The following is a 111,512-nucleotide window of genomic DNA, read 5'->3' as shown; positions in this document are numbered from 1 at the left end:
CCCAAGGCTAGAAGACTTCTAGTAGAACAGGGGTCTGGAACGCTTTACCCTAATCCTCAGGGATGGAATTGAATCGGGAATTGCAGGGACACGTGGGAGAACCAATCACTTAGGTTGGCGTGACGAAGACACTAGTTTTCACAAAACAAACCTGTAGCAGTATAAATAGGCGCTTGTAAGGGGAAGTTTTTAAATGACAGATTAGTTTTTTTTTTTTTTTTGACAGATTAGTTCTTAAGTCACGTACCTTACCCGACTTCCCAGAATGAGACTACTGGGAGTAAAAATCATAAATCCTTCTTCCACATTAGTACCCTTCAGTCATCTCTTGAGCCATTAATTTAATATCCCATGCATGCGCTCTGGCTCCTCTGAAATTCTCTGTTTGCCTTATCAACTGACAAATTGTGCATTTTAATGAGCTACACTCCCACGAAAAGAATCATCCAACCAGTTAGTGTAAATTTAATGTAACCTGGACAGTTCATTTAAGTTTGAACTTTCTTTGTGTTGCATCTTACCTTACATGCAGGTGTGTATATGTGGCCTTATGTGGAAACGTGTATTTTGAGTTGGTATTACTCTTGTAGTCTTCCTACTTCATCCTTCCCAATGCTAGGATCATGAGACCATGCCACCATTACTATCTGACCATATTTTTTTTCAAGCATATAATCTATTCAGACATTGCAATTGCTTTGTTGTCTATATGCTGCAGCTTGATTCAGAAAAAAATGCATCAGCACCTCAAGTTAGGTTTAGGTGACATGTCTCTGTCCATCTTGTCTGCAACTATGTTGTCCATTTAGTAATGATTACTTAGGCATCTCACTGTTATTTATTCCTTCTGTTCAGACCACATAACACAAAGGCCTCTTAAGAACCATCTGGCAGTGGCTTTAATCCCAGCACATGGGAGGCAGAGTCAGGTGGATCTCTGTGAGTTCGAGGCCAGCTTGGTCTACAAGAGCTAGTTTTAGGACAGGCTCCAAAGCTACAGAGTAAATCCTGTCTCGAGAAACAAAACAAAACAAAAACCCAACAAGAAACAATCTTCTCCCTGCTTTGGAGACTTGTTTCATGTCCAGTGACCACTGGCTGGGTCCACGGCAGCACTTAAGAACAGTGAAGATCTGGATTCCAGCTCTCACATCCAAGTCGTCATCATTTCCTCAGTTTCCCCTAGGCTGCATCCCATCTCTCCCACCTCTCCAGGGCTCTCCGCTCAGCCGGTCTTCATCCTTGTCCCATGCTGAGCAGCTCTTCCTATTGCAGCCAAAGTAAAGTACCTATATCACAAGTATGGTCACATCACACCAGTCTCTAAAATTCTTCCATTTTCCAACAGGTCTTTTCCCATTAAAAAAGAAAAACTCATTATGAAAAATTTCCAACACAAAAGCAGAGAATATATTATAATAACCCTGTGTATTTGACACCCAAGTCCATCAACTTCAAATGTCTCACCAATATTGTTTACTTTTTGCTTCTTCTAGAAATGTTTTAAATATCAGATATCATATTTTTTCTCTAACAACACATATATGTGTAACAGTAAAGACCCTTTGAAGCCAAAATATAAGGTGATCCTTTTACCCTTAAATGTAACACTTTCTGGCTGGCAAGATGGCTTAATAGGGAAAAGCACTTCCTGCCAAGCTTGAAATTCCAACTCCCAGATCCATATGGTGGAAGGAGAGAATTGACTCCCACATGTCCTCAGACCTCCATATGTGCCCCATCCTAATAAATAAATAAGTGTAACTTTAAGATTTTAAAAATTGAATTCTAAAAATGTAACAATTTCTTTTGAGGTGAAGGAATTTGCTGGAAATTGTATCCAGGACCCTAAGGATGCTAAGCCTATAGCTTAGCCACTGAGCACCAGGCTTAGAATGATATAACATTTTTTTAAAGATTTAAATTTTTTCAAGTTTTTGACTTGTGAATCTTAGTGCTCCTAAGGGTCAGATCCCCTGGAACTGGAGACACAGGAGTAGCTGGCATGTGCGCCCTGGGAACTGAACCTGGGTGCTGGGAACTGAACCTGGGTCCCCTGAAAGAAGAGTAAGCGCTAAGAACCACTGAGCTGTCTCTCCAGATCCAAACAACAATTGAAAAAAGAATTCAACACCCAGTTTATATTTAAAACTTGCCATTTGTCTAAGATTGGAATCTACATTGGATGTCAGATCTGTGAAGGACGTAATCAAAACAATCAACAAAAATTGTAAGAGTGTGGATAAGATGGAAGTATTACATCAGTGTTCGTTTCCTGACTTTAATAATTGTACTTTGGTGTTGTGTGACAGTCTTTTCCTGGGGTGACACAATACACAACACAACACACACACACACACACACACCACACACTTCACCCCAAAGTAATGAATGCACCAATGTCTAACTTGGTGAACCAAGGAGTTTTTATTGGTGCTACTAATGGGAATATGGGTGAGAGGTTACTTACAAGGACCAGGGATGACTCTAAAGCCCTCCCAAGCAAGAGCGAAGACTCTAGAAGTTACTACATGAGTGGCCTGCTCACCTTGTAGGCAGTTCCAGACTCCACAGTCCTAAAATCTCCCCTCTCTGGAGTCCCACAGGTCAGTCTCCTCCCCGGAAGTTGTTTACTCTTTTTTTTTTCTATCACTGGGGAGGGGCATGAGAATCAGTGACCTTTAGTTTATTTCTCGGGGCTCCTGAGTCTGAGGGTGATGTTTCCATTCAGAGGGGACTCACAGAACAATGTGATGTCTGTGATGATGTAGACATGTAGCTATGTCCTGCTTATCAAGAAAATTTCACTGTAACATTAATGGATAATAGAAAGTTAAACCGGCAATTTGTTCCAAAGTAATTAAAAAATATAAATAGGGAGAGAATGATAAGTGTATTGTCCAGTGTTGACCACTGGAGAATTTAAGGGAAGGATCACGTGAGTTCTTTGAATGATTCTTGCAACCTTTATGCAAGCTTGAAATTAGTTTAATGTCAAAATTTCAAAGTAAGAAACCAGAAATTCTCAAGCGGTATTCCAAAGTGGAAACACTGTATCGCTGTTAGTTCCTAGAGTTCCGTTCCTTGATCTTGACAGGAACTTGTATCGGTGGTCTTCAAACTTGAAACACAGTGACAGATGTACACCAGTGCCTTATTTACTGTTTTGAAAAAAAGCATCCTTATTTGTTCTGCTTCTTTGAAGGTTTATGGAGATTGAGGCTGATACTGCAGAGGGCTCCCGTTTACCCTCGCTCCTCCAGAGCTTTCCTCAATTACATTTGTTATTATATATATATATATATATATATATATATATATATATATATATATATATATATATATATTGGTTTTTCGAGACAGGGTTTCTCTGTGGCTTTGGAGCCTGTCCTGGAACTAGCTCCGTAGACCAGGCTGGTCTCTAACTCACAGAGATCCGCCTGCCTCTGCCTCCCGAGTGCTGGGATTAAAGGCGTGCGCCACCACCGCCCGGCTTACATTTGTTATTCTTGTCAATGAGTGTGGCTGTTGTGAACAGAACTCCTGGAAAGAAGCTATGTCTGCAGAGACTGATTGACTGCTTCAAACTGCAGACGTGTGGAGGTCTGGATGTTACAAATCCAGAGGCTAAGTATCTAATCTGGGGATAGCTTTAGCTCCCTGAAAAGTGGTTCCTTACCCACCTTTGAGTTAGAACTAGCACTTGTGACTAATAGATTAAAAAATTTTTGTATCTCTTAATTTAGCAGACAACCAACCCAAAAGCTAAGAATGTCATCAGATAGCATCTGATGCCCATAGAAAAACTTCCCCTATCTTGCTCTAATAACCTCTCTGTTGAGGAATATTTGTTTAACTATGCAAAGATGAGTTGCATTTGTTTATGTTGCGGAGTATTTATTTAACTATGTAAAGATGTGTTGTATTTGCAGTTATGTAAAGATGTGTTGCTGTTTTACCTTGCCAGCTTAAGGCACCTGATTAGTCTAATAAAGGCTGAATGGTCAATGGTGAGGGAGGAGGTATAGGCAGGGAGAGGAAGTAGGAGGAAGAATTTAGGCTCAGAGGAAGGGAGAATGAAAAAGAGAGACTAGGGAGATACCTGGGACCAATCAGTCAGACACAGAGGAAGCAAGAAAATAGGACATACAGAATGAAAGAAAGGTAAATGAAGGGGTTAAACCCACTTTTACAACTGAATTTAGGCTTCAGGGTTTTTTTGGGGGGGGGTTGGAGGGGTTTTTTGTTTTTGTTTGTTTGTTTTGGTTTATTTAGAGACAACGTTTCTCTGTAGCTTTGGAACCTGTCCCAGAATTAGCTCTTGTAGACCAGGCTGGCCTCAAACTTACAGAGATCCATCTGCCTCTGCCTCCCGAGTGATGGGATTAAAGGTGTGCGCCACCACTGCTCTAGGTTTCAGTTCTTTAAGAGGGACAGATAGGTGTCTCTCCCAACAAAGGGCCATTTATTAACCAACTACATTAAGGGCCAAGGGAGAGAACATGAACAAGGCCAGCAGTCAGAACCATGATATCTCAAGGACAAGTCCTAGAGCCTCCACTTCTGGGTCACGTCCAGATTTGCCCAGGCTTGAGCAAATATTCCCAAAGATAAAACCTCAGCCAATTAAAAGTATACTAATGTAACTGATGCTTGTTTAACCAATTATGTTTAAGATGATCTCACTAACTCCCCTTAACTGTGCTTAGAAGGAGCCTACATGCTCCTTTCAAGGCCATCGCCATTTTACACAGGTGATCTCCCTGCATATGTTGGCATAGTAAATAAATGCTCTTGCTGATTGCTTACGTGAATGGTGGTCTTTTACGGGACGACTCACAGACCCTATCAGTAAAAAACCCTAAAGCAAAATACAGATGAATAGAAACAGGTTAAATTAAGTTAAAGAGGTAGTGGAACAAGCCTAAGTTAAAGCCAAGTATTCATAATTAATAATAAGTCTCCATGTCTTTCTTTGGGAGCTGGTTAGTAGCCCAGAGAAAATTCCAGCTACACCTCTCTGATGGACCCACCAATGCATTTTAAGCTTGTCTTGATTTATGACTTCCTTTGTTCAATACAACTATAAAACTTAAGGAAACTGCTTCCAGTTGGAGCATACAACTTATATCTGTTTTCCTGGGCCATGATCACTCAGAATGGCTTCAGAATAAACTATCTCTTATTCCATTTAAGATGAGAGCTGTGTTTTATTTTCATAGATACCACATTGATACTAACATTCATTGTTTGTTTTAGGGTTCAGTGTTGTACAGTTCATGGATTAGAACAAATACAAAATGTCATCTGTCCAACGAGTAATCCTCCTGTCTCAGTTTTCTGTGGAGCTGGTATTAGACCTGACCCAATTCTTTTACTTGTGATGTTTATCAAGTTGCATTACCTTCATGAGCCTGAAGTAATAAAAATATTTCTCTCTCACAGTGTATAGGAAGGTCAAATGCATTGTTTGTTTAACTGTAGTGCAGGGGATGCATAAATGGGTGTTCTAACACTGAACCCTGCCCCTAGCCCAACAAAGTCTTAGCACAGTGGTCTATCCCACAGCACTCATCAGCTGCTCCTTCTTTACTCCCATTTCAGAGGCCAGTGTTTCCTATGCAACTTTGACTCTCTGCGTTTCTACGACAAGCATGTCACCCAGAAACTGACCAACACTATTTCTTTCTGCTGAGGAACATCTGCAGTGCAGTTCCTGGGCAGCCAGTCAGGCCACTCCCACCCACAGTTTAGGCTGCCTCAGTGCATGTCCCATGGTCAAAATGTGAGCCTTCAATCTCAGCGCTACAGGCATTCAAGACCAGAAAATCTGAGTTGCAGGGAGCTGCCCTATGTGCTGTGGGATCCTGAATGATGTCCTTAGCTCTGTCTGTCATGAGCTCACTACATGGAGCAAACTGGTTTTGAACTCACTCATTGGGTCTTAATTTGCATTTCTCATGATTAAAGATTTTGATCATGCTTTCTGGTGCTTTCTCATCCATATATCTTCTTTTCAGCCTGACCCGTGATGCATTTAAAATATTGAATTGTCTTATAATTGGCTTAGAGAGCTGTTTATATATTCTAGAAGCACATCCTTTGTCATCATATATGTGATTGCTGGCTCACCTTTTCATACTCTTGACAGTGTTTTCCAGAGAATATACTTGTTACTTTTGGAACAATTGAATTATCTTTTTTCTTTTATGAATCATATTTTGTTGTTAAATCTTTAAAATCCATTTTTTTCTTCTGTAAATTTTATAGACTAAATTAAGCATTTTTTTTTTTTTTTACAAAAAGCTGTTTTTTTTTTTCTAATTTAAATAGAACTTGCCTGGTATAAGTGACTCATGTCCTTCATTCCAGCACTCAAGAGGTAGAAGTAGGAGAATCAGAAGTTCAAAGTTCAAGTTTATCCTCAGCTACAAAGTCAGTTCAAGGTCAGCCTTGATTACTAAAGACTCTTTGTCAACACCTTTCCTCAATTAAGAAAAAAATAGTGATTCATTCTTTCTGTGTTTTTTTTTTTCTTTAAATACAGGGTCTGCTAAGTATATTCATTGGAACCTACAGAGAGACTGCTTTAAAATGCTAGAAGGGGATACTTTCCCCTCTTTAGTATTTGTTTTCTTTAAACATCAACCAACAGTCCATGATCTAATAGTGCAGGTCAACATTGTTGCAAAATATTTGTTTACACTGTGACCTATGGGTCTTTGCGGTGGCACCTTCTGATTGGTTCAATAAAGAGTTGACTGGCCAATATCTAGACAGGAAGAGGTGAGGTAGGACTCTAGAGACAGAGAAGACTCTGCCAGGCACAGAGAGGAAATGGGAGGTGTAAGATGGAAGAGTGGAAACTATGGCAGAATATAGATTTAAAAATATGGGTTAATTTAAGTTATAAGAGCTAGTTGAGACAAGCCTAAGCTATAGGCCAAGCTTCTATAATTAATAAGTCTCCATGTCATTATTTGGAGCTGACTGGAGGGACAGAGAAAGACTTGTTACACAACCTGCCTGACACTGAGGTTTTCATGAATTTGGTATTATGCTAGCCCCAGATAGCCTCTCCAAAAGACGCCCCCCCCCTTATGTCTTTTTGATAGAGGAGGGCACTGAGTTGATCGTAGGGTGATCTGTTCTGTGTGGGTCAGTTGAAGAAAGATGTCACTCCAAGATGCACTTTTAGGACAGTGTGGCAGCAGAGAGGTGCAGCCACTGGCAGATTGACTGTAGACTCAATAAACAGCCGTACAAAGGCATATTTATTGATTGTTACACAACGTTGTCTTTTGGGCAAACAAGTTTCTCATGCCAAAGCCCCTGATCTAATCTGTATGTTTTTCTGAAGGAGAGTATCTCGTCCCTGCTACCTTAGTCCTCACAGTACCCAGTGATTCAAGAGCTTCGTTCAAGTGTGCCAGAAGCATCTGGTGACCAAAGCCATGCAAAGGCTGCAAAGCCAGAAAAACAAGTACTGTTTCCACCACGATTCCTTCAAGGTTAAAGTACTTCTGGAAAACAACTCTTCTGTTGTGTTTACCCTGGACAGAGTGACTTGCTAGATCCCCACAGCTGTTTCCAGACGCGAGGAGGGCTGGAAACGGCAGAGGCATTCACACCTAGGTTTAAGAGACCACTATCATGTTCTATCTCCTTTGCCCTCACTGCCACACAGGTTATATTGGACTCTGTAATCTTGGGAGCATTGATAGGTTTGCCTGTGTAAAAATCCAGTCTAGGTTTCCAGAAGAGAAACGGTTTGTCATCTATATTGAGGTTAAATACTCTCTAGAAAGTCATTTAGACAAGGTAGGTTTATCAGAGACTGACATGGTTTGGGACATGAAAAGCCCAATAGCTCAGTTCAAAGGTTCCCAGAGGCTCTATAACCCGTTACCACGTTCATTTCCTAAAGCCCAAGAATGGTCTATTGCCACTACCAATATACACAGAGATATAAAAAAAAAAAACCCACTTACTACCTCCTAGTCACATAAAGTATGTTCGTATGTTGTCTTATTAAATATGCAGGCCTGTTGCCACGACTATCTGCCAGTATAGACAGGGCTGCGCTGGGGAAAGTAGTAACTGTGAAGATATTTGTAGCTTAGCACAAAAATGTTTATTCTTTGCTCACACACAATTTCTCGTGGGTGGATATGACTCCAAGGGCTGAGAACTCACAGACACCGACTGCCCCTGGGTTTAGGCAGCTCCATTCAACACAAGACTCCTGACCCCAATCGCTGTGACAGAACAGAAGAGAGACTCGATAATCACAAATCACACTTGACCGCTTCAGCCTACGGATGCCTCGTCATTTCTGCTAACATTTCATTAGTCACCACAGTCACAGGGCCCTGCTTACTTGAAAGGGCAGCTGAGAGATACTGCTTTCTGTGTGCCTAGAAGAAGAGAAGGAGATGCTGTCAACATCAGTAACGTCTGCATAACAAAGCATGGGCTACATCTTTCATATAGGCACAAGAGAAGCCACTGAGAAATACAGAACTGCTGTCCCAGGATGGGGCGTCAGGAGCCATAGGGATTCTCTTCTCTGCAGGCTTTCTCTTCTCTCTCCCTTCAGGAAAAGCCACATAAGTGCATGGGGATGCGATGTGAGGGGCAGGAGGAAGGAAAGGAAAACACAGGGACTCCATCTTACCCACCACTTTGCTCGTATCTGAAAATCTTATTCCGTCTTTTTTTTTTTTTCTTCCTACACAGGACCCTTCCTGCTTTTTAACAAATGGCCAAGAGTATTCAAATCTTGAGAATTCTTCTGCACACAGGTGAAGAGATAAAAGGAAATAAGTTTTAGTGCTGTTTTAGACCTCCCAGTTGAGAACTATCAGGAACAAAACTGTGCTGTGTCTAAGCTGCTCAGTATAGGGCCTTCTGTCACAGCAGCCCCAACGAACCAGGACAGCTCCTCTCAGGAACTCTGTGCTCTTTGACCTGTTGGGGCCCAATTCCAGACAAATCGCTGAACTTTTGAAAAAACTTTCAACAGGAAACTATTATGACATAACATTTTTATTTGATGACTCTAATATCCTGCCTATCTCACATGCTCTTCTTACCAGTGACTGAGGGCTGCCTGTTAAAATGTAGTGTGCTTTTGTGGCTGCGTCCACAAATCTGCTCCAGTGGACACGGATGCCACGTAGATTCTGAGATAGGTTACAAAAATGAATGCAGCCTTTGCCGTGTCCTCTCGCTATTACTCTCTTGGGATGCTCGCTTGAAGAACTGAGCTGCCTGTGAGGGAGGTGAGCAGCCACACGTGGAGAATTCAGGGGACAGTTGCAGCTGAGTTCTAAGTGACAGCCCACATATCTCCTACCAGCTGCCAAGGGCCTCCATATTCCAGACTCGGCGGCTGACTGAGCTACTGGCAAGATACATTGTTTAAGCCACTCAATCTGTGAGTTTGCTGTGCGGTACGCGGAGAGTATAAGGCAGCGTATTTAAGTAATATCCAAGCTCCTCTACCACATATAAATCTCTCCCTTGACTCGTCACTGTAGTCAGTGGGAAATTCACCTAAGACGTAACTGTAAAGTTGATACCGCCTTGTCCTTGGTTCAATATTTTCTTAAGGCAAGCAATCCTCAAATTTGGAAATCAAGGTGACCTTAGCTGATTTTGTGTGTGTGTGTGTGTGTGAAAGGTCTCACATAATTTACAATACAGCAAATTCCTGATCCCCCTGACTCCACCTGCAATGCTCTGGGATTACAGGCATGCACTACCATTGCCCGACTCATTTTTCCATTTTTTTTCCTCCCTCGATCCCTCCGGCATATCTTTCCTTTCCCCCCCATTTCACTCTTCCTACTTTACTCTTTGTTCTTGTTTGCCTCCTTTATCCCAACTCCCCAGCGCTTTTGCATCAGTCTGCAGGAAGCCGCCTCCAACTCTTCATTGTTGGATCCATTAGCAGTGCCGATTGCAGAGGCGAAGCTCAAGGACAGGGCCGAGGGAACCATCAGTGGGTTCCCCTATTCCACCTTTCTTCCCAGGTTTCGGCTTGATTGAGGACCCAGAGGCTGGGCTCCCTGCCCAGGTGGCAGTGGCAAGTGACTAAGAAGAGCCGGGCAGGCATCTCTTCTGATGCCGCTGGGGGCAGTAACCACAGCCGTGAACGCAGTGCAGCTGGGAGCGCGTTCTCCAGAAGCCAGACACTGAAACTGCGCGCCTCCCACGCTCCCCGCGACGAAGTCACGCTCCACCGGGGTAAAATGGCGCCGTCCCTTTAGCAGCGTGAGGGGGCGGGTCGCGAGTCACGTGACCTCGCTTGCCCGCGGCGCGGCCCCGACTGCCCCAGGCACGCGCTGGGAGTCTCGCGGCCGAGTGAGCGAGCAAGCCGCATCCGCTACCCCGTGTCCTCGCTGGTCTCGGCTAGGTCACGACAATCTGTCCCACCCACGAACCGACCCTAGGCGTGAGGCCAAGGGTGGGGGCGGCGTGCGGAGGCAAAGGGGCTGCAGAGCTGGTTCCCGGGGTTCAGGTTGCCTTGGGGAGGCGGGGAGATCGCAGCCCCGCAACCCAGGCTGACCGTCCCGGTGTCCTGGCGCCCGGCCGAGTGTGCGGGGCCCCGCTGTGGACCCTCAGGGCCTCCAACCCAAGTCTTGACTGCCCACGGGGTCTAGCCCTCACCCTCCCAGCTACGGTCACTAGGCTGGGGGCATTTCTTGGGGTTCTCACCGCCCTAGCCTCGAAGCCAGTAGCCTTGATATAGCATCAGCCAGGTGCTCCCATCTCTGTAGGGACAGGGGACCAGAGCGTGCGTGGGTCCTCCGCAGCCACCGATGTCTCTGCAGGGTGGGCTTGGCCGCGGTGCCCTCCCCACCCTCGGGAGGAGGGCCCAGCGATGCGCTGTGACCGTGCCGCCTCCATGTGGCTGCTGACGGACCCAGGGGGGGAGCAGGCATGGGGCGCGGCCGCGCCTCCCTCCCACCCCTCCTCGCGGACGGACTGCTGGCTAGGCTATGAGCAGACGTGAGGGGCCAGCCGCCCGCCCGGCTCTGCAGGACGCTGCTTGGCTCCCGCGCGTCGGTCCCACAGCGCCCAGAGCAGGAGCGGCTGTGCGCGGGGCTCCGAGGCCGGGCGGGCGAGCGCAAGCCCCTAGCTTCGCTATGGGGCACAACAACAGCTGGGTGTCGCTTAACACCAGCCACCCGCGCAACACGTCGGGCGCTGAGGCTGGCGCCAACCGCAGCGCCCTCGGGGAGCTGAGCGAAGCGCATCTGTACCGCCAGTTCACAATCACCGTGCAGGTCATCATCTTCATCGGTTCGCTGCTCGGTAAGCCACCCCGTGGGGACACCAGCCAGGCCGGTCTTCCCCGAGGGCACAAGAGCCGCCGTGGGGTACGGGGTGCTTGGCCTTGTGTGGGGAGTTGAAGGAGGTTGAAGAATGCCCCGGTGACTGCCCTGAAGTTAGTGAGGGCGGTCGCCTCCAGCACGGAGACTGGGAGCAGAAGAGTTGGGACAGGGCTTCTCTTGGCTTGGAGGATGGTAGGGGATTCTGGCAGAAGACCTGTCCACATAGCTAGCCTTAGTCCAATGCTTCGGGCTCCGCGCATCACTACCTATCTCCTGGTGCCCCAGCATCGCTGCCTCTAGCCCTTGTTTACAAATAGGAGCTAAGATTCCGTGGGAATTTGTTGCTGATGAAGGAATGTTACTCTCTCAATGAAAGATGATGTGTTTTTGCGTTACCATCTGTTTCCTATGTATGATAATTATTTTTGAAAGAGTTCTATTTTGCGTGTCAGTTTTGGCTTTATTCTTAGGATCACAGACCGGGTAAAAGAGCCGGTGAAGTTAAACTTTATATTGCCTTCAGATAATTCCCGAGAACGATATCCATTCTACTTCTCTACCTGTGTTTTAAGTGCAGGAGGAGAGAGAGAGAGAGAGAGAGAGAGAGAGAGAGAGAGAAAGCTCAAACCACACGCAATAGTTTTTTTCTCCCTTATTAAGAGGGGATTAAAAATTGAACAAAATGCCCCCCCCCCAATTACAGAGCACTGAATCAGTTTTCAAAAAGAGCTGGAGGACCTAAGAAGGACATTACTGTCCGTGTGATTTCTTTGTAAAATGTGTGAGGGTTAGCGTGAGAATCACCTGTTCTTCGATCCCCTCTTAAATGGTACTTGTTCTTTAGGGTTACTCTTTAAACAATCAACAGTACAGTCAACACAGCTTTCCACTGAGGTTTGGCAAACTTAGTTGATACTAGCAAGCGTGTGTAAATTCTCTGTTGTGGCATTTATAAGAACGTGAAAAGATTACAATTTATGTGTGGATGCTGTGAAGATGAGAAGTCAAAGTTTCAAAGTCAGAATAGATTTTATTTCCTAGACACTTGGAAATTTCCATGGAAACCAAGATAGCTGAGATATTAAAAGACCATATTTGGAAAAAAACTAATTTTTGGAATTTCCTTTCATGCTTTCTCAAATTGTCATCTTTCTAGTCTACTCTGTTGTAATAGTAACCATCCAGTCTATGTCATGAGGGCATTTTCAGGTCTAGACGTCTGTGTGACTTTGTCTAGATGTGTGTTTTCAAGTGTTAAATACTCATTTAGAAAATAAAACCCTATGCTCCAAATATTTCCAAGATTCATTTAACAATCACTATCTAAGCATTTACTATGCAAGGTACTGTACAAAGGGTTAAATTCCGATATCGCTTCACTTAAAATGTATGTTTAAAAAAGGCAGGTAAACGTACTGGCTTTGTGGGAGCCTAGGCAGTTTGGATGCTCACCTTACTAGACCTGGATGGAGGTGGGTGGTCCTTGGACTTCCCACAGGGCAGGGAACTCTGATTGCTCTTCCGGCTGACGAGGGAGGGAGATTTGATTGGGGGAGGGGGAGGGAAATGGGAGGCGGTAGCGGGGAGGAGGCAGATATCTTTAATAAATAAATAAATAAATTTAAAAAGATAAATAAAAAAATTAAAAAGGCAGGAAAAATGACTGGGTTTTCCAGATGTATTCTCCCTCCTAATATACAGAGGAACATATGAATATGTTTCCCCTATGCAACTTTGGTGTTGAGAGAAGTAGTATTGAGAGAAATATTTTTCATGGACTGAATCTAAAAAGTTAAGTATTAATGGAATAGAAGATAGCAGTCTCTGAAAGTCACAGTGGGCATTTAAATGTTATTTCTGCTATCTGTGTTTTTCTCATTTCTGTCTTTGCTTTGGATTCAGGAATTCCTAGGTAACCTGCTTTTATTTCCGTTATTTTTCCCATAGTACTTGTGAACAAAATGCAAGACTGCCTTCATGGATAGCTCTTAAAAAAGAGATTCATTTTCCCCAGATCTTTGATTATTCCTGACTGGACCTATGAGAATTCCATTTGCTCTATTCTATTTTCAGAAAAATATAAATATAGTTAACATTTCGTGTTTCCTTGAAAACATAGCTGAACCATAATACTGTCCTGTGAGCTTATTCCTTGTGGGTGTTCTTGATTCATTGCTCTAGAAGGTTCTGATCCATTCAAACATATTAGTGTATGTGCAGGTTTTTCTGGAAATGAAATTTGAGGCTTAACACTTAAGCTCCAAAGCTATGTCCAGTTATATGCAAGGCAAGTCCACTTGGGAATATAGCTCCAAAGTTCACAAATAGAGGAGAGTCATAGTAGGGAAGTAGGAGGAAGGTGAAATCGTGGGAGGATGGTGTATGTCTAATGAAAGATTAACCGTGATTTACTGCACTTTCTTCCTATCCCTAAACACAGGCAAATGAGTTGTTCTTCACTCTTTCTCTTTAAACAAATACAAACACTCCTTTTTCACCCTCCAAATCGATGTCTCTTTCCTAGGCTTTCAGAGACCCAGTAGTATGTGGGAATACATTCCTGGCACTGCTATCCTGCAGAACTTTAAACACTTTTTCAGTGCTCTGTAACTGGAAAAATGTCCCAACACCTCGGAATAACTGTAGTATTTTACTCATAGGGAACATTATTTATTGTGCTGAGAATAGCTCAAGAATTATATATATTGTTAAATAAATATGCCTCTTGGGGATCTGAGTAAATGAGTCTTTCTCAGCCTTCATTATGCAACAGCTATGGACACCTCCAGTTACGTAGGTGTCCTGGAAGAGAGTCAGATAATTATGTCCTTTAATAGATGACTCACACCCCTGCTAGAAGTCAACAATGGGAAGTCAAAGACTTGGATCTGGAGTCACCATTTCCAATAAGGCTGAACTCTGCCGGTTCCGGCATGGTCGCTCATGCCTTTAATCCCAGCACTCTGAAGACAGAGGCAGGCAGGTCTGTAGGTTTGAGGCTAGCCTGGTCTACAGAGGGAGTTCCAGGACGGCCAGGGCTACTCAGAGAAACCCTGCCTTGAAAAACAAACAAACAATCAAACAAACAACTAAACTCCACAGGACTGATCTTTCTTTTTCCTAATCTCCTTGGATTCACAATGAAAATACCCACAGAGCTACTTTTCTGTTTGTTGCTTTGGCTTAGAAAGGTTAGTAGCTATGACCGACTTTTACCACTAAGCCACTCCTACACTTATCACCTGTACCTGTCATCCTTGGAGGCATGGAAGACATTTTTATAAATGAACTTCCCATTAAAGAAAGTCACCAATGTGAACAATAGCCAACATGTAAATATTCTACACTAAAATTTATCTTAAAATATTTTAAAACATGGAGATCAGCCTCTTCCTCTTGCCAAGCCAATACGTATAAAGCATTCTAATTTTTTACGTTGACCTCCTTTCCCAGCTGTTATGCACTGAATATTGCTGGATGCAGCCTCCTGCTTTCCTGTGTTGCAGATCTAACCCCGTGTGATGGTCTTTAGGAAGTGGACCTTTTGGAGGAAGTGTAGATGAGGTCAAGGTTAGTGCCAAGGAGCTCACAGACTGTCTCTCCATCTTGTGAAGATGCAGCAGGAAGGTAGTTGTCTGCAAGTTAGAAAGAGGCCCTTCCTCAGAACCTGCCCACACTGGCATCTCATCTGGGACTTCCTAGCTTCCAGAGCTGTAGAAATAAATGTTGTTCAAGCCACCCAGTATGTGGGTTTTTTGTTTGTTTGTTTGTTTGTTTTGAGACATGGTTTCTTTATGTGGCCCTGACTGTCCCCAAACTCACTATGTAGACCAGCGTGCCTCAAATCTAGAGATCTTCCTCCTGCCTCTGCCTCCCAAGTGCTGGGACTAAAGGTGTGTACTACCATGCTTGACTGTGTGTTCGTTTTTTTGATAACAGCCTTTATAGGCCACTATACTTACAGTGGTATATAGTGAGTCACTGTGAAACTGATGACCACCAGGAAAAGGTTCTCCATCACTTTTTGTCTTATTCTTTCAAAGCAGGTTTCTCACTGAACCTGCAGCTAGGCTATTGGCTGGGAAACCCTAGCTATCTTCCCATCACTGCCCCCCACCCCCGCGCCGCATCACTAGGATTACACCTTGGCCTTTTGCACAAGTACTGGGATCTGAACTCAGGTCCTCATGCTTGCAGAGTAAACACTCATACCCACTGAGCCATCTCTATAACCCTAAAATATGGAGAGAAGGCAGATGTTTCTCAGTTAGCTAGCATGCTTACCTAGCATGTAAGAAACCGTTGGCTTGCTTCGAAGAAATGGGGATGGGACAAGGGGTGGAAGGGAAGAAGGGAATGGGCTTGTTAACAGATAGATGAAATCTATATATAAATATATAAACACCATTTTGCCTCAAAAAATCACATGGCATACCAACAATGTTCATGATACTTTAAAGAGACATGTATTTGTGCCTTTGATACTAGCTAGATAATTATTAAGAGTTTCCTAGCTAAATGTTGACAGGTGATATATTACGCTAGCTTGTGTTCATAATTTGTAATTATACAGAATAATTTTTAGTTAACCATAATTATAGACATTAGTAATATAATACCAGCTACCTTACATCTATATGCTGTTTTTGTTTTGGCATGTCTAAAAACCTGGAGAGATGACATAGAAAGATAAGGTATCATAGTCAGCTGTGGTGTTACACACTTATAATCTCAGCATTTGGATGGTAGAGGCAGGAAGATCAGGAGTTCAAGGTCAGCCTTAGCTAAGGTAGTGAGTTCAAGACCAGACTGAGCTGTACAAGATCCTGTCTTAACACATACAACACACACACACACACACACACACACACACACACACACACACACAGAGAGAGAGAGAGAGAGAGAGAGAGAGAGAGAGAGAGAGAGAGAATAAGGTTTATCCTAAGCTGCCCTAAAGGGTCAGGCCATAGCAGGGTCAGTAATTAGCCTGGGTAGATAAACCCAATGTACTGAATCCAGTTGCCCCATCTTTGATTTTCATAGGAGAGAAGCATACTCCACCCTTTCTCCCCCCTCCATTTTATGCTTGCATGTGTATATACAGGTGTGGGTGCCTGTGAAGGCCAGAGGACAACCTTGGTGGTCACCTTCAGGTATTTCCACTACCTCCTTTTGAGACAGGATCTGTCACTGGCCTGTCGCTCACTAATTGGTCTATACTGGCCTCTGAGCCCCAGGGATCTCCTTGTCTCTGCATCGTGAGCTCTGGAGTTACAAGTATCCACCACCATGCCTGACATGTTTTTATGCGGATACTGAGAATTGAACTCTGGTCCTAGTGTTTGTAAGCATTTTTCTGACAGAGATATTCCCGCTCTCTCAACCCTCATTTTTTCTTTCTTTAATTTTCTAGAGTTAGAATACCAAGCAGTTGGTTCTGTTATAGCATGTCAGACACGGGGAATTGACCTGACCTCCATCTGAATGAAATGCTGGAACCCATTGCTGCCCTATTTTTGATTTACTTATGTATAATACATCTTTCCATTTTCCAATTTTTCTTAGGAACTCAATTTTCCGTTGAAAACCATAAAAGACCCAGTATTTAAGGTAAAATTTGTATGCCACAGAATTCACCCACAGAGCATAACTCAGTGGTTTTTAGTATATCCCAGAGTTCGGGAATCATCATTATTTAATTTGGGAACATTTTTAACATTCTACAAAGAAAATATGTGCCCATTAGCAATTAATCCAATTTCCCTCAATGCCCTGAGTTGTAAGTAATCATCAATCTGTTTATGTCTTTGTGTATTGTCTGCTGTAGACATTTCACGTGTCTGAAATCAAATGCATTATATTTTAGGATGACTGGCTTCTTTCATTTGTAATATTGTATTGTATATTTAGATTTCATTCATATTGTAGGGTGCATCAGAACGGCATTCCCTTTGTTTACTCTACCCTTGTGGTGTTGGGAATTGAACCTAGGGCCTTCTGAATGCTAGGCAAACACTCTACCACCGAGCTCTATTTCTTCTCAACTCTCAATTGTATGAAAAAGCTGATGAATTGGGGTCAAAAAGATAGGTCAGCAGGACACTTGCCACCAAGCCTGATGATGACCTGGGTGGCAGAAAGAAAGAACATGTTCTTGCAAGTTTTCCTTTAACTTCTACACACGTGCCGTGGCATGCCCATACCTGCATTTACAGATACATACTCATGCAATAAAACATAAGTAAATGTAAAAATTGGTAAATAATGCCTCATTGTGTGGACTCAGTGCATTTTGGGTATCCATTCATCTTTTGGTAGACAGTCAATTTAGTCTCCTTTTGACTACTATGAATAATGCTGCTAGTTATAAATATTCATGTGTAAGTTTTTGTGTGGGCATGTTTTCAGTTCTTTGGACACATACCTTAGAGAATCTTAGAATGGGTCATAGGAGAACTCTGTGGTTATCCTTTTAGGAATTGCCATATTGTTTTCCTATGTGTCTGCATAGTTTTTCATTCTCACTGAAGTTGTATTTGAGGGTTCTATCTTCTTTACATTGTCAATATGTGTTCTTGTCATATTTTAGTGGGTAGGAAGTGGTAGCTCATTATGACTCCGGTGTACATTTCTCGAGTGACTAATGACATTGACATCCTTTTGTGTACTCATTACCCACTTGGGCATCTTCTTTTTAGTAGCATCTATTCACATCGTTTGTCTTTTTTGTTGAGTTGTGAGTTTTGTAAGTAGCCGGGACACAAAACCCTTACATAATTTGCAAATATTTCTCCCATTTTGTGTGTTGTCTGTGCTTCACTTTCTTTTTGCCAGAGTCAGAAGTTGAAGAATGAGTAAAGCACATTAAAAGCAAAAAGTGGAATGATTGTTGTACTTGATGCGAAGCACCTTTAACCATACTTAAATGGCTGGAAAGTGGCTTGGTGAGATTTCTTTAGAATAAAAATGTTTTGTGAGATTATGGGAAATTGGCAGTGGAATGGGGGAAAAGCACAATAGTGGGAAATCTAACCTGAAAAAAATTATATTTAATTTTAATGATATGAATGCATATATATACATTTATATATATTATATAATTATATATTATTTGTTTATTTTTGTGTATATGCATTTGCCCACATTATGTGTGTTCCTGGTGTCTGTGGAGGCCAGAAGAGGGTACAAGATCTCCAGAGCAGGAGTTACTGGCAGTTGTGAGCTGTCAGGTGGGAACTGAACCTGGTCAGTGCCCTTAACTGCGGAACCATCTCTCCATCCCTTTATATTTCCAACACTCTATCATGTTTGACATTTAAGCACTGTAATTTTACATGTGTACTAATTACTTTTGTGTTTCTGTGATCATAATCCATGCCAGAAACAAGTCAAGGTGGGTGTGGGAGGAGAAGCTTTAAGTTGGCTCATGGTTTAGAGGGTTCCAGTCTATCACATCAGGGAAAGCACCGTGGCAGGAGCGTGCAGTGCAAACTTTTCATAGCATGGCAGACTAGGAGAGAGCATGACAGGAACCAGAGGTTGTCCCTTTCTGCCAGCTAGACTCTGCTTCCCAAAGTTTTGAAAACCTTGTAGAAGAGTTCCACCAGCTAGGAAACAATCGCTCCAAATACAAGTCTATGTGTCACATTTCAGATTTAAATGGAGGCAGTCCATGCCTGGCCTCCAGAGGCTCAGGGTCATCTCACAATGAGAAATGCATCTAGTCTGACTTCCAGAGTCCCCCAACGTCTTCATAGTTTCAGTACTACGAAGACACACATGTCCAAAGTCTCTACTGAAATTCAAGACATCTCTTAGAGTGAACCCCTACAACATTAAAAAGAGAGTCATATCTTTCCAACAAACAGTGATAATAGGCATTACTGTTCCAAAAGAGAGGAATGAGGGCATAGATGAGACCAAAGAAAGATACAGACATCAGGGCAGAAGTTAATTCCTCTACTCCATGTCTGATGTCAAGAGCATATGGTGTCAGGCTTGGGTGGCGCCTCCTCTATAGCCATGCCACTTGCAGCCCACATGGCTTCTTGAGTCACCTCCACTCGCTGTACACAACTTGCCTTGGCAGATGCCCCATGTCTTGGCACCTCCGACATCCTGAAGTCTCCATTCCAACTCCGGCTTTGTCTTCACAGCTTCATGCGCGGTTCTCGGGAGAATTTGATCTTGCTACTTATTGCCTGACCTTACTGGTTTTCCTCTGGAATGTTTGTGGAAGCCTTCATGGCTCTGTAACTCTTGTATTATGCCCACAAAACCGGCAACACATGGGAGATATCAGCTTCCGTTGCCACTTTTAGCTGTAGCCTGGTCCTCTTGGGCCATCGCGACAGTGCCCTTTGAGTACTAGTGACTGAACCGCGGAAGACGCTTCCCTAGCGTGCGGCTGGTTTTGTGTCAACCCGACACAGGCTATAGTGATCTGAGAGGAAGGAACCTCTACTGAGAAGATGTCTCCCCAAAATCTGGCTGTAGACAAGCATATGTGACACTTTCTTAATTAGTGATTGACGGGGGAGGGCCCAGCCTATGGTGGATGGTGACATACCTGAGCTGGTGGTCCTGAGTTCTATAAGAAAGCAGGCTGATCAAGCCATGAGGATCAATTCAGTGAGCAGCGCCCCTCCATGGCCTCTGCATCAGCTCCTGCCTCCAGTTTCCTGTCTGTTTGAGTTCCTGCCCTGACTTCCTTCAGTGATGAACAATGCTGTGGAAGTATAAGTACAACCAAATATACCCTTTCTGCTCAAAATTATTTCTGGTTATGGTATGGCACCACGGAAATAGTAAATCTAACTAGGACACCTAGTGAGCTTGCTGTAACAGTACAGCCCCCTTGAGAGCTCTATCTTTTTATTGTGTTATGTTTAAGCTTGTGTTTATTTTTATTTATGTGTATAGTGAGTGCCCGCTTGTCTGTATGCACACCATGTGTACAGGAGCCTGTGGATACCAGGTGATGGTGTTGGAACCCTGAGAACTGGGGTTACAGTTGTGAGCCACCCCGAATGGGTCCTGGGAACTGACACCGAACCCCACGTCCTTTGCAAGAACAGCAAGTACTTTTAACTGCTGAGCCATCTCTTTAGTTCCTGCACTTCCCTTGAGGAAGAAACTCTTTCAAATGAGTGCAGTTTTATACCTGGAACCTCTGACAAATAGGGTCTGGCCCATTCCTGAAATGCCCACAGGACATCTTTCCTGTGGTATAGCTCAGTGCTTTGGCTTCTTGTAGCTCTTGGGTCAGATGGAGAGCCCACAACCTGAGTGAGGCCAACTGACTTCTCAAGGGAGGAATGTAGCAAGGCTGAGATCGGGGTGGGAGATTTTCAGCCAAAAACCTTAAAACCCCAGTTTTAGCCTTTGCACTTGGATTAGTGACAGTTATATAGCTGACTGTTTCCAGGACTCACTCCCGTTTGAACTTAGATCCATCAGTAATTATTGGACTTAATTGTACAATTATGATTGGTTCTCTAAACATTCCAGTATATTACTAGAGTATTACTAAGGACTAAAAGGAAAATAATTATGAATAAAGCTTTCTCAATGCACTCTAAGGTGTGGTTAAAATCAAGTGGGAGTCTGAGGCCCTCCCCTTTATTACTGTATCAGTTAAAATTACAGAATAGTAACTCCTCCCCCAGCACACACAAACTTCCTGATAGCCTTACACTGAAAACTAGAGTGATTGTCTTCAGGAAATTTGTTCTCTGTCTCTGATGGTTTAGGCTAGTGGTGCTCAACCTGGGGGTTGCAGACCCCTTTGGGGAGCGAATGACTCTTTCACAGGAGTTGCATATCAGATACCCTGCATCTTAGATATTTACATTACGATTCATAACAGTAACAAAATTACAGTTGGCAACAAAAATAATCTTATGGTTGGGGGTCGCCACAACATGAGGAACTGTATTAAAGGGCCACAGCCTTGGGAAGGTTGAGAACCATTGGTTTAGGCATTTTTGACTTATCTACCAACATGGTAACTATCAAGCAAGAAAACTATAATGCCTCACTTCCACACAGGACTTTTTAGTTCGTAACACAACCCATGTTGCTTCATTCAGGCATCATAGTAGCTGTGGGAAATGATGAAAGGGATAGTTGCTTTTTAATATTCAGACTAAGTCTTTTCTCTCTAATAGTACAGACCCCAAGGTTTGGATAGCAGGTAGCTGGAGCATGCCCACTGGAGACAGCAGAGTTGGGTTAGCTTTCTCCACTGTCACAGAATGCCTGAGATCGTCAGTCTCATTTCGGGGAAAGGTTGGTTTTGGCTCTCCGTTTCAGTTCACAGCTGTTTGGTTCCGTGGCTTTGGGCCTGTGGTCAGGCTGAACAGCACGGCACAGCGTGCGGTGAGGCAAAGCTGCTCTTCTCCCAGCGTCCAGGAGCCAAGAGAAAGAGAGATCCCAGTAGCTCCTTCTAGGTATACCCCGAGGGCCTACCTTCTGTTCTCTAGATTCTGTTCCCTCCTGACTGTGCTGGAGGATGGGTATCAAACCTTCAGTTCCCGGGCCTCCAGAGCACATTCTAGATCCAAACAGCATCAAGATCTTGTTGTCCAGAGAAGAGTCATACAGTAGAGACAGATGCTCCCTTGAGAAGATGAATTGTGAGAACGCTCAGGCTCTCCAGAAGGGAGTTCAACCTTGGCAGCAGGCAGAAAACAGCCTCAGGATTGCGGCTCTCTATACGCTGCCTTCTGTGCTAGCCCCTTAGCAGTGTTCTCGTGTAGCCAGCGGGAAGCTGTCTACTTAGGTAATAGGCTAGAGGGAGAAACAGATGTAAGGATGGGAAGTAGGGAGAGAAAGACCTGGGTGCAAAAAGCAGCAAGGGAAAGAAGCAGAACGAATGAGTTCTCATACTATTTGATTCCCTAGAGTTCCGTAGCCTAATTCTTCTCTGTATTTCCAGTTACACAAACCCACAAACCCCAAATCTCCTTTAAAAAAAATTTTGACTCGTAATAAAAACAAAGGAGTCTCATTATTCCTATTCCATATTTGGGTAAAAAAATTCAGAGGGTCTAGTGGCTTGTTCAATAGCACATTTTAATAGCAAGAAAGACCCTGTGCAGTGCAAACTGGATGCTCCACAAGAGCTGTGTTTGAAACCCAGAGCTGTAAGAACCCAGAGAGCCAGAGGGCAGGAGCCAGAGAGGCCCCGGCAGCTGGAGACGCGCTCCCAGGCTCTGAGGGTTGTAAGGTCCAGCGAAAGGCAAGGTCAGGGGTGGGAGGCCATGCTCAGACTCTGAGGGTCACCAAGCCAGGACTGTGGTGACGCTGGTGACGCTGGAAGCTGTGGAACTGGCAGGAGGTTCATGGCTGTGTAGGAGCAGAAGCCCAGAAGTGATTCATTGGATCAGGAAATGTTTCAGCTCCTGTCTGGAATCAGCACACAATCTCGGATGTTTTTAATCTTCATTTAAGCACCTACTTTTGCTCAACAGCTTCTTACACATAAATTACATTGGTGGTTAATATAAAAACCCAATAACAAGGAGGGAAAGCCTAGCAGCATTAGAAAAGGGAAATTGCCATCATTAGATGCGCGCCTCAGAAGGCAGTAGGCTCAAATGCCTCTAGATGGGCTGGAAGCTGGCTTCTGCTGTCCTTAGTGTTTCCAGGCTCTGGTCAGGGGCAAGGCTGAAGGTGAGGCCTGCGACTCGTCACTCTCACCGTAGACATTCTGGACTGTCCAGGAAGTTCTGGACAGCTGGCAGGTGTGTGGTTGGGGAACATCTGCCTGTGTAGCAGGCTGTGAGGCTGAAACGAGTCTTGTCAGGCCTTGGCGTAGAGGGTGAGAGCTTCGCTAACAGGAAAGCAGGCATTGAAGCACAGAGAGGAAAGTGGACCGAACTCTTCATAGCATTGTCAGGTTCAGCAGACAGCACAAAGGCAGTGGGCACAGAGCAAGAGCCGCAGGAGAGGGGCCAAGGCAGAGACGGCTCACACAGCCTGCGTCAGCTCTTGTCTTCTCTGACACATCAAGTTCATCCTGTGAAAGGCTGTGCACCCTTCGTGACTGGTCTCTGCCATGGAACAGTCTTTTCTTATCTTCCATAGCTTGTCTTTCTGTCTCGTTTCTTCCCTTCCTCCCTCCTCTCAATACGTAGCACAGGCTGGTCTTGAGTTCACGATCTACCTGCTTTGCCTCACCTACCATCATGAGCATGTATTGACCATGTATCTTTTTTTTAAATGGCAACTCAAACGTCAAGGGACCTTTCCTGCACACTTATCTTAAGAACTACCCCCCACGTCTATCCTGTCACCATTTGTAGAAGTTGTAACCCCAGAACGGATTGTGCTTGTGTAATGTTTTAGCATGTTCTGTGTGAGGATAGCGACTTTGTTGCAAGCACTGCTGTGTCTCTGATGTCTAGAATCATGGCTAGCACATATTTGCTATTCAATAAAGAGCAATTTTATTTATTTATTTTTCTTTTTTGGTGCCGTGACTCGGATAAAGAGCAATTTTAAATGCTTGAGGACAAACTGTTAATTGAGCACTTTCCTGGTCGACAGGAGACACAGAAACCTGTGGGAATGATAATGAAGTTTGCACAGTCAAGATTCAGACAGATGTAGCCTTGTCCCGTGGGTTGGAGCAATGCCTTCTAAAGCTGGGTATCAGAAAGGATGGCAGCTCTCTTGATAGAAAGCCGCAAGGGGTCGGGCGGTGGCTTCACACGCCTTTAATCCCAGCACTCGGGAGGCAGAGGCAGGCAGATCTCTGTGAGTTTGAGACCAGCCTGGTCTACAAGAGCTAGTTCCAGGACAGGCTCCAAAGCTACAGAGAAACCTTTCTCGAAAAAAGAAAAAAAAAGCCTCACAGAAAGAATGTATGGCTTTGTTTAAGTTAGAGTGAATCTCTGGAATAATGCAGTATGTGGAGACATCACTATAGATTCCGAAGCCGCTGGGGTCTTAGGCAAGTCTGGAAGTATTGCTAGAAGTAGTCTGAGGTTTTGACTTTTCCTAGGGGAGAGGGGCTGAGAAGCAGATGGCAGCAGGAATCGCCTGGCATTTGGCTGCCTCTGCTGGCACCCTTGTCTCCTGGGAACAGAGCGGGTCCTTTGTGCTTCTGTCAAGTATTAGGAAACACCCTCCACCTGCTTCCCAAGGAAGCTTAGAAGTGGGGAGGGGAGTCAAATAAAGGACTGAAATAGTAGAGCATCTTGATTCTAGTCAAGGTAGCCAGCCAATGGTAGAGCTAAAAGCCGGACTTTCCCCCAAATGAATGCAGTCCATTTTATAAGTGAGTTGGGTGAAACATCGCCTGTTGGCGGGATGTGCGTCTGATGAGGACTGTTTGTCGTTTGTTTCATCCACTATCTCATACATAGTGCTTAGCCTGTTTTAAAAAAATAAACTGTTTTTACTTGGCTATAATTATAGATTCATATGCAGCAGTAAGAAATAATGTAGACAGCTGGACATGGTGATGCATCCTTGTAGCCACAGGAGTACTGTGATTTAAATCCAGCATGGGCTACATAGTAAGACATTGTCCCTCCTAAATCGCAGATCAAACCAAGCCCCCACAAATAACAACAATAAGATAATGTGTAGGGGGATGTACCCTTTACCCAGTGTCCTAACGACAACATCTTGCAGTGCATGTGGGGGTTTGTGTGTGAGGTTGGGTCCAGTTTCAGCACCAGGATTTCACTACCATTTCTGCCACTGCAAGGGTTGCTCTTTTTGCATGGTTATAGCCACACCCACTTCTCTCCTGCCCCACCACCATCCTTGTTATTGACCACCAGTTTGTTCTCCATTTAGGTAATTTTGCCATTTCAATAACATTATATAAATGAATGACACCTTATATAACTTTTTGAAACTGACTTTTTTTTACTCAGTCTAGTTTTAGAAAACTATTCAAATTAGTGCATGTATAAATAATTTATTCCCCTTTTTTTGATTCTACGTATATACCCTCTTTTTGCATGAAAGTATGGCCAACCCTCCATACTTTCTGGTCATTCCTAAGACACACACTTTCTTTGGTGCACACTGTCTGCTGCCAGATGAAAGAATCAAAGCACCAACTACCATTGAAAATGCAAAGCTCTCCCCTTCGTGAAATCCCTAGTCCAGGCCTGATGCCCGGGAGAAGGCTGAGGCTGGACAAAGAAATTTCGTCTGCTTCCTTCCTCACCTTAAGCCTGTGGCCAGGTTTTCTTGGCTCTCCAATCTGGATGGACGGGGGTTTGTGACAAGGGCACTTGTGTCTGTGGGAGGGAAACTTCTGTCACTGGTACGGTGTAAGTAGTCCCTGTCCTTGGTCACAATGCCTCCACTATGCTCCCAGCCTGTGGGTGCCATTGACTCTGCTTCTCCCTACTGGGGTCTATTGGCCCCAAGTGCTGATAGGACATCACACCATGGCTCAGACCACAGGAACAGGAACACGGAGACCTCTTTGCCGGTGATGAATTCTGGGGATTTGTAGGCTGCCCACCACAGCCTCTTTTTGTCAGCTATGAACCCCAACCTCAACTGCAGGGGACACAAATCAAGCTGCCAGGATGGCCTGGTTGAAAGCTCCTTACTAAGGCAGAAAGGAGTTGGGCACCTCTTCCTTCTTGCTTGGAAAGGCCTCATGGTGCATCCATAGTTCTCTAGGCTAAGGAAGGTTCTGGTCTCAACACATTTACTGTAATTTAGAGAAACCCGTGTCGTGTATGTGCGTGTGTTATGCATGTACATGTAGAGGTCAGAGGTCAGACATCTGGGCTCCTCCCCTATCCTGATTTTATTCCCTTGAGCCAGGGTCTCATTAAACCCAGAGCTCACTGTTTTTTGTCTAGACTGTCTGGCCTCCTAACCCCACCAGTCTTCCCATCTCCATTGCGGTCAGAGATGTGCATGGTGTTTCACATGGGGCGGGGGATCTGAGTGCAGCCCTTGATGTTTCTGCAGCAAGTGTTCTTAACCACTGTGTCACCTCTTCAGCCCTGAAATCTGCAGATTTCCCCAAAGGTTTATTTATTATTAAATAATTATTGTTAATTGTGTGAACGCATGTGCGCCTCTGTGTGTGGGTATGTGCAGGTGTGTGAGTGTCTGGGTGCCTGCAGAAGCCAGAAAAGGGCATCAGATCTGGAGCTGGAGTTAGAGCCGGTTGTGAGCTACCTAACATGGGTTCTGGGCACTGAACACTGGTTCTCTACAGGAGTAGCACTATTAAGCGCTAAGCCACCTCTCCAGCACAAACTCTGACATCTTCCTTTACAATGCCCTATAGCATCTGCTGCCTTGGTCAAATTTTCTCTTTCCAGTCACAAAGCGTTATGTTAATGTAGAAAAAGGCCGTATGCCTACTTAAAACATTTGAAGCAGTTTTGTTGAAGCCTCTGTATTTTTATTTGACATCAGCATCTGGTTTTATTGGGAGAATTCTGAGGAATTCATAGCCCATATCCCATAGAAGCTGATAGGACTTATTGCCATTGCTTCAAGTTCTGGAGATGAGACACTAACCGCCGAGTGTTTTACTGCAACCCGGGGTCAACTAATCTGCTCCCTTTGCACCTCCCCCCCCCCCCCAGTCTTCCCATTCGTGTCTTGCTATTCACACACTCCATGATACAATCAGACACACTTTTCAGAGCGCCTTCCAGAGTTTGCAGTCTCTAACTTACATCTCAGGAATGATGGATGGCAGTGTCGCCCTTTTTCCTCATCCTCCTAGATGACCTCTAGTGGACCTAATAGATCATCAACACATAATTCCAGATCGTCGCGCCTTCGCCAAAGTTCAGATAATTCATCACTTGTTCCAAATAAAGCAATTGGAGAGCGCCTTGTTTCAAGAATGACTTTGTATTTTGTGAGCCAGGATGTTTGAGGACACCTCTGCCTTGTGTGCCTTAAAGGCTAAGTGCTATTGACTCCCTGGTTTTCCCGGCATCCCTGTGCGTACTCATTTGCACCTTTAATTACAGCTACTTTTTGTTGGGACCTACTGTGCAGTGTCTTAGGGCAAGAAACACTTTTCGAGGCTGCTAAATGGAAAGGAAAGAATAACTCTCCAAAGTCTACGTGTGAATTTAATTTCCAGGAACACGGAGTTCAATAGAGACTCATGCAGAGACAAAATAATCAGATTTCAGCTCCTAACCCCTCTCATCGATCGACAAGAATAGCATCTTTTATGTCTGTCCTCTTGTTTCTGTGACTTGCTCCCAGACTGCAGATCGTTAGCAGCAATGAGTCTACCCATGATCAGAGTCCAAAAATGAAGCCTCTGCCCCTGCTGTATGATAGGGAGGGTGAGGACCTGGAGGGCTAACTGCCGGTTTCTCCGTGGGATGCTGCCCTTGTTAAGATCGGATGGGACTTTGCTCTGATGAGCACCCAATCATTTTCCTTGTTAGTAACAAATCGATGGGCTCTAGCTGGGGAGGAGCATGCTAGGTGAGAGAAGGCTGAAGTCTGGCCTGGCCCTGTTACTGAGCCAGATGGAGGCCTGGTGAAGCTGTCTCTTTGTGGTTGCGACCACAAGGCTGAGAGTCTTGGTCCTGGGAAGCCCTGGGTTCTATCCCTAGCCCCAAATAAAGTGTACCTATAATACCAGAAATTAGGAGGTGGAGGCTGAAGGGTTGGAAGTTCAAAGTCATCCTGTATACACTGAGAGTCTGAGGCCAGTCTGGGATTATGAGACAGTGTCTCAAAAAAGAAAATAAAAACCAGTCAGTTAATTGTTTGTTAAAAATGCAGGTTTCTGTTCTAATAGGAATTCCATTTTCCTGAGTTATTTTGACCTACTAACATCTGTTGTATTGTATGTCTGCTGGACATTCTAGGTGATTTTTATATGGGTGCTTCACATTGACTGGGGGACGCCTGACCAATTTCTGAGAGTCTTTTGAGATGGCAGGTAGGTATCAGGCTCACACCACTGGATGTAGCCCTGGGAGGAGTCAAACCATGAGGACAAATGTCCGGAAACTAGAAGAGAGGAAGCTGGTTATTTAATGTAAGTACTGAGGTTATTAGTAGGCCTTTGTCCTCTTCAGGGAGTGGCGTTGTCTGTGGCCAGCTTTTCCTGGCAAAGGTAAGATTGAGAAGGGGAGGAATGAGAAATATGCAGTTTGGAGTAATTGGTACCAGTTTTACTATTGCTTTATTTTTATTGTTTGTGTGCATCCGCACAGAGGTCAACCTTGGTGGTATTCCTCAGAATCCATCTACCTGAGAGTCGTTCACTGGTACCTGGGTTAGGCTTGTTGGCCAAGGAACTTCTGCGTTCTGCGTGTCTCTGTTTCCCCAGTGCTGGAACAACTTCACTGACGGTCTCCATTTCCTCTACCCATAATGAACGACAGTACTTAAATGCTGAGGATGATAAAAGAAAAGCAGAGAGAGAGTCTCATATGACTGGGTAGGATTCCTTCAAAGCCTTATGAATGAGATCACTGAATTTCCAAGCCCCCTTCCTGCCAAGTGTCTCGGTGATAATCCACATCTTGTAAATAGTCATTAAATTACTTATTCAAAAGGCAGGAGGGGAGACCTGACGTGCGCTTTCACGGTGAATCATTTTATAACCGTTGTGTCGGTGATGTGACTATCTTTCTATTACTTTGTGTACCCGTGAAGCCTCGAGTCTCAGCACGGATGACCAGCTGGGCTATTGTGTTGTCGGAACATGGCAGGAGCTATCTGAGGCAGCTCTACTAATTCTAACACGCATACAAGGAACCCTGAGTCCTTCTTTACTTGCTCTTGGTAGAGTTTTTTAAGATTTAGAAAGTGTTCATTGGCCGGGCGATGGTGGCGCACGCCTTTAATCCCAGCACTCGGGAGGCAGAGGTAGGCGGATCTCTGTGAGTTCGAGACCAGCCTGGTCTACAGAGCTAGTTCCAGGACAGGCTCCAAAGCCACAGAGAAACCCTGTCTCGAAAAACCAAAAAAAAAAAAAAAAAAAAAGTGTTCATTGATGCAGAAATCCCAACTTCAGACCACGTCCACCACCTCATGGGGTTTGGTCATGTGTGTTCTGTATTCTTCTCCCTTTAAACCATTCCAATCAAATTTATTTCTACCTTCTGGGACTGTGGGCAAAGATATTTTCAGCTGGGCCTTAGAAAGGGTGTGTGGGTGATCGGAAAGCGCAATTAAGGGCTATTTGGCTTTGGGGAGACTTGTGACATATTTAGCCTCCAAATCTGTGTTGGAACACAGGCCACCAGGGAGCAGGTGGGCAGCTTTGAAAAGACATTTCTCTGGGGCTTTCCTTGTTCATTAGGCCTCTTTATTATTGGTATCAGGCGTCTTTGATTTCATCTCTAGGACCTTTATGTATCACCTCTGGACGTGAGTGTGAAGGCGCTTACGTGCACTCCTGTTGAGATGCTAATGCTAACTTGTTGACTGTTTAGTGAGTCTTTATTTCCTGTGCTGTTGCTATGCTTCTCTTTCACTGGCCTTGTCTTTATCAAGCTTAGGAGGTCAGATTAGCACGTTAATAATTTTTTGATCTAAATTTAATTCCAAACTTTTATTTTAACAACTTCTTAGTTTTAGCCGGAAGGGGAATCTGATTATGCCATATAACAGTATCGCTCTCAGCAAGCCTTCCTGTGTCTTTTATGTCTTCACTTAAACGACTGGTTAAAGAGTTTCGTGGTCAGGGAGCAAGGTTGCCTCTCCAGGATGGTTTTAATTCACCAGTCACAATCTTTTTGGAACAATCGTGAAGCTAATTATGAATACACAGAGTAGAACTATCATCCAAACCCACGCTGGTTTATCTTGTTTACAAAAGTGTTCTGTCGTATGTTGTGAGAGATGTCGTTGAATTCTAGCTATGCTGTGTCTGATAGATGTCTTAGAATTGCTGGTGTAAGAAGGTGAGATGGGTGTGATATAGCGTAGCCTGGGTGTAGCCACACTCATTCCTAATGATCATGCGTGCCTTTCTGCCAAACAACTGATAGGAATGTCGGGCTGACCAGTAGGAATTTTGTTCTATTTTGCTTCTTCTTTTCTCTGTCTTTAGCGTTTTGGTTCCATTTATGCGTCCCATAATTCCTTGAAGTTCTCCAGAGTTGGTGTGCAATAGTTCTCCCATTTCAATGTGTAAAGGAATCTCTTAAGTGAAGATTGTAATTCAGGAGGCCTGGGGTGCTGCACTTCCAGCCAAGTTTTAGGCGATGTTGACACGGATGGTGCACAGACTCTGACCTCGGAGACTTCAGAAGCTAGAGGACTTGGTGTTTCAGAGTCTAACTTCGGGTGTCTCTCTAGAATGTCTCTCTCTCTGTCTCTCTCTCTCTGTGTGTGTATGTGTTTGCATGTGTTCAGGTGCACCTGGAGGTCAGAGGTTGATAACAGATGTCTCCTTCAACCACTCCCCACTTTATTTAAGTGGGGTCTCTTGCTGACTGTGGAGCTCACGCATTTGACTAGTCTAGCTAAGCCAGCTTACCCTGGGGATCCCGTCTCCACCTCCACTCACCATGCCTGCCCAGCTTTGTGTGGTTGCTGAGGATCTGAAGACTGGTCCTCACATGTGTGCGATGAATGCTCTATCCAGGGATCAGTCTCCCCAGCTCCAGTGCTCTTCAGTGTCTGTAAATGAAACAGCATCCTTGGCTTTTACCTGGTACCTCCCTCATTCACTCATGGACTGGAGGTTGCTTGCTCCCCTGGTTGCTCTGCCCCTGGCCCCTGCCTCCCCAATGCCTTTCTTCTTTGTCCCATTCACACTCTCTTGGCAGAGCCGCCCTGCTGTTTGTGCTCGCTTCCTAGTTTTATCCCTTTCTGGTTCCTCTTCAGTGCCCGATCCTGTCTCTCTTCTCTTTCAAAGCCTCTTTGGCTCCCCACCCTCCCTAGCTCCTTATAATGACATTCCTAAGGGCTCCCGCTTCCCTCTCTAGCCTGCTCCTACACTGCAGGAGTTTTCCCCTCTCTTTATTCTTGGAGCACACCAATCTGGTCACTTTCCTTGCCAGCGTGCCTTAGTATCTCTTGTTCCCTGTCCGTAATAACCCCCCTTTTTCTGCCGTAATCACTGGACTAACTCCTCTCAATCTTTTTATATTCCTCTCTCCTTTCATTCCTACAGCTGAGAGTTTGCCTCTAGTCTCAAAAGAGACTTTGAACAGTAAGTAGGCTTTGGAAGAGTTTTAGGACTGTTAGGACTATGGGAGACTGATAAAGTTGGAATAAATGCTTTTTTTTTTTTTTTTTTTTTGCATTGTGAGATGCCCATGAGCCCTTGAGGGTGGGGTAGACTATTACAGTTCAGATCTGAAGTGTTCCCCACAGGCTCTCATCTGAAACACTTGGTCCCTGCCTTATAGTACTAGCAATGTAAGTTTCTATCTCTGCATGTAATTATTACTTGTATAGTTCAAGAACAATTGAAAGGGGTTCTTGTGAGTTCCCTTTCTGGGTTGCAGCGGTAACAGTAGGGTTATGATGGAAGAGGTGTTGTCTTAGTTAGGATTTCTGTTGCTGTGAAGAGTCGCCATGGCGTGGCAACTCTTATAAAGGAAAACATTTAATTGTAGTGGCTCACTTAGGGTTCGGAGGTTCAGTCTATTATCATCATAGTGAGATATGGTGGCATGCAGGCAGACATCGTGCTGGAGAAGTAGCTGAGAGCCCTACATCCTGCAGGCAGCAGGAAGTCTACTGACTCACTGGGAGATAATCTTCAGTATAGGAAATCTCGAGACCCGCCCCCACAGTGACACACTTCCTTCAACAAGGCCACACCTCCTAATTGTGTCACTCCCTATAAGTTTATGGGGCTCAGCTATATTCAAACCAACACAGGTGTTTTCTCAGCTTCTTACTGAAGGGTTAAGGGTACTGAGTTCCTCTGCAAAATTACCATGCATCTTACTTTAAATAAAGCAGGGTTAGTCATCGCTCTGTAAATGCAGAGCAAGAGGAACAGTTTAAAATTGGTGTATCATCGTATGGATTACTCTAGCTTAACGACACAGTATTCATTACATTCATGGGAATGGATTAATAAGATTTCATCAGATGTGAATATACTCATTAGGTTTGTAGAAATAGTGATTAGTGGTAGGCTTGGAACCTTGGTATCATATAGCGCTGGCTGCTCCTAATAGCCTTATTGACTTTCAGAGTGGTCACAGGCTTCAGCAAATTAATTTGGTTTTCTCAATAGAATTGGAGATTCGAGGCAGAGCGCTGCCTGAAAGGGTGCAGATGTTCAGACTGGGTGAGTGATTAGATGGCCGTTCATGTTGCAGCATAGAGGCACAGGAACCTGAGATAAATGAAGACTCCAAGAAACTAGGCTGTGGTCAAAGGATTTTTTTTCTTTTTTTTTATAAAATTTGAAAATATTTTCCATAGCTGTGGTCATGATTCCCGAGGCAACAAACGCCATTTGCTGTCAGATGGGTTGCCATGGTACTTGCTGATCAGAGGAGGGGCAGTGAGAGGAGAGCCTGACGGGCTAGCAGACTTCAGACTTGATGTGCAGAGTGGCCTTTTCTGTAAGCTCTACCCATAGGTCTTAGTCCCCGGAACACAATAAACATTTACTAAGTTTATGTAGAATGAGATATTTACAATCACATGAAGGAAACACTATGTCTTATAACGAGGTTTGGGGCCTCTACGTCTCCTAGTGACCCAGGTGCCTGTGACGCTGAGACAGCCCTGTAGAACACAATTGCCAGCTTCATTAGGATGCCACAGGTATTGATAGAAGATCCTTCCTCCCAGGGACCTGGAGCTGAATTATGTTCTGACTGAAATGCCTGAAGTGGGACCTCAGGCCCCTTTTCTCGTGACAGATTCCCTGGCCAGCCTGTTTCTGGTCTGTGCTGCCCCTCAGCGTAAGGCCTTTGTTTAGACAGAACGCAGCCTCGGGTTAGTCACATCAGAAAACCAAAGAAGCACAGCCAGGGCTGGGGGCGATGTTTAAACTGGGAAAGTTCCTAGTCACAGTGGTTTGTTTTGTGGAAGAACACTCGGCCACGGCAGAGCAATTCTTCTTTGGAGAATAATGCTCCTGGGATAAAAATAGGACTTTTGCGTAAGACTGTTGTGGGTAGTGGCTGAAGGGCCCTGGAGGCTGAAAGCGTTAGGGCCAAGTTCTGGCTCTGCCACGTGGTGATGGTTTTATCCTTGGGTCAGCTTTTATTCTTTTTAAAATACTGTTTTTCATTGTAGTAAGTCAAGGTGAGGTCACAGTAGAATGGGGTGGGGGCTGTTCCTATTATTTCCTAATTTATTTATTAAATAAATATGGTTCGGTGTGTGTGTGTGTGTGTGTGTGTGTGTGTGTGTGTGTGTGGTGAATGTACATGTGTGGTGTTCTCATAAGAAGGAACGAACACTGGCAGGAAAGCCCTCAGGAAGGTCATGTGACCACAGACACAGTGAATGGAACAATGCAGCTGTAAGTCCAGGAGGGCTGAGGGTGACAGGAGCCATCATAAGCCATGGCAAAACTACAAGGCAGGTAGACTCCCTCAGGGCTCCCAGAAAGAGCCAGCCCTGCTCACACCCTGACTTTAGAGCTCTAGTGCCCAGGCCGGAGAGAACAAATTTCTGATGTTTTAGACCATTTGGCTTGGGACAATTTGGTACTATGACTCTAGAAAATGAATGTGGTCCTGCTACACACAGTAGTGTTGGAAATGGGAAAAGTATGGTGAGAAATTTCATTATTTTCTTATTTATTAAGTATTACCTATTAAATGTGTGTGTGTGATATGCACATGGTGCATGCAGGGACAATTCACAATCCCAGAGAACCTAGACAACAATGAGGGCCCTAAGAAAGACATACATGGATCTAATCTACATTAGAAGTAGAAAAAGACAAGCTCTCCTGAGTAAATTGGGAGCATGGGGACCATGGGAGAGGGTAGAAGGGGAGGGGAAAATAAGAGAGAGGAGCGGAGAAAAATATATAGCTCAATAAAAACACTAAAAAAAAAAAAGAAGAAGAGAGCCTTAGATTTTTAGGGACACTAAAGTTTGGGAGGGTATATCTAGTCCTGTGTACTTAACATTGAGTTATAATCCGAAAAGTGTTAAAAGATTTTGTGATTGAGTGAACACCACCCAGATGATAGAACCTACTTACTGCACACCTAGATGCAAAATAAAGTTAAAGCCTGTTGCACATACTCATACAGCATATTATTGCACTGAATACAATAGGCAGTTATAGTACAATACGTGTTGATACAATTAAATGTATCTAGAAGTAGGGAGGATACAGAGATATTAATAGGTGTGTTGGCTACTTTTCAATGAGGCATAGCACTAATAGGAGGTGTGGCCTTCTTTGAGTAGGTGTGGTCTTCTTGGAGGAAGTGTGTCACTGTGGAGGCAGGCTTTGAGGTTTCATATATGCTCAAGATACTGCCCAGTGCCTCAGACCACTTCCTGTTGCCTGCAAGTCAAGATGTAGGGCTCTCAGCTCCTTCTCCAGCAACATGTCAGCCTGCACACCACCATGTCCCACAATGATGATAATGAACTAGACCTCTGGAAATGTAAGCCACCCCAATTAAATGTTTTTCATGTATATAAGAGTTGCTATGGTCATGGTGTCTCTTCACAGCAGTAGAAACCCTAACAAAGATACATGTATACTAAAAATAAAATACAGGCATATCCACTCCCATTTCCCCTCCAGCTCTCCTATATCCTCCTTAATAAGTCCTCCCTAACTTAACGTCTTCTTTTTGTGTTAGAACACATTTAGTCCAATTACTGTTATCTATAAGCATGGCTGTGGGGCCACCCTCTGGAGCATGAGGAACTTACCAATGGCCACACCTCAAGGAAGACTGTTCTCCAAGCAGCTATTAACTGCCAATAGCTCCTCAGTAAAGAATGAAGCCTGGAGAGCAACTCCTCATCTATGGCAGAATGTTGGCTGGCTTGGTTGTATGCAGGTGAGCACAGCTGCTGTGGATTTCTGAGTGCGGCAGAGAAGCCGTGTCCAGAAGACAGCTTTCACAGCACTCCTTTCCATCCTCTGGCCTCTTCCTCTGAGATCTTCTCTAAGCCTTGTGGGTGGGAGTTAGTTATTTTTTCTATTGCTATGGCAAACACTTGAGAAAACTAACAGTGAAGAATTATTGATTTTGGCTCCTGGTTTCTGTAGCAAGCTCTCTTGGTGGACTATCTTTGGATCATCAGCCAGCCAGTAATGACCTGGAGACTTATTATTAATTATAAAAGTGTGGCCTTGGCTTAGGCTTTTCCCCAAGTAGCTCTTATAACTTAATTAACCCATATTTTTTAAAAAGATTTATTTATTTATTTATTTATTTATTATGTATACAACATTCTGCCTCCATGTATGCCCGCACGCCAGAGGAGAGCGCCAGATGTCAGTACAGATGGTTGTGAGCCACCATGTGGTTGCTGGGAATTGAACTCAGGACCTCTGGAAGAGCAGCAGGTGCTCTTAACCACTGAGCCATCTCTCCAGCCCCAATTAACCCATATTTTTAATCTACATTCTGACACACATCTCTTCTTAGTGCAGCACTTCCGACTTGCTCCGAGTCTACTGGGGAAATCACACACCTAGATTCCTCCTCCCAGTCTCTCTCTCTCTCTGCTCAGAAGTCTCATTTTTCTAGCTATTGGCTATTCAGCTCTTTTTTAACCAATCATAGTGATACATCTTCACACAGTGTAAACAAATTTGACAACAGGTTTTAGTGGTTTTTCAACCCGTAGTTCTTGGCTCCATTGCTTTTGGGCTCCTGGTGAGGCAGAATGTCATGGCATTGGGGTTATGTGACAGAGACCATTCCCCTTGTGGTGGGCAGAAGGCAGAATGAAATAGACCCCCAGGATAATATACAGACCCCAGGGTCATGTCCCCAGTGTCCTCCTTCATCTATACCCAACCTCTTAAAGTTCCCAGAATTCCCTAAAATAGGACTACTAGTTGAAGACCAAACCTTTAATGCATGTGTATTTCTGAGGGACACTTCATATTTAAGCCATTACACTAGCTAGTAGGACTTTTTCAGCTCTGTTTTATCTCATGGGACCATTGTTCTCTGTGTGACCCACCAGAGAATGATGCTATTTGATACATGACTGCATTTGGGAAATGCACTGAACATAAAAGCTGGGGAGTAAAGTTTGTTATGTGAATTCCTTTGGTGCCCTTTCCAGTCTGAACAGGGTCTAAAGTCACCCACAGCAGTCAAATCAACCTCTGGATGGGAAGGAAACCATTGTTTTACAGATTTAAATCCTTTTTTCAGGCAGATGAAGGGAGGAGAGCTTTTATCGCATCATTTGCTTCTACTGTCTTCAGGTTGAAATAATTGTTATGCAACAGTAGCCTGTTTTGGGGTGTACATTCTTTGAACATACTCCTTTGTTGTAATATGATTGAAGATGACTGTGCCAAGTTTACTAACAGCTGGTGTGATTTGAGGTGAGGAAGGTGTGTTTTCCGGAAATTCAAGAGCTGTAGATAAGCAAGTGCAGAAAGGAAGGGGCATAGTGTTTTAGGGGCTGGTGAGGTGGCTCAGCAGGCAAAGGTGCTTGCTGCCAAGCTTGACAACTGGAGTTCAGTCTCTGGAAGCCACGTGGTGGGAGGTGAGAGCCGATTCCGCAGGTCGTCCTCTGGCCTTCGCATGTGTGACGTGGCATACTCCCACACCCACACATAATAAAATAAACAAACATAGAAGAACAAACAAGGAGAAATCAGCTGTCGGGTGCTTCGTGTGCTTGGTCTGGGTTGCAGGACTTATTGGAGCCATTACCCGTGCTGGTTTTCTATCGAATGAGTGGTCCATCTGCTCACAATATCTAATGCTGCTGTGGCCCCAGGGCCATTGTCTCACACAGCTGGCCCATGGAGCAGCTACCTCCCTGTGTGTGAGACCCACTGCTCCTTCATGGCTAGGCCACCTTGATCTTTGCTAGGAGAACGGACCCATCTACCCAGAAGACTGGTTTGGAATTTAAATTGTAGCTGTTCTGTGCTTAAACAAGTGAAAAAGTTGAAGCCCCCTTTCTGGTACAAAGACCCCTTCTAGTTACTCAGAAGTGACCTGTGCGTCCCTCTGCTTATTCAGTATGGATGACTTGTATCCATGGTTACCTAGGAAGCTATTGGAATCTCCAAGCTTCTGTAGTGGAGTTTAAAAATATGCATCTCTACCAAGTGTCACAGATGATCCTGGTTTGTGAGACAGGGTTTCTCTGTGTAGCCTTGACTATCCTTGGTACTCACTCTGTAGACCAGGCTGGCCTTGAACTCAAAGAGATCCTCCTGCCTCTGCCTCCTGAGTTCTGGGATCAAAGGTGTGTGCCACTACCGCCCGGCTTGGTTTAGACTCTTTAGAGTTCCCCAGCAGGGAGAATTACTGTAGCCCAACTTTTCTACCGAAATGAGCATGCCCGTGCAATCGTGGGGCAATAAGGATAAAACCCTTCCCCAAACATCTCTGTGGTGTGACACTTAGCAGATGGCAGCCTTGGTCTGTTAGTCATTATGTATGAAAGTAAGAGATAATCATTTTGTTTGTACTGTTAAAGTGTAATTCTCCTAGTATTATTTAGAGACTCAGGCATTTGCATAAGAATTGACAAGAATAATCAGGATAGGTAAACATTTTCTGTACCTGTGAACTCTCTTGTGGGCCAAATGTGGTTCTTCCATCCGTGCTCGGTGCACCTGTGAGGAGAAACAGCACAGATACCCTGATTCGGGTGCAGTATTGTCATTTCGCAGATGTGAAAATCACGATGGGGGTAGGAGAAGGCATGTCAGGCTGGAGGAAGTTCCCTGCTCCCTCTTCTAAGTGAGAAACTGCCCTTCCAATAGAAGGGCAAAATCCACATTCTCTGCTAAGCCCCGCAGGTCTTGGCATTCCCCTTTCTACAGACATGCATAGGTTGTGTTCTTCTGGGGACGCAGGGGAGTTGCAAAGAACTGTCACGAAAAATGTCTTTCTGTCTTTCTCTTGTTCTACAACAGTGAACCATCTCATATTAAAAGAGAGGGCCCCTGTGTGGCTGAACTAATCTAAGCCGGGGGACTGCCCTCAGTGCCTGTGAGGGCAGGTGTGTTGTAATTATCAAGTCCTGTGATAAGTGTGCCACAGTTAATTAATTGGAAGATCTGTCTCTAATTTTTTTTTTGGAGGCACACAAATGATTCAATTAATTAATGTGTGGAAGTATCTGCCCAGGCACTTGGAGGTGGGGATGGGTTTGTATACATTTTAAATTCCAATTCTGTCCCCCTTATTCGCTTTTTACCTGACATGCTTTGGAAACCATCTTGGCTTTTGAAATAGAGAACAGACACAAAACTTCCTGTGGAATTAGCAGAAGAAGCATAGTTCTTGGGTGCCTGAGAGGATGCTGTTGGGAATCTCAGTGACTTCTGCTGAAGTGGCATTTTCAGATTAGTTAATCCAGGTAGGGGAACAGAGGTGATTTGGGTCATTGGTAAAGAATAGGTTGATAGCAGTGATAGTTAATGTTGTTGACAGGATCTGGAATCACCTTAAATATAAGCCTCTGGGCATGCCTGGGAGGGGTTGTGTAGATTAGATTAATGAGGTAGGAAGATCCACCTTAACACGGACTGCAACCCATGAGTTTGGGTCCTGGACTTTTTATAAAGCAGAAACCAAGCTGAGCAAAAGCACGGATCACTCCTTCCTCCTGCCTGTGGCCGGCGGCGACTTCTTTTGCCATGGATGGATTCTACGCTTGAACTCTGAGCCAAAGCAAACACTTGCTCAAGCTGCCCTTGTCAGGGGCTTTCATCATAGCAACAGGAAAGAGTGGTAAAGGACGGGGGAGCATGCAGCAATTTTCCAGAAGAAAAACAATCACTGACGTGAGCAGACAGTCTGAGGTTTGAATCAGTGGTGTTTTGGTTCGTGGAACTTCAGGAATTTTGGTTACTATGAGGTGTCCATCTTCTTATTTCCTCCTTAAGAGGTCCTGCGTCTGTTTTCATCAGCAAAGCGCCCAGATGGGAAAAGCCTCCCGGGCTCCTCTGAAGATGGGGGTGGCTGTATCCCCTGTGCTTTGACCAGTGCACCATAAATGCAGGTGACACTGAGTAGAATTCTGAATACTGTAAGGTGAAAGGGGGCAGGCTATGCTGAGGTCGGCCCTTTCTCGTTGACTTTCCTGCCTGGCAATGGGTCCTAAGGATGGACAGTCTGTCTTGCAGTCATGAGGATAGCAGTCTTATGTCATGAAGTTATAAGTCTGGGCCCTTCCTTGATGATGTCTCTGGGAAACTTTCTCCGTCTCTTCTGGAGTTTGGTTTATATGGACAGAATAACTTTCATTACTTGGATCCATTGGATTTCTGATAGAAGTCAAATGTACCCTTTACACCCTAGTAGGTGGACTATCCCATATGTGTGCATATACACACATGTATTACTAGGCTGTGTGATTATAGTGAGTGAGAGTGGAGAGGTCAGCTGATGGAGTGAGACTGTCTTGATCTGCAGAGCTTCCCTTTACTTTGTTGGAAGTACAGGACACTGACATAACCGCTTGCCGGTGTGGCTGCACCCGGCGGTGTTTAACCAGTCAGGCCATCATTTGTACTGTTTACTGCTCTCCGTGAGGGAAGATCACACCCCGAGTGGTCAAGGCAGGAGCCAACAAGTTGGTGGGACTCCTTTGTCTGAAGGATGTGGGCGCAGAGGGATTTGTGTACAGCTAGCAGGAGGCTCTGTGGGCGTGACCTGGTGACTGCCTCTTATTTTTCTCTTCTCGGCCAGAGACGTTGGTCTGGGATCATGTCCAGCTGTAGATCTGTTGTCTTATTGGAGTCAGTTCCATTGAAAAGGTTTTCCCAAAAGAGAAAAAAAAAGAAAAGATTTTCTCTAACTAGGTTCAGTAAGCAGCAGAAAAAAAAAATCACAATTTGAGCAAAGGCTTATGATAGGAGTTTTATAGGCATCACCTACTCCCTTTCCTTTGACCACTTTTTAATATGTCTTCAGATCTTGCTGTTACAGATAACTATAGATTTATTAGTTTCCTCTTCTTGTCACAAGAAAGGAAAAGTATTTAATAGGGAATGTTTTAGGACTTTGTGCTCAGAAGAGACAAATCTCCCAAAGATCATATAGAATTTTCTAGACTGTCTATTTCTATGCCTTGATGCTTCTCAGATGTTTTGCAACCACACACCATAATTGAGATAAACTTTAAAGTATAATGGCTATTTAGAAATTTTTAATTATAATTTTGTTTATCATGTTTATCCGTATTTTGTGTGTGTGTGTGTGTGTGTGTGTGTGTTGGTTTGTCTGTGTACTGGTATCACAATGGGCATGTGAAGATCAGAAGGCAACTTGTGGACATTGGTTCTTTCCTTCACTTTTGGGTCCTGGGGATAGGACTCAGCTCATCAGGATCTGTGGCCAAAGCCTTTGCCTGCTGAGCCATCTTGCTGGCTGGAGCTAAACTTGTAAAAGTGAAAAATTTTAGAGATAAAAAGCATGCTTAATAGATCTTAATGGGGAGATGCTTGTTTGGTCTTGGTCTCCATCTCCAGCAATACACACACACACACACACACACACACACACACACGACCCCCACAAAACCTCAGAGAAGCATGGATGGTAAGAGATGGGAGGAAGCTGAGAGATTGTCAGAATGTCCATGTACTTGATGGTGGGAACAGTTTTAAATACCAAGTCCATTGACTTGTATATATCAAGTACGTGCTTCTTTTTTATGTTAATTATACCTCAATAAAACATTCTTTTTCTTTTAAAAATGAAGTGTGCTTGAAATACTAATAGTAGATAACTGAGAGCTATTAATTGTAAATTCTAAATAGAACATCTACTTCCACATCCACTGAGTTTTTCTTTCTTATTTTTATCAACATAGAAAAATACCGCTGGGTGATAGTGGCACATGCCTTTAATCCCAGCACTCGGGAGGCAGAGACAGGCAGATCTCTGTGAGTTCGAGGCCAGCCTGGTCTACAAGAGCGCGTTCCAGGACAGGCTTTCAAGGCTACAGAGAAACCTTGTCTCAGGAAAAAAAGAAGAAGAAGAAGAAGAAGAGGGGGCTGGAGAGATGGCTCAGTGGTTAAGAGCATTGCCTGCTCTTCCAAAGGTCCTGAGTTCAATTCCCAGCAACCACATGGTGGCTCACAACCATCTGTAGGGAGGTCTGGTGCCCTCTTCTGGCCTTCAGGCATACAGACAGAATATTGTATACATAATAAATAAATAAATATTTAAAAAAAAAGAAGAAGAAGAGGAAGAGGAAGAAAGAAAGAAAGAAATTAAGAAAGAACAAAAATACCTATTCCTAGTAGGTGTTACTGGGATAAATACGTGGTAACTCCATCAATGTGAGAAGTTTGGATAATTCATATTGAACTTGTGTTAGGAATATGGGAAGAGTTCCACCTGTGTGAAGTCTACGCATCCACAGCATATCTCCCTAAGCTTACTGATTGATCTTTGCAAAGATTTTTGTGCTTACTCTTAATATTTAATATAAGCATGCCTTAGGCCTGGAAGAGGTTGAGGAGGTTCAGGAATATCAAAATGCTGACTAGACTCCAACATTTTGTCCTGGAAACGCTGGCTCTGCCCCTTCCTGACACGATCCAAAGGGAACAGCAACCCTTTGGTCTCAACTCCTCATTTAGTTTTTTTTTTTTTTTTTTTTTTTGTGGTTTTTCAAGACAAGATTTCTCAGTAGCTTGGGAGCTTGTCCTGGAACTATCTCTTGTATACCAGGCTGGTCTCGAACTCACAGAGATCCGCCTGCCTCTGTTTCTCAAGTGCTGGGATTAAAGGTGTGTGCCACTGCTGCCCAGCCTCATTTAGAATTTTTGTGACTATGGGGTGCATGACTAAGGGGAAAATACTCTATGTAGCAGTTGCTAAGTCATTCTATGTCTGATCCCTGGCCAGGCCTGTGGAGCAGGAGGAACAAGGAGCCTGGACGATTGTACAAACATCCTTGACAGTCATCTGGGGACACAGTCACTCTAATGCCCTCTGTCTCTTTGTAGTCCATGCAGAGAAGATACAGTGGCTATGGTTTTCTCATTTACCCCTAAAACTCTTTCCTACAACTCCGCATTAAAAAAAGTAGAAGCCATATTATTGTGTTTTGTGTATTTCAGTGAATAAAGCATCATATGTTTCAGGACCAAGGCAAAACTTCCTCCAGTTGTCTACACATCCTCATGGTTGACTGCCAGCGTAGCTGGTTATTCTGTCGTCACCGATAAACACTCCATTTCCAGTTCTTATTATTGCTTGCAAAAGGATGCTAAATAAATGGAAGTTTTCTTCTATAACTTAGCTTGTTGGAGATAGAGCCAAGAGTCCTTGAGCACTTCTCTCTCAAACATGTTCTATTTTAATGTTGATTGATACGCACACTCTACAGGCCTTAGCTTTCACACACATGAAAAGCGGAATACATGTGCCTGTAAGTACGAGGTTTCCCATGTCCTGTGCCATTTACATGTGTTACCCACAGGGCCAGCGGGTATGTTGCCAGTACGGGCACTCTCCCACAGGCGGGTCTTCCTCGGAGGACAGTGTCCTTCACTATGTTGCTAGCTCCATTAATTTCCTGGAAGTAATTTTTGTCTGCCTTGTGTGAGGAATGTGGCCTTGAGTAGGGCTTGTGTAGCTTTTTGTGTTTCTCTTTTTCTTTTTCTTTACCTTTTGATGCAAAATGAGTCAACTCCATCCTGAAAGGTCTTATTTTATACTTGTTTTTGAAGAATTCAGAAAGTTAATAGGGATATTTTTTTTTTGTGTTGTACCATCTTTGGAATACAATTTAAAACTGATGTGAAGCTTTTGACTGCTTCAAGCTGTTTTGTTGAAAGGGCTTCTAACATAAGCCTTGCCACATGCAATAATTGTCTAATATAATCTTGTCCCCTGTGCTCCTTGGCCACTGACTGGGCTTGAGGTCACTGGTGTGAAATCATTTTATTCCCATTTTCTTCCTGTGCTAGGCTGAGAGATCACTGCTTAATATAGTTCTGCGAGGTCTGATATCTTTATTACTGTTTTTTAATCAGCATTCTTGCATCAAAATGAGGAATTTATACCATCTGTTCATTTGTGTGAACTAGAAACAAGATGCATGAGCAACAGTAAGAAATGCGAAGTTTTACTAGCAAACAGTAGCACATAAAGATTGCTAAAATACATTAACAGAGACTAGCTGTCCCAAGTATGCCTTTAAGAGCATGGTAAATATGGAGATTGCTAAAAACATTAGCAGGATTGCTATACAAATCCTAATCAATTTTGTTTTTTAAAACTAATATGTCTGGAATAAAAATACTTCTCCCCAACTGCCCAATCACCTCTAGGTCATTTGACTGAGTGGTGGCCGGAGAATTTCTCCCTCTTAGAGCCTTTAAAAATGCTGTAGTAGGGCTGGAGAGATGGCTCAGGCTTCAGAGCACTGGTTGCTCTTCCAGGGGACCTGGGTTCAATCCCCAGCATCTGCTGTTGTACATCTTTGTTGCTCACAACTGTTACTCCAGTTCCAGGGGATCTGATATTCTCTTTGGGCACTGCACACATGTGGTACACAGACCTTTGTACAGGTAAAACACCCAGGCCCATAAAATAAAAATAAGTACATCTAAAAAAAAAAGGTGACATAGTAGGGTAGAAAACTATGCTTTTTAGAAGGAAGTTTCTGAGTTTGTTAATTACTATTGAGTGTTAGGCATATGCTATACAAATAAGATACCCATACGTGTCTTATCTTATGTTTTACTGGAGCGGACAGAAATACAGATCAATAGCTAAGTCAACACAGGAGACACTCATGAGAGCACAGTGGGGTCCATGCAAATTATTAGCAGTTCCGAGAGGGTGGCGCATAATGACAAGGTTGAGAATGACAAAGGGTGAGGCTGGAGCTGTGGCCAGAAGCCAGTGCCCCCAGGGCTCAGCATGGCTGCTTAGGAAGAGGAGTATATCATCTGGGCTCAGGGATACATGGGGTGGTTTAAACCGGGCAAGGGCAGGGCAGCTTTCTGGCACTGTAAGATCGTTCTCTTTGGGGCTGTGTGAAGGGTCGATTGGATGAAGTAAAGCTTAGACACAGGTAGACCATGTAGGAGGCCACTATCAAAATTCCAAGCTAGTTGTAATGAGACAGACAAAAATACAGTCATGGGAACACAGAGTAGTGAAAAATTCACGAAGTATGGAAGATGAAACCGTGAGGATTTGCTGAGTGATCCAGTATGGGGGTGAAAGCCAGGTTCTCTAGGATCGAGTTCTTGCGGTGATGCCATCAGTATGGAGACAGATGTTGTCTGAGAGAGACAGGTGGATAAATCGGGGTATAAGGAAATCGATTATTGAATTTAGGGTACTTTTGGAATGCTGAGTTTGACCCAATCATCTGAAACTTGGTATAAATCTGAAAATCATCAGAACAAGCGTCAGCACAGCTCACATCCAAACATCACATTGCAGTCTTTAAATACACAGTCTGAAGATGTGGAACAGCAGGGCAGCAAATGCCAGTGCTGGAAAGGCTGGCTGTCCCGTTGTTCCCATTCATATCAGGGCATTTATGGCTGCATTTATGACAGAAAGAGCATGGGGTTGGAGGCCAGGAGGCCTAGGCTTGCTGCACCCAGCAAAAGGTAGGAGAAAGGGTGGGAAAATACTGAGAGGAGTCCATGCTTACACTCAGGGAAGCACAGTTGTTTGCTTACATTTGAGCTGGGGTAGGTAGACTGGCTGCATGCATCTAGGGATGTTCACTTGAACATAACTGTGGGGGAGGGGAGGTTAAATCTCTATGCGCTTAGCTGCTGTTCTCCATCTTGTTTTTATGTTTCCTGGCAACAGTAATTGTAATAAAAGAGATCTTTCTAAGCAGAATAGGACATTAAACTGAAGAATGAAAGAAGGGGGAAAAATAAACGGCAGTCGGGACCAACATGAATTTCCACCAGGTCTTCTCAGGGTGGCTAGACTCCATAACTGGGCTTTGCTATGGGACTTTTAATTGTATTATTAAGAAAAATAGAATGAGATAATGAAGCCTACCTGGGCAGCTGAGGAAGATGTCTCTGTAAGTGGAAGAAGTAACCTGTCCTACCTACTGATTCCTGCGGTTACCTCCAAGGGGCAGAAGAGATGATGATTCCCAGTCTTACCTGGCCACTGCTAAAATTTCCCACTAGAGTATGAACCAAGAAGGCTGGTTCTCACTTAGCCCTGGGATGGTTGCAAGTCTCATTTAGTCACTTTCAGATGGGCTGTTCCTCCTCAGTTAAACCAGTCTGGGAACATCCCCATAGAACAGTGTGTTCTAAATCTTGTCAAGCTGACAAGATTAACCATGCAACTAGTAGTTTTCCTATTTCACTTAGCAACTGTGACAACCAGCCTAGTGTTCAAGATGAAAGAGGTGTGTGCAAATACCATTTTATTGAGCCTGAATTCCTTGTGCACAAGAAGGTAACACACCAGTGGGATTTGTCCTTCTCTACCCCCTCCCCTGACCTCCCTCCCTTCCTCCCTCCCTCCCTCCCTCCCTCCCTTTTTATCTTCCCTCTTCCTTCTTTGGGGCTGAAAGGAATTTATGAAATTCCTTTTAATGGTATTTGGCATCTGCTATTTGTTTTCCATGGTTGATGTTAATTTTAAATGGATGTCCGTAGGATCATGAAGAGGGTCGTTGCTATGAAGGCAAAGGAAGTTATTTTTATCCCACTGTCTAGTTGTCTTCTGCATTAAAACAAACCACACCGTGTCTTTTTAAGATGTCAGATGGCCTGGTGGTTTACACTTGCAGGTCCTGGTACTCAAAAGGCTTATGCAGGAGGATCCTCAACCCATGAGTTGGAGCCCAACTTGAGTAGCACTGCAACCCTTGTTCCCTGCTTCAAGAAAAAGGAAAAGAGAAGTGTCAGACTGGAAGGGTTTAGAATAGACTCAAATATCTGAAAAAAAATTAATTGGTGATGGTTGATGGTAATTATGTTTGTAAGAAACTTCTTTGATTTAATCAAAATAATAGGACCTTTTAATTTCTGTTATAGTTAATAATTTCTAAACATTTTCATGGTATCTTGGTTTTTTTAAAGAACCATAAAATACAGAGTGTTGCATTGTAATTCTGTTTTATAGATGACTAAAATGAGCGAGCAAGCCAATTGTGATTGCTACCAACAGGTGGCGGTATTGGTTATCTACTAGCTTCTATTTTCTGTTACTCTGTGACAGACTCCTTTGTTGGGCTTGGTCTTAGTCTCTCTTCTCTTTTTCTTTCCTGCTCTCTCTTTTTCTCTTAATTTAACTTAAATTTTGAGACAAGATATCATAAAGTATCTGAGGTTGTATAGGTAGCCAAAGCTGGCTTTGAACTTTTGATTCTCCTGTGTCCATTGCTGGAGGTCTTAGAATATAGGTGTGTGTCACTGGCTTCATCGGGTGATATCTATGAAAGTAATAATAATAAGAAACATTCAATTATTCCTTACTGGCCTTTAAGAATACGGATGCGAGGGCTGGTGAGATGGCTCAGTGGTTAAGAGCACTGACTGCTCCTCCAGAGGACCCGGGTTCAATTCCCAGCACCCACATGGCAGCTCGCAGCTGTCTGTAACTCCAGTTCCAGAGAATCTGACATCATTCTACCAATGCGCATGAAATAAAGTTAAAAAAAAGAATATTCTAAAAAAAAAAAAAGAATACAGCTGCGACAAAGGGGGAGAACCATCATATGTTCTGCATGCGTGTAAGGGATGAGTCACTTGACGCCAGGATTCTCCCGAAGGAAAAGCGTAAATCATGTGACACATATAAATTGCTGTCCTATTGTGGTAATAAGGCACAGCAAGCAAGGAGGGAAGTCAGGGCCTGCCTGTCGTGTTGTCCCACACTTAGAAGGTGGAGGCAGAAGCTTTAGCAGTTCAAGGTCATCTTCAGCTATGTAGTGAGCTTGAGGGAGCATGGCATACAGAAAAGCCCCGTTTCAAACAGAAAATCAGACAAGAAAGAGAAAAATGATTGAAAAAAAGTGGACAAATGTTGGATATTGTTACTTCAGAAAACCCAGTCCATATAACAAGCAGATGCCAACTCACCCAATAGCAGTTCAAATATCTGAATATTCATTACCGTGTGTGCATGTGATGAGAATATGCATGCATGTGTACACAGTGCATGTGTGATTGTGGGTGTGAGTATGGACATTCGTGTGCCGTGGCATTCATGTGGAGCTCAGAGGACAGCGTTCTGCAGTTGGTTCTCTCCTTCCACCATGGGATGTCAGATGACCAGGCCTACATAGCAAGTGCTTTTTCCTTCTGAGCATTTTACAGCGATTTAAGCGGGGCAAGGAGTCCTGGTCTGGTGACTGGGTGGCTCAGGAGCGTTAGGACCATTCTCATCAATAGATCTTTCACAGGAGGACTCACCGGCGTAGGCCTTACATGATTTCTGAGGGCTGGGTGACAGTGGGGGCTTCATTGAGGACAGGAGTGGTTACTTAGCAACACACATTCTGGAAAAGGATGCCCAGTAAGTAAGATGCGTGGAAAGAAGAGGAAGATGATTGGCATCAGAGTTTTGAAGTGTCACCTGTGTAGTGGAAGCCTAGACACTCCCATTTGGGACACAGAAGTAGTCCCCTTGAGGCTGCGTCTTTCTATAGTAAACATCTTGCCCTTCATGCTGGGGGATTTTAGGAAATGCATGGCTTGTTGATTTCACAGATTTTATTTTACTCAGTAATTTGACCATCTGCCTTGGGAAAACTTTAATCAAAATCATCTAGCTTTGTGTTTTTCCTCTTGGTGATAAAAGTGTGGTTGTTGATTTGCTCGAAACGAGGACCAAGAGGAGAATAGGGTGAAAAGCAAAGGATGCGGGCGGCACCAAGGATGGAAGGCTGGTGGGGGCAGTGTCGGAGCACAGTGTCAGGGTGCCACCACAGTGGGCCTTCTAGGTGATTATCTTACCTCCCATTGAAGATCCATTAGGAGGACTTTAGTCCCTGACTTGTTGGCAGCTCCGGGAATGAAGAGCTAACAGCCACGAGACTCACACACTCAGCAGTAGCCTGGCATTTCCCGTGGCCAGTGGGGGTATCCTCAGTCCTTCCGTCATCTTGGATTATGACATCCTCACTTAGAGATACCTGGCCTGGAAAACTTTCTGACAGCTTTGATATTTTTTTCTTCTGCACCTCCAAATCAAATCTGTCCCCAACACAGTCTTTACTAAAATCAATTGTCAACAATTCTATCCATGAAATGGCTTTCCAACTCTCCTACTGCTGCTGTGGTCCCTCCCTGGTGTCCCCAAGCCTGGGGCTCAGAAGCAGGAGCTGAGTGGTAGAGCTGGTGGTGTTACCCACACGCCTTGTCACCGTGAGCTAGATGCTCCCCCCCGAATGCTGGCTTTTCTCAAGCAGAAAATGACGTTAGCCATAACACCTATTTTTGTAAGGTCTCGAATACGAAGCGAGATAATGCAAAGGTTACTGCGTAGTGGCCAATAACCTGTGCCGTCAGCACCTGCGCTACTCTAATGGGGTCCTAACTGCTTCTCATTTCTCCAGGCTTTCGCTCCCACAGCCATTTTCCTGTGCCTGTCACACTGCTTTCAGAAAGCACTGTTTGAATTCTGTTGGTTTCATGATGGAGCCCAGACAGCAGTAGCAGACTCTGCCTCTGCTTCCCTTCCTTGGCGCCTCAGTTCCTGTAGGGATAGCTTTTGTCTATTATGACCTTTTACAGTTGGGTCCCATCAGATGTCTACTCAGAAAGAGCCCAGTTGTCAGTCCCTCCTCCCCCTTATCTTCCTGCACACGTCGGGAACGTTGAACAGTCCACCTTTGCCCTTCGTTCTCCTTCAGTCTGGAAGGAGGGCCCCACCTTCCCTCAGTTACTCACTTCTCAGGGCCCCCCAGATCACACCTTATTTTTCCCACAGTGACTCACCTCTGTTTTCCCTGCCTTGAGCATTTACTAGTTGTTCTCATGCTTCTGCCACCATCCCGTGCTAACCTTGGGAATGTCAGAAACTTGGCTTGGGAATCTTTGTTCTCCATGGTGCCCAACTCAGTGGGGTGCAGATTTGCAAGTGCTCGGGAAATAAACGCTGAACTGGATGAACTAATTATAGCTTCATTAGCCTTTGCCATTTAACAGCGGCCTCGTTTGCTAATTCAGGGCTTGTTCCTAAATGTCTTTCCATTTTAGCTTTTGGGTCACTCAGCAGGGATCAGCATGGAGCAGGTGTTGGCATGAGATGAATTCCAGTGTTTTGAATTTAGTGTCTGATTGGTTAGATCCTTAGGCAGGTGGATTTTTTTGGTTGCTAGGAGATCATGTCAGAAAGATCAGGCATTGGTCATCTGAATAAGTGGAAAAGAGCCCATCGCTCCTGAGACGAGGGAGGTCGACTTGGAACTCCCATGATACCTGGGAAAGGGTTCTAAGGCATTTTTAAACTGACTGGTGAAGAACTGCTGTAGACTGTTGGGGAGGCATGAGATCCAGGCGAAGGCTGAGGAGACAGGCACTGCCAGCTGTATATGAGCATTCCAGGCAGTGAGACCTGCTCTAAGGGCGGGAGTCTGTATTCTGGTTCTCTCTCAAAATTGCTTTGCAAGGAAACATACGCCCGCGTCTCCCCGTCCAGCGTGTTCTATGTGAGATGCAAGGATACCTACAGCAAACGGTTTCCGAGTCTCACTTTATGTTTATAGAGTTTCTGTACCCTTTCATATCATGCCAGATGGGGACCTCAAAAGAATCTTCTCAAGAGCTTAATTCCTAATGGCTTCATTAGACTCCTGATTTAGCGTTCCTCACGTGGTGTAGGCTTTTAGCTGTTGAGTAACTGATGTGAGCTCACTCCTTAACTAGATGTGTATGTTTATGGGAGCTCTAAAATTTTCATGTAGTTTCATGTCTGTCACTGACTTTCCGAAGATGATTCACTCAAATCTTTGCTCTTGTTCGATCTATGTCAAGTACAATAGTTTCCTCCCTGTTTAAGCAATGACTGGAAACATAACGGTGCAACAAGACAAGGGTATAGTCTTAGTTTCTAGGAATATGGGCCAGCTCGGGGTCTTATCCAGCCTAAATCAGGGTGTGAGTTAGAGCTGTGATTCCATCTGGAGTCCTCTTCTGTGCTCAGTGGGGTCGTGGGCAGAGTCAGCTTCCTTGCAGGTCTGGAAACGAGGGTCTCATTTTCTCACTCATTGTTGCCTCTCCACTCGTAGGAATCCACCCATAGGTCCTAGTGACATGGCTGAATAATGGTCCCCAGATATCCTGGTCCTGATTCTTAGATAGAACCTTACATGGCAAAAAGGGCTTTGTGAGATTAAGATTTTTGAGATGGGGAGATTTTCCTGGATCCACTGAGATCCAGGAAATAACAAATGTAAGAGCGAGAGAGGACTCTGACTGCAGAAGGAGGAAGGGATGAGCCAAAGAATTCAGGAACCTCCAGAAGCTGGGAAGACAAGGAAATGAGTTTTCCCTGGGAGCTTTTGAAGGAACTAATTCTGATGGCCCAATGGCCTCTGGCCCCCAAAACTGTAAGAGAGCAAATTTGGAGCATGTCAAGGCACTGGTATGTTATAGATGCCCCCAAAGGGAAATGGACTTCTAGAAATAGCTATGTGCAGAGTGTAAGTCTGCTACACACAGCACTGACACCAGCCAGCTGGGACTAATCATCCCCATAGCTGTGGCTACTGTTTTTTTTTTTAAAACAATATTCTCAAATGATTTGGGGCTAAAATGAGAAGTATAACTAGGTTGGAGTAGAGGAGTCACAGGGGGACTTTGAACAGTAGGGAAAAAATCACAAATGCTAAGAGAGGGATTCCAATGGGGGATAACAAGAATAGAGAACTCTAGACGCAGCACGAAAGAGCGGGAAGACGGGACCTGAGCAGTATGGTTCCACTGTGCAAATGTGCTCTGTAAACAGCACGTGACTAGTGGCTTAGGCTGGACCTCTGGGAGCCAAGAAACTTGCGAGTGGTCAGCGTCGTGACAGAACTGCTGAAGGGAGGTCACGTGAGCAGCTTGCCATAGCTTCTCTGAGCTCTGTCTTCTGGGACTCCAGATCTGAGAATCTCCACTTTTTCCTTAAAACCATTCTCATGGGAGAAAGATAGAATATACTTTTATTTTCTCAGTCTTAAGTACTTTCCAAAGTAGTTGGGGTACAGTCCTTTCTAACATAAAACAGTAGACCTTCAAACTGAAAAACGTTAAACTTACCAAGATGCCCTGTTTTAAAGCAACAAAACCAAACATGTATGTCAAACAAAGGGCAGGACTGCTGCTTGAACCAGAGCGGGGTGTGTGCTTTGTTTATGGAAGCTTGGCTGCCAGGAGCATCCTATAGGGCTAATATGTTCCTTTGGGGCTCCTTTGGGGACACTTCAGAGGCAAAGTCAGTCTCTATTTTCGGTGACCTCAGACCTTTTTGTGAAGCTGAAACTATTACTTTCAGGGACAGAACCTGTCCTGCTTTTGCTCCTTTCCGTGGTTACGAACATGACTCAGGCAACTTGAGGACTAGCCAGCTCATGGAACACTGAAATGTTGGTTAATCTCCATATTTAATTATCACTACTAGGTTAATAGGCTAATGTTAATACTAATTAAAAATGTCTTAAAGCCATTTTCATATAAGTTTATAAAAGTCTAATTAAAACAATTAGAGCAGGCCTTTTGGAGAAGTGGTTTTTTAAAAAAAATGCCTGTACATAAAGCCTCAGCTATCTCGAGTGGCCTCCTTGACTGCCCTAGATAGGATGCTCAGCAGTGTGCCAGTTCTGGTGACAGCGTGATGGTTGTTTTTCCTGCTTTGCATCTCTGTGTGTCTTACTGAAATCTCCTGACCACCTGGTCCATACTGTTTTATCTGGAAGCTTCCCATGCCCACAGTTGGTCTCCGGAGTCTTCTTGTTCCTGAGCTGGGTTAGGGTCTTTATTTAATGATCACCCTGCTGTGGGACAATGGTCTGTACCCTGTCACTTGTATTTTAAATAAACACTGATTGGCCAATAGCCAGGCAGGAAGTATAGGCAAGGCGACCAGGCAGGAAGTAGAGGTGGGGCAATGAGAATTCTGGGAAGAGGGAAGTTTCAGTCTGCAGTCATCACCCAGACAGAGAGGAACCCAGATACAGAGCAAATAAGATGTGACTGCCTCACCGAAAAAGATACCAAGCCATGTGGCTAACACAGACAAAAATTATGGGATAATATAAGTTATAAGAATTAATTAATAGTAAGCCTGAGCTACTAGGCCAATCAGTTTATAATTAATGTAGACCTCTGTGTGATTTCTTTGGGACTGAATGACTGCGGGAACCAGGAGGGATAGAAACCTCTGTCAACAGCACCACCCCCCAACATACACACACAGTGACAGAGACTTGGAGAATAGGAAAAACCAGTTAGTGAGTGACTGTTTATGATCCAAGACTTTACGTTCTGGTTTCTTCTCGTCTTGCCTTCTTGAGCCTGTATAAACTCTGTGTGTTAGCTTCCAGCGTCCTCCTCACACATGCTATTATGTCAATGGAGGTTCTCACCCCCCAGCTCATTTCTCTAGGGAGGTGTCCTTTCACAACAGAGAGGGTGGCCTCACAACCTACATTTTGGTTGGGTAATAGAGTACAGTTAATAATGAAGCTGGAGAAAATTGTGAAGCTACACACCATCTTCCCCTGCCCCCTGGAACACAGACTGCCTCCTATTCCAGAGATACTCCAGCAAAGACACCATAGCTCATGGCAGGTGGTCCTCTGGGTGAAGCCTAGATGTTGGTGGAGGCATTGCAGGCTCCCCCTCTGCTCCGGACTGGCTTTCAGTCCTCTCATGACTCTTCCCGCCTCAGTTCAGCCTAATGCTGCGCGGCTAGGATCTTTCTCTCTCCACTGCTTATTCTGCCTCATGGAGCGATGCTAATGAGGTTTCTGTCTCTCTAGTTTCTTTCCCCTGCAGTCACGTGAAAAATCCATAGCTATGATTTAATATAGCTTCTTAAAGTCCCTAGAGGGGCTAGAGAAATGGAACAGTGGTTAAGAACACTTGCTGTTCTTCTAGAGGACCTGGGTTCGGTTCCCAGCACCCACATAGTGGCTCACAATTCCCTGTAACTCCAGTTTCAGGGGATCTAATGCCCTCTTCTGACCTCATTAAGTTTCTGCATGCATGTGATAGACATACATACACATATATACATATTAAGTAAGTAGGTAAATGGACTACAAAAATGTCTCTAGCTGCCTTGAGTAGCCTCCATGGTCAAGTTCAGACCCATGGCCTGTGAGATTTCTCATAGCTGGTCCTGTGTTTGCTTCCCCTCTGACCAGCCATGACTGGGGGCAGTTTTCTGAGCAGCCATGCATGTCTGTGCATGTGTTATGGAGCTTGCAATCTGATCCTTCTCTGTATAATTCACTCTCAAATTTGGAACCTGAACCCAGTAGCCCTTGGCTGCGGCTCCAATGTGCCCGAATTTTAGCAGAACCCTTAAGCCACACACAGCATGCTGGTGGGGCCTTGGCCCCCAAATAGATGTCTAACATGTGTTATGGGACTGGATTGGGGTCAGCCAGCATTACACATGCAAATTAGATCTGGGCTTTGTATCGTAACCTCACTGAAATGTCTTATCTATTTTCGTGGTTTATGGATCTATTGCTGGACAGTTTGCTCTTCGGGTCCCCTCTTGGTCTGCATTCACTTTGAAATCCTTCATATGTCACACTGCCATGGGTAACTTCTTGCACGGGTTCCTGGGTGAAAGGTTGCTTCCTGGATGGACTCACAGAAGTAGGCATCCTAGGTCAGGGGAGGGATGCATGTGCCACTTTGGTCAATGCTGCCCGGTCCATTTGTGAATCCCTTAGAGCCGCGGTTTTTATCCTTCCAAATGCCGTACTGACCTCCAACCATAACATTATTTTTATTGCTGGTTCATAACTGTAATTTCGTTACTGCTATTAATTGTAATACAAATATCTGATATGCAGGATATCTGATATATGACCCCTGTGAAAGGGTCGTTCGACGCCCCCACAAAAGGGGTCGTGACCCACAGGTTGAGAAACACTGCCTTCCAGGGGTGTAAAGAAAGCACTTTGATTCTCACCAGCAATGTGCAGAGTTGTTGCGTCTCCATAGCCTCGCCAATATGACAAGTTGTCAATATGATAGATGAAAACTCACATCTGATTGCAGTTTGAATTCCCTATTCTGAAATCTGACATTTCTTCTCATCTTTTTAAAGGGTTTACCTTTTCCTTTGAACTACCTCCCTGCTATTTTTGGATGCATTTTTGTTATTGAGTGGCCTTTTCTTTCCCAGTTTTTAAGAGCTTTTTATATATTAGGAAGATTAGTCATCTGTGAATAAATTGCAGGTATTTGCCTCTCAATATGTGATTTGAATTTTGACTTTCCTGATAGCTCTTCTTTTTACTTTAGAGATATTTAATACTTCTCCCCCCCTTGCCTTCCCATCCCCCGACCACCACCTCCTTCTCTCCCATTCCTGATCAAATCTAGGCTCTCGTGAATTCTGAGCTTGCATTCCACTACCAAGTTACATCCTAGCCCCAGAGTTTTCAATACTTCTCTTTAATTCCTTCTAGACATTTAGCCATAGTTAGAAAAGTATTTCTAAAAAACCCACCATCTTTTCTTTTTAATACCTGCCTCCTCCCCAACCCTTAACTCTCTGGTCTGTTTAGAAATGAAGAAGTTTCTTTGTGTGCACTGGAAGCTTTCTCAGCCTCTGGAAAGCTTAACTCAGGGAACTAGAGTGCCCGATAACCAGTGGTCCCTTAAGCCTTTGCGTGCTTTCTTTCTCTGCACAGAGGAGATCACGTGTTACTCCTCTGGAAAGGGAAGTGGCCACACATTGTGGTCGTCTTCGTCCACTCCCTCTCCCAACTAGTTTTGTAGCTGTTGTCCCCGTTACTCCACTTTCCTGGTCTCAGGCAGTGTGACTAGTTTACAGTCTCTTGGGGTGGGGGTGGAGGGGTGGGAGTGGGGTAGGTCTTGTCCTTACTACCTTGTAGAGAGCTAACTCCTGTCTCAGAACTATGTGTGAACCAGGGAACCGAGATAATCTTTTCTGGATGTTATCTAATGTTATTAAGAACTTCTAGACCAGGCCGGATGGCTCAGTGGGTAGAAGCACTTGCTGTGCTAATCTGCTAGTCCTTAGACCCCCATGTCGATAGGAGAGAACTGACCGACAGTTGCCCTCTGACCTCCGTGTGCTTCTTATGACTGTGCGCCCCCCTCACTCCCCCATCACACAATAACATAAAAGAATTTCAATAACAACAAAATCTGAGGGGCCACTAGAGAGGGAGGAAAGGGTTTGTTTGTTGAGGCAGGGTTCACCGTGTAACCCAGGCTGGCCTCGAACTTAGAGATCTGCCTGCCTCTGCCTCCCAGGTGCTGGGACTACAGGTGCATGCCACCACAGAGGAGGACATCTTAAGGAAGGAAGCTAAGGTCGCACTGGGAAGAGACAGTGATGGAATACAGGTGACATGAAGACAGGAGAAGCAGGCCACTGTTTGGGAGGAGGAAGGGACCAGCAAGCAGGGCCGGGGCATGGGGGAGGGGTGTGAATTAGAACAAAGCATACTGACATACATGTTTGAGAATGCCATAACGAAACCCATTCCTTTGTAGGCTAAGTTGAAAAATTAATTTTCGGAAGCCTCCTTTTCCTGAATAGTTAGTCGAGGTGATGTTTTCAGTCCATCCTCACTCCTTAGTTATGCTTGGTCTACTTTTTCGGCTTTCCGTTCTGCTTCATTGCTTTATTCATACATTATGTTCAGAACCACTGCTTTGGTAAAGAAAATTTATGGGGTACCGAGTCACCCTCACCCCCTAGCCCCATCTCCCATGATGCTCTAGTTTTTCAAGATTTTCCTAGTTATCCTCAGTGGTTCACGTTTTCATATGAAATTTAAAATTGGGGAGTAAAATAACTTGTTGGTTTGTTATCAGATTCAGCATATGTATATGCATAATGTATGATATTTCACTGCGCAACCATGTAGTCCGGTCTGGCTCCAGTTTGCAGTGATCCCTCGGCCTCTGTCTCTGTTGCCATGCAACAGTGGCCTATAACTAGACCAAGGTAGGGATTTCTTATTCCTAGTTTTCTCTGTTGCCTGCACTCTGTTGAGCACAGGGCCTCCTGAATTCCAGGTGAGCACTCTACCTCTGAACTATATCCTGAACAACTAAAATCCTGCGTTGATTTGGGCACCGTGCTGTCTGTATGATGTTGAATTGTCTTTGTTAAGAGTGATCCGTGACTCTTCCTTTGCTCGAGTTTTTCCTCCCCCTCAAAATCTCAAAGACCTTTGAAAATTTAAAGAAATGATTGTAACATTTTTCAACTGCTTACAAATAAATTTTGGCAGTTGAGATTGTTGGTATGTTTGGCCGCTGAAGAGCAGATGGAAATGGCAGAAGTCCAGGCTGGAAAGATGGCTCACCAGGTAGAACCCTGTTGCACATGTGGAAGACCAAAATTTGATTCCCAGCACCCACAGCAGGGCGCTCATGACCGCTTGTAATTCCAGCTTCAGGGCCATCTGCACTCACCTGTACATAGCCATATGTAGGCACGCACAGAGTTATAAACACACACACAATAAAAATAATAAAGCTTAAAAAATGAATACCATAAATCTTATAAAAATATGGGAAAATTGTCATTTCTTTGATGTATGTTTACAAAATGATTCCAGTGCTTCAATTTGTAGTGGACAAATATGACCAGATGCCCTTTTTACTTCACAGTGCCTACCTCTAACTGTGGGAGTGGCCGGGGTATCTATGGAATTGCTCTGAATTGGGACTGTGTGTCACTATAGTGGCCCACTGGCTGCTGGAAAGGATTCTTGGGTCCTTGTGATTTCCACCATGAGATTTTGTTTTTCCATCACAGCTCACATGCAGTCAGGTCATCCCCAGTGCTCCTGCTTTTCCTCAAGGGGAGAGCTTGCTATACACTTCCCTAGTAAGGGTGTCATGTTTCAGAGTCCTTACCTTGTGTACGCACAGGAAAAGCTTTCCATGTGTTCTACAAAATAATTGCTAAAACATGATATTTGGCCAATTTCTGCCATTTTTTAGCTGTGTTTTTAGATGGTGTCAATAAAAATGTAAGTTTAGTTTAAGGTATTGTTCTCCTCCATCTCTGCCCTCCTACCTCTCCCTGCCCCCTTTCTTGTGTGTTTAGATGGGAGGCCAGCTGCTCTGTTTCTGAGGTCCAGGTGGGGTTACCCAATGAGCTGGGAGCAGTACAAGTCTCACAAAAAAAGACAAGGACAATCCAATGCCATGAATAGAACCAGAGAATAAATTACCACTCCAGTTCAGAGAACAGATTATGAACAGTTACCTAGAATAAAAGAAGGAAAGGTCTGACAAATATTGAAGTATGTCTGTTAAAGGAGCAGGTTTTTTTTTTTCCAGAGAAAGTGGATATTTATTTAGTGGGTTTTGGAGGAGAAAGGGAAAGGGGGAAGGGGAGAAGGGGGAAGAGCAGAGAGAAAGAAAGAGAAAGGGAGACAGAGGAGAGGAGGAGAAACTACGTCTTTGGGAGAGAGATGGAAAGGCAAGGAGCAGGGTTTGTACTGATGGTTCCAGCCTTAGTTCTCATGCTCCAGTGTCATCTCGTTAAGGCCCGATATGCAAATTCAGCTTCTTTTGTAAAACACATCTTTAACATATTTTAAGTGAGATATTTTCCAAATTGAAATGCTGGCAATGCTGGCCCAGATTCTACTGATAATCACTGGTGCTAGATTTACATCTAGCTCATTCATAAAGGGTGCAGAATATTAAATAAGAATTTCTTTGCAAAGCTTTGGTTTTTGGCCATACTAGAACAGGGTTTCAAACTAAATGGTTTCAGCCATTCTCCATATTCTAGCTCCTGATAGTTCAACCTGTTTTTCTTCATAGTTGACGAACTGTTTACGGGGACGTTGGACTTCTTAGGACATTTCAGTTAGTTGGGCCAGGGTGAACAGATGGTCACAGTCAGACCTGTCTCAACACCCCCATAAAGAGTCTGTCCCCATCAGGGTTATAGGAGCACCATTCTACCCCATACTTATTTTCCAAATGGTGCCTGGTGCTGGTTACTCCAAGGCGTCCAGCCCCAGCACAGTTATCTGGAACTTTTGTTTCTCAGGCCTGGCATCAGCACTGGGAAAGTTGTAAAACAGTAGAATGCAGACCAACACAGTCATCCAAAGGCTTCATGACTCTCTCCTCTATTCACAAGCTAAGCCAGCTTCTTCTACCTACAGCTGGAGCCTGTATGAGCTCGCAGGTCTCTTTTTATGCTGTATTGGGGATCAAACCCAGGACCTTGACCATGATAGAAGATGAGTGCCCTATCTCTGAGCTGCTCTACCGCTGAGCTAATCCCCAAACCAGTAGCTAACTATTGTCAATGTCTGGAAGATGACCACAAACCAGGGCGTCTTCTCAACACGTAATCTAAAATGAAGGCTGATAGAGGGTGCAGGATCTGGAAGGCATAGCACAAAACTGGGAGCATTTTCCTTCACCTGGAGTTTGACACAGCAGGAGGCTTTGCTCCTGGTATCTCCATTTCCTCCCCAGGACCTGGAATCAGTCGCTCTTGTTTTTGCCTTCTTTTTCTGCCTTCTGGAGAGTGCAGAGAGGAAAAGGCTCTTCTAGTAACAGATTGTAACTTTCATACTACAAGGTCAACTAAAAGGCTCCCAGCAGGCACCCCTGCTAGGCAGGGTCTGCAGGGGCTTTGTGCCTCCTGCCGTTCTTTGATGAGCTCTAAGCACATTTTATACTGCACCATAGTGACCGAGGTCTTACACTGGCAGTTGTAGCAAGATTAATAAAAACCCAGAGACAGAAATTGGGGTTCAATCTGAAGGTAGGAAAAGCAAAACAGCTAGCCACTGGCTTTTAACTTCTACCTCAGTCCGAAATGGCGATCCTGCCTCCAGGAATCTCAGAATGAGACAGCCTGAGAGCTTATATTCCTCTGTAGGGCCGGGATTAAAGGTGTGCACCGCTACGCTACTGCCTGGTTTCTAGGACAAACAAGAGTGGCTACTGGGATTAAAGGTGTGTGTCACCACTGCCTGGTCTGTAAGGCTGACCAGTGCAGCTGATTTACTCTCTGAACCTCAGGCCAGCTTCATTTATTAAACTACAAATGAAACATCACTACAACATCATCAGTTGTGAGCAACACTGCAATAAACACAGGCATGGTGACTTCCTCAGTTCTTTTGGATACGTCCTCAGAAGTGGGTTTGCTATATCACATACAAACTCTATTTTTAGTTGTTCTAGAAACTTCCACACTGTTTTCTGTAGCAGCCTGTTTCATCTTACATTCTTATCTGTACTGAGCAAGAGACCCAACTTCTCTATGTCTTCTTGAAAATGTGAATTTTTTCCAGTTTTTAATTGGCATATAGTATATATGTTTGTGTATGGAGCACACTATACAGCTTGATACTATATAATATGTAGTAATTAAGCAAGACGATTAACATTCAGTTTCCTCATAAACATATTATTTCTATGCATTGGGAACCCATGTTCTGCTTTTTAAAAAAAATCATGCTATGTTATGGATTCAGAAGAACAGGTACTTTTGAAAGCCTGCTGTCTAGTGGGGATTGTTAGAAACGCTGTAGATATAGTGGTAAAGGAAGGCCCTTATTCCAATACATGTCACCTGTTGCCTTTCAAGTGTTCATGACTGTTTTGAGCTGACACTTATCTACATTTTTCAAAGTATACACATTTTTAAAAATTGATCCTTAAAGGACCCTGTCACAGTATGTGATGAGCTTACCCCCAAACTGGAGAAATAACTTGATCCTTGAGAGAGGTCACCTAGGGTTAGGGCAGATCTTCTTAGCCCTAGAAGCATCCAGACTGATGGCGAGGTCAAAGGAGCTCTACATGGGGCGACAGAGAATAAAGTATGCCATGGGGAGTGGCGTGGTGTGCAGCTGGGAGAGCATCTGAATCTTTGTGTCTGGCATCTTCCACTGAGGGTGAAAGATGTATTCTGTCCAGAGTGAACTGAGCCTCAGGTACAACACAATGCTTGGCTTTGTTTTGGGGCCACCAGCATACACATGTGTACTGGTGGGAACCGCTGCAAGAAAGGAAATTACATGCTGGAACTGGGTGTTCTTGGAAGCAGGGTCTATGTGCAAAATCACTTGTGGGAACTTGGTCATTTTTTTCAGTCCTGTCAGCTCATGGAGTCTTGTAGCCATGTGTGACCTGAGTCAGGCTGTGTTCTGTAGACATAGATAATGACTTATCTGATTTTACAGTTGTGGGTTTACCTGCCCTGCCATTTGGGGCCATGAAGAAGCAATTTGATCATATTTTATTGATGTTGGTTTCATCTTTTGGTTTTGTGGTGAAGCTTTTGGGGATTGGTTGTTATTTAACAAAGGAGCAACAAGCCCTGAGCTGTTTTGATTTAAGCCAGGCAGTGGCACAGTGGCAGGCAGTTGGGGCAGTGACAGGCAGTGTGGGGCAGTGGCAGGCAGTGGGGCAGTGACAGGCAGTGGAGGCAGTGACAGGCAGTGGGGCAGTGACAGGCAGTGGGGCAGTGACAGGCAGTGGAGGCAGTGACAGGCAGTGGAGGCAGTGACAGGCCGTGATGGTCAGTAGGAGCAGTGGCAGACACTTTGAGGATTTCTTGCTAAAGGGTCAACATTTGAAGTTTCAGGTTTCTCAATTGGAAATCTGCCTCTTCTCCTGACTTCCTGACTCCTTGCCTACCCCAACAGTAGCTGTACTGTGGCTGTTGGAGTGGGTGGCAGGGAAGAAGCTAATGGCTTCTTTCATGATTTTGAGGGTATAAGCATTGTGGTTTTCTTTTGTTTTGTTTTGAGACAGGGTTTCTCAATAGTTTCAAGCCTCTCCTGACTCACTCTGTAGACCAGGCTGGCCTTGAACTCATAGAGATCCACCTGTCTCTGTCTTGTGAGTGCTGGGATTAAAGGCGTGTGCTACCAATGCCTGGCAAGTGTCGTGTTTTAACTGCCCGAGTTGATAGATGTGGACCCACTCCCTCTGTAATCTTGCTTCCACAAGTTACTTCTGATAATGGCATTTTATCACAATGACAGAAAAGTGACACGGGTGAGAGTAGACATGTTTACATGCTTCTCAGTCACTACAGGTGACAGCAGATATGTTTACATGCTCTCTGTGACTACACAGGTGACAGTAGACATGTTTACATGCTTCTCAGTCACTACAGGTGACAGCAGACATGTTTACATGCTCTCTGTGACTACACAGGTGACAGCAGACATGTTTACATGCTCTCTGTGACTACACAGGTGACAGCAGACATGTTTACATGCTCTCTTAGTCACTACACAGGTGACAGCAGACATGTTTACATGCTCTCTCTGTGACTACACAGGTGACAGCAGACATGTTTACATGCTCTCTCTGTGACTACACAGGTGACAGCAGACATGTTTACATGCTCTCTGTGACTACACAGGTGACAGCAGACATGTTTACATGCTCTCTGTGACTACACAGGTGACAGCAGACATGTTTACATGCTCTCTCTGTGACTACACAGGTGACAGCAGACATGGTTACATGCTTCTCAGTCACTACAGGTGGCAGCAGACATGTTTACATGCTCTCTGTGACTACACAGGTGACAGCAGACATGTTTACATGCTCTCTCAGTCACTACACAGGTGACAGCAGACATGTTTACATGCTTCTCAGTCACTACAGGTGACAGCAGACATGTTTACATGCTCTCTGTGACTACAGGTGACAGCAGACATGTTTACATGCTTCTCAGTCACGACAGGTGACAGCAGACATGTTTACATGCTCTCTGTGACTACACAGGTGACAGTAGACATGTTTACATGCTTCTCAGTCACTACACAGGTGACAGCAGACATGTTTACATGCTTCTCAGTCACTACAGGTGACAGCAGACATGTTTACATGCTTCTCAGTCACTACAGGTGACAGCAGACATGTTTACATGCTTCTCAGTCACTACAGGTGACAGCAGACATGTTTACATGCTTCTCAGTCACTACACAAGTGACAGCAGACATGTTTACATGCTTCTCAGTCACTACACAGGTGACAGCAGACATGTTTACATGCTCTCTCTGTGACTACACAGGTGACAGCAGACATGGTTACATGCTTCTCAGTCACTACAGGTGACAGCAGACATGTTTACATGCTCTCTGTGACTACACAGGTGACAGTAGACATGTTTACATGCTTCTCAGTCACTACAGGTGACAGCAGACATGTTTACATGCTCTCTGTGACTACACAGGTGACAGCAGACATGTTTACATGCTCTCTGTGACTACACAGGTGACAGCAGACATGTTTACATGCTCTCTCTGTGACTACACAGGTGACAGCAGACATGGTTACATGCTTCTCAGTCACTACACAGGTGACAGCAGACATGGTTACATGCTTCTCAGTCACTACAGGTGACAGCAGACATGTTTACATGCTCTCTCTGTGACTACACAGGTGACAGCAGACATGTTTACATGCTCTCTCTGTGACTACACAGGTGACAGCAGACATGTTTACATGCTCTCTCTGTGACTACACAGGTGACAGCAGACATGTTTACATGCTTCTCAGTCACTACAGGTGACAGCAGACATGTTTACATGCTCTCTGTGACTACACAGGTGACAGCAGACATGTTTACATGCTCTCTCAGTCACTACACAGGTGACAATAGACATGTTTACATGCTCTCTGTGACTCCACAGGTGACAGCAGACATGTTTACATGCTTTCTCTGTGACTACACAGGTGACAGCAGACATGTTTACATGCTCTCTGTGACTACACAGGTGACAGCAGACATGTTTACATGCTCTCTCTGTGACTACACAGGTGACAGCAGACATGTTTACATGCTCTCTCTGTGACTACACAGGTGACAGCAGACATGTTTACATGCTCTCTCTGTGACTACACAGGTGACAGCAGACATGGTTACATGCTTCTCAGTCACTACAGGTGGCAGCAGACATGTTTACATGCTTCTCAGTCACTACACAGGTGACAGCAGACATGTTTACATGCTTCTCAGTCACTACAGGTGACAGTAGACATGTTTACATGCTTCTCAGTCACTACACAAGTGACAGCAGACATGGTTACATGCTTCTCAGTCACTACAGGTGACAGCAGACATGTTTACATGCTCTCTCTGTGACTACACAGGTGACAGCAGACATGTTTACATGCTCTCTGTGACTACACAGGTGACAGCAGACATGTTTACATGCTTCTCAGTCACTACAGGTGACAGCAGACATGTTTACATGCTCTCTGTGACTACACAGGTGACAGCAGACATGTTTACATGCTCTCTGTGACTACACAGGTGACAGCAGACATGGTTACATGCTTCTCAGTCACTACACAGGTGACAGCAGACATGGTTACATGCTTCTCAGTCACTACAGGTGACAGCAGACATGTTTACATGCTCTCTCTGTGACTACACAGGTGACAGCAGACATGTTTACATGCTCTCTCTGTGACTACACAGGTGACAGCAGACATGTTTACATGCTCTCTCTGTGACTACACAGGTGACAGCAGACATGTTTACATGCTTCTCAGTCACTACAGGTGGCAGCAGACATGTTTACATGCTTCTCAGTCACTACAGGTGACAGCAGACATGTTTACATGCTCTCTCAGTCACTACACAGGTGACAATAGACATGTTTACATGCTCTCTGTGACTCCACAGGTGACAGCAGACATGTTTACATGCTTTCTCTGTGACTACACAGGTGACAGCAGACATGTTTACATGCTCTCTGTGACTACACAGGTGACAGCAGACATGTTTACATGCTTCTCAGTCACTACAGGTGACAGCAGACATGTTTACATGCTTCTCAGTCACTACAGGTGACAGCAGACATGTTTACATGCTTCTCAGTCACTACAGGTGACAGCAGACATGTTTACATGCTTCTCAGTCACTACACAAGTGACAGCAGACATGTTTACATGCTTCTCAGTCACTACACAGGTGACAGCAGACATGTTTACATGCTTCTCAGTCACTACAGGTGACAGTAGACATGTTTACATGCTTCTCAGTCACTACACAAGTGACAGCAGACATGGTTACATGCTTCTCAGTCACTACAGGTGACAGCAGACATGTTTACATGCTCTCTGTGACTACACAGGTGACAGTAGACATGTTTACATGCTTCTCAGTCACTACAGGTGACAGCAGACATGTTTACATGCTCTCTGTGACTACACAGGTGACAGCAGACATGTTTACATGCTCTCTGTGACTACACAGGTGACAGCAGACATGTTTACATGCTCTCTCTGTGACTACACAGGTGACAGCAGACATGGTTACATGCTTCTCAGTCACTACACAGGTGACAGCAGACATGGTTACATGCTTCTCAGTCACTACAGGTGACAGCAGACATGTTTACATGCTCTCTCTGTGACTACACAGGTGACAGCAGACATGTTTACATGCTCTCTCTGTGACTACACTGTGACAGCAGACATGTTTACATGCTCTCTCTGTGACTACACAGGTGACAGCAGACATGTTTACATGCTCTCTCTGTGACTACACAGGTGACAGCAGACATGTTTACATGCTCTCTCTGTGACTACACAGGTGACAGCAGACATGGTTACATGCTTCTCAGTCACTACAGGTGGCAGCAGACATGTTTACATGCTCTCTGTGACTCCACAGGTGACAGCAGACATGTTTACATGCTCTCTCTGTGACTACACAGGTGACAGCAGACATGTTTACATGCTCTCTGTGACTACACAGGTGACAGCAGACATGTTTACATGCTTTCTCTGTGACTACACAGGTGACAGCAGACATGTTTACATGCTTCTCAGTCACTACAGGTGACAGCAGACATGTTTACATGCTTCTCAGTCACTACAGGTGACAGCAGACATGTTTACATGCTTCTCAGTCACTACACAGGTGACAGCAGACATGTTTACATGCTCTCTCTGTGACTACACAGGTGACAGCAGACATGTTTACATGCTCTCTCTGTGACTACACAGGTGACAGCAGACCTGGTTACATGCTTCTCAGTCACTACAGGTGACAGCAGACATGTTTACATGCTCTCTCTGTGACTACACAGGTGACAGCAGACATGTTTACATGCTCTCTGTGACTACACAGGTGACAGCAGACATGTTTACATGCTTCTCAGTCACTACAGGTGACAGCAGACATGTTTACATGCTCTCTCTGTGACTACACAGGTGACAGCAGACATGTTTACATGCTCTCTGTGACTACACAGGTGACAGCAGACATGTTTACATGCTTCTCAGTCACTACAGGTGACAGCAGACATGTTTACATGCTTCTCAGTCACTACAGGTGACAGCAGACATGTTTACATGCTTCTCAATCACTACACAGGTGACAGCAGACATGTTTACATGCTCTCTCTGTGACTCCACAGGGTGACAATAGATATGTTTTGCTTTATAAGCTCTCTCAGGCCTTTTGGAAATTTTTTGAACAAGAACAGTTCTGACTTCTCATACTGCAGTCATTGGGTGACCATCTTCAAAATACAACTTTCACCTTAATGGGATGAGAAATAATTTATTCTGGAGTCAGATATGAATGAGCATGGTTCAGGTTACTTCAAATTCGATGTTCCAATGTGGTAACACTTTCGTGGATTTTTTTTTTTATGGTAACAGGACAGAGAAAGCCCTAAATTAAGATACATTTCAGATAGTTTGATGGGTGTATCTGGTGGCTTAAAGCATAGCAAAGACATCTCTACAGGAGCCTCGGATGCTCTGTGGCTACATTCTTAGTTTCTGGGTTGATGGGAGCTGGAGTTGTTCTTACCTTTCACAGAGACTCACCTAATAGTCACAAGAGCATTAGGCCATATACAGAGATGGACGATAAGCAACTATTCAGAGAGGGCCAAGCCAGCCTGAGATAATGTGTAATCAGGCTCTGAGCCTGCGACATTCCAACCTCTCCACGACCACTGAAATTCTAATCAGCCAATCAGCCTTGCAGGTGGGTCCTTTCAGGTAATTAATTCCCATGAGCAATTCATCTTCCATAGTCCCTCCCTCCCTCCCTGTCCTCCCTCCCTGTCCTCCCTTCCTGTCCTCCCTCCCTCCCTCCCTCCCTCCCTCCCTCCCTCCCTCCCTCCCTGTCAGTGGGAAGCCCTACATCACCAGCGTGACAACAGCACAATGATAAAAGATGCCTGTCCTTCCTTTCTTGATCTATCTGATGGGCTGGGTCTGCCACAGTATCAAAAGGAGAGTCTTCAGGAGCAGACAGCAGCCAAGGGAGCAATTACAATCAAAAGTTTAATTCAGAGACAAAGCTGGGAGCCTTTTTTTGTCCCAGCCTTCAGTTAGCTGAAACAGAATCTATCTGAGACAAAGGCGGTGACTAGAAATGACACCAGATCCATCTTGTGCTAAAATACACACTTCAGAAAAGTGCCAGTCCTAGTTTGTGTTCTGAGGAAAAGCATGTTGGTGTGTGAAATTGCAGTTACTATGACAACCAGAGGCTGTGGCCTACTGACTCAACATTCATAAGGAAAACAAGAACTGATGTTAACAGGTAAAAAGCCACCGTTGGCTTCAGAATGAGCCTGTGCTGGGATGTATTCATCTGAGTTCCAGGCAGTGTCTTAGATGAAATAATTCCCTTCTCCATTGCCCCCACTTCACCTGCCTTTTGGTGGGCAGCATTCAGTTATCATTAAATGGACAAGGCATCCTCGTTGTTACCTGGAAGAAAACGCAGTGAGAATGGCAGATTGAGTGGGAAATACATTTTAAATGGAGTATTTCTTTACAAACTCAGATTGGGAACCTTGTTTTTATACACGAGAAAAATGGAATAAAGGTTACTGATTCAGCAGTTTGGGTTTTTTAAAATCCATTTTCGTTACTGATTTGTCTCAAAACTCCATGGCCTGGTTGAGCCTTGGAAGTTCTTCATGTGCAGGGGCAGTTTCAGGTGCTTCAGAAGAGGGTGAGCTAGTCCAACAATGGTCTCCCGTCTCCAGTTTCTCCGGAACAGAATTGTTGCTTGATTGACTCCACTGTTTGTCTAGTTGTTTAAATGAGGCCCCGAGCCACAGCCATCTATAGACACTCTTGATTCTGCCTAAACTGTGTGTACCCACTTCTCTCTGTTTCTGTTTCCACCATGTCAGCCCAAACAGCCTTTTCTTCCCTGAATGATTTCACATTCTAGTGGCTTCTCTTTTCTTCATTACTGTTTTTCCATTCATTTTCCTGCACCATTGATGTCTTATCATTCTTCTTCAGTGAGATAAGTGCATAAGAATACATCCCATGTACTTCTGCTTTCTCGGGTGATGGTATCTTGCATGACTATAGCACAGAGCTGCAGATAGGAGATGAATCCGGATTCATCCAGATGTGGAGTATTGTCATGGCCTCAGGAATCCCTCGGGTGCTCTCCTCCCATGTGAGTCTCTGGCAGCTAAGATGCTCCTCTGTTCTCTAGCACTGTGGTTCTTTTCCAGGATGTGTGGATGGCATCATGCCACACGTCTGTCTAGAATTCTAACACCGATTTGAAAGGGAGTGGCAATGATGGCTGTATTAGTGGGCTCCTCAGGGAAACAGAGAGTCAGCGAAATTTACAGTAACAGTAACACTCTTTCCGATGCTTTCTTCTGATAACTTCTTTCTATAGACAGTAGTGGACAGAGAGCAGACTTTAGTGATAAGCGACAGATTAGTGGCTTCATAGAAATTTAACCCCACCTTCGTAGCCTCCACTACGAAAGGAGGAAAAATTTAGCGAAGAAAGCCAAAGTCACACAGACAGAGGCTGCACTTGCTGCCCTGTGTTCTGAAGCTGGACTGAATTCCCAGGAGATTTCAAAGACATTTTTTGTTGAGATCAGCTTCTATTCCACGTTAGCTGTGCCAGCTGCAACCAACCCAACAATTCAAAAGTAATATTTATTCTTGAGCATTATTGTTGCTTTATAAATCCCAGTGATACTTTAGCTGGGAGTTTGACTTTCCTCTTGAGGAACTGTGCTTATGTAAGAATCTTTTACATTAGCAGACAGTGTTATCGATCTGTCAATCAATGGGTATGTTCAAACTCCAGCTGTGAGAATAACTTGCAAATTGTGAATCCTGGAGTGGCTCATGGGGTCACTGTAGCTGGGGCTGTTGGGTCAGTTTCCTGCTGCTATAACGAACTACCCAAGAAACGATCAGTCTATAAACAGGAAGGGTTATTTTGGCTCACAGTTTTGAGGGCTCCAGTTCATGTCCTATTGCTTTGAACCTGTGACCACACAGCAGATATTGCTACAAGTGTATAGGAAAGCAAAACTCCTCCCCTTAACATGAGCCAGGGACAAAAGAGAAGAAGGAAGGGACACGAGCCCGCAGTCTATTCTAGTGACATGCCCTGCAGTGTCCCAAGACCCTCTCACGAGCCTGTAAAGGCTCCATTACTCCTTTTTATAATGGGAGGACATGAATACAGTCCCCTACTGCCACAAATTGTGCAGTCAAGTTCCCTGTGTTTGGGGAAATTGCAAGGGGAGTCCATTACTCTTCACTGCCACCCTAGGGACCACACTTTTTACACACAACCCTTTGGAGAACAAAAAGGTCTAAGCTGTATCAGGGACTGATCTGGGCTCGTTTGAAGACCCTGTTTCATTCGGCAGTGACTTTCCCAGGTTGAGTACTAACAGGCTTAAAGGTAGGTTTGTTTATTAATAGTTGACATTATATAGTATCCTTAGATTAGTCTAACAAGAGCCCAAACTGTGGGCAATAAAAAATATCTAGGGTTGCGCTGTAACTCAGTGGGGCAACTGTTGTCTAGAATGCATAAGGCTTTGAGATTGGCCCACAGCACAGGGGAATAGAAAGCTCACAAGTTCACTCCTTTTTTTTTTTTTTAAAAAAAAAGTCTTTTTTTGTTATTTTGTATACTAATCCCAGTTCCTGCTCTCTCCCCTCCTCCTGCAGAAGTTCACTTCTTAATTATAAATTATTTTTGAAATACATCTCCTTAAGCCCATTTTTTTTTAATGTTGACTTTTGTGAAGTACTTGTAGGACACCTGATGTCTCTCCCTCTCTGTCTCTGTCTCTGTTTCATCTTCTATTCCTGGAGGTTGCCTGATAGCCTGGTCCTCTAGGCTAGCTGGGTCTGCCCATACCAGCTGGGATTCAGTGGGGGCAGCAGGAGCTCACGGGATGGGACTCCCAGTCACGTGTGGACAGTCTCAGGTGTGTAGTAGGCTGAGGCACTTATGGGAAGGAAGGGATTTTTTAGTTTTTACTCATTTGCTTGTTGGCTCTTTTCTGTAGTTTTATTTGTGAGTTACTGGTCCTGCACTTATCTGTAGAGACCCAGAATAATCTTGAGTACGAGACTGAACACTAAAGCTTACTGGAAGTGCAGAGAGGGAGAGGTATTTAGATGTCTCTGGGTATATGAAGTTTGAGAAAGCTATTTTCCTGCAAAATTTTACAGCTATTGTAAAAGAAGGGTGTTCCTGGAGAGTCTGCCCTGAGCAGAGTAGATGACAGCAGAAATGACGGTGCTCCTCAGCATCCTTCCCACCTCTGTCCAGACAATGAAAACCCTGAGTTTTCAAGGGGTGCCTTACTACCCAACATAATAAAGACAGGTTCCTTATCAGCTAGTGTAGTCATGTGACTGATGCATATGACTATTACATGGTGGTTCCTGGACTTTTCTTTAAGGGTAGTTAATGCAAGCTGTGCCCTTTCCAGCTTCTTCATCCCTTCTTCCACCTGTACCTGCCATACTGATGTGTTTATAGGAGCTCAGATTCTGCCTTGGGCCAGGTATCCAAGGGTAACGTGGAGCTGTGGGTTTACAGCGTAGGTCATATGTACATGGATAACAGTGAGATGTGGGCTTACAGGGTAAGTCATATCTACACAGATAACAGTGATCTGTGGCTTACAGCATAGGTCATATGTACACAGATAACAGTGATCTGTGGCTTACAGCATAGGTCATATGTACACAGATAACTGTGAGCTGTGGCTTACAGCATAGGTCATATGCACACAGATAATGGAGTTGTGGGCTTCCAGGGTAGGTCAGGTGTGCACAGATAACAGTGATCTAGAAAGGTGCTAAATATTTTCTTAGGAACAAAGCCTCTTTTATAGTGGTTTGAATGACAATGGCCCCCATAGGCTCATGTTTTGGAATGCTTGGTGCCCAGTTGGTGAACTGTTTGGAAAGGATTAGGAGATGTGGCATTGTTGGAGGAAGTGTGTCACTGGGGGTGGTCTTTGAGGTTTCAAATCTCATGCCATTCCCAGTTAGCTCTCTCTCTGCCTCATGCTTATGGATCAGATGTAAGATCTCAGCTACTGCCCTAGTGCCATGCCTGCCTGTTTGCTGCCATGCTCCCTGCTCTGAAACTGTAAGCCTCCAATGAACTCTTGCTTCTATAAGGTGCCTTGCTTGTGGCTTTTATTCACAGCAATAGAAAAGCAATTAAGACACCCTGTTGCCAACTCTGGTTTGTCTGTGTCCTACATTTTGATATAAGATCAAAAACACATATTTGTTTTACATAAGATAGTGTTTTGTGGGCTGGAGAGATGGCCCAGAGGTTAAGAGTACTGACCGTTCTTGTTGAGGTCCTGAGTTCAATTCCCAGCGACCACATGGTGGCTCACAACCATCTGTAATGAGATCTGGTGCCCTCTTCTGGCCTGCAGGCACACAGGCAGGCAGAACAGTGTACATAATAAATAATAATAATAATAAAATAGTATTTGTATTTAGCTAGTTGTGGTAAGTCACATCCTTTAGGAAGGGAATTTAAACTTTTATTTTATTTGCATATGCTTGTGCCTGAGCATTTGCATATGTCCACAGAAGTCAGAAGAGGGTCCTCTGGAGCTGAAGTTACAGGTGTGAGCCACCATGAGGGTGCTGGGTACAGAGCCCGGGACCTTCGGAAGAGCAAAAAGTGTTCTTAACCACTGAGCCATCTCTCCAGCCCCCAGGAAGAGGATCTTATAACTTTCCTTAGAAGCTTATTGCAGAGTTTTTTCATCCTTAAGGATTTTTAATTTTTTAAAAAGTATCTTTGGGGTATAATATAAACTGAGAAAATTATATATATATATGTATATATACACACATTATATATATAATTTGTGTATGTGTGTGTGTGCACATAACAACAATTAAAGAAAAAGAGGTCATGAATTTGAGAGAGAGAGAGATCAAGTGGAAGGGGTTTGAGGGAGGAAGGTGAAAAGGGAAATGATGTAATTTTAAAATTATTATTAAAAAGTATCTTTGGGCCTGGGGAGATGCTCTATAGGTAAGAACACTTGCATTGCACACATGAGGACTTGGATTTGAATCCCCAGCATCCATATAGAAATCCAGGCATGACTGTGGGTATGCCTACAATCCGAGTATTGGGAGCCAAGACAGATAGGTCCCAAGAGCTCTCTGTTTAGCCAGATGTGAACTTTGGCTTTTGTGAGCGACTCTGCCTCAAGACAGTTAAGATGGAGTGATACAGGAAGACACCTTGTGCCCTGCTCTGGCCTCTGCAGGGGTGCCAATGGGTGTGCCACCTGTACACTCATGTGCACGTACCCCCCCCCCACAGATAAATACATATGCAGCTACATCTTTGATCAGCCTGTTTCTATTTTCTCTTGTCTGAATATTTGAAAATGGAAAACAGTTGGTTAGAATCTTCTTCATGGTAAATCCTTGTGCCTTGTGGAATATAAGTATAGTGCAAATTCTAATTGGTCTTAGTAATAAGTACCTGGAGTCAGGAATTAGGGGTGAAAGCTGAAAGATCAGAGAAGCAGAGCAGCCAGCCACTGGAGTTCTTACCTGTACTGCATCCAGAGACCAAAGGGGCTGAGCTCCTGTCTCCTCTCACCTATATTCCTCTCTCCGCCCAACCATATCACTCCCTGTCTCCACCTCCCTAATGCTGGGAGCTCTGTTTCTCTTTTGGACTGGTTAAATCTCACTGGTTAAAATCTATACTGGTTAAAGCCCAGTATAGCCTTGAACTCCTGATCTTCCTGCTTCCACCTCCAAAGAGCTGGGATTATAGGTTTGTGCCACCACTGCCTAGCCTTTATGATTAACTAGTAGCTAGCTCTGCCTTCTTATCTTCAGACAAGCTTTATTTGCTAGAGCATAAAAAAAATATCACCACATATAAGACTGTTGGTTTGCTTTAATTCTCTCCCTCCCTCCTACTCTTTCGTGTGTGTGTGTGTGTGTGAAGTGCTGGAGATTGAGGCCTGGCTCTTATCCATGTTAGGCAAAGACCCTGCCACTGAGCCACATCCTAGACTCTTGCTTTAATTTTATAGTTGTCAGTCAGTGGATTTAGAATTTTAAAAGTTATTTTATAAAAAATACTTTTAGTAAGGCTTTAAATAAGAGAATTGGCTATGTTAGGCCTAAGGCTGTTCGTGTACTTCGGATTGGTTATTGGTGGCTTACAGCAAGCTTGCTTTTAGCAAAATGAATAAGTTGTTTGTTGACCTGTGAAAGACATGGAGAGAATGCCCTGGGTCTAGGGGAAATGTCTAGGGCTTTTTCACTCACATAGAGAGAGGGAAGAAGGAGGGAGGAGAAAGGGAGAGGCGGGGTGGGGGAGGTGATTTGAGAGAAATAAGGAGCGAATGTTTTCAATCAAAGCACTCGGTATGTTTAATTCTTTCTGAGTTCATGGCTTCCTGGGAAGCAACAGGCACATCCCAGGAGGGGACAATGTCCACTTCCTCTGGAGCATGAAATTGACTGGTGTCTGAGAGGCCAGACACATGGCTCTGCCAGCTGTCTTCATATTCTGGCTTATTTAGAACATTTCAGTTCTTGCTAGTCATTTACAAACAACCTTTAAGAGAGCTGTGATTGAATAAACATTGAGGCTCCCCTCATTTCTATGTCTCACACATCAGGATGTGAAATCTCCTGATGGACTTATTTTTTTTTTTTTAAAAAAAGCCTTATTGAAAGACAACAAAAGGAGATCAAGGGGATACAAATCAGAAAAGAAGAAGTCAAACTCTCACTATTTGCTGATGATATGATAGTTTATATAAGCAATCCCAAAAATTCAATGCAATGCCCATCAAAATCCCCACAAAGTTTTTCACAGACCTTGAAAGAATGGTGCTCAACCGCATATGGAAAAGCAGAAAACTCAGGAGAGCCAAAACAATCTTGTACAATAAAGGAACTTCTGGAGGCATCACAGTCCCTGACTTCAAACTCTACTACAGAGCTACAGTACTGAAAACAGCCTGGTATTGTCATAAAAACAGACAGGAGGACCACTGGGACCAAATCAAAGACCCAGATATCAATCCACACATCTACAAACACCTGATTTTTGACAAAGAAGCAAAAATTATAAAATGGAAAAAAGAAAGCATATTCCACAAGTGGTGCTGGCATAACTGGATATCAACATGTAGAAGAATGAAAATAGATCCATATCTATCACCATGCACAAAACTCAAGTCCAAATTGATCAAAGACTTCAACATAAAGCCAGCCACACTGAACCTCATAGAAGAGAAAGTAGAAAGTACACTTGCACTCATTGGCACAGGAGACCACTTCCTAAATATAACCCCAGTAGCACAGATACTGAAAGAATTAATAAATTGGACCCCCTGAAACTGAAAAGCTTCTGTAAAGCAAAGGACACTGTCAACAAGACAAAAAGACAGCCTGCAGAATGGGAAAAGAACTTCAGCAACCCCATACCGGACAGAGGGCTAATCTCCAAAATATACAAAGAACTCAAGAAATTGGTCATCAAAAAAACAAATAATCCAATAAAAAAAAATGGAGTACAGACCTAAGCAGAGAACTCTCAACAGACAAATCTAAAATGGCTGAAAGACACTTAAGGAAATGCTCAACATCTCTAGCCATTAGAGAAATGCAAATTAAAATAAAACTCTGGGATTCCATCTTACACCTGTAAGAATGGCCAAGATCAAAAACACTGATGACAACTTATGCTGGAGAGGTTGTGGGGTAAAGGGAACACTCTTCCATTGTTGGTGGGAGTACAAACTTGTACAGCCCCTTTGGATGTCAGTATGGCAATTTCTCAGAAAATTGGGAAACAACCTATTTCAAGACACAGCAATACCACTTTTGGATAAATACTCAAAGGATGCTCAATCATACCACAAGGATGTGTGTTCAACTATGTTCATAGCAGCATTGTCATAGACAGAACCTGGAAACAATCTAAATGCCCCTTGGCAGTTCTGAGAGTCAAATTCTAGCCTCTCTGGCAAGCACTGGACCACTGAGCTAGGAGTTGTCCCCACTCCTATTCCCACCCCCAATGTTTTAAATCCTGTTTTTTGTTTTTTAAGATGCTTGTGAGATACCAGGTGGAAGAGTCCTGAGGGAGATGGGTTGTGTGAGCATTAAGGAGAGGTATCTGGGGTGGACAGAAAAACATGAAATCAGCTACATGTATCTTTACCTGAAACTCTAGTGAGAAAGAGTTAGGGTTAGAAATGTTGTCAGGCAAGATGGCACACACCTTTAGTCCCAGCCCTCTGAAGCCAGAGGCAAGAGGATCTCTGTGAGTTCGAGGCCACCCTAGTCTACATGATCAAGTTCCTGGACAGAGGTACATAGAAAGACTCAAAAAAAAAAAAAAAAAAAGCAAAACAAGCAAAAAGAATTGTCTTCCAAGGAAGTAGGTGCGGAAGAGGAAGCTGTTTACTGGGGACGCAGGTGCAGGGCAAGGATCTTTATCCTATGGTTTAACTGAACCCTAAGCAGCTCCCAGTTTCCGCTGGGTACCCAGGTACCTTGAGCTTCCATGAACTCCCAGTGTGCCTTCATTTAAACTATCGACCCGAAAGAACTACTTCAGCTTGGAATGACTCTAAATTAGTCAGTCTCAAAAATCTCACAGACAATGCTCTTTGGTCTGGAGATATTTTACCCATGAGGCATAGCAGAGGCTTTTACTTCCGCCGAGAGTTAAGGAGGCTCGCAGAGATCTGTGTGCACCCCCCCCCCCCCCCCATGAGATGTTCTAGTCGATGCCATTGCTTGGTTTGTCTTCTTAGTCCTTTCACCTCTGACATGTCTGAAACTGGGTCCTGGAGTCTAATCTAAGTGTTGTTGAAGCGAGCCGAGTGACTACAATTGAGAAAGCTGCCTGTGCGTTCAGTCTGCGGACCTTTCTGCCCCTCGGTGCTTCCGGGGCGCCAGCTCTCGCCATTTAACTGAGCAGTGGAGTCGCCTTTTTGCCGGCACCTTTTCTGCTGCTGCCTGATTGTATTTCCCGGAAGCCACCCTGCCCTCTGGTGCTGCCACGCTCCTTGCTCCTGCTGCACCCATGCTGGGCGACTTTCCTGCTTGGCGGCAGAGCTCCCACTCCCAATCCTGCTCCTCTCCGGTCTGCGGAAACCTCCACCTAAAACTCTGCTCAGCTGTGCCTTCTGGTACCCCCACATCCCCTTCTCCTTAGTGCATCCCCCTTTCTCTCTCTATCCCAAGTAACAGGATGCTCCCCCTCCCCAATCATGTGTTCAGTTACTGCTTGTACTCCTATGTTCCGGTCATTTGTCTTATTCATTTTGAAAAACCAGATATTTAGCTCAGAGCCCTTCGGTCTAATAATTCCATGAAAGCTTGTTGAGTTATTTGAATTTTTCTTTACGATTACCTGACACAGTTCCTTGGTCATTTAATAGCAAATAATTTAAAATCAAATATCTCTCTCTCACAAACCTGCAGGCTCAATCAAGCCCTTTGCCTGCTGAGTACTGGGAGTTCAGGTGTGTACCACCCAACCCATCAAAACTTCTGAAGAGTCAGAGAAATGACCTAATAATGACAGCATCTCTCAGCCATATTTGGCCACCTCTTTATGGCAGTTGCCTCGTGATGCCAAATACACCGTGACTGGAATTCTTGTTGCTGCTGAAGCTAACAGCAATAGCAAGGTTTTATTTGATCAATTACAATTATGATTACACATGGTCAGACAGGACCATGTGTAATCATAATTACAGGCATCTAGTCAGAATATACAAAGTTGCCAGTAGTGGTGGTGCACGCCTTTAATCCAGCACTTGGGAGGCAGAGACAGGTAGAGTTCAACTTCAGCCAGGTCTATGTGGAGGGAAGTTCTAGGGCAGCCAGGGATACATAGTGAAAGCCTGTCCCCCAAAACAAGCAAAACACAAAGTTGAAGCCAGGTGTGGTGCACTTATAGGTAGTGATACGAGAGAGAGAGAGAGAGAGAGAGAGAGAGAGAGAGAGAGAGAGAGAGAGAAAGAGAGAGAGAGAGAGAGAGAGAGGAGAGAGAGAGAGAATTGAGTTGTTCAGACAGAGAAGACAAAATCTACTGCCCACATACTTCTAACTTTGCTGCAGCTCTGTGGTATAACAACTCAGGAAACACCCGTCAAGAAGCTCACACGCTCCTGAATCAGGGGCTAGGCTGTCCCGTTCGGGCCTGATTTCCATGTCTTCGCTGCTCAAGATGGCCCAGATGGGGCCACTTACAGTCTTCACATTGCAGTTGTAAAGCCAGGTTGCCGGTTTTCGGGTGGTGTGGGGACAGCGCTAATTAGCCCCAAAGCAATAAGGGTGAGTGTTTTACAACAGAGGAAGTCGTGAAAAACCAGACTGGCACCGACAGAGCTCTCCTGAGAGGTGCCTTCTATTTTGTTTCCTCCAGTCCACAAAGCCACTATGCCCGCAGGTTCTTTGTGCACCTTGCAGGCCTACCCTCTGCTCCCAGGATGGCTCCATGTCCCACAGGTCCCAGCAGCAGTCACTGTCCAGGGCTACCCTGGATTCCACAGACCACAGATGTTCCTTACATCTCTCCCTTGAAGACTTTGCTATTCTGTCTGCTCTCATTGCTGCTCCCTTGCATCTAGTTAGATACAGAAACATCCCACCCCAGTCCAGATGGTTCTCAGGGACTCATCTTGGCCCTTGTTCTCAGCATCAGCGGTGACATGGGGTGGGGTGAGGGTCCCTTTTTAAAGAGGTACTGTGGTGCCATAGTTTCATCCCAGTCTCTGAATTCTAGTTCCCCAGTTTCTTACTTCTGACTGTGGGTAAACCACTAATGTCTCAGCGTACTAGCAAAGACCACATGATAAAATCTAGTTGTAAGTAAGATCTAGTTGGCAGATGCTTCTAGATGTTGGTTGTTGGCACGAGTCCTTCTAACACCTGGGCCAGACAGGACAGCGTGCAAGGTTGGGGGACGGGAATTTAGCAGTATGCTGTTCCAGCCTGAAGAATCTGTACTCTCAGGTTCAAGTCCTAGTTGAAGCAGGGGGGGTTCATTATCATTGCTGTATCCTCAGAGCATGCTAGTGTCTTCTAAAGTGCTCTTTGTGTGTGTGCGTGTGTGTGTGTGTGCATGCACACACGGACATATGTGTGTGCCTGTGGAGGCCAGAGGTTGACTTCCTCAATCATCCTTTTGACATCTGTCTGTCTGCCTCCCCGCCTGGCCCCATGTCCCCTTTACTAAACTGAACCTCTGTGGTTCTATGGATCGTAGCTTGGTTGTCATTGACTTAACAACTAATACCCACATATAAGTGAATATACACCATATTTGTCTTTCTGGGTCTGAGATAGCTTATTCAGGATGATTTTTTTTTCAATCCTATCTATTTACCTGTGAATTTCATGGTTTTGTTTAATGGTTGAGTAATACTCCATTGTGTAAACTACCACATTATCTAGTCTTCTGTTGAGGGACATCTAGGTTGTTTGCAGTTTCTGGGTATTGTGAATAGGGCAGCGATAGACATGGCTGAGCAGGTGTCTCTGTGGTAGGATGAAGTGTTCTTTGGGGATATGCCCGTTAGTTGTCCAGCTTCCCAGTGAGTCACAGGAAACTGTCAAGCACCTTCAACTCTGCTGGGCTGCCGACTCTCTCAGCTGAGACTAAACTTTCCATGCTTTCATGGTCACCGTTGACTGCACTTCCTGATGGGAGATTCCTAACTCAAGGCTTGTGCAAATCCCCAAGGACCAGAGAGGACCCCCTGCACGTCCTCAGGGTACTGGACAAAGACAAGCAGCAGGGAAGGTGGTGTCCCTGTTGCAGCCTTCACACTTGGTGTTGTGCTCTCTGTCTTGAGTTTCCTCTCCAGATGAGATGTTAAGAGTCAGCGAGGTGAGAGGACTGTCATGCAGAACAGCACACCAGCTGGGGGCAGGCTGTGTGTTCAGAGTAGCAGTATGGAATATGGGGACCTGCCAGCGTCTTTCTTCCTACCTTCCCACACTGAGACCTAAGACTGTCTGTCAGTCTTCTGTCACAGCTGGAAAGCAATAAAAACAGTGTCTCTAGATGTTGAGGGCACCAGAAACTCTAAGGATTTGTGTATTTTAACAGCAGATTTACATAAATTAGCTCCCGTTGAGCATATCATCCTACACATTAGAGGATAGCCTTTTTCTGTAGTGGTTCCAGACCAGCATGAACTAGCTTCAGCTCCTCAAGTGACATTTTCAGCATTATTTTAGATTGCCTGGAAGAAGGTTCTTTCTCTTCTCTTCTCTCTCTCTCTCTCTCTCTCTCTCTCTCTCTCTCTCTCTCGTGTGTGTGTGCGCATGGGTGTGTATACAAGCATATTTCCCTTTCTCATATTTAGTGAACAAATAAATTATATCACAACCTCACTGTGCCATCTCTAGTAGTGCTAGGTTTGGAATCATCAGTGTTGGCAGCCTGGTATATAGTCTTCCTCATGACTACCTACTCACAGGGACATGCCACTGTGTAGCCTTTATTACATTTGAACATGCAACCTTGTGCACTGATTTTATTTATAGGACTGCCTTTCAAAAGTAAAACTGTCTAAAACTGAGGAATGGCTCATTTGATGACGTGCTTACTGCAGAAGCGTGGGGACCAGTGTTCGAATCCTAGAGCCCATATAAAAGCTGGGCAGGTGTGATTGGCTCGCTTTTAATTTCAGTAGTCAGGAAGTGGAGATAGGGGCTCCCCAGGGCAAGCTGGCTAGTTAGACTAGCTGGGATTGATGAACTATGGGTTCTGTAAGAGACCCTGGCTCAATAATACACAGTAGAGAGAGGTCAAGGAAGACATGTCAACTTCAGGCCTCTATATGCATGTTCACACATGTACAGATACACCTGTGCCTGTACCATGCATCCACACCCATGTAAACACACACACACACACTCATAGCACACACATACACACAGCCGCAGTTAAGGTCCGTGCATCTTGTAGGTACTGCCAGCTTTCTTCCTGTTGTTTGTAACAGTTTGCTTGTCAGCCCCAAACATATAACCCTCTCTCCATACTGCTTAGTGCTAGATGTTGTCAGCTTTATTTTGGTTTCTCTTTTTGATTTTAGTTTGCATTTCTCTGTTCTCTGAGGAGTCGGATTCTTTTGGATCTTGTTGGTAAACACTGACATGGTTTTCCTGCCAAGCCCCTACCGACTTCTGTTTCTCCAGGCAGGAACTGAAGCAGCAGCTTCAGCGAGCATGATGGATTTTAGTCCTAGTTGCGTTTGTGTGTTGTGTTGATTTAAACCCATCAAAAAGATGGATTTCAAGCAAATGCCATTTGAAAAGGTTATGGATGAGAAGGAAAGAATGGCGACGCATGTGTGGGCTTGCCAGGGCTGTCTGATTTCCCCAGTTTTCTGCAGCGCTCACCCTGTGGGTCCGTGACCTTGCTGTACCCTATGCTCTGCAAGTGTAGAGCCTGTGGTGGCCCTGTGCAGCGAGGAGGAACTCACGTGTTTTCTTAGGGAGGGGCATGTGGAGAGAGGAACTGGGTGGCATGCTGTGTTAGAGAGGCTCACATGAGACAGGCCTCTCTAGCATCCAGCAGCACCATGACCTTTCTCCTACCAGCTGCTAACCTAAGGTGAGCATCACCGGGTGGCAGTGCCTCCTTTGCTGAGGATTTTTTTCTAGAGTTTGAGAAGCCCTAGAGTCCTATCTTGACTCCACCTGGAACTTGATGCTGCTTTTCTGAACAACATGGGTTAGAAAAAAAAAAAAAAAACCATCCAGAAACTAAAACTATGGTCATAGTGAAAGAGCAGAAAGTTCGAGAGGGAAGAAATACAGAGGGGAGCTTTGAGGCTTTGGGAACTCCCAGGAAGGCCCCATAGGGCCCCGTCACAGCCCTTAGTCCGGGGCCCCATACACATCCAAAGCTACAGGGCTTGTGTCTGTTCTTATGGACAGGGCAGTCAAGGAGCAGGTTTTATCTTCCTTATTGACTTCTCGGGACAAGCAGATCGACTTTTGGAGCATATCCAAAGGCTGGGAAACAATGGGGGCTTCCAGTAGTGAAGTTCCGGATTGATTTTATAATGGTGTGAGCAGAGCAGGAGCCAGTGGGTGGGAGGTGGAGAGTGGGGAGGGTGCTGAACGGAGAGGCTGGCCAGGCCAGGGAGGAGCAGGCATATTACAAACAAATTTTGTGGGGAGAGGTAACAGAATCAAGCACTGGGCGGCTTGTGTGCTTGAGCGGAAAGAAGGCATCGAGCATAAACTGGAATTGCTAGGGAATTAAACCAAAAGACCCTCCCCTGTCCTGGAGATTCCGCAGCGCCGAATGACCTATTAAACTGCGTAGTAGCAGGGAGTGAGAATGTTGCTGATCCAGAGGCTGATTGTCTTGGGCTGTCTTTGAGCATCCCTGTGTTTTGACCTAATATCTTTCTTACTCTGGTGGTAAAACATTTGAAAGGTGTTCTTAGCAGAGCCTTCCACAAGCCCAAAAGTTATGCATGTCATCAGAGAGCGTCTGAAACCTCCCAGCAGAGATTTCCTGCTTTGCTGTGTGGTCCCTGCCAAGGTAGTTGTGAAATAATCGATTTATGACTTTTCTTTTGTTCAGTGACTAATAAAAGCCATGGAACTTCTGCAGGGGCCCACTGGTACCAGAAACTTTGAGGAACCCTACACTGGCACCATGTTTCCCTGAGAAATGAGGGTTCTTTTCTGAGATCTTCAACCTTGTTACTAAAAGAGTTTTAAATCAGAAATTCAAGGACAGTTTTGTTTGAGAGAAAAATAACAGGGCAGGCGAGCTTCGAATCCGAAGAGCTGTGGGGAGGAGGGATCCGGAGGGCAGGGTGGGGAGGGGCAGTAGAGCATGGTGAGGAGAGTCCGCCTTTTGAATTAGGCCAGCTTGTTCAGCAATGAAGGTCAGCAAACAGCGGACGACATGGCAAAGGGGAGTTGTAGCTTCAGAGAGAAGGTGAGAACACCCAAAGTTCCAGAGAAAACATGTTTAGACTCTGGCCAGTGTCTGAGAGAAAGGGATAGAAGAGACGAAAAAGAACAAATTGAATAGAGTTGAGTGGCTGCAGCTCCAGGAACAACTGCACTGAGGGTTTCTGGGAAGGAAAAGAACATTATCTCATTAAGAGAGTAACTCCTATCTAAGCTTGGCTTCAGGGGAATCAGCCTTCCTGAGGGGTGGTCTCTTGGTCAGGTGACTGACAGGCCCAGTAGGATGAACTCCTAAGGGAGGAGACAATAATATGAAATGCTCTTGTCTTTGGAACAGATCATGTCGCCACACAAGGCTAAAGGAAAATTCCACTGGGGAGAGCGGGCCATCCTCGGTGGCCTTCAAGGCTTCAAGGCATCTATTATAACATGTTATTGCAGGCAGCCTGGTTCTGTGTTCCCAACTCATGGTCACTCGTATTTACTCAAGAGCTCTCTTATCCCTTTGTAATGAAAGATGACTTTGCATCAAGACAAGGGGTTCTTTCCAGATCTGTAACATGAGGTTCCTGGGGATGCCGTGACCTGGATGATAATAGAGAAGAGATGAGGTTCCTGGGGATTCCGTGTCCCGAGTGATAATACAGAGCAGATGGGGTTCCTGGGGATGCCGTGTCCTGGGATGATAATACAGAAGAGATGAGATTCCTGGGGATGCCGTGACCTGGATGATAATACAGAAGGAGAGGAAGAGGCCTCGGAAGGATTCAGGGTTAGTGTGGGCATCGTGAGTTGCTTCTGCTGCTTCTGAGGGTACAAAGTGGATGTGTTGGTACAGGTTGTTAATATCCAGACAACGTGGCCCCACCCATTGAGGACCTGACAGAGTGTATCACACCCTGTGTCATGCCTGCACGCAGGACAGGCAGAATCCTGTCTCTTTAGAAAGCAAAACTCCCTCTCTCTCTCTCTCTCTCTCTCTCTCTCTCTCTCTCTCTCTCCTTTTCTCTCTCTTTCTTTCTCCGCCTCTGTCTCTCTCTTCTCTTCTACCACTCCTGTCTCCAGAGGTCAATCTCTTCCCTCCCCTTTCTCCTTCTCTCAATAAACTTATTACCTAAGTTCTGTCTGCATTGCGTGTTTGTCTGTCCCTCACCTGCTGTGGGTTCTTACCCACTGCCAAGGTCCCTCTCACGCAGAATCATTACAGGTTTGTTTTGTCTTAGTCACTGTTCTGTTGCTGTGAAGAGACACCATGACCAAGGCAACTGTAAGAAAGCATTTATTTGGGACCCAGCTTTCCGTTTCAGAAGGGTTAATCCATTATCATCATGGCAGGGAGCATGGCAGCAGGCGTGGAGCTGGAGCAGTGGCTGAGAGTTACATCCAGGTCCAAAGGCAGAAAGAGGCACTGGATCTGGTGTGGGTCTTTTGGAACTTCTAATCCACCCTCAGAGACAGACCTCCTCCAATAAGGCCATCCCTCCTCGTCCGTTTCAAATAGTGCTGCTTCCTGGGGACTAAGCATTCACATATATGAGCTGTGGGACTGTTCTCATTCAGAGCAGCACAGGTTTGCATGGGGATATTGGGTCTGTGGCACAGAGAAGAGGCGAGGTAGGCAGAGGGCACAGGAGCCATTCCTGTTTCCTGCCAATGTTCTAGTGGGTGGGGCTGGAAGGAAGATAGCAGGCGCCTTGATAAGAGAAGAGGGTCCAGTAATAGAAAATGAAGTTGGAGGAGGAAGTCCAGAAATGCGTCAGCTGGGTGAAAGTGTTACTGGTAGGGTCGTCGGATCCAGTTGTGAACAGTCAGGTACTAAATTGATCTGGTTAGGTCAGCGAATAAGGAAAAGGTAGATACTGCCACCACCAGTTCTTCACTACTACCACAAGGCCTTCACGGTCACCTCACAGACCCTCACTGTCACCTCACAGGATCTCACTGTCACCTCAGACCCTCACTGTCACCTCACAGGATCTCACTGTCACCTCACAGGATCTCACTGTCACCTCACAGGATCTCACTGTCACCTCACAGACCCTCGCTGTCACCTCACAGACCCTCACTGTCACCTCACAGGATCTCACTGTCACCTCACAGGATCTCACTGTCACCTCACAGGATCTCACTGTCACCTCACAGACCCTCGCTGTCACCTCACAGGATCTCACTGTCACCTCACAGGATCTCACTGTCACCTCACAGACCCTCACTGTCACCTCACAGACCCTTCACTGTCACCTCACAGGATCTCACTGTCACCTCACAGGATCTCACTGTCACCTCACAGACCCTCACTGTCACCTCACAGACCCTCACTGTCACCTCACAGACCCTCACTGTCACCTCACAGGATCTCACTGTCACCTCACAGGATCTCACTGTCACCTCACAGGATCTCACTGTCACCTCACAGGATCTCACTGTCACCTCACAGACCCTCAATGTCACCTCACAGGATCTCACTGTCACCTCACAGACCCTCACTGTCACCTCACAGGATCTCACTGTCACCTCACAGGATCTCACTGTCACCTCAAAGGATCTCACTGTCACCTCACAGGATCTCACTGTCACCTCACAGACCCTCACTGTCACCTCACAGACCCTTCACTGTCACCTCACAGGATCTCACTGTCACCTCACAGGATCTCACTGTCACCTCACAGATCTCACTGTCACCTCACAGGATCTCACTGTCACCTCACAGACCCTCACTGTCACCTCACAGGATCTCACTGTCACCTCACAGGATCTCACTGTCACCTCACAGACCCTCACTGTCACCTGACAGACCCTCACTGTCACCTCACAGACCCTCACTGTCACCTCACAGGATCTCACTGTCACCTCACAGGATCTCACTGTCACCTCACAGGATCTCACTGTCACCTCACAGGATCTCACTGTCACCTCAAAGGATCTCACTGTCACCTCACAGGATCTCACTGTCACCTCACAGGATCTCACTGTCACCTCACAGGATCTCACTGTCACCTCACAGACCCTTCACTGTCACCTCACAGACCCTCACTGTCACCTCACAGGATCTCACTGTCACCTCACAGGATCTCACTGTCACCTCACAGGATCTCACTGTCACCTCACAGGATCTCACTGTCACCTCACAGACCCTCACTGTCACCTCACAGGATCTCACTGTCACCTCACAGGATCTCACTGTCACCTCACAGGATCTCACTGTCACCTCACAGACCCTCAATGTCACCTCACAGGATCTCACTGTCACCTCACAGGATCTCACTGTCACCTCACAGGATCTCACTGTCACCTCACAGGATCTCACTGTCACCTCACAGACCCTCACTGTCACCTCACAGGATCTCACTGTCACCTCACAGGATCTCACTGTCACCTCACAGGATCTCACTGTCACCTCACAGACCCTCAATGTCACCTCACAGGATCTCACTGTCACCTCACAGACCCTCGCTGTCACCTCACAGACCCTCGCTGTCACCTCACAGGATCTCACTGTCACCTCACAGGATCTCACTGTCACCTCACAGACCCTCACTGTCACCTCACAGGATCTCACTGTCACCTCACAGGATCTCACTGTCACCTCACAGGATCTCACTGTCACCTCACAGACCCTCGCTGTTACCTCACAGGATCTCACTGTCACCTCACAGACCCTCGCTGTCACCTCACAGGATCTCACTGTCACCTCACAGACCCTCGCTGTCACCTCACAGGATCTCACTGTCACCTCACAGGATCTCACTGTCACCTCACAGACCCTCACTGTCACCTCATAGGATCTCACTGTCACCTCACAGACCCTCAATGTCACCTCACAGGATCTCACTGTCACCTCACAGACCCTCGCTGTCACCTCACAGGATCTCACTGTCACCTCACAGACCCTCACTGTCACCTCACAGACCCTCACTGTCACCTCACAGGATCTCACTGTCACCTCACAGACCCTCACTGTCACCTGACAGACCCTCACTGTCACCTCACATATCCTCACTGTCACCTCACAGACCCTCACTGTCACCTCACAGACCCTCGCTGTCACCTCACAGACCCTCGCTGTCACCTCACAGACCCTCGCTGTCACCTCACAGACCCTCACTGTCACCTCACAGACCCTCACTGTCACCTCACAGGATCTCACTGTCACCTCACAGGATCTCACTGTCACCTCACAGGATCTCACTGTCACCTCACAGACCCTCACTGTCACCTCACAGAATCTCACTGTCACCTCACAGGTCCTTACTGTCACCTCACAGGATCTCACTGTCACCTCACAGACCCTCACTGTCACCTCACAGGATCTCACTGTCACCTCACAGACCCTCGCTGTCACCTTGCAGGATCTCACTGTCACCTCACAGGATCTCACTGTCACCTCACAGACCCTCACTGTCACCTCACAGGATCTCAATGTCACCTCACAGACCCTCACTGTCACCTCACAGGATCTCACTGTCACCTCACAGACCCTCACTGTCACCTCACAGGATCTCACTGTCACCTCACAGACCCTCGCTGTCACCTCGCAGGCCTTCAATATCACCTCACAGGTGATCTCACCAGTTGAACTGGATGAGAAGAAGTCAAACCGATAAACTCGTTTTAAGGACTCTAAATTGTCGGGGTTTGGGGTCTCATATGCAGCCCTTAGAAAGTCAGGACGCCCCATCGGAGGTTCACTCTCAAGAGTTGTCAGGGCTGCATGGAGGAGGAAAGTTTCTAGCATTTCTTTTCACCCTCCGTGGAGGACGAATAATTCAGTATACCACTCAGAAGAAGCAATTATTTTGTGGCCGCACAGTGAACGCTGTGATGTCTTCCTGGCGTCTGGGAATCAGTCTCACTAATTCATAGTTAGGCCGTGATGGCGGAAAGGCACCTGACATGACAGCCATTTAACACTCACTGGGAGTGAGGCAGAGCTTGGCACTGTTCATAGATCATTTCACTGGCTACATGGTCCTTCAAGGTCAGCATGAGCACGCTCCTTCTGTGCACTGTTGGGGAAGGAGCGGACCTCACCACATAGCTACTCTAAGGAGCAAGCTCCTGTCACCTCTCACAGCTGCCGAAGGTCAGGGATTTGGCTGCAGCTTGGCTGGGTGCTCCTGGCTCATGCCCTCTCATAAAATTATAATTTAGATGCTGGCCAGAGATGCAGGCACAGCAAGGCTTGAGCAAGGGTAGAAGGTCCCCTTGGGCTCTTTCGCATGACTTCATTGCCTCCCTGTGAGGACCTCTTCACCTGGCTGCTGGGTTCCTAGAAGCTTATCAGCTAGCTGGCTTTGCCCAGGGCAAGGGACCCAAAAGAGAGGAAAGGAGCGCACTTGTGTCCCCTGCGACCAAGCTTTGGAAGTCTCGCTGTCATGTCTGCCGTGTCCTATTTCTGCTAGTTGACCTTGTTGTGAGAGAAGCCCACACAAGAACATGAATACCAGAGGGGGAGAGATCATTGACTATCTTTTAAGTTACTTATTAATTAATCTAGTAATACTTAATTACTTATTATAATGCAAATGTTAGTTTATTTTTTAGGTTATAAAAATAGATGTCATAATTACAACCTAGTCTTTATAAGAATGGTTCTAGCCACTTAAAAGTTATACAGAATTGGCCAGGCGATGAAGGTTCATGCCTTTGATCCCAGCACTTGGGAGGCAGAGGCAGGCAGATTTCTGAGTTCAAGGCCAGCCTGGTCTACAGAGCAAGTTCCAGAACATCCAGGGCTACACAGAGAAACCCTGTCTCAAAAAACAAAACAAAACAAAACTGCTATGCAGAGCATGGAGAAAGCCATTCTGAGTGGTTCAATTGTGTATTGTCAATTATTGCAACTTTTGAGGTTGCTTATAATTTGGACATTTTGATTGTTGCTGCAGAAACTATAATTTAAAAAATTAAAAATAGAAATAAGCTCATTTTAAGTAGAATTTAGTGTACAAGTTTTGATCAATACTAAAAGAAAATATGGCTTAAATGTCAGTTCCACTCTCTTCTATTATTATTATTATTATTTTGTTTTTTTGTTTTTTCAAGACAGGGTTTCTCTTTGTAACTGTCCTGGAACTCGCTCTGTAGACCAGGCTGGTCTCAAACTCACAGAGATCTGCCTGCCTCTGCCTCCCCAGGCATGCGCCACCACTGCCCAGCCTAAATTTTAATAGTATATTGGAAATAGTGTGTATAGTTTTGGTCAAGAATAAATTATTAGTTTTAAAATGAAGTGATATGAAACATGACTTTGGGGCACTAAAGGAACAAAAGAGGTATAGTTAGTTAGCTTTAAAATGCTTAAAAATTACCAAGATTTTAAAGTTTAACCAAAAGCTTCCTCTTGAGAATTTAAGACATAAAGTGAATGAGTTTGTTCTTTTGAATTCTATTATGAAGGTCTTTTCTCTGTCTCCTATTTAAAACCACAATGAGTGAGTCATGTAACAGAAACATGTTTCAGAACTTGCCCAAGGCCACATAAAACAAATCACAAAAGTAAATACTTTATCTTCAAATAATAGACAACACAGTTGATGGCACAAAATTCAAGAGGGGGAATTATTCATTTGGTGGGGACAGGTAGTATTCAGGGGTTTGGGGGTCAAAATTTTGCCCATTTGATCAGATTGCCTCAGTTTTAGCTTTGCCTCGGGAGTTTTTCATTTCTCCTTCTGTGTGTGGTTCAGAGGTAGGGGGTGGTGCATGTGGGAGCTGGAGGACAACCTCAGCTGGCGTCCCTCTTTGGAGATGGTCTCTCACTGGCCTGAACCTTGTCAAGTCGTCTAGGCTGGCCGGCCAGTGAGCCCCATTGATCCACCCTTATCTTCCCCAGTACACAAGTGGGCATCCCTGGGCCTGGCTTCTGTGGATGGATCCTGGGGATCAAACTCAGGTCTTCTCCACTGGCCTGGGTTTCTACACTTATGACTCTCAACTTCCCATTAGATCTTTTATTTCTACTACCTCATTAACTAAATCTGAGGACATTTCCCATCTCTCTTGTTGGTTAATGCATTTTTCTAAGGAAATATGTCAATATAAGAAAACAATATGGAAAAAGACTCCAGAATGTGTTTGCAATTCATGGATGTCAGGGTAGTTATGCAAACCTAAACTGAACTGATTTCAAAAAGCTATCCTAAGGGATTGGAGCGATGGCTCAGCAGTTAAGAGCACTGGCTGCCCTTCCAGAGATAAGCTGGTTTGATTCCCAGCATCCACATGGCAGTTCACATCTGTCTGTGACTCCAGTTCCAGAGGATCTGAAGTCCCCTTTTGGCCTCTGTGGGCACATACATGCAGGTAAAACACTCATACACACAATCAAAGAAGTTTAAAAACCTATCTTAGAATTTAAAAACACATTGCTATTGTCAAGTGAATATAAACATGTGATTCACCACAAAATTAACCCAATAACCAAAGGCTCCACTTCCTTCCACAGAGCCATGTTGTACAGCATCCCAGAGGTAGCGCCCCAACAGGCCGGCTCTGTGAGGAGTTTTGTTAGTCCTGAGGCACATGTCTAATGTTGCTTTGAGACTGTCATTAGCGGGGCATGTAAAAGAGTGAGCACGATCATTGTTAAGGGCAACAGTCCAAGCTGGCAGCAGCCTGGAAAAGGTGTTTCTAGGAATAAAAAGAATTTATTTTAAGGACATTGAGCTCCAGCACAGACCACCTTCCAGTGGATTTATAATGAAGTGCACTCATTCACATAAACTTCTTTTGCTGGAACTAATGGGCTGTGGGATGGCCCTTCATTTGAACTACTAGCCAGTCCTGAAAAATGGAATCTGGCGTTTGCCGTCTTCCACATGATGGTGTTAGGAGTGGACGTAGCAGCTGGAGCTCGGTTGAAGTCATGTTTCCCCCAGTCCTCACAGTTCCATTGGTTACAGGAGATAACCACTGTAGACGGGGTCACTTGGCCATGGACTGGTTGGCAATTTTACACATTGACCTGGAACTCACTAGAAGTCAGCATCTCAAAAAACAGCCAAACAATAAAGCAGCAGCAGCAACAACAACAAGAAACAGGGATCTCAGCCCTGTGGTATCATTTCCACTCCAGAGTAAAGTGACCTTTTCAGATGAAGCCTGCTAAGGGCTCGTCTTTTTGTCTAAGTAAATGTTGCTTAATTTTCCAGTAGCTATTCTTGTCCGATCCTACTCAAGTTTAAAAACAAAAAAAAAAAACAAAAACAAAAAACAAAAAAACAAAAACCACAGACCTGGTCATTGGGAGTTCAAAATAGTCTTTCCCAGCAGTGCACAATGTCATGACACCTCTGACTCCTTTGAGAGAAAGGGGATAGGGGGGAGGAAGAGAGAAAGGAGGAGGACAGGAAGAGGCAGGCGTATATCTTTGAGTTAGAGGCCAGCCTGGTCTACATAGGGAGAGACCCTGTCTCAAAACACAAAACAGCGTAGAGCAGAGCCCAAGGCACCACAACCAAAGCAATTACAAAAAGCCAACAAATAAAACTTGTTTTGTCATCCGGACTCTTGAAGGTGCCCTGGCTTTGCTGTCGCCGGCCATAGTAAAGGCGAATGGCTGTGCTGTGGCCTTGGCATGCTTCTCTTCCCAGTCGTCTTCCCAATTAGCAAACACCTTTCTCTCCCTAAGGCTTTCTGGTCACCTCTGGAAACAAGGGTGCTATAGTAATGGCTCGTCCAGATTTCTTCTGTCCGTATCCTAAAATCTGTCCAGTGTGACACATCTCTTGCTCCTGTGAAGGAGCTTCAGAAAGTTCCTTATGGGTCTATAGTGGGTCTATAAATTGTAATGTGTCACAGTCTTTGCACAAAAGGTGACCTTCATTTCCTTACTTGGCTGGCTATAAAAATCATGAGTCCGTGCTCTATCCTTAACCATGCGTTCTGCATACATAACCTTTATAAAGGCAGCATGTCAAGGGTAGACTATCAGGGTGTGTGGCTTAGTGAAGTAGCTCTTGTAGATCTTAGTGACTTTATCCATATTACTTGGTGACATTGCTTGTCCTGTGAAAGCCAGTCTTTCATGAACCCTTAAGGTAGGAAATCACTCTCTCACAGGACAGAAAACATTTCTCTCTGTCTTTTGTTTTGGAATGGGAAAAATAGCAGGTCATATCTTCTTATTTATGTTTCCAACAGGCTAATAGTGTAGCATGCTGACTTTATTTTGAGCTTACAGGAAAATTACATGACAAATAACCGTGATATTCAAATCAACTAGTGTGAGAAGGGAAACATGGCAGCCGGAAGCCAATTTATTCTTTTTTTTTTTTTTTTTTTTTTTTGGTTTTTCGAGACAGGGTTTCTCTGTGGTTTTGGAGCCTCTCCTGGAACTAGCTCTTGTAGACCAGGCTGGTCTCGAACTCACAGAGATCCGCCTGCCTCTGCCTCCCGAGTGCTGGGATTAAAGGCGTGCGCCACCACCGCCCGGCCCAATTTATTCTTGAAATGCTAAAACATTAGCTAAGTTCTCCTGGGTTTATCTGCATCTCTGCGCCCGCCATCATCATGAATCTTGGATTCTTAGAAAATGATACAAAGAAAGGGAACCTTTTGTTCAGTCTTCAGCAAGGAAGATTCAGGCACAGAGAGCCTGAGTTGCCGTAAATAGCCCCTGGGAAAGGCACATGCACAATGGTGCTCAATGTGGAGAGATGGGTAGAGAAGGACCGAGTTTCCTGATTGGTCTGCTCTCAGTGCTTTGCTGTCCTTTCTCTCTGTCTTAGCCCTCACGTAGCATCCTCTGTTACAGCTTGACAAATAGCTCTGCGAGTGAGTGTGTGTGTGTGTGAGGGCGTGTGTGTGTGTGTGTGTGTGAGGGCGTGTGTGTGTGTGTGTGTGAGGGCGTGTGTGTGTGTGTGAGGGCGTGTGTGTGTGTGTGTGAGGGCGTATGTGTGTGTGTGTGTGTGAGGGCGTGTGTGTGTGTGTGTGAGGGCATGTGTGTGTGTGAGGGCGTGTGTTTATGTGTGAGGGCGTGTGCATGGGCACATGACTTGTGCCACGGCAAACCTCGGGAGGTCAGAGGTCAACTTTATGGAGTCAGTTCTGTCCTTCCACCTTTATGTGGTCTCTGGGGCTTGAACTCGGGATGCCCGGTTTTTACAGCAAGATCTGCTGCTGCTGAGCTGTCTCACAGCCACAGCTTGCCTTTGAAATAGTATTGTGTCTGTCCACTGTACGCCCTTTGTTACAGGCAGGTATTTTCCGAGGGCCTTAGTTCTCCCGCTCTTTGTATGTTAGCCGTGCGCTGATCCGTTCCATTGTGTACTTTATACTGCTCTCTCCTCCCAGGACATTTTTGACTCCTGGCATTCTGAGCATCTATTCCCTGTTCATATTTTGAGTATCCTCGTGGGACTGTGTGCTGTACATTATTCTTTCAGGGATGCCTGTGTTCCAGTCTTGACCTTGCTCTCAACTTCAGATCCAGAGCCTTCCACGCCCTGACCATCCGGCCCTGGCCTGTATCTGGCCCCCGTTAGCTCTCACCACATCTGCTGCACTGGTTCTCCCAGCTCCTCCCTCCAGGACCATCCTTCTCTGTGGGTCTTGTCCTTCCTTTGGGGACAGGAGGAAGTGGTAAAGGACTTGGAGGAGGTGTGCTGGGGAAATGACCTTCACAATCGAGGAAGATTGAATCAGATCTGTTAGAATTCCAACACTTTCCCGAACTCTTCGCCCTCCAGTCTTTGTTCTTCTTCCTGCCTCCCCTCCCACACTCAGCCATGAAAAGTAATGGAATTTGAACTTTTAAGTATGTCATTGTCAGATTAGATCCAGATCACAGGGAGCAAAGCTCGGATTTCCAAGCCTCGCTTCCCTAACTCCCCAGCTGTGTTGGTCCCAGTGGAATGAAGCGGAATGCGTTCATTTTCTTTTCTTAGTCCTCAAACTATCTTACCCTTGAGGCCCTCGGAAATATTCCCAACATAATTTTCCTTTCCAGCTACATAATTATAGTTACTGGAAGAGAGGGGGTGGAGAGTGGGGGGTGTGCGCATCACATGTGCACTAATTACAGTCCAGCACCGTGTGTCATCGTTGACTGTGTCTCTTCAGCCTGCGCTGACAGTGTGTTGACAATGGGGGGGGGGTAGTAAACATTCAGCTTGTTGACCGGAGTTCATCATCATCAGTAAGTGTACCTACAAAACCAAGAATGCAGAGAAAAAAGTCTGGTGAGTTGAATAAAATCATAGGAAGCTTCGAGTTTTCATTTAATTATTTATTTATGTCTGTATTTATAAAGCAACTCTCTGTTGTAAAAAAGGTACTTGGTTCTAGTTAAGTGTTGTGCTTTAATTCCAGCACTTGGAAGGCAGAGGCAGGCGGATCTCTGTGAGTTCAAGGCCAGCCTGGTCTACAAAGCAAGTTCCAGGTCAGCCAGGTCTATGCAGCTACACAGAGAAACCCTGTCTCTCTCTTACACATACGTATACACACACACACACATACATAACCACACACACATACATACATACATACATACACACACACACAGAGAGAGAGAGAGAGAGAGAGAGAGAGAGAGAGAAAAGAAGAAGAACAAAAAACAAAAGGTGAACAGAATTATAAGTTGTGACTCTTAATGTTTATTTATCTAGTGGGTGCGAATGTATGTATGTATGTATGTGGGTGTGTAAGTATCCATGCATGTGTGCACCTTGCATGTGGAGGCCAGCAGAAGCTGCTGGGTGTCTTCTATCACTCTCTGCTGTATTCCTTTAAGGAAGGGGCTCTCCCTGAATCTGGATCTTGTGCCTTCCCCTATTCCTTTGTTCTGGAGTATAAGGGATATGCAAGTCCCTGACCCCACTTCTTATATGGGTGCTGGGATCCAAACTCTGGTTTCTAGGCATAGCTTATATTAGTTGTGACAATGTCTGGTCCTCTGAAGGAACCCTTTTGTGTCTGCAAAGACCCCTTACTGAGGTGGCCTGTGCCGTAGATACCTAGGACAGTGAGCTAGTTCACCTCTTTGCAGTCAGCTTGGCTCTTCGCGTGCCTGATGGTGGAGAGCGCCAGACTATTTGCTTCCTTTTCACAAGAAACATTCTCCCTGCCACCCATGCTTTAATAGATTTTCTGTTGCTATAGGAAGGTTGTTTAGTTCACAGTTATGGTGGTGGGAAGTCTAAACTGCGCTCACAGCAGTTTAGCTTCTGGTGAGGGTTTCAGGAGGCTTCAGCTCAGGGGGAAGAGCCAAGCTTGTCTGTGTGTGAGAGAGGAAAGGAGCCAGGCTCAATCCATGACGACACATTGGCATACCAATCTAGTTCTGTGAGAGTGAGCATTCACTCCGCAGGAGAAAAGCCTTTCCACCTCTTAAGGAAACACTCAGCTCTTAAAGGTTCTGCTGCCTCTCAATGCTGTTACATTGCTGAGTAACCGTCAACACGATTTCTATTTCATTTACAGCGCCTAATGAAAGGGAAGTGGAAAGCGAGGTCACTAGTCATTGCTGTCACAGGTGGGGCAGGTGATCCTAAGGTTCTTGCCATAGCGTCTCAAGGAACAACACTCTTTCCAGGGAGACCACGGCCAGCCTGAACGACTGGAGAGTAAGGGATTTGGGAACCATGAAAACTTTATAGTTTAGACTGGAGTCTTGACTCTCTTCTTACCTTGTGCGTTTGTGTATTGAGAGACCCACGGGACCACTTGGGGACCTCTGACAGAGAAAGTCGAGACGGCGGCCATTTGGTTCCTGGTGTATAAAGTTTGCCTCTGTGGTTGTTGCAGTCTTACCTGAAGCTCTGCATGGGAGAAGACCAGACAAAGCTATCACGGGAGTTCCTTTTCGTATTCTTCAGCGTTCCAACAATGGCTCCAGTGAATACCTGAATTATTCATTGGGAATGAGTACTCCAAGGAGAAGCTATCCAAGGTTAAATTGGAAAGATGTATTTCATAAGATGCTTTTCATTCGAGGTGATGGCTTAAAATTCACCATGAATTTTAATATACTCACTGTGTAGCTCTCTCCTGCTAATTCAATTCCTCCTTAATTTGAACTCCCGGAATCTTTCTTAAATGGAAGAGTGCCTGAATCAAATTAATTGTAGCTGAAATATCATAATTTTCTCATGATAACAGCTATCAGCTTAGGCAGTATGGGGCAGCAACCAGGGAGTTTAATCACAAGGTATGGCAAATTAACACTTCACGAGTGAGGGAAGGGTCCAGATTTCAAGTGAGGGCTGTCGAGTGAATGGCCTTGAGAACCATCAGGCCCGACGGTCTGGCTAGAAGCAGTTTACTGTCATGTCCTTGTTGGTGGTCATGATTCTGTCAATACCAACAGCAAAAGACCCATGTTTCACCCAGCCAGTGTTGGCCTTCTGGGTTGCTAGGGGATGATCTGAATAGTTAAAGAGGGAAGGACTGTTTTAAAGACCAGAACAAGATGGCATCTTTAAGCAATCCTCTGGAACTTTGAACGGTAGCTGTTGCTCCAGCTCCTCTCCACCGCCCCGAGGTTCACCCAGCCCTGCGGTGTCTTCAGAATTTCTCCAGGGGTCATTCACTTCTCTACACCAAGGAAGTTCTTTCCTCTGGTCTTTTCTTTCCCTCATTGTCCCCTTTTGCTCAGTCTCTCTTTCTGATGAGAGAGAATTCCATTTGAGAGTTTGAGTTGAGCAGTTCATGTAAGGATTCAAAGAAAAACATGCATTTGAATCTTAATTTTGCTCTAATTTCAATGTGTCCCCTTTAAAATGTTGGTGCTTACAGCCTAGCATTTGACATGATAGTATTAAGATTGGGCTTCAAAAGAAGATTCAGCCATGAGGGCTGCTCGCCTGCCTTAACAGGATCATGGCTGTTATAAAAGAGATCACACCATGATTGTGCTTGCCTGCCTGAACGGGATCATGGCTCTTATAAAAAAGGTCACACCTTGATTGTGCTCGCCTGCCTGAACGAGATCGTGGCTCTTATAAAAAAGGTCACACCATGATTGTGCTCGCCTGCCTGAACCGGATCATGGCTCTTATAAAAGGGCTCCCACTGTGATTGGCTCACTTGCCCTCCTTCTCCCACCACACCCATCTCCTCTAGAGGATGCAGCAAAGGGAGCCTTCTTGGAAACAGAGAGCAGCCCTGGTTAGACAATTGAACTGATTCATGCCTTGATCCTGGATTTCCATACTCCACAATAAGAAATGTTTTTTACTTACTTTTTTTAAAATTATATGTGTGTGTGTGTGTGTGTGTGTACACATGCCATAGTGGGTGCATGGAACTCGGAGGACAACTTTCAGGAGTCAGTTCTCTCCTTCCACCACGGGATCCCAGGATCAAAGTCAGATAATCAGGCCTGAGTAGCAAGTTCTTTTCCACTGAGCTATTTCAAGCCCAAATTACAGCTTTTTTGGCTACTTATTTCTTTTATAAATAGCCCGGTCTGTGGTGTTGTCACTACCAAACTGGTGCTGCACTCCTTAGAGCCTCGGGGACCTCTATTTAGGTGCACCAGTATACTTAACCTTCATCATGAAGAAAAGAATGTCAGGACCGCTCAGAGAGAGGGAAAGTCAGTGAGTTTATTGATTAAACAAAGATGTTCAAGATGCCTGTGCAGAGTGGAGTGTGAGCATTAGGAGAGAAAGGCTCCCAAGGGGCTCAGAAGTAGCTATGTGATCTGGAGGCTTTAAAATGCCGGTGGGAGACGTTAGGGAGAGAGTGTGCTGTTCTGCTTGGCCGCAGAACTCTGTTCTGACGTGGAGACCTTCTTTTAGGTACTTTGTGGCAAGCTTGCGGGTAAGAAGGCAACACCATTAAAGACGGAAACATTGAACAATTAGATCCTTGCTCTTGAGGAGGGTGGGATTAAGAGAGTGCATCGGCCCTTTTTCACAATCTCCTTTGTAATGGTTCTCAGAGAAGACAGCACAGTTCAACTGCAGGTTCTGGCTGCACTGATGTTCCTGGGTGTCAGGCAGTGGGAGACTGAACTCAGAACCAGAGAGTGGCCGCGGCAGTGTGTGTGGTGTTCTTTTCTCACCTTCTCTTTCTTTCCCAACTAGCTGCCTCTCCTCAGTGTTCGGCTACAGCAGTTGAAAGGACCAGGACAGACCTTAGGATGATTTTATTTCACTAGGATGCTACACATCTGGGCAATAAGCATGGAGGCAGCCAGGGATGACATCTGAAATAAAAGACATCATACAACGTTGAAAAGTTTGGGGGTTTGTTTGTTTATCATCGGTGGCAAATGGATCAGTGTCATCCCTTTTGTATCCTCTGGCAATATGTATTTGCTTATTTATGCATTTATTTGTAAGTAACCCCAACTTAAAAAAAATAAGTGTTACAAAGAATGCACATAGAATCATACCTTAAAAGGGGGGATGCTTTGGCTTCCTGGTAATAAGGTTAAAAAATGAATAGTGTTCCTTTTTTCCATTTTTTTTAATTAAAATTCTTGATTTTTATTTTGTGAGAAAATGAACAAGAGGACTTCCTGCCACTTGTATAAAGATGATGGATAAAGGTGTTTTTAAAGATTTTTTTAAAAAAATAAATAACTAGATAGCCTTATAATTGTATTATTATTTGTAACATATCCTTCACCTGATGCCATTTTAGCCCCTCCCTGCCCTAGGAGCTGTTGAGATGATCGCTCTCTTCTAGTGGGCAGTTCCATTCATAGATCACGACCAGACTTTTAAATCCTGCATGTAAAACCATGTAAGGAAGGATGCTTTGGCCAGACTCTAATTTGTGTGTCAGCGAGGAAAAGCCAAGAACGAACTTCCACATCAGCAGGCCCCTCATGCGTCGTTATTGTTCAGTTTATCTCCTTGATGACAGGTGGCGTCACTATAAGCAATTCTTATCCTGAATAAATGGGAGTGTGTGTGTGTGTGTGTGTGTGTGTGTGTGTGTAAACACTGCTCATGTTTTCTTAGTGAGTTACCGTGCTAATACAAAGTTCTGTAGAGAATTCCTGGAAGCAGCTGGACTCTGTACCTAGATACATCAATTGGCTTTTCTACATTGTCTGCAAGATAATAGGCGTCATAGAACATTGTGTTTGAGAACTTGGCAGTAAGTTCTGTCCGGATTTAGAGACCAACGCAACTCCTTGGAGTGACCCTTTCTGGAGCTCTGGATCTGCTGTGCCCTCTGTAGCATCGTGTCCTTCCCATGGTGCATGGCTCTGCTGTCACATGGCTCATCAGCAGGCATCCTCTGGACAGGTCGTGTCCTTAGGGGGCCAGTCAAGTTACAGATGGACCTGCTTTCTCAGCAGGCACAAGAATGTGCCGTGTGATACACCTGAAGATGGGCCCTGGGCAGCTTGGTGGGCTGCGGGCTCCAGGTCTAGGAGTCGGAGAGTTGACTTGGAGCCCACTGCACTGGGGCATCTTTGCAGTTGAGGGTCCTCAGTCAAAAACAGGCCTGGATTCAGTATGCCATTCTAATTCAGAGTTCAGTTTAGAAACTGATGATGACACACCCCCGAAAGGATGGTTTCACTACAAGGAGTTTTGATTGCTGTCTGTCCATGGTTTTTTGTTGTTGTTGTTTTTTTTTTTTTTTTTGGTTTTTCGAGACAGGGTCTCTCTGTAGCTTTGGAGCCTGTCCTAGAACTAGCTCTTGTAGACCAGGCTGGCCTCGAACTCACAGAGATCCACCTGCCTCTGCCTCCCGAGTGCTGGGATTAAAGGCGTGCACCACCACCGCCTGGCTGTCCATGTATTTTTTATAAATTCATTTATTTAACAATTATTTATATGGTGCCTACTCTTCCTAATATTGAGCTGTGTGTAGACTTGTAGCTGAACAAGAGTGACATTTTTTCCCCTGATTAAAAAAAGAGAGAAACAAATGGCTAATAATTAACTTGCTATAGACGAACAGTAGGGTATTCTAATGAAGTAAAATGGAGGCAGGAACATAAGTGTTTACAACAGAGAGACAGTTAGGGAAGGCCATGTGGAGGAGACAGTATTTAAACTAAAGCCTGGATTAAAAGGAACCATGAGGAGGAGGTCAGACAATCCAGGAATGCTGTGCACTGACACCCCGGGGTTAGGGCGAACTTTGATGCAGTTCAGGTGCAGCCAGAGAGCTGGTTCTGCAAACCAGAGATGGAAGGGTATGGGGTCTACAGGCAGACACCAGATTATATACACAGGCCCTGGAGGCTGACGCACTGAGAAAGGGCTACACTGTCAGGCTCAATTGGAATGAGGAGTCTGGGGCTGAGAGGAAAAGGCTTCTTTGGAACATGAATCTGGGGACCATCAGCATTGTTATAGAAAGCCACGGAAACAGGTAGTCTAACCAGGAAGAGATTGTAGAGACACCAGAGTCCCTGAAAAGGACCAATCAGAGACTTATGGAAGGTGTTGTGGGATATTTGTACACTGTATGAAGATATATTGCTGTGATTGGTATAATAAAAAGCTGAATAGCCAATAGCAAGGCAGGAGGTTATAGGTGGGATTTCCTGGAGAGAAAGGAAGAGGAGGAGACACCAGGAGACGTGGAGAGGAAACACGAGGTACAAGATGGATGAGAGGTAACACCACATAGATTAATATAAATGGGTTAATTTAAGTTACAAGAGCTAGTGAGACAAACCTAAGCTATAGGTCAAGCTTTCCTAATAGACTTTAATAAGAAGTCTTGCTGTCATTATTTGGAAGCTGGCTGGCAGGACAGAAGAAGATTCATTACAGGGAGAGTGGGAGACAGATCAGAAGCAGGTTGGCCTGTGGAAGCCAGGGAGGAGTACTGGTGAAGAGAGTTGGTTGATGAGGTCATTGTTGCTGAAAAATCTAGAATTTCACTGGCTAGAGTGTGGGTCACTAGTTACATGTGCTGCTTAGTTAGTTAGTTAGTTAGTTTGTTTGTTTTTGTCAGCTTGACCCAAATAAGGGTCAGCTGGGAAAAGAGAGCCTTAACTGAGAAAATACCTCCGTCAGATTGGCCTGCTGCAAGTCTGTGGGACATTTTCTTGATTAGCGATTGATGAGAGACTGCCTACTCACTGTGGGTAGTGTCACCGCTTAGCAGGTAGGGCTGGGAACACGAAAGATTTAACTTGAGCCTAGAGAGCAAGCCAGTAAGCAGCTTTCCTCCATAGTTTCTGCCTCAGATCGCTGATGTCGGTCAGATTCCTGCTTTAACCTCTTGCCCTAGTTCCCTTATGAGATACTGTGATATGGGAATGTAAATCAAATGAGCTATTTCCTTCCTAAGTTGGTTTTTTTTTTGGAGGGGTGCAATTCAAGACAGGGTTTCTTTGTGTAATAGCTCTGGCTGTCCTGGAACTCACTTTGTAGACCAGTCTGGCCTCGAACTCACAGAGATCTGCCTGCCTCTGCCTCCAAGTGATGGTACTGAGGTGTGCACCACCACTGCCCAGCTCCCAAGTTGTTTTTGATCATGGTGTTTATCACAACCATAGAAAGCAATCTAATTCACTGCTTGTGGCCTCTAAGTACTTGAAATGTGACCACTTCAAACAGAGAGGCCCTGGAAATGTAAAATAAAATACACATTGGATTTTGAAGACAGCACAAAAGCAAAGATGGAAAACTGTCAATAATTTATTAGTAATGTTATGTTGTAATCACAATGCTGGGATTAATTGGGTTAAATAAATATATCATTAAAATTCACTTGCTTCCTTTTACTCTGTGAAATACTAGCTGTAAATTCTGTGTGTGGCTTGCACTGTGCCTCTGTTGGATGCTCTACAACCTGGAAGTCCTTAGCAAACTTAAGAAGAGCAGACTGGTGCTCAGGGATTCAGGTGTGGATGCAGAAAGCCCTGGGTTTCTTTGCCAGCACTCTGGAACTGGGCATGGTGAATATAAGTTCATCCATGACTCTAGAATGCCTGAGATAAATACCTAGCTGATTGTTTATACCGCCAATAAGACTGAGCCATCATTACAGGATATCTTTTGCCTGGAATTAAAAAATCAAAGTAGTACTAAAATTTAATGTAGAATTTTTGGTATGGATGTGCTCTAGCAGTTTTAAATAAATTGACAGTGTAATATCCTTGAAATAAATGCTTAACATATCAAAATATTTAACCCGTGTTTCTCTCTTTCCTTCTCTCTTGTTGTTTTTCCTCATGTTTTAAACCCCTAATTCACTTTCATTTCTTTCTTTCTTTTTTTACATATCTGGCCAGGAAACTTCATGGTGTTATGGTCAACATGCCGCACAACCGTGTTCAAATCTGTCACCAACAGGTTCATTAAAAACCTGGCCTGCTCTGGGATTTGTGCTAGCCTGGTCTGCGTGCCCTTCGACATCATCCTTAGCGCCAGCCCTCAGTGCTGCTGGTGGATCTACACTATGTTCTTCTGCAAGGTTGTCAAATTCCTGCACAAAGTCTTCTGCTCTGTAACCATCCTCAGTTTCCCTGCCATTGCCCTGGACAGGTAGTTTAATTTTTTAACTTTTATTTGTGTGTGTTTGTGTGTATGTGTGCCTGCAGTTGCCTCTGGAGGTCTGAAGAGGACAGTAGATTTTTATCCCCTGGAGCTGGAGTTACAGGCATTTGTGAGGTGCTCATTGTGGGCAGCGGGAACCAAACTTGGGTCCCCTACATGTGCAGCATCCTCTTAAACAGTTAGCCATTTCTCCAGCCCTGAGTTCCTGTTTGTTTGTTTTTAATGCACTGAAAGATGAGCATCATGGAGTAATTTTATACACTAGTTTCTTTTTTAGTTTGCTTGTGGCCATAAGAAAGAGAATGCATATCCAAAACGGTCTCTTACAAAAGGATTAGCTGAACATCTGTGGAACAAACATCTTCACAAAAGACTGAGGGGTCGGATTTTTATCACCAGGATGCTACTGGCTCATGGTGCTGTTCTGTCCTGGTTAGAATTGATATTCTCATCGCAATCTGAAGTAGCTTGCCCATCTGATTAACTCTGCAATTAGGGCTCTTTGATGCAGGATGTAAGCATTTCTGGGAGGAAAGGGGAGTGATTCAGTGGTTACCTGACGAAGGCTACACAGCTCTGATGACACCAGAATTCCTCTGGAGGAATCTGTTCTGGGGCTTCATGCCATCCTGTTGGTTGTTTTCTTGTTCATCCTCTTATTTAATGGGTGTTTGGGAATGAATCAAACGCCTTGGTTCCTGCCATCATCCTGACTTGGACGGCAGAGCACTTGCCTCAGTTTGCCTTCTGATGGGGGTACTAGCGCTTTCATTTGCTCTTGGGCCATCTGTGGCACACAGGTATTTTCTTGTAATCCCATTTTGCTCCGGTGTAGTCTTTTTCTTTTCTTTTTTTTAAGGTGGTATCTCTTTGTGTTGTCTAGCTAGCTTCCAATTCCTGGGCTCAAGGGATCCTCCTGCTTCAACTGTTTTCATTAGCTGGGCTGACAGGTGCCCGCCATCACCCCTGGCCTTAGTGAAGTCTTAAGTCTTCACTTTGACATTATGGACTCTTTTTCCTGAAAGGTGTGGGTTTTTTTTGTTGTTGTTGTTGTTTGTTTTTTGTTTTAGCTTTGAGGTATAGTTTACATGTTATAGAAAAGGATCACCTATTTTAGGGGTTCAAGTCAGTGAGGTTTAGTATATTTTTGTATTGTGTCTGGACTACAGTGCCAGATTTTCCCTAGCCTTCCCAAGAAAAGAAGCCTCCTGCTGATGGATACTCATGCTGTTCCTGCCATTATACCCCAAGCAGCCCCTAATCTGCTACCTGGCACTGGGTTTGCCTTTGTGAGGTAGTCTGTGTGAGTGGAATCACACAGCATGTGTTCTTTTGTTTTTAGCTTCTTTCTTTCACTTAGCATGTCAGAGCGTGTGCCAGCATCCCACTAGATTTTTTTTTTTTTTGAGAAAAGGAAAAAAAAGTTTCCCCCTCTTCCCAGCCTCCTATTTCCCTCCCCCTCCTCCCACCCTTCTCCCCCTCCCCCCACTACTCTCCCCCTCCCTCTCCAGTCCAAAGAGCAGTCAGGGTTCCCTGCCCTGTGGAAAGTCCAAGGTCCTCCCCCCTCCGTCCATGTCTAGGAAGGTGAACATCTAAACTGGCTAGGCTCCCACAAAGCCAGAACATGAAGTAGGATCAAAACCCCGTGCCATTGTCCTTGGCTTCTCATCAGCCCTCATTGTTCGCCATGTTCAGAGAGTCCGGTTTTATCCCATGCTTTTTCAGTCATAGTCCAGCTGGCCTTGGTGAGCTCCCAATAGATCAGCCCTACTGTCTCAGTGGGTGGGTGCACCCAGCATCCCACTAGATTTTTATGGCCACATAAAAGTCGATGGTGGGGTCTACCATAGTTTGGTTGTTCATTTACCAATCGGTGGTTATTTGGGCTGTCTCTGCTTTTTGATTTTATGTGTATGCGTGTTTCGTCTGCATGTATGTATGTATGTGTTTGTATGTGGGTGTCTGGTGCCCCCAGAGGCCAGGAGAGGACATTAGATCCCCTGGAACAGGAATTACAGTCACTTGTGAGCTGCTGTATGGTTGCTGGGAACTGAACTCGAGTCCTCTGGAAGAGTAGTCAATGCTTATAACCTCTGAACTGTCTTCCCAGATTAACGTTTTTAAAGTTTAAGATTCAATGAGAGTGGAAAATATTGTTAATACATCTTATTGTTGTTACACCACAAATCAGCACAATAGTTCCTATTTGTTATGTGTAAGTCCTTGTTCTTAGACAAGGAAATATGCAAATAATAAAAAATCCTGCTTTTTCCTTTCAGCTGATAAACCATTGCATTTTTTAAGCCATCACTCATACAAAAAAAAAGTAAACAAATGCTTTAGCAGAAAAACCAGGCTGATAAATTCCTATTTCATTATTCAGAGATACGAATTACTTGCAGGCATCATCAAGGTGCACTTGAAATAGGGAAGTGGATCTTTTCGCTTCCTTGAATCCATTTGTTTTATGACACTAAGTCGGCAAGTTGATTAAGAGGCTGCCCACTCTTCCTGCATCCTCTTCCTAGTGATGGACACACTAAGGACATTATTTATAATGAACTGTGTGCATATCTTATAGTTCATTTCCCAACGTGTAATGGGATGGAAAACTGATAGATACCTGATTATGTTTCGTGGCAGCCAGAGCCAGGGCACTCCTAGGCATGTTTTTATGTGTGAGAGTGGTACCATCAGATGTCTATAGAGTTGTGATTAGAAAAATTATCTGTATTCAGAGCCAAAGCATTTTTGAGAGCATGCATGTTTCATGCACAATCTTTTCTTTTCTTCCCTGGGGGAGAAATAAATAGGACCTACTTACAGTGCCCCACCGCTTCTGTGATCATCCATGGTCCACGTGGTACTTGTATCATGCCTCTCTCTGCCTCAGAACAGTCCCTCCCTCTCCACCGTCAGACTCCACAACAGTTTCCTAGGTAACCCTAGGAGCTCTACGCCAAGTACCTACTCTGGTAGAGCCATCACCCTCCAGATGTAATTGTTCATGCATTCTCATAGAGTGCAGCAATGTTCCTGCATATCTGCTCATGTTTGTGACCCAGTCCGGCACAGGGGTGCTCACAGCATCCATTGTCGTTCATTCTCACCTGTCCCCATGAGTGAGGGACAGCCATCAGGGTAGGGAGACCAGCTCTAGTGATGGCTGACAGCAGAGTTGTGGGCCAAGCTAATATGAAGAATCTCGACATCCCTCTGATGGCTGATGGCAGCCCCTTGGGTATGGTTGTGGGGTCTGAGCAACTTCAATTCTCCCAGGTCACTGATTGTTATAGGAGGATGTTTGTTCATTTCCTGACCACCCTGACTTGAAATAAGCACTCAGAAACTATATTATTTAAATCATTGCTTGGCTAATCACTTAAGAATATTGCTAGCTAGCTCTTATGTCTTTGGTTCACCCATTTCTATTATTTTATATTTTACCATGAGGTTTGTGGCCTACCAGTAAGGTTTCAGCTAGCAGCTTGCATCTTTCTCCTCTGGAGCTACATGGTGTCTCCTGACTCTGCCTTCTTTCTCCCAGCATTCAGTTTAGTTTTCTCTGCCTAGCTCCACTCTGCCCTATCATAAGCCAATGCAGATTTTTTAATTCATTAACCAATAAAAGCAACGTATATACAGAAGGACTTCCTACATCATCTCCCCTTTTCTGTCTAAATAAGAAGGAAGGTTTTAACTTCAACATAATAAGATTACATATAACAAAACGGATATCAAGCAAGAATCACAATTACAATATTTTTATCTACTTTGTCTTTCATCATAACTAAGGAAAACTATATCTATTTTTCAGCTCTATCAAAGATTCCAGAAGGATATAATATTACCTAAGTAAACAGGAAGTGCATTGTAGGCAACTTCCAAAATTCTAGAATTGACAGAGACATCTCGCTGCCTGGACAGTTACCCAAAGTTTTTCTGTACTGTTGGGGCATCCATCTTCAGCCAACAGGCCCATAATATCTAGCAGACTTTTCCATGAAGCAAGAAATTTCAAAGACAGTTCTGTCTATATTGGTAGTTTGTTAGTCACTTTCTTCTGTGTCTTATAGAATGTCTCACAGACTCTTTAATGAAGCAGGAACCCCAAAGGTTCCTTTAGCGGTCATTTTTCTGTGGTTCCTGCAAGTCTAGTCAAGCAGTTCAGGCAAGAGCAGTTTCTTGCCCAAATGGCTAACAAACTCCATGAGGAGCCTCTTTGATGCCATCATCTTCTTGAAGTAATTGGTGTTGCCAGGAGCTGATGTGTCTCATTGTCATGAAAAGTCCTAAGTTATTAAAGCATTTTAAATGCCATATTCTGAAGGTCTCTGAAAGATTTGAAGAATACCTAACTAACTGAAATATATGTCTACATATCTAGAAAACCTAACTAACATGACTACAAGCTTGACTATTATAGGTGATTATCGATTAACCTATATTTATTAATTATACATTACATTTTTAAATGAGCTGCACAAACATAATACTTTAATCAAGAGCAGAAACATACATATAACAAAATTGACCTAAAATTCGTATCAATAGACCAAGATCCATACCAATGCAAATTATTCATATCTATATCATATCCCCCTTTAAATGTAAACAAACATTTATAAACAATCATTTAGGGAATCTTGGTATAGTTCTCTCTAAACTGCTTCCTGCTTTTTGTTGGGTGAAGTAATTTTTTGGAGGGTGTTCATGGTGACTTTTTGGGGGGGGGTCTTGGTCCATAAAACCACATTAGCCTGGAATTAATCCACAGTTTCTCATCTGTGGAAACAAAAGCAGAATCTCTTTTCCAAAGCAACAAATCCTGAGGCCCAAATTTTGAAGTCAAGATATCTTTAAAACATATATGCTGGTTTAGCTTAGCAGCCTACAAAATGAAATGTCTCTCTGTACTTAGCTCCTTCACAGTCAAATAATTTAAAGAAAACACAATAATATACCCAACCAGATTATCTGTGTATACTATATCTTTATGGGGCTTTTTCTTTAATTCTTTTAATCTACGACTGTCTGTACCCTCTCTTTAAAGACTTTGTTTTTATTTTTAAAATGATTTACTTCTTTTTATAACTCTTTATACTCTTTTTCTTTTCTCTTCCAAGCCTATGCACATTTATCCAACACTGTGGCCCATTTGGAGGTCTTTTATATCTGAATCTGTCTTTATTGTGTATCTGTAATTATTTTCTGAGCAGAAGAGCCTTTTTATCTTTTATGCTAAGCAGGTGTGGCTAAGGTCAACATGGCCCTGCCTGCTTGCTCTGCTGCCTTGAGAGCCATGCACATTGCCCTATTTTTAGGCACAAAGAGGGTCTGTGTTGCCATTAAGCCAGTTGTAGCACTCTCTTCACAAACCCCATTTAAATGCTCGGCCTCCTAAAAGAGCCAGAGTTTGTGCTGGCAGCATGGCCCAGGAAGCTGCAGTTTTGAAACTGTGGTTTTTTTTTTCTTTTTTGTTGTTGTTGTTTTGCTACTGCTGAATCAGGAAGACCTCTTAAGGGAGCTGTAGCGTGCCACCAGTAGCCAGCATTTTGCTGGCTACCAAGAAGCCGTGCTTAACTCTGTTCTTTTGTGACTAGAATTACTTTTTAAGCTTTCTCAGGTTTAAAGTGGATTTAGTTGGCCACATGGGGTCCCGAAGCAACTCATATACAGAAGGACTTCCTACATTACTAATGATGTGAAAGCAAGGTGCATTTGGATTTGTTCTATGGTAGTTACAGAATGAGGAAAGTGTAACTTGGAAGGGTGGAAATCCTCATCTGAATTTTGACAACAAATTAACTTGAGACCTGCTGGTTAATGATAACTGACTACTGGGCAGACACAATGTGACTGGTTGGATTTGATTGAGCTCTGTCATTCACTTGGGTGTCTTCTGCCATGAGCAGCCTTAGAAGCCAATCATCTACAGTATGTGGGCTGGGGTGTAAGTCTGCTTTCCACACGTATGTAGACAAATTTGTCATTAGCTTTAAAAATTTCTCAGAGGCCTCTCAGAGTAAACTATGTACAAGTTACCCCTTCTCATTACATTAGAAAGCAGCCATCCTCACAAAGGAACCTGAAGGATTTGTGTCCCTTATGTTGAAGGCACTCAAGATCTTAGTCCTGATGGCAGTAATTCTTAGGGTAGTTATGCACTGAATGTATTTGCTTGTTTTCCTGATAGAGTCTGAAGAATGACATGAAGATGCGGATTTTCTCTGTGTCTTCAGAAAGTTCTTGTTTTGCTTTTCTGGATTATTGGTCTCTCCCATTGTACTCTAGAGTCCTCACGACTTAAGGTCTGGCTTCCTGGATTCTTCAAATGATTCTACCTGTCTCAGTTATTGTCCCCTCTACCTACTTTTGGTAGTTTAGGTCACCCTAATTTCAAGAGAATTTTTTCCTGTGACATGAACTGTGCTTTTATGTCATGCAGGTACTACTCAGTCCTCTATCCTCTGGAGAGAAAAATATCTGATGCCAGGTCTCGGGAACTGGTGATGTACATCTGGGCGCATGCAGTGGTGGCCAGTGTCCCTGTGTTTGCTGTGACCAATGTAGCCGACATCTATGCTATGTCCACCTGCACGGAAGTCTGGAGCAACTCCTTGGGCCACCTGGTGTATGTTCTGCTCTACAATGTCACCACAGTCATTGTGCCTGTGGCTGTGGTATTCCTCTTCCTAATCCTGATCCGGAGGGCCCTGAGTGCCAGCCAGAAGAAGAAAGTCATCATTGCTGCCCTGCGGACCCCACAGAACACCATCTCCATCCCCTATGCGTCCCAACGGGAGGCTGAGCTACATGCCACCCTGCTCTCCATGGTGACAGTCTTCATCCTCTGCAGCGTACCCTATGCCACCCTGGTTGTCTACCAGACTGTGCTCAATGTCCCTAACACTTCCGTCTTCTTGCTCCTTACTGCCATTTGGCTGCCCAAAGTCTCCCTGTTGGCCAACCCTGTGCTCTTCCTAACGGTGAACAAATCAGTCCGGAAGTGCTTGGTTGGGACCCTGGTGCAGCTGCACCACCGATACAGTCGCCGCAATGTGGTTAGCACTGGGGGTGGGGTGGCTGAGGCCAGCCTGGAGCCGAGCATGCGCTCTGGCAGCCAGCTCTTGGAGATGTTCCACATTGGGCAGCAGCAGATCTTTAAGCCCTCCGAGGACGAGGAAGAGAGTGAGGCCAAGTATCTTGGCTCAGCGGATTTCCAGGCCAAGGAGGGACTCGCCTCCTGTTCTGAGGGAGAGCAGGAGCCACAGCCCGCAGCCTCTGTAACGCCTCCAGGCACGGTGGACTCTGTATCTCAGGAGGCCCCGATAGCCCCTGTGGAACATGGGGTATTCCCTGATAAATATTCTCTGCAGTTTGGCTTCGGGCCTTTCGAGTTGCCCCCTCAGTGGCTCTCTGAGACCCGACATAGCAAGAAGAGGCTGCTCCCCCCCCTGGGCAACACCCCAGAGGAGCTGATCCAGACAAAGGTGCCCAAAGTAGGCAGGGTGGAGCGGAAGATGAGCAGAAACAATAAAGTTAGCATTTTTCCAAAGGTAGACTCCTAGCAAGGATTGTAAGTGCCTGGGAACCACAGGGAGCTTGTAAGTCCCTGCCCTCCCTTCACTCCGGCTGCAAGCCACTGTGGGGGTGATTCTTCCTGTATGGGGCAAAAGGGAAGTTTACATAAAATCCAGTGTCCTCTTTGTTGAGGGAGTATATATCTACCCATCTATCTTAGTGATCTGTGTCCTTAGTCAAACCCCATTGTAAGCTGGGCAATATGGAACAGGTCTGAGGGTCCTTCATCCATATTTTCCAGGGGACTCCTCCTTTCCCTGTGCATAGCAGAGAACCCAAGAGAAGCAGGTACTCCGAGGAGGCCTAGATAATTATGGGCTGCAATAGCCACAAAGGTGAAGTTGATTTTTTTTAATTTTGTTTTATTTTTTTATTTTGAGACTGGGCTTCTCTATGTATCGCTAGCTGGCCTGGAACTCACTATATAGACCAGGCTGGCCTCGAACTCAGAGATCCCCCTGCTTCTGCCTCCTGAGTGCTGGGATTAAAAGTCTGTGCCACCATGTCCAGTGAAGAAGCCTGTCTGGGTAACTAAATAGGAATAACAAATAGGAAAGGTTTCTGTCCTGCGAGGCCATAGCCACGGTGCCCAGGGGTGTTCCTGAGTCAGTCATCCGACTCCTGTGTCCCTGGAGCTTTCATCCGGGTTTCTGGGTCATAAAGTGTGTGTGTGTGGGGTGGCTGGTTCCACCTTATGACAGACATGGCAATGTCTGAGAGAGGCTGTTTGTCCTTGATTATCTTTGCACCCTGTGGGCATCACCAAGGTCTCCAACAGTTGTACCCTGCTTCCACCAGTCACCAGCAGCGCTAGCTAGAAAACACTGCCAACCCTTCGCTGTGGCTTTTGCTTTAGACTGTATTGGATCAGCAACCTGGAGGGAAGATTTGCGCTGGGGAAGACAGGCTGAGAAATGCCCATGAGGCACAGTCTTCTTTTCTTCCACACCATCTAGTACAAAAGACCAGAGTCTTATAGTGGGATATCTGGCTGGCTGCAAGGGCGAAGTAACGTAGGCAGATGTTTGGAATTAAAAGGTGCTGAAGAAATGCAGGTGACATGTACTGGGTTCTCTGGTGCCATTAAGGTAAAAATACTCGATTAGGACTTGCTAGTCTGACACAGAGAACAGGCCAGCCCTCCAGTCTTGTTATCAGTGTGTTGTATGACTCTGGTCTCCACAGAAGATAAACAGAGTAGGGAGAAATAATAATTGCGAAATGCTAAAGCAATGCCCACCCTGGAGCACCGCCTGCCTCCCAGTGGTTTCGTATGAACCGCGGTGGGAAGGAAAGAGCTCTCTTCTCAGCAGCTCTGTGACCTGGTTCTTGTGTGTAATCCACCATGAGACTGATCTCCTGGGCTGAATTCAGACCCAACCCTTCCCCCTGATATCCAGTGGATGTCTCTGCCTTCTTCTAGGATGCTTTGCTCTTGTTCATGGTACTTGGTGGAGTCAGTAGGGTGCCTTGAATATCCACTCACTGGCAGACTTCCGCATCTCAAAGGCAGTGGTCCTAGCAATGTCTGTTTTAGCCATGCTGGCCCTTGTCCCCTAGGAGGAAGTTCAGTCCGTGTGTAGGGAGTCTCCTTTTTTTCTCTGTGATGCCCTGTGCTTCCCGAGTGTGAACCCAAATCCCTTCTCCTTGGAGAGGAAAGGCCTTCCCCATCTCCTCATCTGTGTTTGTCACCCCACAGACTTGTTTGCTCACAGCAGAAACAGGGGACTGGCACCCCTCTTGAGGCTCTGCTGCCCCCTGGGCCCTGTGTGCATGCCACCTGTCGCTCTCGGCCCTGATACGTGTTAATACTGTGGCCCTTCAAGCTCATACTTTGAAGCCTTCTTAATTGTTTCAGCTTTTCTGAAGGGGAAAAAGAATCTGTCAGAAAATTCTCTGTACCCGAGAAGAAGCTGTCAAATGTACTCATCATGTTGGTGTCACCCTGACAATGCGTATGTACGACCTAATCCGCTCGCAGCAGCAGAGTTTGGTTAGCTGTTTCTTGTGGTGTGTTTGAAAGGGAAGGCTGATGTCTACTAGGTTGTCACCAAGTGTATTTCTATACTCTGTGAAGAATAACATTTTAATAAAAATTGAAAAGTTTTTTTTTCTGAGCTCTAATGATTGTTTGAGCTGTTTTTCCCTCCCTGAATGTCTCTTTAAACACAGTCTCAGATGAAAGAGACCAGCTTGTCTCCCAGGAATACCAGCACGGCACCGGAGAAGCATTTCCTATGTTGTTATTGAATGAATGGAAATTCATTCCCCAGGAGGAACCACGACATTTGAGTGAATGTCACGAAGATGGATTCCGAGCTGAGCCCATGTGTGCTCCGCAGATCGCCCATAGAGCTCAGCCGTTGTAGGTAAAGTCTCATCAGCTCTCCTGCCAGTCTTTACTAGGCGAGGAAACGGCCATGTGCCTCAGTTTCCTTTCTCTGATGTGGGATGAAAGTGTGACATAAGCTTACTGTTCTGACCCATACCTTTCATCTCCGCTCAGATTTTAACTGTGTCTGCAGTCAGCCTTGTCGGCTGCATCCACGCTCTGCCCTCCATGTAGCAAAAGCCCACTTTCTCTGCTTTTCTACCCTGGGAAAAGTTATTCCTTCTGGGGGTAATATTTACCTTAGGGACATGAAAACCAGTTTTAAAAAA

At 44.8% G+C, this 111,512-nt stretch overlaps 1 protein-coding gene across 1 annotated transcript; it reads left to right on the top strand.

Annotated features, from left to right (window-relative positions):
* The first annotated feature begins 10,508 nt into the window (after positions 1-10,508).
* On the top strand, positions 10,509-110,943 carry Gpr176 (G protein-coupled receptor 176). The gene is made up of 3 exons (XM_041679284.1): positions 10,509-11,322; positions 101,003-101,255; positions 107,716-110,943. The coding sequence occupies exons 1-3, from the start codon at positions 11,007-11,009 to the stop codon at positions 108,836-108,838; spliced, it is 1,692 nt and encodes a 563-aa protein (XP_041535218.1). The 5' UTR covers positions 10,509-11,006; the 3' UTR covers positions 108,839-110,943.
* The last annotated feature ends 569 nt before the right edge of the window (positions 110,944-111,512 follow it).

The sequence above is a fragment of the Microtus oregoni genome, unplaced genomic scaffold, assembly GCF_018167655.1.
Source record: "Microtus oregoni isolate MIOR12 unplaced genomic scaffold, Mior012 000031F_ref0000149, whole genome shotgun sequence".
Taxonomy (NCBI): domain Eukaryota; kingdom Metazoa; phylum Chordata; class Mammalia; order Rodentia; family Cricetidae; genus Microtus; species Microtus oregoni.
The sequence above is the reverse complement of the archived record's forward strand: the minus strand, read 5'-3'. Positions and strand labels throughout refer to the sequence as shown.

What these genes read in the sequence shown, in the direction of transcription:
- Gpr176 (XM_041679284.1), top strand. Translation starts at nt 11,007, where the DNA reads ATGAGCAGACGTGAGGGGCCAGCCGCCCGCCCGGCTCTGCAGGACGCT. An exon ending in CTTCATCGGTTCGCTGCTCG is followed by an intron (nt 11,323 to 101,002) that starts GTAAGCCACCCC and finishes ATATCTGGCCAG; the next exon opens with GAAACTTCATGGTGTTATGG. An exon ending in CCTGCCATTGCCCTGGACAG is followed by an intron (nt 101,256 to 107,715) that starts GTAGTTTAATTT and finishes TATGTCATGCAG; the next exon opens with GTACTACTCAGTCCTCTATC.